The 121896-nt window shown below is 43.1% G+C and overlaps 2 protein-coding genes across 3 annotated transcripts; one reads left to right on the forward strand and one right to left on the reverse strand.

Moving 5' to 3' along the window:
- Positions 1–27533: 27533 nt before the first annotated feature.
- On the reverse strand, positions 27534–49435 carry ZNF365 (zinc finger protein 365). Its single transcript, XM_075109722.1, has 5 exons — positions 49331–49435; positions 48294–49037; positions 37398–37578; positions 35346–35383; positions 27534–30031 (listed from the first exon to the last, which is right to left on the reverse strand). The coding sequence occupies exons 2-5, from the start codon at positions 49022–49024 to the stop codon at positions 29785–29787; spliced, it is 1197 nt and encodes a 398-aa protein (XP_074965823.1). The 5' UTR covers positions 49025–49037; positions 49331–49435; the 3' UTR covers positions 27534–29784.
- Positions 49436–66172: 16737 nt separating this feature from the next.
- Positions 66173–104179, forward strand: RTKN2 (rhotekin 2). Of its 2 annotated transcripts, XM_075109724.1 has the most exons (13): positions 66173–66276; positions 70329–70528; positions 72555–72613; positions 76782–76835; positions 77758–77875; positions 79484–79684; positions 84340–84434; positions 85984–86090; positions 87123–87254; positions 93880–94045; positions 95935–96042; positions 97544–97612; positions 103742–104179. In XM_075109724.1, exons 1-13 carry the CDS (start codon positions 66238–66240, stop codon positions 103810–103812), a joined length of 1419 nt encoding a protein of 472 aa, XP_074965825.1. In that variant the 5' UTR covers positions 66173–66237; the 3' UTR covers positions 103813–104179. The 2 variants fall into 2 exon arrangements, with proteins under 2 accessions (XP_074965825.1, XP_074965824.1); XM_075109723.1 differs by lacking the exon at positions 103742–104179 and having other exon boundaries at positions 97544–99631.
- Positions 104180–121896: the final 17717 nt, after the last annotated feature.

A 121896-nucleotide genomic window follows, 5' to 3' on the forward strand; every position in this document is an offset into this window, starting at 1 on the left:
ATCTTCCTCTTTGATTTACTCATGGTTCAACCAAATCATTGGTAGAATCCAAGCCTCAAAGTTCTCTTCCCGTCTTCACCCCTTTATATCGCAAAAAGGCAGCAGTAATTGGTGAAGAGACTTCAGTTTCCCAACACAAGGAGAAATGGTCTTGGTTAAGACGGTCAGCTGAGACCCAGAAAGACAAATTCCGGCTGTAAATTGAACAGCTTTTCTGTTAACAATTGCAAACGACACATTGGTTGGTTAGCATACAAATTATCCTTCTATAAAGGAAAGCTGTTGGTGAACTACAAACAAATATTTGATCTGAATATCAAGACCATCATTCCTTGAAGAGCTGACCGCTCCGCCCACACCTCATTTAATAATTTTGCTTCAAAATTGCAGTGCCATCAGCTCAGCAGCAGATTAGACAGGGTATAACTAAATGGGGTTGGAGAAGTTAATGTCATAATTAGAAGAATACTAATAAAAAGCCATAACGCATGTAACAAACCACTGATTTTAAATGTCCTGAATCCCCTTGACAAGAACACTGATAATGACATAAAGCTGGTCAAATCTTGAGTGAACTGGGCTTAGTAAGGAATATGTAGGCAAAAGCTCCCTTGAAAGTGTGAACAATCTTTAGTAATTTGGAAAAAAATATAAAAAATATAAGAATTAGTTATTCAGTTTAGTTTCACATGGCTCCTGTGTGCCACAAACCAACCTGGAGTTGAATCTAGATGAACGCTAATTCACCAATATATGATGGTACCTTTAAGCAGATGAGAAACAGGTTTAGCAGCAATCAAAAAATTGGATTAAAAAAATAAAACCAATAGTTCCTGGCTGTCAGGGGCACTTCAGTTGAGGGAATCTCATGGCAATAGATCATAATGACCAGTCTTATTTCTGATGATGTGCTGGTCTCAAAACACTCTGGCCTGCAGCAGAGGCTGTTCAGTTAACTCTGCTCAAAACCTTCCCTGCACGTTTATAGTCAGAAAAACTTCCATGTGATCCAGAGAAGAAAGGCGCTGAGGTCTTGATTCTATGCACACGCATATGTTTACACCCATGAATTAGAGTGGGAACATTCATGTGCAGAAAGCTTAGCATATGTGTTAATCTTTATAGGACTGACATGCCCAGTCCTGATACAGATCCTTGATGGAGCTTGTTTTCCTGCCAAGTGTTTATCCTGAGCTCCAAATGGGCCAGTCCTCCCTCACGGCAGGGTGTGAGCTTCCCCCACAGCAAGATCTGCCTGCAGAGAGATTTCCCGCAGCAGCTCCAAAAATATGTCCTTTGGAGAATACTTTTTCCCACCTTCTGCAAGTCTCAACCCATGTGACATTCAAACTTTTTTCTTATGTTGCATCTCTCCTTTATAGGAGAGAACAACGCTGGCTGCTTTTTCAAGCTTCTCCAGAGACTTTCTCTTTCTATTTCGGTAGCTTTTCAGTGTAGCTGATCTCTGCCTATGGATATAAGGTGCAGTGGAGTTTAGCGTCATCCGTCTGTACTGGCAGACCTTGAATTTTGATTTCAAAGTGGCAAGAGTGGAGAAGGACTTTTATAGAAATAAATAGCACTTATTTAACCAAATATTATTTCAGCTTCTGAACTCCAATAGTTACAAGTGACAAGAACTAGATTATTAGATTTTACCAAATGTAGGCAGTATTTTGTTGTGTGGGTGTCTGTTGAAAAAGAGACCACAATCTTTAGAAGAGCCTATTGTGTGGTATTTCTGAATAGTCCAGATCCACAACATCTTTGAGCTCTGCTCCTGTAGATCACAGCTCTGTCGGTGTCCTCCCTGATGTGTCCCTTCTGTTTGAATTGTTTTGTTGCGAGAAATCCTATCTAGTAACAATATTTTGCTGAGATCTTCAGTAAAGCACTCGTCATCCTCCCTCCTTCTTCCTCCCCCACAGTTTCATTTGCTTTCACACTTGCAAATGTCCCTTCTACAGCTGATAGCTTACCTCCTGTTAAATAAAAAATAATGGAAATCTAGCTGGTAGATTTGCCTGAGAGAGATTGCGGGTGCTTAAACATAACCGTTGCACCCAAAGACCGTACTGAATGACTGATGCCCAACTTCGCCAACTGGTGTTTACAGCTGAAATATTTTTCTGTGTATGTGAACTACAACAAAGTTTCCATTGCCTATGTAAACAAAACCCTGTACAACAGAAACCAGGAACTATCCATATTCATGAACATAATTGAACTTTTTTTCAGTTAGCCATTCAAATGGTACTTAGTATAGAAACTGAGTTGAAATCCAGGCAAAGAAAATTACCACCAGGGTGGTAATAGAGATTCTTCAATGTACTTAAATCTGTGTCATTTGTATTCCTAGAAGTATCACAATTTTGTAAGCTTCCTAGAAGTGTGAAGTGTATCTCTGTTTCCCACATACATTACTCCACAGACATAAGTCATTTGTTAAAATAGGCTCTGTAATAGTCTGAGAAATGCTTCTGTATCTAGCATGTTTGTTTTGGCATTCGTGCTCCAGGCAGATGCATGGGAGAAGGGTCTAAGGCAGGAGAGGGGTGACAGCTGCCCATGGTGCCTGTGACACTTGAGGACAAGTAAGGAAAATCAAGGCATTTGCAAGAAGAAAGTCCGCTCCCCCAATCCTCTCATCTCTTAGACAAGTGGATCAACAAATCTGGGAGACATGAACAGACATATTTGCGTGTGTGTTATGTACATACACAGGACTTCAGCCCCAGGACCTTTGCTTTGGCACATCCACGAGCTTCTCTGGCCTCTTATTAGGCAGCTGAGCAGAATGATTGCTTTCACAGTGACCAGGAGCTGGCCCAGGACACACAAAATTGCAGCCCTGGTCCCTGGGGGCCATTTGTCCAAATCAAAGAAACATCCCAGAGCCGGGATGAGGATGTGCAGAGGCACGTCTCCGAGCACTCTGCTAACAGCTAGAGCCAAAATCCTCCATGGGGTGTGGCAGCAAGGAGGGGATGCCGTGAGTTGCCTGGGGAGCACGCTGCCCAAACCCAGGTGTGTGGCTCCTGCTTAGCCTGGGATCTTTCCCTTGGGGTTGTAGGCAATGGTACAGTTAACAGGTAAATGTCACACAGGGATCAGAGGAGGAATTCTCAGAGTATTGTGTTTTTAATTCAGTCATCCTGTGAGTTTTTCCATCAAGTAAGACAGCATGTGTCAGATATTCAGTCCTTTATTACTTAGAGGAACTTCCTAGCAAAAGATCTGGTCTGACCCCGCATTGGAGCCTGGTACAATTGCAGTGACTGTAGCTGGACTTGGATTTCCAACAAATGGACGAGCTGTGAGCTGGAGTCAGGGAGGCACCAGCTATTGCTGCCAGGAATGACTCACCCTAGCTGTGCCAGAGGGGCGAGTGGCTGGTGCTGTTACCCCCGATACACCCTGCCATGAGTGAAGCAGGCGGTAACCAGCTTGGAGCTTGCTCTGCCCCATCCATTCAGCAAACTTCTAAAAAAATCAGTTCTGGTTTGATTCTCTACCTGCACAGACCTAATGAAGCCATGTATGGAAAGGGCAGTGTTCCTATGTAATTTGGTGAAAAAAAAAAACCCCAGGTTAAATAACAGGATGCAGTCTGCATGTGTGTTTGCAAAAAATCCCATCTCAGCAATGTCAGTATGGACTGTGAAATAAGATAATAGCTGTGTCTTTCTCTTCCCAGATGGCCTTTAGCTGATTGGCACTTGAGTGTGCATGGATGGCAAGGCGCACTCTTTTACCTTTTTCTTTACATTTCATCCAACTGTGCTTTGTAGGAAGATAGTTATCAGCATCAGTAGGAGTTGGGAGCATCAGGGAATGGCATAGTTCAGCGTGCTTCTGCTTCAAGAGTGTGCTGTTGAATTACTGCTTAGCAATCCAGAGGTCCACTGCATCACCAATATTTAACATGTCCAATTACTGCAATCTTTGTATTTTGTTATAGGATATTATTCATCAGAGGGATAACAAAGAAAGAAGTGAAGAGCTCTGTAGCTCTCATTTTTCCTAATGAAAGGGGTTTTCTGTGCATGACAGATTGCACACCTGATAGAAATTGTAACAAACAAAATGCAGGTCTGTTGCTTGCCGTAAATCTTTGTCAATAACACGCATACACCAAGACACAAATCTTCTCCATGAAAAGTCCTTGGCATTAAGAATCTCCTGCAACAATGTTTATTTTTGCCTTGTGATAGTCCCACACACTGACTTATGTAGACATTCCAGACATGAAATTATCTGAAACCGGACAGATGTCTACGCAAAGTAAACATTCGGAATCTACAGAAAGAGAAAAAATTTAGGAAGTATTCTTCAGTCTGCAAGAGTCAGCCCTGAAAATAACATAGCAAGGGTTGGAAAACGTACCTCAAGTTAATAGCTTCTCAGCTGTAGGCTTCCTAGCAGCACAGGCTCCTCTTTTTGAAAGGGCTAAAGAGGAGTCAATTCTCCTTGTGCAACCTCTTATGCAACTTATGCTGTTGCATAAGTGCTGCGACGAGCTGCACTTGTTCAGCTATTTTACAAGTGGCCCGTATTTGCAGAGCACGTTTGTAAGAAGGTGGCAGTGAGACAGAATTTCATTCAGATGTTCCTCCTAACAGCACACCCTGCTTTGCTGTGCCATCCAGCCCTTTATTGGTGAGTGCAGAGTCCAAATTTAATCAGGGAAGTGGGCTGCTTTTTTAATTTCGCGTTCATTTTGTTTGCTTTACTCTTCATTCTTTGTCGGCTGTTTTATTTTTCCTTCTCTCTTTTCTTCCCTCTTGCCCTCCTCATACCTGCAGGTGAAAAAGTGCTGGAGGGAGAGCCCGATGTACCCTGTGCAGGCTGGAGCTGGCCCCGACAGGCAGCAGAGCCTCCCCTGTGGCTGCAGCAGGCACCCTGGCAGTCCTTGCTGTGGCCTTGCATGATGCCTCTTTCCATGCCTCTCCCCATGGGGTGGTGCACACAACATCAGGCACCCATCCTGCTGCTCTGATGCCTACCAGAGCAGGAGCCAGGAGGGTGGGCAATGATATTACAAGTGTGGGTTTGGCTTGCTCCTTTGTCTGCCCCTGTGCCTGGTAGGAGGGTGTGCAAGGAAATAGTGAGTGAGATATTGCAACTCAGAATTGAGCTGGTGAGCCCCACATGCCAGCTGGTGTGCTGGGCTGAGGGATACCTTTGAGGTTGCCGGAATGGGTATCTGAATAATAGGATCCCACTTTTTACCTTTTCTAACTATTCATCTATTTCTTTATTCTTGTGGTTTTAGTTATTAATTATATATGTGAGTATAACACAGTCATGTCAAACGCACATGTGCAATTGAGACAGCCATGGGTCCAGCCTGTGAGAAGGCTCTTGGTGCCACCAAAGCAGACATGCTGGGAGGAAATTGCTGCAATAGTGTCTGTGAGGTACTCAGCTTTCCCCTGTCTATGAGCTGATCCACCGTGTGCAAAAGCAATCTCCAAAGTGCCCACATGTGACAATATAAACTCAGTTTGGCAGCTCTAGGGATTTGAAATTCACTTGGCCAAGTTTATCCAAGTTTCCTGGTGATTCACATGGTGCTAGTAGAGAAACAGCGAAGAGGAGTGGGGCTGCGTCAGCACGAGACCAGTACAAAGCTGGTCTGTTAGCTGACAGGTAGCCTCCACAGTGAGCAGCACGGTGTCGTGAGGCTCGAGGCATCGCTCCTCCAAGCAGACATGGACCTTAGTTTGGTGCTAAATCCTTAGCAACAATTAAGCAAAGAGGTGATGAAATGACTTGCAGAAGGGTTCATGTGAAAAGTTTGACCAGTGTTTTTGAGAAAGGGAATCATGTGAATGGGAAGCATTTGTAAGCCAGTGGAGAACTATTTTACAGTGCTTTGCTTGCGGTCTCAGCATCCTCAGTGCATGTTACTGAGAGTGCTGTGCCACAGTATCATGTGAGCACTGTTAGAGATGCACCATACATCATGTTAAAAATTAACTTCTCATCTTCTACTAGCTTGGCATGAATACACAGACCTGCTAATTTTACTGTAAATACCGAAGTACACCAAAACAACTGACAAAGCCAGCCATGAACCAGTTTAAAGAACTTAGATATGAAATGTTTTATGGCAAAGGCTTCAGATGCTCACACCAAGATGTCCATCAGCCTGGCTAGAGGGTCACTGAGATGTTCCACATGACTATGAGAGTCCCTAATATCATGTCATAAATAAAGGCATTCAAATAATAATACCTGGATGTCCGAGGAGAGAACACCTCTTGGGACCCTTTTTGGTATCCTAACCTGTATCCAGGATCCACAGGGATGTTATATGCTTGCCAAATGTGAGCACAGAAATTCAATATTTTGTGTGCAGCTACAAAGCAGAAGTGCCATCTGGTCAAAAAAGAAATACATGCAATACCTCACAGAGCTGGGAGCCAAGAAGAAATATCCCATCTCACTGTTAACCATGTGAACTGCATTTCAGGCAGGATTTATGCCAAATCATCCAGTGTCAGGAGGGATGAAAGCTGGGCAAATTCAGGCAGGCTCGTTTCAGAGGTAAGCATGGTCTCCAGCATGCCATAGTTTGAGAGGAAGTGTACCATTTTTGCATAAGGCAAGAAAATATTTGAATTTGGGGGTGGCCTTAAGAATTGAGCTGATTTACTGGTGATCTGAGCATCACCAAGTAGCTGCTGTCTGAATGGAGCTGCTGGTCTACAGAGCAGTGGCCTCTCCTGCCACTGGATGGTGGGACACACGTGACATGGCAAAATCGAAGCCACCTTTTAGTCATCTTTCCTTTAGCCTTTTTTCTAAGCATTAGGTGTATTATCAGTGCAGTAATGATGCACACAAGGTTTGTGCTGTGTTGATGGTTTGGAAGTTACCTATGAAGTTATTTCCGCACACACGCTAGGGCACTGGATCAGCCCATTCACAGAAAAATGCTCAAAGATGAACCTAAATATTTGTGAAATTCGTGAGGAAAAAGCGCCTCGCAGCCCTCCCCCTCCCAGCTTCATCTATCACTATTTTTAAACCATATAAATGAGTTGTAATGCCAGTCGTTTCAGCAACACAGATGTTTGCAATAAGCATGCAGTTGGGAAGTGTAAAGTAAAGATGAATGTATCATTATTATGCGTAAGTAAACTTTTGTGGCCCATTTGTCAGATCAAGCTGAATTGCGTCCTGTCTTTCCAGATTACAAATGGCTTGCATTAAAGCAACAGCTTTTTAAGAAGGCTGGGAAAATGTCCTACTCCGATTGCTCATTGTAAATACTTTAGCACAGAAACTTTGCCCAGTCTCTTCTCTCCTAGCTTTGGAAATAAAAGCTTAGGTAAAAGTGCTATTATTTCCAGTCCGAGACTGTGTTCTGAGAGAGGTTGCCAGACCCTTTCCTATCAAGGAGAGGTCCTAACAACTACTATCAACTACTGCATCTATGACAACATGCTCAAGTGATATATAGATGTGTTTCTCCATTTGTTTTTAAGTTGCTCTTAAACACATTTTCTTTGGAGCAATGTTTCAGCCAAACAAGACAAGAAGGTAGATTTTTTTTTTCCCTTTAAACTAGTGAACATTTTTAAAAGTGAGCTATGCTTCAGTGTTTTTTGGCACACAGAATCCATCTTAATGTGGAGTACATGACAAAAAGTGCCGTGCTTTCTATAAAGATCTTAAGGAGAATGACTGAGCCCAAGTACCACACTGTAAATTAACTATTGTCCTTTGTCAGCATCGAGTGTGCCCCGTCATGTCAAATAACCACAGTTGGCATCCTGTCTATGAGCATGGCCCCATTCATTCCATCCACCCAGCAGTGAATAATTCATATAGCAAGTTTTACCCTGGGCAAAATACACTGACATCAAGAGTCACTGAACTATAGTCATTCACAGAACAAAATAGTTATTCATGCTTTCAATGTGAACCATTAAATCTTGCCAGTTAAATTTAAGAATGAATCGAATTAATTCATTTAACATCATCTGAGCTCACAATAACATTGTTGCACACTTGCTGTGCTTTGCTTTACTTTCCCCCTTTTTTTCCAAACTGCTTGTACCTGGGAACTGAAATGCTGTGCCAGGCAGGTTTTGGTAGGCCCTGGAAAGGGAAACCTCAGGAAAGAAGATAGTTCCTAAGTCATGATACGGTGCCCTCAGCTTACAGAGTTTCTTGCATTACACATCATTATTTATTAAATGATAACGTGGTTATTGGTAGCATTTAATGCAACTAAGGCAAGCAGTGATTGCTTCTGAACACCTGGACCTGCCTCCCAGCATGCACCAGAGCAGGGTGCGTTGCCTGCTGAGGCTGAGGGGCTGTACCTTGGTCTCCCCTTGCTCCTGCTCTGCCTTGAGCAGGACCTTGCCTTTCCCCTCTATGGCAGCTGCTGTGCCTCTTGGGGCTGGGAGAAGAGGTGGGCCTGCACTGGAGACAGGAGGGAGTGGGCAGGCCCTCGTGCTTTCCATGAGTCCCTGCCTAGCACATTGCTCCTGGGTAATAAATAGATAACAGTGCTGGTCAGATGACAGAGAAGCACCTGCAAGCGAGGGGGAGCAGATTGAGATAGGAGGAGATTACATGAAGTGTCCTGTTACCATCAACTCAGGCTTCTTATTTTTGTTTCTTTGCAAGAAAGAAAATGGCTCTTTTGTGCTGGTGGTGGCTCTTTGTGGCAGTCACCACATAACCGCAAGTGTTGAGGGGTGGTGTGAGCCCTCACAGATGCCTCCTGTGCTGGCAGGCATTGGAAGTCACAAAGGCCTGGGGAGGGATTTGTGGGTGTTTTCTCAAAAAGCTGTCACTTGCAGGAAAAAAATGTTTCCATTGGAGATTTATCACAAGATGGTAAACAGGGGGAGTGAGTTTTCATCTGCCATGAAAAAAGCTGGTGGTTGGGTGGTGTTGGTATGGTCCTGCTTAGTCATGTGGTGAGGAGATTGCGTTGTTAAACTTCCACATGTGGTGGCTCTGTCCTTTGAAAGCCTGGTAACCAGGAGAGGTGGGATGGGAGTGGCACCTAATTAGGAGGAGTTAATAATTTACTCTTTTGTGAGTGATGGATGTGCTAACAATATTTGCACTGCAGGCTCTCTCCCCTTTCAGTGTAACTACTTTAACCTGTTGTGTGCTGGTCATTTCAGGGGTGCCAGGTGTCCATGGCCTAATAAAAGGAGCATCTTCTGGTTGTGAAGGGTTTGATGTGTGTTCTTTGGCTCTGCAGCTGACAAATTTTTCTCCCCAGCCTGCAGAAGTCTCTATGCCCACGTACATTCCCTGGCTATTTCAGCCAGTCCTTTTTGGAGATGATTGCCTTATGGTTTGGTGCAAAGTAATTAGCTGAAAACTATTTATCGCATCCTCCTGAAAAAATAGATCATATTCCAAAACACCTGCTTCCTTCTTGGAAATCACAGCTTCTGATCTGTGTAACGTAACACCGACAAACCCAGGTCGCTGCTTTTATTGTGATTAGGGTTGTACGTGCTGCGTTGTTTCAGCCTCTGCTCGAGGGCTGCTCCCTGTGTGTGTGCAAGCAGGGCAGGGAGAGTCGGGTCTGGAGCTGGACACCACATGGCAGGGTCATGCAGAGACGGGACACTACTGTCGTAGGTAGCAGTGGCTTCATTGGCTCAGCACAGTATAGCAAAATTGTGCAAAATTAACCTGTATCAGCATTTGATCCCCTGGACAGATTGTCTCGCCTTAGTAGAAGTGTGCTTTCAGCTATATGAGTCCTTGTGCCTTGATGTGAACTACAGCCACATTTACTGTAAGGATTTAATTGTGCAGGTCCAGGTTACTAATGAGCATGACTAATCTGTTGCGGTTTACTTTGGGTGGCAGTTCACCCGGAAAAGCTCCCTTAGGGGTTGGAGGGAGCGAGGGGACATGTGTGCCAGGGTCTGAGCTTCCCTGTGTCCATTCCTGCCTCTCATGCCCCGCTGCCAGTGCCTGTCAGAGGGAGGTGACTGTCCTTCAGCGCCACCTCCCCAACACAATTCAGGCAGAAGAGCTTTCTGGGGGCTTCCCTTGCTCTAGCAGAGGAAGCAGCTTCTCGCTGGGCACTCACTGAATTTTAATATGCACAGCCTGTTGGCTCTCCATAAAACAGAACAGAAGACAATGCCCTTTCCTCCAGCGATCCAGTTGCAAGGGGGCTTATGTACCTGTATGGGAAATCCTGGCGGAAGCACAGTTTTGTGTGGGTTATCTGAGGGCATGGGCTGTGTGTAGTCGTCTTTTCAGGTACTTTTTTTTTTTTTTTAAAGGATGAGGGGTATATGAGGTGTGGATTATTCTTATTAAAAAAAAAAAGGGAAATTTTTACTGGCAGGGCTCATTTGCATGTTAGTAAGTTGGCTTTCTGGCTCTGTTTCCTTGAAACTGCTGTAGTGTCCCTCCAAAAATCGTGCTAGTAGAGCGAAGAGCCCTTGCCCTCTCCTGTAGCAGGCTCTGCTTCAGCCCCTGGGAGGCAGAGGCTGAGGGACTGCTGGTGCTGGCAAAGAAACGGCAGTTGTCTCTACCTAGACAAACCTCTGATTTGCTCTCAATCTGTTTATACCTTAATCCTCTGGCAGTTTCAGGACAAAATAAGTTATTTCTGATACTTGGTGATTTTTTTAACCTGGAAGAAGAAGGCACGAGAAGAGTCAGTAAATAAACATTAAAACTAGACAAATTCAGGCTCAGAAGAAGGTGCACATTTTTCACAGTGCTCATAGTTAACCATCAGAGCAACTTGTGTAGGGATTTGGTGTATTTTCCATCACTTAAAGGCTTTAAATCAAGCCTGCATGTAATATAATACACTTTAAACAGACATTGCAGACTTGATTCAGAGTTGGCTGGGTGAGATTTTTTGGTCTGTTCTGTGCAGCTGGACAGAGCAGATGGTCAGAAAAGCAATGAAAATAACTCCCCCTAAGAGATCTGTGTTTTAATAAGCAAACAAACAAACCCCTTGTAAATGATATCTACACATACAAACGGATGAAAATTACAAGCCCTTAGCAATACTGGAAAAGGAAATGTTTATGTCTGCTGTAACTGACCATCGCTGGTACTCCAGGCACAGGGTAATCTGCAGGAAAGCATGGTAAACTGCTCGTGTTGAGAAGGACAGGGTTAAGCTGTGGCACTTGTCTGGGGATGGCCCACACACCCTGCAGCCCCAAAGTGTTGACAGGAGCAGACCCTGCCTGGTGTATCCCTGCTTCCTGACTTTTGGCATCCCACTCATGCCTCAGTGAGGTGCTTCTGAGCACCCAGCACCTGGAGGGGTGCGGAGCAAGGCTGTCCCAACTAGGCAGCACATGGGGAGGCTGAGCGCCTCTTTAAACCCAGCTGCCCAAGCTGGGTCGGTCTGTACAGCCCTCTGAGTACTTGGATCAGGCCCCTCTCTCCTAACAGTGAACATGAGAAGCCACCAGCCCTCCCAGAGAATGTCAATGAACAGTTGGAGCTCTTCATTAGAGAGAACCTAATTAGACGTTTATTATTTATGTGATTTTGCATTAATGGCCTGGCAACAAGATTTATTTCTCAACTTATTTGTTTCACAATGTGGTTTCTTCAGCAATCAATTGATATTTGGTTAGCTTAATAACTATCTTGTTAAAATTAAATTAAATGCTACTCTGATTTAACTGTATTAAAATAAATGTTGTCATTGTTAATGAAATGCAAATAACTATTTAAGTAGTGGCAGTGCTTCATTGAGTTGCCACCATTGGGTGGAAGGATGTTGAAGAACGCACTGGTGAGGCAGGGGATGGCAGGAGGTGCTGAGTACTGGGACCCCCAGCCAGCACCAGTGGGGTGAACAGGAGCATCCTTCTGTCTCTAGCAGGTCCTGGCCAATAACAGCAACAGCATATGAAAGCTATGTTTCTCTGTTTAAATAGGAAATCTGTTCTTTAACTTTCACTCTCTGATATGCCTGCTACACTAGAAACGAAAACCGAGTCTGGCTACAAGCATCTAAAAGCAGATGGGGGTTCTCTGTGGATGAATAGAGGTTTTACAGACAATGAGTTAAAATGGGGGATCCTCAAGCTTTTCCTGCAGCACGGGACAAAGCCTGACAGAAAGGTGGTCCCTGTGCTTATTTGTTTCCTGGCACCGTGGGGTTCCACGCACAGTGGCCTGAGCCCCCCACCTCGGCAGACATGGATGGAGGCAGGGATAGAGATGACTCCTCTGCAGGTTCCTGCTGTGCCTCTCCCTCCTGCCTCCCCATCCCACCCCATTCCTCTGGGAGGCAGCAAGCACAGACACAGAAAAAGTCTTCAGTGAGTTTGGGCTGGAAATAAGGATTCACAAGCAGACAAGTAAGTCATTTGCCATAAACTTCTGCTGCTCCTTAGGTGAGAGGAGGAATCCCTCGGTGCAGGCGGTGGGTTACCAAACACCAGCAAACTTGGCTTCTTCGGCACATCAGGCAGGGGTAAGGGAAGGCTGTGGATCTCTGCAGATCTTTCCATCTCTGTAGATGGAAAGAGCAATGCCCATACAAAAGTTAAAATGCGTTACCAAAGCTTTCCACTGATATGGATGCCTAATGAAATAGTAGAAACAGCAGCTGGAGCCATCAGGAAAAAAGTCCTGACATGCTGCCACAGCTTTATGCTGAAACTACACAATCTAAAATGCGTGGTGCGTAGGGTTGATCCAGCTTCCTTTGTAGTCAGCACTGATACCCCTTGTGACTGCAGCAGGAGCAGGGGCAGGGCTGCCCTTGTGAGAGAGGGAGAAGGCGGAATCAAAGCTCAACCTCTGTAAGTAGGGTCAGTCATAGGTCCCTGCATTCAGAGGGGTCTGCGCATTTCCCAAAACAACCAAGGAAACGAGGACATGGTGCTGCACAAGCAACTGGTTTTGTCTTTCTTTAATGTGCAGATAAATTGTTCAATTGTGTCCTTAGTGGCCATATTTGTATGCACAAGTCCTTGTAACTGAGTTACAAGTACTGCAAGAACAGTTGCGTGTACAAAGTTGGAGCAATGCCCACAGAGAAATCCTTGAAATAACTGCAAAAAGGATCAGCCACAGGGTGAGTTCCCAGTCCTCCTCTCCAAAAGCACGAGCACATCCAGGCGTTTAATGTTCACACAAACTGTTAACCACCAGTGGTGCAGCCAAGAACAAACTAACAGAAACTGCGCTGCAGTGTGTAACATTTAGATTTTTGCCCACGTGTATTACCAGTTATTGACAAAAGTGCAAGGAATGCACGTGCATGCTATAGGGAGAAGTTATTCAAGATGAAGTACAGTACTAGATCTGCATTCCCTCCACAGTCCAGAAACAGGCATTTTCATCACATACGTGTGGGTGTTTTGTTTTTTGGGTTGTTTTTTTTTCATTTTCAGATATAACAATGCCACAGATCTAAACCAGGGTGATATAATAGACAGGAGGAGGAATAAAAAAAAAAAAGTGAAGTTCAGCTCAGTATGAAATGTCCAAAGATTTAAACTTGGTGTGTTTTTTAATAAAGTTAGATGAACAACATATGACGCTTTGTGCTATATTAATGTTTCAGCATTTGATGCTTCACGTGATTTTCCAGCAGCTTTCATTTATTGAACTTCCTGCTTAGATTTTTAGTGAAAAGCAAGGAAGATTATGAAACATCCCCTTTTTAATTCTAATTTAATTGCATACAATTAGCTAAATACATCATTTGCTACAACTTCAGTTAATACATTGTTAAATATTATTTTTACAATAGTGTGCCAAATGACATATTAATAATATTTGGTGTCATTAGCACTAGATTACAAAAATATTTGCATACTGCTTATTAGGGTGTGATAAGATGTGTTTCCACATTGGTTGACTATGTAGGTGACTAAGGATTATGAAAGAGTTCTCAACCCATATCCTGGATTTTAAAGCTTCCAGATTTGTTTGTTTATTTTAAAAAAGAATTAAAGTCAAGTTCCTGACATGGTTTGTGTGGCATGGTTTTCTAGAATAAGTGCATTCAGCCTTATTCCTGGTCAGACTACACTTCCGTAGTTACACTTAGCCTGCCCCAGTTCCCTGAAGTTTCATTTCTTTATTCTTCTCTATTTCTTAGTCTTCCAAGAATGATGAGGGAAAAATTGATCCTGCCTTGGGGATGAGGGACTGGAGTAAATGGCCTCTGTGGGGCCTTTCCAACTCTACTTTTCTTCAATCCTGCGTAGCCTGGAGCTGTCATGCATCCAGCAGCTTGCAGTGGAGTCGAGGCGAACCAGTGTCTACTCTTGGCTGCAGCTTCTATAGTGAGAACTGTTGTGCTGGTGAGACAGGGAGATGCAGGGCTCCCTCCTGGGTCAGATGTCCTCTTGTTACTGCTGCTGCCCTGAGGGATGTCGAGGTGGGTTAATCCCCCAGCCTCCAAGCTTCTTGTTCAGCCCTGGGACACTGGCTGCCTCCCAGATGGAGCGTGCTACCATGGTGCCTGACTGTGCCAAACACCCTTTGCTGCAGGGCCTGGGACATACGGTAATTGACAGTAATGCACCGTGCTGCAATTGTAGAAAAACTGGAGGTGTTGCCTGACGTTGCACAGCCCAGAAAACCAGCAGCAGCTTGTGCCAAGGTGTGCCAACCAGCAGCGTGCTGGAAACAACAGGATAATGTGAAGAGGACTTGAGGTGCCAGATTTGATCTTTTGTTCAAACTTTGTCGGTCTTAACCCTAGGGACGGCTCACTCAAGGCTTTGGGCTGGCCCAAAAGCTATGACAGGAAGCATTTGCAAACTTGAAATGACATTTGACCTTCCAGGGCCACCCAGTATTTGGGCTTGCCTTTCCAGGGCTACAAGTACTTCCAGGTGTTTGGGGAAGAGCCATATATAAAAACATCCTTTTCAAGAGCAAGAGCGCTCTGCCCCTTGTGCTGTCTGCAGCATGGAAGCAACAGCAACCAGGACACCTTAGGGATGAGGGTCAGACAGAAATAAAGGTTCTAGCAACTAATTGGAAAGATTAATGATTAATTTAGTAAAATAAAAGTGAGGTGTTACTTTAGTTGTCGTGCCAAGTTCTGAGTTGATTGGCCTGGAGGCTGGAGCTCCTAGGTGCCCTGAGCAGATCCTGCAGCTGCAGTGAACCAGCAGCACTCCATATTTATGCAATAATCTAACATTTGTGATTTGCTTTGAAAAGAAATACAGGTAACTGCAACTCAAGAACTGCATGAGCTCTGCCCCAGAACTGCCTTTACTCTCCTCAGGGGTCACCTCCAGCAAGAGGGGAGTTTAATCGAGGTTTTCCTGCAGTCCTTGAGCTTGTATGCCTGTATCTGTATTAGTGGTAACCCCAGGCAAGCAGCAAGGCTGTGAAGGCTGTTTGATGGCTGTGGGGTGTAATGATGAGCTCACAGCTGAAGAACAATTGCTTTGGCTTTTATTGTGTCCTTCTGGATTTTTGTACAAAAATAAAATTCCAGGATGCTGGTGGAGGGTTTCTTTGTTTCTTCTTTTTTTCTTTTAGCATCTTGAGACAAAAGGTTTTAACAACAGACCTTAATAGAGTGGAAAGCAAGCAACAGCAAAGAGTGAGCAGAGAAAGGTGAAGTGAACATGAACTAGTTTCCGCAGCCTTTGACAGCTCATGTGTTGGGAATAATGAGTAATTTATGTAGCATTCCCCACTTCAGATTATCAAGTGGCCAGACTGAAGCTGGGAAACACTCCAGGTCCAAATGAGATGCAACAAAGGGGATATTTGTAGTCCTTTGTGTATCCCTTTATTGTATTCATTTTTATTAATTTCCTGATACTGAAAGTATTTGGGGTGGGGAAGACAAGGTTTCACATCCCACACTCTGCCCTCGTGGTAGTCGCTCAGGGTGCTGTGGTCAGCACATCTGATCTGCAAGGCTGCACTGTCAGCTTCAGGTGAGATCCCCATGCAGGGTACTCTGCCTGGCCCTGCCACATAATCCATCATGTCCTTGAGCCCACTGCTGATCAGTGAGAAGAAACTGAAGAAATAAAGTATTTTCATTTAGTTTACGAGTAGGGATGGGTCACTGCGAAGTACTACCAAATCATTTGCTGGTCTACAAGCAAGTCAGTCTGTCACTTCAGGTCCGACTGACGCTGGTTCTGGTTTGTCCCCAAAACTGGGCTACTAGACGATGGCCACCACCTCAGCAGAAAGCATGGCGAGGCCTAAACTGCAGTCCCTTCCTCTACAGTCTCAGCCCATACAGCAGCTCCTCCCCAGCTGCGTGTCTGGCAAGCAGCCCGAATTTGTGACCTAGCCATCACACATACAGTCCTAGCCTCACTCATACAGTCAGCATCGCTATGGGTGCCTCGTCCTGCCCTAGGGAAGGATGAAGGTCAGAGAAGCGCTTGGGTGGGGACTTGGCTTATCCCAGCTGGCCAGGGCATATTGAAGACAAGTTCTCACTTTGGAGCAGTTCGAGGAAAGGCAATTAAATCTGAGTAAATTCAGAAAGCAGTGTTTTCCTTAAAAAGCCCCAGAAAGATGCTGAGGGAGAGGGTGGTCCAGATGAGAGGAGGTGCTGACCCCATCAGCTCTGAGCTGGTTGTCCCAGCCCCCTCCCTGCTCCTGGCACAGCTCCTCTGTCTAATGGAGACAGTTAACGCGAGGCGAGATGATGCTCTGTGGCCTGAAGCTACCAGGGGAGCTGGGGTGACCTGTTCAGACACCGAAGAGTCCTGCGCCTCCCATGCCCTGCCTGCTCTCGTCACCATCTGGGAGGGTTGATGCGGCTGGGTTTTGGTGGGGAGAAGCTGCAGGATGGTTGGCCTCCTCGTGCCTTCAGCTTCTTCAGGAAGTGTGTGAAAAAGGGCTCTGGTGATGGAGAGAAAACAGGGGCTGAAGGGGACTCTGTGTAGCACTTAGAGCTACTGCGAGCTTTTGGGTTGTTTTTTTGGTAAAATTTGAAATTACTCTACTAATTGTGAATGTCCTTTTGTACATTTGCCTAAAGAGAAATGGTACGCAGTAGACTGGGAAATGTCTCCTGCTCTGTAAAAACAAACAAAAAAGAACCAACAAAATCCAGATAAACCCCTTAGGCCGTTTTCTACTGCAACTATTCCAGTATAAGGGGTTAGGACAGCTTTTGTTTAGAGGGGGGGAAAAAGGGATTTCAGCTTGTGATATATTTTGCCTGTTTTGCTGTAAGGAAATCATGTGCTACCCATAATTCTTAGGGGCATATTACTTTACAGATTGCAAATAACCTTTTTGGGTAATTATTAACCAAATTTAAATGTGTCCTAATTACATTTATTCACAGCAGCTAAGATTATTGGAAGTTACTTTTCCATTGGAAATCTTTATAGCCAATTTAACATTTCCATTAGTTTCTGAACATGTATGTCCTTGAAGAAAATACACCAACAATTCCTCTGAGCCCAATGCTCTCCACTGCAATCCTTTTACACGATTGCATCCGTCTTCTGTAGACAACATTACTCACTCTGGTTTTATACCAGTGCAGCTAGAAATAGAATTAGGTCTTCTACCTCCAGGCAACATTATTCGGCGTTAATCCTCTTTGGCAGAGGCAGCAGCCAGCTCGCTGCCAGCTGTTGGCAGGTCGCTGCGAAGCACTGGAGTTGATGTCAGTTTTAGAAGTTGAAAATGCACACGGTGTTTAACAGAAAAGTATTATGAATTTCTTTAAAATGAGCAACCAGACTTAAAATTTAAGGCAGCTGTTAGGATGGGCCCTCTTGTACTCCCATGAGCATCTGGTAGCTGCTAGGGGAGGAAACTGAAAATGAATCATCTATTTTTACCATTCTCATGCCAATTTACTGTATTAGCATCTCAATATCTCAGTTTGTCTGTAAAATGAACAAATTACTCACCTGGACACTCCACCACAGAGCAGTGAGGCTTATCTAATATCCTGCAATAGTAATGTTGTAATTGTAGCAACCTCCATCAAAAGGACTGAAAGTGTTCAAAGGAGTAATCGTCATTCTAATTTTATAAGTGGGGAAAGTGAAACAGAGAACTGCGGTGACTTGTCAGAGGGGGCAACGGGCAGGAGCCAGGCTTCCCGACACTCCCTGCCTCTCCCTTGGGGCATCAGGTACAAACTCAGGGCAAGCAGTAGGACGCTGCTGTAAGACAGGAGTCTTTGTGTACATCTTGAAATACTATGGGTCTGTACACAGCGTACAGCCTTAGGATATCGGCTTGCCTGTGCACAGGGGTAGCTCTTGCAGAGCCTTCTCAGGGAATAGGGCGGTTGCAGGTGAGATCCGCCGTATTCTCCTTGCAGGATCGGGGCTGGTTCTGTCTGTTGTAAGAAGACAAATAGCCATAGTTCTCCCCTCTAGTATTTGATATTAAGAATTTCATAATGCAGTTGCCTATGTACTCTTCCTTGCCTACTTCACCTTGTATCAATATACATCTACATTTTCTCTCCTTTTAAGCAAAAGACTAGTATTTCTTTCCATCCCACACAAACTAAACCTAGAATACCTGCAGTTAGCTTAAACACCACTAACAAAACCTCTATGTTTTGCAATGAGTTGGAGGCAAGATGATGTAAAGTGACTCATGATTTACATACAAGTACATGAAAGCCAAACTAGCCTTTGGATAGCTATAGATAATTCTTTCTGTCCCATAAAAGACTGGTAGTTCATACTGTTTTTCATATTTTAGTTGCTGAGATTTCATACCGATTATGGTATTTATTTAAAGTAACAAGCTATGTGAGTCTGTCCAATTCCCAAGAACCCCATTGCCACTGTTCATTATGAGCTATGATTAGTGACAGGATTACATTGTTAATGTCTGCAGGTATTCTGAATATTAGACCTGTCTCTTGTGTGTAGTTATCCCTTCTGGTTACCTGGGAGTTGTCTGCTTGTATTCCCTCACCTCAAATCTTTACCAACCAAAAATTATACACTCGTAAAACAGGCATGCTGTTCTGTTACAGTGAATCAACAGCTTTGCTCTCAGTCCTCTTCTTCTCTGTTATTAAAAATAAAAGTTTTTTCTACATACAGCATGAGTGCTGTTGTTGATTAAAAGCTTCCATTAGATTTTGAATTGAATCCTCAACACAAGGGTCAAGATTCAGTTTGCTGACAGCTTGTGACTCCACAGCACGTTTCTTTAAAGCTGGAGGTGAGATAGGTGGGCACAGTGATAGGTATTGGTATCCATCTAGAAAAAGATTGGGTGATGGACTGAAGTTTGGTCTCCATTTGGTCTCCAGAAGACTGAGTTTTATTTGCTAGCGCAAGCTGGTGTTGTGTTAGACCATGTTCAAGTGCTCAGTTAAATTTTTGGCCAACTTGTGATGTAGATCTAGTCTTCCGATTCATCTGTAACATCCCTAGACTATAACTTAATTTTCCCATTAGCCTGTACTTTCATTTTAAAACCTTGTATATTTAAATGGGGGGCTACAGCTAAAACTTATGGCTCCAGTTTCAAATTCTACAAGGAGAAGCCAGAAATGGCCAGGTTTGCTGTGGCTCCTTGAAAAAGTAGGACAGCCCAGACAACCATGCAACAGACACAAAGGCTTGTTAAACAGCAAGGGCTTGTGGCCGCAGAGATTTGGTGGGTTAATTCAGTTCAGAAATGTTTTGGGTTTTTAGCTATAAGACGCATGTATCCTAGCATGGAGTGGTTACCTTCCTCCTTAATGCAGTCTATAGAAATTAATGCACTGTCCCATAGATACCTGCACAGTGCCATGGGTAGAATGGTCTCTTGGTGGAGCCCTGCAATATTGGGTTTGGAGTATGGTAGCAAGGAGAGAGGCACTTGCCAGGTTCATAGTACAGTACTCAAAGGACAGGTTCAAGCTGTGTCTGTCACCAGAATTTACTTCCATGGGAAAGTGAACTGCAGATAAACTAAATAGGACACTTGCAGAAGATTTTAGTCCCTATATCACTGCAAGAAGAAAAAGACAGCCTGAGTTAAAGTGGAAAGAAGCCCTCATGCTAAGCTCTGTATTAACATGTTTTTCATTTCTTTCTTTCCAAGTTGACCAAAGTGAAACCAATCTGCCTCAAATTTCATAGCCGAGATTTTGTGCCAAGATTATATATAAAGTGGGTCAGCTATTCAGAGCTGGTAATTTATGTGTATATGGGATTTGTACTGATTTGTTGTTATCTGAGATGACTAATGTTTCATAAAAACAAATTTCTGCTTGTGGATTGCTCTGAGAGTGGCAAATACTGCATTTGTACCAGCGTGTCACACTCTGGGGCTGCTCATGGGTGACTGGTCACTTCGGCCAGGCAGGCCTGTCGCCCTCCTTGGACACTGGTGGTCAAGGTGCAGAAAGGTGGGGAGGCCCTTGAGCCATTCCCTTGAAATGACTCCCTTGAAAGAGAAGGATTAATTTCTGGAGTGAAGGAGGAGCTATGACAGCAGGAATAAAATATTTTTCGGACAGTCAATGTTGTTTGGAAAAAAAACCCCTAACCTTTTAAGTATTTATTTATTTATTGATTATACAGTATATATTTCTTATAACTTTCTCAGGGCGGGAAACAGCTGTTCGTCAGGCTTGTATGCATGGTGAACTGATCAGTGTAATAATGACGGGTGTAAAGGGTACATTGAATTAATTGTTAATACCTCACCTAGGTGAGAGTCTCCATAGCTTTGGTCATCTTGCACGCCCTCAGCATTGGACTGTGACCTGAGCAGGAGCCCGCCAAGCACAGGACTGCGGGAAATGTCCCCTGTCGTGGTTCCCACCCATGCATGGTTCGTCCCCTCTCTCTCCCCCTTCCTTCTCCCATGCCTTTCTGCCCTGGCAGCAGAACCCTTTGCTCCGGGGCAGGATGAAGGCATCTCCCTGTGGAGGGGACAGGTCCCCTGCAGCCCCTGTTTTAGAGGTGCCCCTACCGGCTGGGGCGGTCTTCAGTAGACTCTGGTACACGGGCTGTGGCAGAGCATCAAGGACCAGATGGGTGCACACTAAAAGCAAAGGGCCATTTGGCATGTAGTCATTAGCCATTGCTGAGTGCATTAGTCCTCTTATGTCTTTCAGAAAGTCATCGTTTTATAACAGAAAATTGCTATTTTGTTCCAAGTAGACTTAATTTCTATAATAAGAATAAAGCACCTTAATTAGGTTTAGGAAGAAGCAGAATATCATGTGCTTAATAGGAAAGGCAGTAGCTGCTAAGCTGACAAAAGGGGATGGGATGGGGAAGGGGCACCAGGGCTGGCTGTGGCATGGTGCAGAATATGGCCTTGCACCAGGGTGGCTGCACGGGCACCCCGCAGCCCAAGGGGTTTGTGGTTGGGCAGTTGCTGCCTGGTGCTGCTAAGATGGCACGGGTGGAGGACAGGCACTCTCAGCCTCTTCTGGCAGCAATGCTTTAATCTTCATATGCTGAAATCCCTGTGCCTTACCAGCCTGCCCTGTGCCTCAGCCTTCGGCTGCTGTTCCAGAAAACTCTGCTTTTTGCCAGTGGACTGTGGTGGATATTGTGCAGATTTGTCTGTGTTAGAAGAAGAAATTTTGATTGTTTATGTTCAGTTTGTGTGATTTTGGGATTGGCTTAGCTACTGATACTCTCTTTATTGCTAGCATCCTGTTGCAAGTGACCACTGGTAACATGTCATTTGTTGGTCTCCATTAATCATTTCTAGTTCATTAAATGACAAGTTCATGTATTTGTTAAAGTCCTCTCATTAATGTAGAACTCCAGCTGAGGTCAGGTGGAGTTGGCTGTCTCTGGTAACAGCATAGCATGTTTAAGTGGAACACACGAAGCCCCCGAGGGGGACGTGAATGGACAGGGGAGTGTGTGAACTGCTCAGGTGTGGTGGGGCAAGGGCTGAAAAAATGCTGCAGCAATTCATTATCAGCCATCACCACCTAGTGGCAAAAAGGCTCCGATTGGATTAATCTGCCAATTTACATGTCTCTTTCAAGTTTTTTTTCCCCTAAAAATCAAATATTCAGACAGGGTTCACTTTTGCAGGGTTAATTCTGGACTTAGGCCAGCTTTTATGACAATGTGAAATTTCCTTCTGTGCAGGGAACCGCTTCTGCTTCATGCAAACTGACATCTGAACTGACTCATATGTGTTGCCTCTAGACACCTCGACTGCATACACGGATAAAATGGAAGTGTGTTAGCTTTTGCGCAGAAAGCAAACGTACATTTTACACCACCCAGACTCACATGTAATGTAAACTAAATCCTGAAATTCAAGATGATGAGGATCTGTGACATAGGTTTTCATCTACTTACAACAAAAGGAATAGAAGCTCCAGTCCATGAAATAAAAAATAATCTGATTCATTTAAGTCCTTTAATGGTGTGCCCTAGAAAACGGGTGGGAGTACTATACAGGATGGAGGTGGGACGAGCACTTCCATTTCCATGTTAACAAACGGTTAACAAGACTAAGAAGTTGCTGAAGCCCACTAAAAAAACTTATGGGAATAGAAACTTTATTGTTGTCCTGGTCCCTTCTTTAGCATGTAACCTGGTGATCTGTTTCGACTGCATCAGTTGCATCTTCCTTTTCATTTTCGCCACCTATGCTTCTGGACCCTTGAACTTCTGCCTGTCCCCCAGCAAATGTTCCTCCTGGTTCACTTGGACCCAGGTTTTTGACTTCTGCCTGTTGCCCTCAGCTGCCCCCTTGGAGGGGAGTCTGCAGGTGAAATCCAGGTAATGTCTGGTAACAACATTTTCTTCAGATAGAGAAAGGCTCTGTAGTAAAATTTGTTCTCAACAGTCCAGTGCGATCACTGTGGCAATTAAATTAACTGACAAAGGAGTTACGGCTCCTTCATTAGAGTTGTGATTATGCTTTTAATACCATGATTTGCTAATGGATAAAATGCTTGATGCCCTTAAGAATACATCGACAGGGTGTTTGCTGGTGAACCGGGCTCCCTTTGCCCTTTCTCTGAACTGGTTGGCTCCCAGTGTGGCAGAAATACCTCCTCTGCATCTGGGGGACTGGAGAAGGGCAGGATGAGCTTGTGTGTGCTCACAAACTGCCCTTTGAGATAGTCCCTCAGTGCCTTTAAACCTTGTTTTCAAAGCTGCAGTGTGCAACAGAGTTTTTCAACATATCCCCACGCTTTCCGTTACCCCAAATATTTTCTAGGGTAGGTGGGGAGCCTAGGCAGGCTCGGGAAGCACAAAGCCATGTTGGCAGCCACAGGCACGCCAAGGAGCCAGAGAGTCATGGCTCTTGGTGCAGAAATGGGTTCAGTTCCTATAAATCTGAATTGTTTCAGCTGCTCTCACCAGGCTTTGGGTGTTGCCTGATCCATCCCTTGGTACCTCAGGCTAATCCTCACAAAGAGCTTCTGCCTGGGGGTGGCCCCAGCGAGACTTGGCACGAACACTACAGCATACCCTTGGCAGCATGCAAAACCGGTGACTTTCACGTGCTCCTCTTAAACAGGTGCTTGCTCAAAGCTTCAGAGGGTGGATAATTAAACCATGTCATTTTTAGGAGGTCACCTCTATGCTCTGGACCTCAGGACAGTTGGTAGGCCAAGCAGTCTGACACAGAAACAATTAAAAGCTCACTGGTGGGCTGGTGTAAGCTTCATGGATTTAGGGTGGTGCTGGTCTGTGATAAAGCATTTCAGGTTTTCTGGCTGTTTTTTCTTCCCTGTAAGAAAAAAATCAAAAAATATATCCTGAGCCTACTATTTTCTGCAAAGGGGAAAAATTTCCGAAAAATTGCTTCAGGAGAATATGTTGTGTGATGTTGAAAGTGATTTTCAGTGTAAGGTGTATATACTATTCACGGGCTAGCACGGTAATTTTCTTTTGAAAAGTTCGGGTTTGGCTTTATATCTAATTGTGATATATAATCTTAATGAAGAGTAAAATCAGAACAAACTCAACCTTCTTTCAGTTATTTTCTTGACCCTCTCCTAGTGCACACACCTGAGTTGAAGTTTGCAGGTATGTGTGTTGTTCAAATGACCAACATCCAGCCTTCCCTCTATTACAAAAAAACCCCAGCAGTGCTGACTGGTGGGAGATCAGGAATCCCTTTGGGAGGGGAGGTCTGTGATACCTGACCAAGCTGTACTTCAGTGAAGGGCAATTACCATATGCATAATATCTTGTGAAAATATAACCAAAGCGTAGGACACTCAGCCAGGGTTACCCTTATTCTCCAGCTGAGGGGTGATGGGCTGCAGATATCTTCTCAGAAAGATACACCTTCGACCTTTCCTTGTTGGTCCACCTGCCGTTTGCAAACAGGCATGAGAAGCATGAATGGCAACAGGCAGGCTTGCCACCCGGGCGGCATGAAGCCAGCAGAACAAGTGGGATGCCGTGCCAGGAGCAAAAGCCTGAGCAGCCGTCTGGTCCAGAGGGGCAGCTGCACTGGAGAACACCAGGGCATCAACTCTGCACACTTGTAAAAGACAGGGCCTTTTTTATCGCAGCACATCCAACCTGCATGCGAGGCTTTGAGTTCAGGTAGTTGAAGCTGATCGTGCTGTGCTGTAAGATCGGGATCTGTTATGCTGCGTACAGCTGTATATTTACACAACGCCTTTTGTCTGTATGGCCCAAATGCGCATTTAGTCTGAACACAAGACTGTTGCCTAGCCCTCTGCTAACCAGACTGGCTTAAAAGTACGTGTGGGGATAGTCATGGCTGGAGTAGATGGGTTGAGCTTTGCCGGGGTGTGGGCAAATGACAATATTGTGCGTGCGGTGTAACATGCAATGCATTGTCTCCTCTGCCCACCTGGTGAGGGGCAGTGAAGCAGCTGTGCTGCGCACAGGTGGATAATCTACTGTCTTACTGCAGCACTTGCCACCTGCCTCCCAAAGAAAGCATTTTGCAAGTATCTCTGATGTGATGCAGTGACGTATTAGCAGGCTGAGGACCGGGAAAGGTGCTTGCTGCATAAGAGAAGCTGTTGAAGTTACTAAGTTGGCAGAAAGGAGAGGGAGGGAGCTTGAGAAGCAGACAGGAAAAGCCGCAAAGTAATGTAAAGAAAGGCATTGCTGTGGGAATCGGCTGACAGTCAGCCTGGGGTAGAGTCCAGGCAGAGCTGCCGACGCCTGGCCAGCCACTGCCTGTCACCGAGCAGAGGCAGGAGAGATCAAGTACTGAAAGCATGCAGAAATCCCCCTGCTGATGATCCCCCCTTAGCACAGTTACACACTGTAAGCCAATGAACTATGGTTTGAACAAATGCTGTGAGTAGAGTTTGGGGAATTTCTTGGAAGCCCTGGTCCTAAAGTCTTTGAAATTAGTAATTAGGCTTCAAAACACGTGTCTAAAGCGGGTTTTAAGGAATGAATGTGTCAGGCCATATATATTCTGATGTGCTGTAGGCCAAAGCCTCTATGAAACAGCAGGCAGTAACACGTCCCTCATCCTTTCATTGCTGCCTTATGTGTAACTCCGGTTTCCCCTCACACCAGCACACAGCGAATTCCTCCGACCCATCACATTTATCTTTGAAAGTGACTTATCAGGGAAGCAGAGGATCTCTCCTCCTTTTTCTCTCTCTCTCAGCTCAGAAGAGCCTCTTCCTCTTTCAAAACATTATCATTGAGCAATCTGTTGTATCTACTTTTTCCACAATTTTATGAAAAGTTCGAACAAACTTTTTCCTGCCTGCAGTGTGTGATGCTAGGACAGAGACAGCGAGGGGGAAAAGGCTTGTCAAGCCAATGACTGCATTTAGCGTACGTTGCTTGTTTCTCCCACTCCTTGGAGAGACATACAAATGAAAATTCAAGAGACCAGAATAAAAAAAGCGTGGCCAGATAGAAGGTGGCATTAGCAACAAAATGGGAAAGGACATTTTGTTCGTGTCACAGCAGGATCTATTTTAAGAGCTTGTTGTATGTTTCATGTCATAAAATCACTTCTGGAATTATTTGTTCTAAAAAAAATAAAAAAATAATGCCCATGCCCATTGCAGAGAGCACTAAAATAGTCCACTCCAACCACTTCAGACAGGATGTATGGAAACAATCAGCATTAGTTTGAGGTAAGAACAAATAGAGGCAACTATCTGGTGACGCAGAATAAAGAGAGAGAAGAGCAGGATTTTGCTCAAGTAGATTGAAAGAGCCGGTGGCATTGGAAGGATTATTAGGGATGATAGAAGTGGTAATTTGTTTGACCTAGTAACTGTTCTAATTGGTGGCCGTCCCTTTGAATACGAATTTCACGTTGAATATTTCCAGCAACTCTCCTGGAAACAAAACAAATGTGCTCAGATCTCCTCTGGGTGGGGGGAGACTGCTTTTACTGCTGAGGCGGGGCGGGGGTCAGATGCCATCAAGTGCTTTAAAAACACTCTCTCTCTTCTACTGGCAGAAGCATCTCAAAATGATTGGGTTTTTTTCCTCTGTAAGGCTCTAATTAAAGGTCTAGGTTTTAATTAGTCTCTTGTTTTCCTGGCCGGTAAAGTTACATGTCAGTCAGAACATTTAGTTTTAAGCAGAAAACTCACCTGTAAGGGCCCAGCCAGTATACATAGTGCTCTGAGGTGTTTTTAGTTATAGATGAGGTGTGATTTTAAAAATGTATATAGGAATGAGGCATCCAGGTGCTACTGAATTTCACTTCGATGTAAGCATAAAACCTACCTAGATGTCTTCAAAGCATCTTGAAGGGCAAAATGTAACTGTGCTTCAAATTCATTTTCAAAGATGAGTGGTCAACTTTGTCAGAACACTTTCAGATTTTAGATTTTAAAATGATTTAAAATTGACATTTTCCGATTCCAGTGTTATCTCCTCCCAAAGTCCTTGCAAGCTAATACCAGTTATGTTCAGACTAGTGCATGTACGCATCCTTCTCAAGCCTTCCACCTCTGTTAATGGGACATGAAGTGTAGATGTGATACACACATCCAGCAGTCAACTTCTGCTGGTGACCAAACATTAACATTAAAAGTGAGCTAGGAAGTTGTGTAAACATGACTGGGAAGGAGCCTTTCTTCCTGATGAACATCATTCAGGCTCTCAGGCGTCAGAGGGACCTCATCTCCTTGTCCAGCCTTCTACAGCACCTTCCTCAGGGGTTATCATCTCGACGGGAACCTGGTTCGCCCCCATAGGAAATCTCCTCCTTCCAAGTACACCAGGCAGATATCTGATTAAATGATGACTCAGCAGCTGGCAATGTGTGAGGCAGACTTTATCACCCACATTCCCCAGGAGCCCCTCTGCCCTTAACTTCCTTCGCCTGACCCTTCCCTCTAGTTGCCCCACCTCCACTTTAGGCAGGTTGCCTGACCACGTGGTTACCGCAGGAATAATTTTCAAGCATCATTACAGCAGAAGAGGGGCAGGTGACATGAAGAGCGTGCTATGTGGGCAAGAAGCTGTTAGCTGTCTTTCAGGTTAATTTGTAATGCTTTGGAAAATGCTTTGCCCAACTTCACTGACGTGGTGTTTTATCTGAGGAATAAACACAAGTCCAAACAGGGCTTGTCGTCTTCTCTGCTGTTGGGTAGGCTTTTGTAGGAAACATTGTATTTGCACAGAATTAAATGACACAGTAACTGAGAAATATATCTTTATTATTAGAATGTTTATATTCTAAAAACTTTTACCTGGGGTTACGGTACAATCCAATTTCTTTCTAATGAACTAACCTGGCATTTGTTCAGCAAGTAACTGTAACCTAGGATTTGAAAAGTTTATGAACATGCAGCTTCTTTTACTCTCTTTTTCTCTTCCTCCCCCAAAAGGACAACTCACAGTCAAGATTTTGGTGCGATAAATAATAAAATAAACCTCTCATTTGTGAACTAGTAGTTGCACTTAACTTTGGTGACTAATAGAGTAGATAGGCATTTAAAAATAAAAATATTCTTTCAGTGTCAAGTGGATAAAGGAAAGGATTAATATATTTTACTTCATTATCTTTCTAAAGTTCACCTTTATTATCTTCAAAAAGGGTCATTTTTTCAGGTTTGTAAAAGGATGTGGGAAGCAATAGAAAAAACTAAAGGATGTTTCTATTTTGTGGCTTGCCTAAGAAAGTTGTTGTAACATACGATCTTACACAAACCCATGCAACACAATTAACAACTCCGATTCACCACACACAGTGCCTAGCGTGAGGCCAAGTGTGGCCTTGTGACGTGGTTAAATAAATACTAAAATGTCATTACAACCTAAATACCTGAATCGGTTTTATACTGTGACTTTCTACTGAAACAGTGTTGAGAAACTTTAAACATACATCTGATTGTTCCATATACACTATTTAAAATAAAAGTGAGGAGTAATACTCTCTTTCTTCACTCTGCTACTTTCTGGGAGCTCTGTACACTGACAGATGTATGACATCTGCAGTTACCTGATCCTAGCTGACTGATCAGTCATCTTCTGCTTTAAAAATATTGCAACTCAGGTGCTTATTGCAGCAGTAATCATAGTGATACACTGTCTGTTAATACTCAGTTCTGCTTACAGTCATAGTTATAAAAAATGAAAAACATTTTTCACAAATCTTTGTACACATACTGTAAAAATCACCTTCCACAAAAACAATTTACATCTGTTATGAGCATTTAAAAAATAAATTACAGACTTGTCTCACCTATCCTTTTTCTTGAGAAAACAAATCTCATCAGTAATATCGACAGGATGTTTATATCTGTAAACATGGCATGAGGATTCATGTTACCAAAAAACTGTACACACAAAAAATCATCTTGATACTCTGATAAATAAGGATCCTTTTAATTGGCACAAACCAATGTAAACACATGCATTCCCATCCTGCAGTCATCTCTAACCTCCTTCCTCTTGGCTTTTTAGCTGAAATTCAGGGATATCTCAGCCCTGTAAAGATTTTTCAGGGATAAAAATGTGAAGGGTTTCAGTTATGATCATAGCCATTTTAGGCTTCTCGCCTAAAACCAAGCACAGGCGTTGAACGTGGTGCCATGCAACGTAACATGTTGCTTTAGTCTTTCAGTTGCTGCGCCACAGCTGCGAGCAGCCTGCTGCTGGCACTTGGTACTGAAATTTCTCCTCTGGCTCCATGCGGGCCATGCTTGTCAGGCCTGCAGTACCAGCATCTAGTCTCCTCACTGGGTGAGACCAGAGGCTGGTACATATGGCAAAGCCATAAAGCTTCTGGATTTTGAAAGCTGTGTTTGAGACACCAGAGTAGCCCAAACTTGTACCAACAGACAACGTGGCTGCTGGCAGGATTGAGCACTTTAATGCATGTAATAAAATGTGGAAATGTGCCCAACTGGGCATATGGCAAAAAATCCAGGGTAGCAATCTACTGCTGTAAACAGCCTTCAAGCAACTCAAGACGACCTTTTGCATCTGAGTGTCTGTGCAGGTAACAGTTAATCACTGATCTTATACCTACCTAAGCTGAAAGATTGAGTATTTAGGTGCCGATTAAATGGATTCTTCTGAACTTCAGCAACAGCACAGATGGAAAATAAATTACCAGGCCACATGCTGCCACTAAAATAATGAAACATACAGCCACAGTACTGCCCAGCAAGATAAATGCAGTCATTTAAAATAAGCTCTAAAAATAAATAAATAAATAGAAAGAACTCCATGTAAACTGAATAAAATGTCACTTCTCTTTAGAGCCCAAATAGGGAATGGCATTACTAAATAATATAAATCTTCCATACTGTATATATTTCTATATATTATATCTGGTATGTTTTGGCATGGCCACATGGATAGGAAAAAGTAGGATGATTAACTTCATTCAGTATTTGTTCTGTCGAAGCCAAGCTCCTGTATTACTATATCTTGCTAACCATTCCTATAGCTGTTTGGCCTTTTTACCCATCTTGGATTTTGCGCTCACTTTCCTGGCAGAGCAGACTGGTTCCCCTTTTTTTTGTGCTCTCCATATTTCTCTTGAGCAATCAATGGGTTCATAGAAGCATTTCACTGGCTGCAAGCTTGTTTTTTCATCCTTTGCTTTTTTCAACAAGATTCTTCCTTTTTGAAAGGAATGAGGCTTTGCTTCAGGGATGTTATAGGAAGCATGTTGACTTCCTCGGCTCCTGAAATTAATAATAGTGATTATTTATAACTATTATTCAACCTTGCAAAGTGAAAGGTCCCCCAAATGTCCCAAACCCACATATTTTTAAAGACAGAAATAGCTTTGTTTTACAGAACCAGGCTGAAAGTTAAAAACAGAGTTGCAAGATTAATTTCTCTATAGTCAAAAGCATCCCTCATTATAAGAACCCCTACAGGTGTTACTGGTGGACTCTTCATGCAAGTTCATCTACATTTTTATTCAGAGAGCATTCTGCTGATTTTGGAGTGCTGAGATCATACTGGAGTCCATGCTCATATCTTGGTAGTCTACAGGGATTGTAAAGATCACAGACTCACAGAATGGCAGGGGTTGGAAGGGACCTCTGGAGATAATCTTGTCCAACCCCCTGTTTGAGCAGGCACACCCAGAGCAGGGGGCACAGGACCGTGTCCAGGTGGGGTTTGAATGTCTCCAGGGAAGGGACTCCACAGCCTCTCTGGGCAGCCTGTGCCCCTGCTCTGGCACCCGCACAGGGAAGGATTTTTTTCTCATATTGAGGTGGAACTTTCTGTGTTCCAGCTTGTGCCCATCACCCCTTGTCCTGTCATTGGGTACTATTGAAAAGAGTCTAGTCCCATCGTCCTGACACCCTCCCTTTAGATATTTATAGGCATTTATGAAATCCTCCCTCAGTCTTCTCTTCTCCAGGCTGAAGAAACCCAGGTGTCTCAGCCTTTGCTCATAAGGGAGATGCTCCAGCCCTCTGATCATCTTGGTAGCTCTCTGCTGGACTTGCTCAAGCAGTTCCACATCCTTCTTAAACCGGGGGGCCCAAAACTGGACACAGTACTCCAAATGTGGTCTCACTAGGGCAGAGCAGAGGGGGAGGATAACCTCTCTTGATCTGCTGGCCACCCTGCTTTTAATGCAGCCCAGGGTATTGTTGGCCTTCTTGGCCACAAGGGCACATTGTTGGCTCATGGTCAGCTGCTTGTCCACCAGCACTCCAGGTCCTTCCTGGCAGAGCCACTTTCCAGTAGTTCAGCTCCCAGCCTGTACCGGTGCGTGGGGTTGTTCCTCCCCAGGGGCAGGACCTTGCACTTGCTCTTGTTGAATTTCATCAGGTTCCCCTCGGCCCAGCTCTCCAGCCTGTCCAGGTCTCGTTGGATGGCAGCACAGCCTTCTGGTGTATCAGCCACCCCTCCCAGCGTGGTATCATCAGCGAACTTGCTGAGGTTACGCTCTGTCCCATCATCCAGGTCACTGATGAATCTGTTGAACAGGACTGGACCCAGCACAGACCCCTGGGGAACACCACTAGTGACAGGCCTCCATCCAGACTCTGCTCCGTTGATCACGACCCTCTGAGTTCTGTTGTTGAGGCAGTTCTCTGTCCACGTCACTGTCCTCTCATCCAACCCACACTTCCTTAGCTTGCCTGTGAGGATGCTATGGGAGACAGGTTCGAATGCTTTACTGAAGTCAAGATAGACAACATCCACTGCTTTCCCTTCATTGACCCAGCCAGTCACGCCATCATAGAAGGCTATCAGGTTGGTCAGGCATGATCTTCCCTTGGTGAATCCATGTTGACTGCTTCTGATAACCTTCTTGTCCTCTACATGCCTGGAGACGACCTCCAGGATGAACTGCTCCATCACCTTTCCGGGGATGGAGGTGAGGCTGACTGGCCTATAGTTCCCCAGGTCCTCCTTCTTACCCTTTTTGAAGATTGGAGTGACATTTGCTGTCCTCCAGTCCTCAGGCACCTCTCCTGTCCTCCATGACCTTTCAAAGATGATGGAGAGTGGCTGAGCAAAGATGCACATGTTCACAGCAACCTTCTGCACAGAATGAACATCCCACGGTCTTTGGAAGACCACACAGCATCAAAAACAGTAGAAAGTGTGTGCAGGAACCTCTTGGTGGGATCTCAGTGCTGTCCTGGACTGCGGCTGCTACTAATGGCCAATAGCTCAGGAAACTCCACGCTCTGCCTTTGTGTTGACAACCCATCTAGGGAAACTTCAGCTTTGCTTTTAGGTTTTGATTTGAAATGGGAGAAGAGGAAAGGGGAATACAGAAACTGGTGGGCAGGAGGGTATGAAAGCTTAAAGGTCAAGGCAAGCTGAATTCTTTGTTCTCTCTGCACTGGTTCAGGCCCAGCAGAATTTGCTGAAATCGGTGAGCTCAGATGGAGTGACAGCATGGTGCCTGGTGCTGCAAAGGCTGAAGCACGCCCTCTGATCTAAAATGTTACGTTAAAACTGCAGTTCCACAGTTTAGCTAAGTAAGATCATTACAGTTCCCTTTAACATAATCTTGAAATGTTTTACAGCAGATACATATAGTGTAATAGCAGCACTGTGAACGTAAAGCACCAGCTCATTTCTGCCCAGCTACTGTGACTGAAGTGAAGAACAGATGTGCCGATGTACAAGTCTATCTCTTAAGGGTTCCCGTAGGGCTCTTTTCCATAGCTCGTTATTTCTGGAAATCATGTGTCTGTAGTATTCCTTCTCCTGGGAGTTAAACAATATTGCACACTTGACAAAGCTACTTTTGGAAAAAGCTGTGGTTGTTCAAGTACGTACAGTGCAAGCCTTCCCCTGCTCTTGAAAAGACCAGAAAGGTGCCACAAAAGCCTCTGTACTTGGTGGTGGGAGGCAGTGAGGGCCAGTTAACAGCACAGGAACCAAGCCTTACCTGCAGAACAGCTTTAACTGGTTGGCAGCTTTGCCAACCAGACTTCACTATGGGAAAGTTTTGGGGGGAAAATGCCATGCAAGTCCAAGCTGGAGCTTGCAGATGCTGTGCCATGCAGGCCTGGTGCAGGCCTGGGCTCTGACCACTTGCTGGGGGGTAGAAACAACTTCTGTAAATGCACAAGTGTTGGCCACTCCAGTTTACAATCACTTCTTGGTCATTGTTGCTACAGCCCATTACTTAGTAGTTATTAAAAGATGTAGTGCTCTCTTTTTCTCAGATGTTGTTATGGTGAAAAAGTTACATCACTTATTCCCAAAGCACATGCAGGCATGATTGCAGGAGATTGCAGATAATATTAGTCATTCCTCTGCTGCACTGAATGATGCCATTAAAACCAGAAGAAGGACAATGTTAATATGATCAGAGGGGATTGCCTAGAAGAGTTAAACTGTATTTAAATTGAATGAGTTTATGGTAGAGAAGATGGATGTCTGTCCCTAATTCGCAGTCAGGGTAAGAAGGTATTGAAGACGGATGAAGATGCAGGTCATTGCACATGAAATGCAATGCTGCCAGCTCCAGATGTGGGAAATGTTTCTTCATGGAAAGCGGCAGCTCCTCGATGCAAGTGACTGAGAGAGTGGGAACTTCTACTCAAACATAGTCTTCATCTGTCACATTACGGAGAAAGACTGAAATGATGTGACTAAATGCACCCCACTGCCACAGGCACTTAAGAACAATCATGTTCTTCCTGCATTTCACAAACATCAGGTATTTTTCAAGACAGGTCTAGTGATTTTGAGAGACCTAATTTTAGCTTCTTCACAATGGGAGCTGGCATTTAAAGTTGATTTAGGCACAGATGTGTCGGCAAGTCTCAGTGCCTTTGAGAAATGGCTAGTGAGCATCAGCAAAGGTCTGCCATGCCGTCAGTGGGGCACTTCTTGAAAACAGCCAGAATAAGCTGGAGAAAAGGAACTGGGAAGCAAGGCAGAGGCCTTGGAGCAAGAGGGATTGCCAGTCCAGCCATCAGCGGCCCAAACCCCCTTGAGATTACACTGGATTTTCTGTATGGGTAGTAACACTTCCCAATTTTTTTAAACTGATACATATCACTAAAACCTTGTTTTATGTACTGAGTTTAGTTACAGCTGTTAACAAAGCTGGTGTGGTGAATGCAAATGCTGGATTAATCCACAGAACAGGCAGAGCAAAATAAAACTTTCCTACCCCTCTGAGCATCCTCTTCTCTATCCTCCCTGCTTCGCAGGACAAGTTGGGATATTTTTAATCTGGTAACTCCAAATAAAGGCTACTACTAAATTCTAGTTTTGACAGTGTCTTTTCAGTAGTTAAACAGAAACCCCTACACAATTTCATATATGCCACTGAACTCCCAGTATTTGTCAGCAATTAATGGGCTTTACCAAACTGTGTTGTATTTAGACCAAAGACTTGTCAGTGGAGGGACTCATCTCAATGAGGCATTGAATTCACTGGTTATATTTTAATTCTATTTTCCTTGATTCCAATCATATTAAGTCATCTAGAAGCCTGAGAAGTCTATATACAGTCAATTCAAAGTCTACTTTGGACAATCAAGTTTTTCCAGAATCTCAAATCAGTAGGAAAAAAAAAAGCTATGAAAATAAAAAGTAGAAAAAACAAAGCTAAAGCCCTGTGCTGTTAATTATTAATGCAAACACTGCCTACCAGCAAAAGGATACTTGCCCAGTTACCTGCTAGAACTAAGACATATGAAAACCAAAAACAACCCAAAGAGCAAAAAGCCCCGACTCATCGAACCCAATAGGCTATACATTGTATTCTTGGTTTATTTTCTAGCCCATCAATCTTTTTATGTCTCTCAGTCTCCCAGTAATTCTTGAACCCATTGGTCAAACACAAACAAAACTGGCAGGGACTCAGAAGTCCCAGACCTGTGGTGATGCAACAGGTTTCATGGCAGTAGGAAAAAGACCCAAACTTGTGTCCCCACTAAGAAAGGGTACCCTGAGGAAGGATGCACTGCCTGATCATCACTTGGCCAAGCAGCATGCGCAATGCTCCGAACCAGCCGCTGGGACTCATGACCAAGTCGCAAAGACGTGGGAAACACGCCGCAATTAGTTCTGCTGCTCCCAGGACAGCTGCTTGAGTAACCTGAGATGTTATTAATGCCTGTGCTTTGTCGGGGCACTTGTTTGCTTACATGTGATTTTCAAGTCGACAGTGTTACTGTCAGTTAGGAAACGACAACTGTCTCTCTCCTACCTACAGAATGTTAAAGATATTTTCAGCTGAAACGTGGCCTGTGGTTGCTGAAAAGACTGAACTACTGTAGCTTTGCAATAGTTTATTACAGTCAGCAGGAAGGAGTCATTCATTTAACAGAAAATTATTCTTTTTTTTTCTTTTCAGAATATCTGATTTTAACTTTGATTTAGCAGAAATCTGTTTTTCCTCTATTACATGATATAAATATAGATCATACTCCAGTATAGAACCTGATCCAAACCCAGCCTGATTCCGGCTTTTGGATAAGGTGAAATGCAAAAGCAGAAATGTAAGCATGTCAAGTAAGTATCTTTAAGAGAAAAATAAAAATATATACATACAGGCATCTGGGTTTCTTATTTAATGAAATGTCTGTAAACTGCAAAGAAAATAGAAACAGGTTATTAATATTACATTACCAAGCAATTAAAGTACAGGGATAAAATATATGCAGTCTTCAAAATCATATTTCCATACTCACCTCTGTTAAAACTGGAAGAATATTCATGAAAGAAATGTTTGAAAAAGGCCTTTTACAGATTATTACTCCTCCAACTTACTACATCTGTTTTTAAAATTCATAACATGAGTTATTAGTGGTTGGATTTTTTTCCCCAGTACTTTTTTCATAACTATAATCAAAATAAATTGCTAAACAAGTGTGGGCTGAACAGAGATCTTTCACATTAGATTAAACAGTATGGACACAATGAGAAGTAATTATCGTGTTCAAGATAATTAATAGGGGACAGTGAATAAGCTGTATTAAATTAACTTCCTCTCAGAGCCTTTAATTTTGCAGTGACATATTTCCTTTACACAAGCAGCTAGGAAACTCCAGCTATGAGCCCTTAGCTCTGCCTACAGCAGCACTGAACAGTGGAGGGCGAGAACACAAGCATTTCTTTCCCTTTCTACCCCAGATCCTGACACCAGCTAGGGACAACACAGCTTTGGTGCCAGCACAACTTTGTACGACTTCATTTTTTACAACAGTTCTGTTCACAGTGTGGAACCGCTTTGTCTAGTTCCTCTTTTAATGGGGGTCAGGAAAGGAGGTGTTTGATGCCAGTTCAGCCTAAATCAGTCTGGGTACTACATCGGTTCTTTCTACTGAGCTCCTATCAGTGCTACTAAACTGAGCCTTTGAATGTAATTTAATGAAGTCACTGAGCCAAGCAAGTCAGATCTGGCATCTGAAAATGATTATGTTCTTGTGAATGTTCCCTCTGTCCCTGGTATTGTCCACACTTTGCAGATGGATTTTTGCCCAGCCTAACTTTTGCTTGTCATCTGTCTTGGATGGAGTCTGGAGCCATCTCATGGTGTGTTTTCCTGTAATTACCTCCTGAAGGTCAGGCTGGTCAGTATTTGGATGGATGACCGTAGAGGAATGCTGAAGTCACTCAGAAAGCAGGGCAGCTGCCTCAAAAATTAGTGCCTTCCCCAAGGGACACTGCTGAGCCAGGCAGCCCGGTAAACACAACAAGAGGAGGGAAGATGATTTAATGTTGAGGCCCCTCTTTACAGTCCCTCTCAGTGTTCTCACGCTGTTTGAGATGTCCTGCACTAGATTTCAGCACATCTACATTTATTCAGGTCTTGCCTAAAGTTCTTTGTCTTCCAAGTGGCTATGGGAGCCTTTGCTTTCCACCACTGTTCAGTGCTGTGCATGACGAAATGCCTTTCTTCTCGCCTCCCAGGATAAGCAGTTACTTGGCATAGGCAGCACAGGGTATTAATTTAAACCAATATGTTCTTTGGAAGTCATATGGATAAAACTTGCCATATTATTGTAATGCATTGTAGGGAAAATACTGTGTTGAAGTATTAAAAATTAGGGTTTTTAAAGAAATAATGTATTTTAAAAAACAATGTTCAGTCAGCTTTGGTTTCTAATCTGTGGGGGACAGGCCTGTGGGAGTCCGTTCACCATTTCTAAGAGGCCTGTGATAGGTAACTACAGAAAGCAAGCCAATTTGCCAGCAGGCTGACATGTCCTCTGTAGGGATCCACATCTTTCCTGAAAATCTTCAGACATCTCCAAAAAAAACCAGCCAGGTCACTAAGTGACATAAAGGAAAGTGTTTGTTGCAAGGTAACAGCAGCAATAGCCAAAAGCTGGAAAAAAATTAATATCTGGCAAATATTTAATTATTCTTTGCTGTCTGTTTGCCACCTTTGGCTATTGCTGCTCTACACTCTCTGCTCCTCACACTCTTATGAAGTGGCAGTTTAAAATATAAATAAAACACGTCTAAAGAAACGTTTTACAAATCCAGATCTGTCTGGAGTAGCAATTAGCCTGACCCACTAAGCCCACCCATATTCAAACTCAAGTATTTTCCCTTTGGTGGTGGGCAACAGTGAAGGAAAGGACTTTGCTGGCTTACCACGTGCTCGCTGATGTCCGTATGGTTGCACACCATCTGCTGATTTTGGTAATATTCTAGCTGCCTTTCTGCCAGATCCACGCGCTGCAACAGGTTCTCAATGAAGTGCTGGAGCCTGGCTTTTCCCCGCACTTCTTTTTCTGCTGCTTCTTCCAGGAAGTGGTTGAAAGTAACAACTTCTCTGCAACACAGAAACATTGCAAAGAGGCCACGTTCAAATAATGGGAAGGGCCTTGATCTCGCTGCTGTCAAAGAATTACTAATGCTTCTCCTGTTTTTCGTGGCAATAGCCTATGGTGGGTAATTACTGTCCTTCACCTTTATTAAGAGATTTCAACTTTTTTGTGGACGCTTAGTGAAGATCTGGAACCCTAAATGCTGAATTTAAGTTTATGGGCAGTGGTTTTGGGGGTTTTTGTCACACTATTAGGTCTCTTGGAAATAGCCTTTAGTGGTCCACAGGGTAGAAATCATAGAATGTCCTGAGTTGGAAGGGACCCACAAGAATCATCAAATCAAATCGAATGTCATTAAGCACCACCTGTCAAGGTATCTGGAGACAGCTACAGCCTCCTTATCTTTTTTTTTTTTTTTACTTACCCTTGTGAATATCAGCCCTGAAACATGAAGACAAGTGGATGAACCCCCAAATTAATCTTCCCAGGTCATCATAATCTTACAGCAGTAGATTAATGTTGCTACTGGGGTGGTTCCTAACTTAAAAGAGCTACTGTGGCCATAAAACTTCGTTTTGGCTGCAATCCTGCAAGTATGTCAAAGTACAGCATTATGATCTGAAGCTAGTGGGAGCATGGAAGATTAACAGATAATCTACAGATTATAGACCAAGGAGTATGTGCGTGGGAAGACCAAGTTTTAGGTCAGGAGTTTAGAAACACTTCTTGTCTGGTAACATGACTGGAAGAAACAGATAGCACTGCTGACTGAGAAGTCCCAGCTCTGTACTGAGATGTAGTCCATTTTAAGTGCTCTGCGTACTATCAGTTTACCATCAGTAATCAGGCCACCACTTGGACCTCTGATATCAGGAGTTTCTGGGTGGGAGAAGTGTGGTTACAGAGTGAAGCACATATTACGAAAAATGGCAAATCTGAACATGTAGGACTTCCCCAGTTAATAAACACCTGGATAAGCAGTTCTTGCTCTGCCAATTAAACCATGTTCATTTTTGCTTTGTACAAAAGTGAAGGAGTAGGGGTTGGGGGAAGCAGTGCTTGCCAGATGAAAAAGGCATGATTGCTTGGTAGAAATGCATCACCTGAGGAAAAAGCGTTTTAAGCAGAAACAGGAAACAGTCTGTAGCAGTAAGAGCCTTTCAAAGCTTAGCTTGTTTATAACAAATCCGAAGTTTCTCAGCATTTCATTGTTTTATCTCAGTATAGCTGTAGCTGATTGGTTTAACTCACTATAGTTGTATTAACAGTGAGTTGTTTTGCAATAAGAAGAGTTAGGCACAAGTGGTCAACTATGGAAATTCACCACCTAGGATTCAGGCTGGGTCTGCCTGCTCTAAACCACAGCAGAGTGCAGCAAGAGGCTTTTTGCAAGGTTGATCTAATGGTAGGAATGAGGCAAAAACAAGCCCATATTGTTTGGGTGTAACACTTCAGTGAATATTAGTTTATATTAACTTACCCACAAAATCTGGTTTAAGGAACAGAGAGGTACCTTGTTTGTTAAGCTCAGCTAATCCAATCCATTTCAAGGCTCTGTACCATTTCTGTGCTTATTAGCTTGCCCAGAGCAGTCTGACAATGAAAAGCCTGAAGAATGCTTACTCATAAGGACAATCTGAGGGCTTTATTCTCACTTCACTTGCAGCATTGTAACTTCTTTGATTTCATGATGCTGCTCTGTATTTGTGTTAGCGTCCGAGCAACCCGAAGCCCTTGGCACTCTGGCGGGTTCCTCTTTTACAGGGGACAGGAAGTTCAAAAGGACAGAAACGCAGCAGGTCAGCTCCAAATCCCTCACCCTTTGGGCAAGGAAGGAGAAGTGCATGTGGCCTGCCAGGCCTGCAGGAAGGTTGGGGCAGAGCGGGGAGCCGCCAGCCTGGGACACCACGAGGATGCACCTTCCAGGGCCGCTGTCGGCTTGTGCATTTTGCTGCAGTGGGAGTCCACAAGCACGAGGACTTGGCATTTGTTTTTAAAAGGGTGATAGTTTCATGAATGCTAGCATTTGTAATTGTGTCAGCAAAGGTAATTCAAAAGCATTCATTAATCACCTGCTCCGTGGCATGAATAAATTACCGACAAATTTTCCTTTCCTATAGTCTCCTTAGTGAGGTGTTTATAGGGGGGGCAGAGGGAAGCAGTGTTTTTTCTGGAAGACTTTGATCACTATCAGGAGAAGAGACACATAGTATCAATTAATTCCGTAGTATTTTCCTTGCTTGCTAGGGTACTCAAGATAACTTGGCATCCTATGTGCCATTATTTGTAGGAACTGTTATTAGCAGCAGTAGTAGCACTTCCATAATTTTTCTCTGTTTAGCTGCCTCTATACAGGCTTTAATAACTTTCTAAAAATTTTTGTTTCAGCTGAAAAGGTACCAGCACTCCGTAAATTTCTTTTATACAAACAGGAGCCAGAATATACCCACCTACTAGGTCTTGATCACACGCCTTGCCATGATAAGCAGCAATTCTGTTAGTTCAGCTACTTTCTTTGTTTCCACTTCAATCTCATCTCTCAGAAGAACTACATCAAGCCCTGAGGAGTGACTTTAAATAAGTGTCTCTACTTGCTGCAACACCGCTTCCTCAGAGAACTCACTCTGTGCTGTGGCTATGCCATGGTTACCTGAAGGGAGTTCCCAGAAGAATTTTTACCTTCCTCCTACCATGAATAACAGGGAAATGGTTCAAAGAACTCACGTAGCTTCCTGCAGCCGCTCTTTATCTGTTTAATTGCCTTTCTTGGCTCTTGTAGTTTGCCCAGACTTTTTCTTAGCCATACTGATAACCCTCTCCCTTAAATTCTATTTCTAGATTGCTTTGACTATTTTTTTGCTTAATGCTCTTTTACTTTCACTTTATTTCTTCAGGCCTTTGTCAATTTTTGGGGTATTATGTGATATGATTTTTATCTTCTACTCTCTGCTCTTATGCTTGTGGAAAGATGGGTGTTCACAGAGGTCAGATGCTGCTCCTCAAGAAGTCTGGGGGAAGCTGAACCCATGAATATTTTGGGGCCCGACTGGTAGAGGCATAAACCAGAGCACAGCAGCACAGGCCTGCTGGGCTCTGTGGCTTGACAGAACAGCCTTGTCAGCAGCGCTCACCTGGAATAGGAATCATTTGTTAAAGCCTGGCTCAGACCTGAAGCATTGTCCTTTCTAATGAGAGGTCTCTGCTACCCTGCACAGACTATTCTACATCTGGAGCACTGCTGCTGTATTAAGAAAAGGTAACGTAGAGTTATTAACTCCTCTTGAACTCCTCTGCTCTGAGCATCATCTCTTTCCCACTCCGCTCTGCTCCTCTATTTGCTGTCAGCCTGCAGACCCTGCCCCTGCTCAGCTGCACCCTGGCACCTGCCATCGCACTGTAAGCTCTAGATGGTGCCACTGAATTTTCTGAGCAGAGTAGATGCAGTGCAGCTTAGAGCTCTGTAAGTTTCTGTAATGGACAGCAGAGTGATCTCATCTGTTTGCTCATAGTTTACTACAGGGATATCAAGGTATGTTAACCAGCAAAATGTTTTGTTAAAGGGCTGTGACTAGGAGCAGGGAGAAAGGAGTGTTCCTTGCTTTGTCTTGGGTGCTCTTGTCAGACAAAACCTTTCAGGAGGAGGGATCATTGCTGCTGCCCAGAGAGCAGAGGACAAACTGCCTGCAGCTTGTGGCAACAGGGTGAAGCATGCGAGAGGGAAAGACAAAGCAGACAAGGGGGATGCAACCCAGGAGGTGTCCAAGAGGAGCAGGAGGTGCCTGTACTGCCAGAGAAGAGCTCTTCCCAGCACCAGAGGAGTCCAGGACAAGTTTATTGCAGTGTAGCATGCAACTTGGAGGTGCTCAGCTGAAAGAACAAGTGCAGAGAGAAGGACTCACTGTAGGAAAGAAACACTTGCTGCCAAAGCTTTTATTTTAATCTGACTCCACCGGGGAAATAACCTGTTATAGTTAACCAGACTTAACTAGTTTGGCAGTTTGCATTGCAACTGCAACCTAGCTGCCCTCACAGAAAAACTGCTGATAGCACATCTTGAAACTTTTCCTGAAACAGCCTTTATGGAGGCTGTTGTCATGAAACAACATAGGCTGTGGTAAACCAAGTATAAATCATAGACTGACTAGGTGACATTTATTCTTCTGCCTTTACCACTAGACTATACAGTGCTCCTTGCAGGACTAGTGAGCTGCAGTTCTTGTTTACCGAAGCAGTTGCTGACAGGTAGACCCTACAGATACCCTTAGTATTTGTATGGCTTTCAGCAGTTAAACATGTGATGCACAGAGTACATGCAGAGGCTGGGACAGTTCCAGCTCCTAACAACTGACAATAAGTTGCAACCAAGCCCTCCTACAGATGCATAATACCGGTCCTGGCACTATTTACAGCAACTTCAACACCTGCAACTACTCTGTAGGTGGAGACAAGCATGAGGGCCTGTGCAGATTCTTCACTCAAGTATCAAGTCCCTTAGAGAATTGCATTTGGAGCAACTCTGCCTAAAATCAATAGAAAACAAAATGCTTATATTATTTTACCTGACGATGGGAAAATTCCTACTGCAGTAAGTAGTAGAGTGATTTATTTGTGGAAAGTTTACAAGCGTTTTTCTTGTGAAAATATTTAAAATATGTACTTTCATTAAGTATTAACACTACTGACTTCATCCATCATCCCATTGGTTTTATTGCCTGAAGGCTGCTCTCTGTTATTCATTAGGTTGTGGTTTCATGTTCCTACACCACTATCAGCACATTCGGTTTAAGAGGTTCACACCTCCTCCCCTCAGAAAGTTATTGTCCTAGGAGTTGCGCCCATTCAGTGGGCCGTGCTCTAGATCTGAGCCCTGAGCTTCCTGGGGTGACACTCTGAAGATTAAAATGCTTTACTTCACAGAGCCATTCTGTGGGATAGTCATGCTACACATGAACTAATGCAGTTGGAGGGGGAGTAATCGCTCATGTGGGAAGATGAAAGGAAATGGGGAAGAGGGAGTGGGACCACCTGAAACCGAGGGTGGAAGAACAATGTGTAGTCGTGGTCATACTCAGCAAAATCAAAACTGTTTTGTTGTACAACTGAAATGCATATTTTAAGGAAAGCTGTTTTAAAGCATAAATTGCAGTAATCTCTAAAAGCCAACTCTTAATCCTATTGTCGAGATGTTACTTGAAGAGATAGTTCCATTAACTGCAAAGTTAAGGCAAAGCCACTGGCAAGAATAACAATTCCCCACAACAGCTATTCTGAAATAACCCTTGCATTCCAGGCTATGCCAGAGCAGAGGCACGACAAGACAGTCTCAAAACAAATGCATTAGACCGGTTAAAGAAGTTACTGTCAAAGATATGACAGCATACTGCATTAATGCTCTTGTCCTATAATTTGGAGACAAAGTGAAATTGTTTAAATCACCATTGAAGGTAGCTTCCATTTGAGGACCGTAACTTCCAGTGCTTACCCTGTTCAGTCTTACTGAAAATCAAACTCTACCAGTTTCATTTTCTTACATAACTTCCAGAAACAAGCCTCTCTGTGTCCTCCAGAAGTTAAGTTCATATCTGGTTTTCCTTTCAGTGGTTTTCTTGATACCTTATTCAACAGTCTTACTCCCTTTGGGCAGGCTTCTGTGTTATCTTTAAGATCACAGTACTCTGAGTTGCATTCTCCTTCATCAACATTGAATAATCCCTTTCAGGGCACATTTTCTAATTAAATCATTCCTTTGCTCAGCAGTTCTGCTGAAAGCTTGACCCTGTAGCCATCATTTGTCAAAACTGTCCAGGGCCCAGCTGAGGTAGGTTGGTGAACTGGGACCTCTATGTAGTAGCTGTGCCTGCTTCTCTAGAGCATCCAGTTTTCTTCCCTCCACACCCCTGTCATCCCACCCCGTAATAAAAAAAAAAGCTTTGGCCTTTTGACTTCCTAAATATGAGAAAAAGTGACACAAGAGTGACTACTCTAAGTATTATTCTAAGCACAGAGAAGTCTACTCCAACTGTGTATTAGTATAGTTAGTGTGGTATCTCCACCTGTCCTACCTCACATAGCGTGTACCTGTGTTCATATTAGCACAGCCATTTTTGTAAGGGAACAGAAATAAAACTTTCCTAAAAAGATATCTTCACTTTATCACTGCCTTTGTTGGACTGCTATAGGCTTTATTTAAAACAAGCAAAAAATAATCAACCAGCAAGTCTAAAGAAATAATCACACTGACCCTACAATCTCTTCAAACGGGCAGCCCTGTGCCTGCTGGTGGCCTAAACCAACACTCCTCCCTCTCATGGTAATGAGGGGTCAGCAGTAAAACCTCATAGTGCTGTCATTTGAAATAGTGCTTTGATTAGCAATAACAATGTAACTCTGAGAAGAATTTACTCCCTATAGAGTTAGGAAGTTTACGGACTTGCTGCTTGCTTTGGAGAACACAGACAAACCAGCTCCTGATAATGTGGCCACTTGGTAGATCACAGTTTTTATGTGTCTACCTCACATGCTTGGTCTAGGCAAAGGCTCAGGACGTACAGGCTTTTACAGGTAGAATAGAGAGGTAGAAATGAAATTCCATCAAGTCAAAGTGACCTCAGGTCTACTGCCTCTGCTGAGGACTGCCAGAGTCACAGCAGTGCAATGTCTGCCTTTGCTAGGCTGGGCACTAAGGAAAGATGCGAGGCCTGAAAAAGCTCCTTCTCCTTACTCAGGAAATCCAGACGTTTAAACAAAGAATTTAGATCTCTCCTCCCTAAGCCTTCCTGGGGCTTCCTAACGCTCATTTTTCCTTTCCCTTAGCTTTCCTGTTTGACTTCACAGTCAGATCCAAAGTCAGAGCCACTACCCAAAGTGCAACTGTACTGTTATTTTCTGTTGTCATCTTGTATACCATTCTAAAAACGAAGTTTCTAAACCCCCAACTTCCTTTTTTCCCCATAGCCAATTTATAGCTGGTTAAATATATAAATATATATTTATAGTGATGGTTAAAACCACAAATACATCCTTTTCTACCTTCCATATCTGGTTAATTCTTCATTCTTACACGTAGAAGCAGGCTAGATAGGTCCCTGGCTTCTCTAGGCACATTTTATAAAGATGAAAATAAACTGGATTGTTAAATTCAGTATTATGGAGTAATTTGATCACTGATAGTGACTGTCCATTCTTGTAGGATACTGACAGAGCAGGTGGACACGGAGGAATACTCAAATATGGGCCCAGTATAAACATCTGTAACTTCTTTATCAGAACGTATTTTTTAAGAGTTACTTGAAGGGATCCCCATAAGTCTTCAGCTTCTTCTCTAGAAGAGCCTCCAAAGAGTTTTTGTGACCTTATCTAAGATTTGGACTGGAATTTCCATCCCCCTCCCCCCTTCTGAATAGTTTATGGGGTTGCTCCCCACCCCAATCTGGAATGGCCATACCTCAGTCTCTTTGAGATCTAGAGGTACATATTGATTATAGATCCTTTCTTGCCTTCACACTCACCATGTTCCATCATCTCTGGTGGTAGGGACAACCATTCAGAGACCAAGGGAAGACTGGTTTCCTTTACTTCCTTAGAAATAAGACAAGGAGCTATTTCAAGGAAGAAGGGTTTTTTTTCCTCCTACAAAGAGGAAAGAGGAAGAAATTTTTAGCTACACTGGCTTAGTATCAATGCTAGTTTTGGGAAAAGTTATCCATATTTACAAGATTGCTTATGGGAAAAAAAAGTCCAAAGAAACTCGTGAAATCATTTATTTCTGACGGTCAGCAAGTATCAAAGCAGTCCCTACGGGCTGCCTTTGGCTTTCCACAATCTGCAGTGAGAACTCCTGCCTCTGCAATATCCATTAAGCAGTTTTGTTTGGCTTCCTAATCATCTGGACTTCTTCCAAAAAAAAAAAAAAAATCTCAAAGCCAGACTGGAGATCCTCCTTTTTTGAAGGAGAAAGTCTTTTCAGCCCACCAAATAAGTAAGTTTATGAACACAAAAGAAATTAATGTGTCTTGGAGTAATTTGGAGTCTCCAAATTTACCAGCAGTCCATAAGAAAACCAGACAAGTGACACTGTTATTACCAGAGTCATGAACATCCTTCCTTCTCCCCTCTACCAGAGCATACCATCCTGTGCCTCCCAGCTCCTCGTTCAAAACTAAATGTCCCAGACATTTTTAGAGGTTCACATCTGAAAAGCTGCCCCTATAAGTACTAGTCCTGCTTTGCAAAGCATTATTTATATCTACCTGCTGTCTCAGTTTGCTAATTATACAGTGACGTTTTAACTGGGAAGTCATACAGTGCATTTTTCTATGGCACTATCCCTTGTTATCCTCCAGATGGAAAATGCAGGAACCAACTAAGTAAGAATAAAAGCCCCATATTTTCAGTTTTTCCTAGGTGAACTCTACCTGTTCTTACACCCTGCCCATGCTCCCAACCTCCTCAAAGTACCTTCATAGTGACTTCTAAGAGGCAAAGCTACGTGCATGAACATACTGCTACTCCCCTCGGTACTCTGGGCTGATATTCTTTCATCGTACCCACTAAAACATTAGGCCCGCTTACCTTTAGAAATTAACACACCACTGTGTAATAACTACTCACTCATTCGTATTAATGCTTTTGCTTCTAAGTTTTTTATCTTCTTTATTTAAAGCTGAAGCAAGCTAGTGGCAATCCTAGAAGAGCAATACCCTGGGTGCTCTTGTGCAACTGCCTCTTTTGGTTAGTGTTTCTTACTAGTCAAATGACCTTCAGTCTCCCTGTAACACCAGCTTAGGAAGTACCTCCTCATCTGCTTATGCATTCACCCTCCTCCTTTAGAGGTGGCTAGAATTCTAACAGCAATCATCTGAGCTCCTGCTCCTTTCCCACGCCTGGCAATGCCCAAGTGTGAAGGACAGTGTTTCCCCACTTCTGTATTTCTGTGTTCAGTCTTTTCTGGGCTCAGAAGCACAGCCTACCACTGCTGCTAGCAAGCAGACTGCCAAGGGGGAAAGTGGCCTCTTCCATGTGCCTTTTCCTAATATAGTTAAAAATCACAACTTTTTTTGCTTTTTTTTGCTGCCTTGTTCTTTTCACAGATCGGTGTCCTTTGCCATCCTCCCCATATAATACCCGTTCTTTCTACCCAGACAACTCTATTCCCCCCTTCTTTTTCTACTAGCTCTTTTCTTCTTCTGCAGCACTGCAGAACTCCGGTTTTGCTCCACTGAATAATTTCTGCTTTCTCCTGACAGTCATGTTTTTCCTGTGGACCTCAACTCTTCAATTTCAAAAATCACATTCTGCATTTAGTTTGGGGTAAGATTCACACCACTTAACTTGAGATATCTCAAGTTCAGCATCTAGCTTAAGACTGCTGCTTACCTGAGGTCTCCCTCTAGTCTGTAGTGGGAGGAAGGACCTCCACAGAGCAATCCCTCCCCCTCTAAGATACTCTTCTAGAACAAGTAGGATGAATCACACTGTGACAGAACCCATAAGGGGAGCTTGGCTGGATGGGAATACCAAAACTGCAAGTTATCTTCCAGCATACTTTCAAACCTGTCTCAGTTCCACTACTATCTTTAGCTTCATCTTGAGTCCTTCATTCTTCTCTTCCATGAGGACCACATGATATTTCAAAAACCAGAGGTTTTGTTGAGTATCCCTTCAAGGAAGACACACACCAGAGGCTCAAATCGCACCGCCTTTGCTGTCCCCTTCTGGGAAATCTCTAGCACTGCCTTGAGATAGGTGATTCCTGCTGATAGATGAGACATCATCGTCTCTGCTTTCTAGTCCTTAGGCTACAGGAAGGAATGATGAAAGCCCCCTCAACTTCCTACACTGAACTCCTACACCACCTTCCTTATTTCTTCTAAGATCAGCGTCATGGCAACTAGCACTTCTCATCCTCCTTTTGTAAGCAGTTGAATTGGTTTAGAGGCATTCCATTACCAAGGCTCTTTATTTGTGTTCCTCTAAAATAAGTTGTGTTGTTTCGAAAAGCCTGAAAGGTTTCCACAAGTGCTGAATAGACTAAGTAGTTCATGTATAAATAAGTTATCAGCTATCACTACATTTTTAATGGATGCACAAACATATTTTTAGATGGCCTAGGTTAGTCAGAACAACTGTGGCGTCTGCTTCCCATTCCCATATAAGCAATTCCAGTTTCACAGCTCTGTGTCTATCTAGAACACCTCCTCAGACGTGGCCTTTTCAGCTTCATCTCCAGTACAGCTTTGCTGCTGCATGGGACACCATCCCACTCCAGAGGCAGCCTGCTGACCACGGCAGGATGTCTTCAGGAAAAAGGTGGTATTCGGTATTCTTACATACTTCCTCCAGCACTTATCTACCCATCTCTTATTAAACAGATAACAGATTAGAGGCGTCAGTGTAAATCAGATTACATGCTGATGATAGCTTCTACTTGTCCCTACGCCCATGAAACCAAGGGCACAACACAGGCATTAGAGTGTAAAAGTTAGTCACTGGGGAGTCAAGCATGAAAGCCACCTGCCCAGGGAGCATCCCCTGCGAGGCAGGGGACATGCTCATATCGGCTACAACTCTAGAAAGAAACGGATCAGAAGCTGGTGAGCACCAGCCCCATTCATAACCAGCAAGCAGCCGAACCACCCCCTCTCTTCTCCCCCCAAGGCTTTCACTCGCACAGGCGCTGGCCAGCCCGCGCAAAGCCATCAGCTCTCGCCTCCCCACTTACTCCTCTTTCCGGTGAAGCTCCTCCTCGGACTCGGTGAGGCGCTGCTTCAAGGCTGCGATCATCTCCACGGCCACGTCCACCTGCCTGCTCAGGGCCCGCTCCCGCCGCTGCACCTCCTGCTTCTTCTGGGACAGCTGCACAAAAGCTGCCCGCACCTCCAGCAGCTCCGCCGTCTTCTGGGCCAGCTCTTTGGTAAGCTTGTCAATTCGCTTCTCAATTGTTTTGTCCACGGCCTCTACCATCCTGTTAAACTTTTCTCTAACGTGCGCCTCGAAGGAGGCTTTGGAGTCAGTGGCCGGGAGGCTGGGTTTGGAAATCTGCTCGCCGGGAGAGTCGGCCGACACATAGTTTGCAACGTAGGAGACGGGCCGCTCGGCTTCCACCTCCAGAGGCTGCCCGCGCTTGGTGCTCTGGCAGGAGGCATCGCAAAAATTCAGGTAGGACCCTTTTTGCTGTATGGGGCCGCTGGGGCTCCCCAGGCTGCCCTGGGTGGCGGACTCCGGCGGGGAGATCAGCTCCGCGTCTTTCAGGGGTGAAAACAGGCTGCCCTTGGTCAGGAGGCTCCTCTCCTCGTAGCTGTGGCTGTACTCCAGGTGCGCCCGCAGGGAGGAGAGGCTCCGGAACCTGCTGTGGTCGCCGCATCGCGGGCAGCGGAAGGGGAGACAGACGCCGACGCTGCCGAGCGGCTCCTGCCAGGGCTGCCTGCCTTCATCCCGGGCCCGCTGTTGCATTCCTCGCCGGGCCCTGGATGGGAGACGAGAGCCCGCGTTCACGCCCACCCGAGGCCGGGGCTGGGGCTAGGGCCGGCCCGCCCGCCCGCCGGCCGGGAAACTTGGGGAAACTTTCCCGGTGATTTTTCAGGGGTATCGCGCCATCTCCGCCCGGCGCCGGGGGAGGCGGCCAGCCGCAGGGCCCCGGCGGCGCGACGCGGCTCCGCCGCCGGCCGGGCGGGCCTTGCCGGGTGGGAGCGGGGCCGGGCCCTGGCGCGGGCCCCAGCCGGCAGCGAGGTCGGCGCCGCCGCCCCCGCACTCACTCACCCGACTTGTTGCTGGTGGCGGTGCCGGTGGCGGCGGCGACGGGGGAGCCGTTTTCAGCAGAGCCGTAAATCAGGCCGCCGCCGCCGCCACACGCTCTCGCCGCCCGGCCGCCGCCGCGGGGCTGGGCGGGGCCGGGAGGGGCGGGGCCCGGCCGGGCTGACAGGGTGTCCCCGGCCCGGGCCGCTGGGGCCGGTGTGGGCGGCAGGAGCCGACCAGGAGGTGCAAGTTCAGGCCCGGGTGAGGCCAAACGGGAGCCGCCCCCCGCCCCCGCTCGCCTCGGGCACCTGGTGGTTGGGGTTTGCGGGGTTCTGCGGGCTCCTCTTAGCGGCGGCGATGAAAAAGCAGCCAGCGTCGGGGGTGTTGGGGAGGTGCTGGAGGATAAGGCAGTTAAGGCTGTTTAACAGCGGAACGACACTGGCCTGTGCAAATGGGCATAACCTGGCCTGGGCTTTCCGGGAATATAATTGTGTGTGGTTTCTTAAAGCCATGCTTAGTAGCCGGAAATATTTTTTTTCCCTAAATATGACTCTAGTTTCACCTCAGGATTTAGGGAGGGGGAGGCAGGTAGTAATGGGATTTCTATTTTGAGTACAAGGAGTGAATGTCACTGGTGTTAGAGCACGCTGCCAGTGGGTCCCCTCAACAGGGGAATATGCTTCTAAGCCTTTTTTTTTTTTTTTAATACCACATAGGTGTATCTATTTTTACAAATCTTTGGAAACATGAGCAAGGCTCACTGTACACTGGCAGCCTTTTCAAGGTAATAGTGAAATATTGCTCTTCTAAAACCTAGTGCTTGGGGCCATAGTGGTAATACGCTGCAGATTTGTTTTTTATTACTGTGGGAGAAAGCACTGCGGTAAAGTTTAATTCTGTGCTAATATATCTGTTCCTTGAGTGCAATATAAAGGCAGAGTCCTAAACACTGAGAAAATTCACACGCATTGATGTGAATAAGATGCTCCCAGTAAACGATTCACCAGATGGCACATCAGGAGGAGTTACTCAAATTGCATTGCAGGGCTTCAGCTAATCTCTAAACGGTGTGGGCTACCATCCAGGCTGCAACATTTTGCATGAGTTAGTTGGTCTGTATTACCTTGTCTAAATGTGGTGATTTTTCTCTTCTTTTGTCATCAAGCAGTACCAAAAACCAGGTGAGAAGTCATGAAGGAGTAGTTGAATAGTTTTGAACCGTGCTTGCCTCCAAATCTGGGGCTCCTGACTCTTTCTTTGAAGGAGGCCAGCGCTGGCAGGACCAGAGGTATAGGCCTGACCCTATTTTGGTCCCCATTTTCTTTGCTGTTGTCCTCTGTTGCCCGCTACCTCTTTCTATTGTGCCCATTCCCTTCCTACCTTCTCTTTCACATCAGGGGAAGGTACTTGGTGCTGATGCTCAAAGATGCAGACAAATGCTACACAAGCGAGGTAGACTTCACCTGGTGGGATGCTACCTGAGGCTCCATTCGCATTTAGAACAGCTGACACCCACGGCCCCCTCCTGCTGACAGTAAAGAGAGCCCTCGTGGTCTTGGGAACAGAAAATGTTGATGGCTTTGAAGGAGCCCATTGATCTGCAGCCTAAGCTGTGTGGTTTTGGTCAGTTAGATCTGAAATCCACCAACCACCTAGCCCCAGCAGTTCTTCCAAGATTTCTCAGGGTTTATTTGCACTCTAAATATTTGTTTTGCTGGATTGGGATCCAACTCCTCATCTCTTCAGTTGTCTACTCCTAATGCTCCCACTCAGATGTGCAGTTCAGTCGTTCTCTCAGCATTCGGAAAGGAACAGTCTCCCTTTGATATATCTGTAAGTGTGCATTTTACAGTGAAGGATGTACATCAACCATTACATGTCTGCGCTTCATCCCCTGTGGTTTAAACCTGGAGTGGGTAGAACCTAACACTATCACTTACACAAAGCCCAGATTTACACAGCCATAATGTATGACTAATCTCTGAGATTTTGCCAAGTGCAGGGGAGGCATTATCCAGTTTATTTGTATGCATCTCTCTCTTTCAAGATCTCTTTAAACACTTTGCAATAAGGTTTCCAGAAGGATAAAAGTTATTTAAATGAAACCAGCATGTACCAACGTGCTTGGTGCTCCAAGGAAGGTAGAATATTCAGCTTTTTTTTCAGGTAGTGATCTGTATCTGCTGTACTGGGTCCCTTAGTTGCTGATTTTGGGTGGACACTGATTATCTGACTTCATCCTAGTTTAAGGGTTCCTACAAGCTTAAAAATCATATTTCAAAAGTGAAGTAAATTTTGCTTGGCTGATAATTCCACTTTACTGAAGGTGACTAGAAAAGGGCATATTATAAAATCAGTTTTCTTTTCAAGAGTTACCCTAGTTGTTTATCTTCTGATTTTTTTTTCCCATCCGATACAAGGAAAATAGGTGAGTCCGTTTTGGTTTTTACCTGCAGCCATTTTCCCCTTCAGGCTCGCAATGCTGACATGTTTGTGGGGGCCTTTTTGATGTGGTGTGGAACTGGATTTACTACGATCACTTTGGCTGCATTCCGCAGCCTCTGATTTCCCTTGTTTGTTTACTGGTTTGCTATGAACAGGGGCGTCAGCAATTTTTGTCTCTCCCCTCTTTGCCGGTGCTCCCCACCCAGGCCTTCGTTGTGTGATCTAGCCAGTTTATAGGAGACGTGAATCTTCACAGAGTTTCTGTTGGGGAAGTTTTACTATCTATATATGGGTATATATAGATAGATGCACACAACTGCACATCCGTTGCCACTGCATACAGATGGGATTGTGAGTTTGGCTCTGGCAAGTAGCACCCCATTCCTCTGTAAAAGCTGTGCCCAAAATAGGTATGCCTATTCAGCTCAGTTAATTTGTATGCTGGGAAGTGCCATGTTTTTCTTGGTGTTTGAGCGTGAACCAGAAATGCACATGGTAATTTGAGCAGCTGAAACCTACCTGCATTTAATATTTACCATGTTCTCTCTCTTTATTGAGAGGAAGTAACAAGTGAGTAGTAAAATCTAAGGAAAGACCTTGGAAACTTGAAAGTATTTTAGGGACTTTTACAGTACTGGTGCCTTAGACTGGGATTCATATTAGCTTTGCATGCAGATATATTCAGGATACATCAAACATACAGAAAAGTTTATTTTACTGCCACAGGCACTCATACCCACCCAGTACGAAACAGACTTTCTGTGGTGCATTTCTAGCATACTGATTGAGTGGGACTCTGCTTGGAAAGAGAGTGAATGCGAAGAAGGAGAACACGAACGTACGTATTGTGTTTGGTGCTGCTTAGTTGTTGCCTTCTCTTTCAGGGGGCTTCAATCTGATCACTGAAAGCCAATTTACCATCTTCTGAAGTAAAAAACCAAAAAACCCAAGTCTGTTTTCAAATGAGTTTTGTTGTCACAGCAACAAGAGAGGCAGCGTGCTGTGAGTGCGCTCTTGGTCCTGCAGCAGCTTATCCCACCCAGTTTGCAATCGGCTTCCAGCCTTTCTGCAGACTCTCCAAACTCATTAGTGTTCCCATAGGTAACCCCTGGCTGGACCTGACTCCAGAAAGTTGTTTAGCTTTACTCTTCTCTACCCACACTGTTGCACGGTCTTCTGGGTAAAAAAAGAGAACAAAGCATTCTCTCCTGGGTTGATTCGACCATTTAGCCCATACCTGGTGAGAGTTGTCAGGTGTGAGAGGGCTGTGGGCATATTTTCCAAAAGTCAGAAGAATAATAAGTTGGGGAGGAGTGTCAGCAGCAGGTCTGGCCTGCACTTCAGCCATCCTGATTTTTCCTCAAAAAAAGTTACTTCAATTGGTTAGGAGGATAAACAAAATATAACTAACATCTTGAGAGAGAGGAAAAGTTGGGTGAACTTGCCTTCCAACTGAGTTGCTCTCTGCTGTGCTTACTTGGAAGGGGAAGAAGAAGAACATACCAAGTTTCCAATGCCTTTTTCCTCAGGGGATCAAAGTCTAAGCACTAAGTTGTAACGTGCACGAGAATGAGCTGGAGCCTTTTAACAAAGCTCTCTCACTCCTGCTCCTCACACTGGCGGCCTTTTTAAATCTTCCACAGGGTAGCAATGCCTTACAGCTCTGGGACCTTGGGGTCTGGTACCTGGGGACAAGTGACAGCAGCTGAACAGGGTCAGGACATCACTGGTAGCAGCGAGGGACAAACCTAGCATGGCTCTGCAACTGGGACAGGATGTTTTATATGGCTGCAACAAACTGGCCTGGCGTAAACAGCCAGCAACTTGTGCTGCTGTACCATGCAGCACGTGAGTTTCTGTTCAGGTATTGATTGTGGGATTAGCTACCACATTTATGCACTAAAAGGAGACAGAACAGAGCAGAGAGGTGTGCAGCAATTGCTGTTCCTGGAGCTCTTCCAAAATGAGACGCAATCTGCAGCAGATAATTTGTTTTTGGAAGAAGCTGCCCCACTTGGAAAAAGAGACTGAAAGACAGCAAAAAAACATGTCAGAATATCTTTAAAGAAAGATTTCTCCCTACAGCAAAGTCTTTTCCTCATTGGGACTTATTAAAATATAGACTTTTTCTCCAAAGGAAAGAAGAGTACAAAGCATGCCATCAAAGCAGAATTTCAAGCTATTTAATTCTGATAGCGTTCTTTCTGCAACGGACACCGGATGGTAAGGAATATTGCTTTTAAAAGTTCATACCATATGCCTGCCACGTTTGAGGAATTACGTGTGAAATAAATCCCACTGATTTCCCAGCTGAAAAAGGTGCCCAAAAAGGCCATAAAAAGACTGTGAATTGCCATCTATAACTAATTAGCTGCTTTGGTACCTAATCCTATGTGCTGGGGTTTTGAAAGTTTTTAATTTACATAAGCAGAGACATAAAAAGAACAGTGATAAGCTGTGGTGGCAAATTCAGTTCTCTGCCATATCCAGGCACATGGGAGAGCAGTCCCAAGCCCTGTGGGAGGCAGCGGGGCTGTGCTTCCCCTTCCCCTGCTCTGCCACATCCCTGACATCTGTGCCGGGGGCAGAGGGGACTCTGCCTTTGCAGCTCTATCTTTTATCAAGGAGGTGAGAGCCAGTTGCCTTTAAAGCAAAGATATTCCCTTCTCCTGGAGTTTGGACTTGGCTTTGAATAGACTTATCAGCGTCATAGGGAATGCACAGCAAGTGGCCATGTTCACAGGTGGATCATTTTTCACCCCTGTTTGAAGATCCCTTGTGCAATGGAAAATGATGTCGGGGTATATTTATCTGCTTGCAAACACCAAGTTGGGAATTCTCCTGTTAGGTGGGAATGTTATGTCTGTCCATCTACGTCAAAGATGTACCCTTGTTATAAGGAACCTGCTGAGGAAAAGAAAATTACATTTCTGCAGAAGGAAGTGTGGCAGAAATGTGTTTCACCTCTTTTATGGACAAAAGATCCACCAAAGTCCGTGTGATAGCAGCTTGCATCAGAGTTGTAAGGAATCTGCCTTTAAAGTATAGCCTAACTCAGCAAAATGTGAAAACAGAGCAGAAAAAGCCGTCAACAAACCGAACCAAGCAGGCAGAGCCTTTGCCCAGTCCTACTAGGACAGACACACTGGGACACACAAGACAGTTCAGACCTGCGTCTTTAATGGCATCTGAAAGTATACTGATTGTCTTGGAAGTTTAGGGACAATTTGCTTCTATTCCTTCATGCTCTCTCCTCTTTCCTCTTTTCTCCTCTTTTCTGATATTCACAACAGCAGTTCATTTTCTAGTTTGTGTTACATGTAAAGGTCTGGGTGATGAGCTATTGCTGCCCCGGGTGAATGACTGGTAGGCTGGAGGTTCCTGCAACTGGGCAGGACACTGAATGGGGGGAATTAATGGGGCTTTCAAAGTAGCTGGAGAGGGGCTCACTTAAACCAACAAGCTTCCTGCATGATGAAGGGGAGGAGGACACTATCTACAATAAAGGGGCAGACTTAGAAGGAAAGTACAGAGCACTTACTAGTCCCTAAGCGCTAGTGAGATGGAAGAGCCTGGTTCTCTGTGGTGTTTTAGCTTTGCTGGCAATGTTCCGTATTCTTGTTGCAGTCAAGCAACAGCTCAAACTGGGCAAGAAAAGCAACATGGCTGCACAGCCGTTCTGAAGTCCTTTGCCTCTTCTGCAACAGGTTGCGTGTGTCAAGGGCAGAAATTTGTTAGGCACAGAGGGTGAAATTCACCACAGCACACGGGGCCAGCATGAAGGCAAGGCACCTTATGTCCCTTGTTGCAGCCCTGCTCTTGTCTAAATGGTACTTACTGTGGGAGTGTTAGGCACTAACTTGCTGCGGAAATGGGCCTTTATTTACATCTGGTATTTTGCGCCAAACGGCCTATGTTAAAAAAATGTCTTGTATAGTGCAAACTGAGGCATGAGTTCATTGTCTTTCAGAGGACAATTTTATTTTTGTTGTTATAATGAATGCTACCCTTTACAATTGCTAAATCTACAGAGCTCAGAGCAAGGTGATGGATCATATTTAATACTTGCTACTTTGAAGGCACTGACTGAGCACGTTCAGCTAATGGTTTTACGCACAATGCAGATTCTTTTCAAAAGAAGGCTCTGAAGACAATGACGTTCTCATTTGCAGGGGCTAAAAAGTGCAGTGAACTAAAGGTATATATATACAGGTAGCAAACAAAAGGACAACAGCATGCTCTAGCTAATTTTAAGAGGTATGTATCCTTGGAAAAATTAATTAAGTAGAAGGCGCCGTCCTTGGGAAATATTGTGCTCCTGCTACTGCCACATCTGCAATGAAAACATAGGAATGGTTATAATTTGAAAGATAAGTAACAGCTGATATGTAAAAAGATTCCCAAAAACAGATGTTTTGGCATACACGTTTGTCTTTCTGGCAGTAGGTCTTGAAGGCTGTGTGACTAGACACTTCTAGCTCCATATGAGGCTGGAAACTGGAAGAACGTGTCTTCACCAAGGGAAAAAAAAGTATTGTGGTGTGGTGCTTTCTATCTTTTCCTAAAATTTCATGCCCCCAGATGGCTGTTAACTTTATATAATTTGCAGCCAAGGATCCTCCCACAGGGAGCAGGAACAGAGCCCAGACTGATCCCATCCAAATGGGGCTTGCTCCCATCTCCAGATTGACTAATTCCTATGTTAATCTCAGGTGAGCCTTCCTGCCGTGTGAAATATCCCCTACAGTCTCTCTCCAAGGCTTACGTGAAAGCTGCAGTGCTACCCAGGATTTGAGTTAGGGCACATTGTCAGCTTCCTATTCTCTGTTGAAACATTTTAGCCTAAACTCAGGTTATTTGGTTAGATCAGTAAATTTAGTTTAGAAATGCCCAGAGGTGAAACCATTGGCAACAAGAGAATGATTCATCCCTTACAAAAATCTGAGCCTTCAGAGACATAGCCTGGAGAAGCCTGTTTGCTCTGGATGGCTTTCTAGCCAACTATTGAGATGGCTGCCAGTAAAATTCAGTTGGTGGCATGGAAACCAATATGGTGCCAATTATGTATGAAAGTTATTACCCCTAAAATGGTCAAAGATGTAGCTGTTCTCCACCAACTTAGCGATGCTACGTAGTAAGATCATTTAGAAGGAATGCCTAAAAATTTGTGCGACTGGGGTGGTGATGAGAAAAACCTGTTCAGATTAGTAATGTGTGTACTGCCTGCACAAAAGCTGCCAGCGAAGATCTGGGTGCTTCAGTGCCTGTTGGTGCCAATCGCCTGTTTAAATCAGTTCAGCAACAGCGTGTACTTGTCTGCGTCACAGGCAGATGTAACAACACACATATGTGTGTGAAAGAACATGCCTCTCACTAAAAGTGTGGAGAGAGATGTGTGCTTGGAGAGGGACTTTGAGTGACACAAAGGGCAGCTGAGGAGTGACAACCCACTCATGCCTTTCAAAGCGCCCTCCTGGGCTGGTGTTTTAAAGATGGAAGTGGATACAGGTCTGGAAGAGACTGTGTGACAGAGTGGGGGTATTTTTAAAAATTAAGACTGTAGTGTCAGTGTCCACACTATGAAATGGTCTTCATGTTAGGTAGCGGCTTGCTTTTGCTTGCATTTTCCCTCACAAAATCTAACGCCTATATATGTAAGTAGGATGACTCAGTGTTGCAGAGGTTGATGATGGAGGGGGTCAGCGAAGACATTCCTGACTCAGGAAAGAATAAGAGAAAGCAGAGATTTTATCTTGTTGGTTAAAACCGCCTATTGCAGGCCTTTGTGCACAAACACTGTTTGCACAAACATATTTGGCAATTATCTTAAAAAGGTGATCCTCTGTGTCCTAGATCAGGTTTGGATAACTTCCCCTCTGGGTCTGTGTTAGCTGCTTAAAGAACCTGTTATGAAAAATTTACTTGCTGTTTGTTGCATTTTCTTTAAACAGCCTGATTACATTTTGATGACACTGTACAAACACATGGTTAGAATCAAGTGCTAGAAATAGCTTCCTAGAACTCAGATTGGTTTTTAAAATAAGCAAGTAAACATGTGCATGTAAGTCATGCATGCATCCAGGCAGAACTAGTTATTTTTATTCTACTAGGTGAAATTGTCTGTAAAAACATGAGGTGCTATTTATTGTTACCACTATTTATAATTTAAAATGCTAACAGTGACATGAAGTGTTGTCTCAGCTCATTTAACAGGCTGTAAAAATGGTTAGGAGGGTGATAGAAATCTCTGACAAACCAACCTCAGGTAAAATGTAGTTACCCATATTTGCTATGCAACCCCTGCTTTTTCATAATGTTGAGTAAAATGGGTTGTCTTATTAGGCAAAAATTACTATCATTAGCAAGAAATGTTTCCACCTCACACTGAGGAGAATATAGATATAGCCCAATATCATTCCCTTCCCATGGTTTGAGTTCAAGGGGAACTGGAGTAACAGGAAAAAATAGCTGGGCTGGCTTCCCGCAGTGAAACCAGGGAGAGCTTGAAGAAGGTACGCTGCCCATCACCTCGGCTGTGGGGCGTTCACAGGGCATAGCGTCCTTTGCAGAAGGTTTCTCTCCTTAGATCTTTCTACCTTAGGAAAAAGATATTTTAGTCCCTCTTACATGTGAATGGGCAATTTTGATTCAACACTGGAGTGATTCAGAAAAAAATCGTCGCCTGTATAAAAGATGTAGTCTCTGACACTGGGCTTATGCCCAGAAACAACCTTACATCCTTAAGCAGGGTCTCAGAATTGGCCGTGCCACGGCAAATGCTTTTTGTTGCATTATGGCTCTTTTGAGGTTTTGTGGAGGCAAGTTATTTCACAGTGCTATTGCACTCTGAGGGGGAGAAGGAGGGGCACCGCCTTGGCTCTTGTCACTGCTGTCAGGAAAAAAACACAGCCAAGTTTGGATTTAGGGGCAAGCTTAATGGAGACACAGGGACTAGGGATGCTTAGAACAGAAAATTAACTGGCAGTTCTGAAAATTTAAATCCTTTTATCCCTATGGATGTATTTCTTTAAGCACTTGAGTGGACGAACTGCTCAACAATTTTTTGGTATCTATTTCTGCAAGAAACAGGACATAATTGCAAGCCAGGTTTTCCTTAAGGACCAAAGGCTTAAAACTACTGATAGAAATTTCCAACCACAAATAGTTATCATGTTGCTTTTAAAAAGTATTTTGATAGTGATGAGATATTATGTGGTTTTTACTGTGTTATTTTCATGAGATAATATTTGCCTTAATCCTTCTTGGTTTGGCTCTCTTTCTTTCTTGGCCTGATCCATATGACAAATGCCCATTTATGCAGCTGGTACCCAGCTCAGGACTTTGAATAATGCTTTGTGACAAGGCAGGAAAGACTACAGGGCGATAGACGGTTATAGCCCTAAGTGTAACTGGGAAAACCCTTGAGACAAACCAATTGCTTACGGATGAGAATAATTCCTTAGGGCACAGTGAGAGTTTGCAGCAAACTGTAGATTCCTACCCGTGCCCCTTTGAATATCCTTCCTGAGACAGGATCAAAACAATCCAAAAAGTGTGTGAAATGCAAAGAAATAGTGTATGATTCACTAGTCCTACCAGACATGGGCTATTGTGCCTCAGTTATCTGGGAAAACAGCTGTCACCTCAAAATGTGCCTTGGTAAGAGACAGTCGCTATTTACTTCCATAGCAATTGTGCAGTGCAGGGGGAGCTTGACCACCTGTGGCTGCCCAGAGGGCAGCTTTTGTTGCTTGCCTCCAGACCACATTGCTGTGCCATTTTTCTCTCCCTAGATGCCTACACTCCGGTACTTGGAAAATATCAGACCAGACTACAAACTCACTTCAGGCAGATGCCATTTCCCAAGTATTGTATTCTGCAGAGATATTCTAAATCGTATGGGGAAAGAAAAAGAGACCATCTGCAAATACTCAGCCTGTATCAAACTTCAGACAAAAGATATGATGCCAATCCCAAGAGCTAATGGGAGAATCTCTCCCTTTTCCTGGGATATTGCTATCAGAAGTGCTTACATCTGCTCTCCCAGCAATAGATGGTAGTCCTCTTGTCACCGAAATCGGGAATAAACCTCGTAACACCAATGTAGTGTTAAAAGGCATGCTTGCTTTATTCATGGCGCCAGTTGCACGGGGGATTGCTCCACCTAACGTGCACACCTTACGCACCTTTCCCATGTGATTTATATAGACCAAAAATGTACATATTCATTTTATCCATACATATTTGATATTATTCTCTTTGGTGATTGGCACAAATTTGCTCGCTTCACATGTAAATTATTGTGCAGACTCAGTTGTCCTTTCCCATTGTTCTCTTTTGAGTAGGTGGTATTACTGGGTAGGTGGTCCATGAGTCGGTGGTTGCGATCTCCCCCTGCCAGAATTACCTTTTGCCTACTTGGCTCTTAATCTTGGCAGTCCTGGCTAGTTTTCTCAGTCCATGAAACCACATTTTGTCATCCTCTTCTGACAGAAACACATTGTCTATTGTTTTGTTCGCATTAATGATTACCTAGAGACTAAAATACAGATCAAAGAATACACTGATTTGTATACTCTATGTCCCCAGACTTAACATCCAGTTGGATAGGGCTGTACAAGGAGTATAGCAACATCCATGGTTGGCTACTTCCATCACCCTGGTTACACTCTGGCTATCAGAAGGAAGGTGATTTTGTCATTATTTTCTCACGTAGGAGTTTATCTTTAGATTTGTGATATTTTCAGCACACTTACTCCCCGTTTCAAATTCAAATGGCAATCCATTTAAATGATCCAGTGACTTTCCACTTGCCTGTGCAAGATCAATTAGGAAAAATCATAACAGACCTGACCCTAAAACCAGAACATGTAGCACCCAGTTAGATTCTCACATGGCACAAAATTCTGACTTTACCCACAGGCTGCCCAGCAAACATTTGGATGCAACTGTCTCAGATATTTTACACACCAAATGCCACCTGCAGTAAATATACAAGAAATCAAAGCAGGACTCTATACCCAACAGAGAAATCCTGGTATAAAGGTATGATATGGGAGTGACAGTGTAGAACTTCTAAGAAATCCTTTTTGTTCTGAACATCCCTTTAATATTAAGCAGCTGAAATGACCTCTCTGGGTCTATGGGACCATAATTTCTGTGTGTGTGTAAATGTCTCCCTATTAGCAATGACTCCAAGTAGCCAATTTCAACCAACTCTGATGTTGAAAGGAATGCAAGATAATTTAATTCCTTCCACTGCTGTGGAGATTGGAAGTTACATAGAAAAGAGAGACCATATAAATTTCTAAACTGAGGGAAAGGATGCAAAACTCATGCTTTGTTAGACACGTTAAGTGCCTTCTGAGCTGCAGGAAGGCTTCTAGTGAAGCTATCAATCACCTGTGAGGATCCTTGTCCTACAGGATACCTCTGTTGGGGTTGATTTTGTACTTATGTGGGGACCACATGTGAATTGGCTTCAAAACCAATGCCCCTGGTCTCCCAAGCAGAAACAAAGGAATACATGTGACTGGTCTACCTCAATTAACCACACTTCATAACTTGTCTTGTGCATGAGTAACTTTAAGACATAGAGGATCATCCCACTGCAGTTTAAAGTCAAGCAGTGTTTAATTTGATTTTTAATGTTTTGGGGTTTGATCTCAGAAATCGTTTTCCAAATCTACACGGTGATGGATTTTTTTTATAACTTACTATTTTTGTTATGAAATGTATTTTGAGTACATTTATCTCATATATGGTGATTTAAAGAGGCTACAGCAATTTTATCTGGAGGCATTTCAAGATGGGATTGACATCAGGAGTACCGGGAGGAACCAGTTTCTGGACTCTTACCTGGAAAAAGGAAAAACAATTCCTTGCGCTTTTTCAGCCTTCTGCAGTTTGTTAGAAATCCTACAGGAATATACAGCGATCAACAAAATAATTCACTGAAGCACCTGGTGTCAATGTTTTGTTGATGGCGTCGCACAGAGACGTGGCCCTCGTGCTATCTGGAGCACTACAGCAGTTGAAGTAGGACTGCAGAATATTAAAAAACCTTGAGCAGAAGATGAGCAAGCTTTCAGGGTAAAATTTATCTGAGAACATCTGAAATAATAAGAGTTTACTCTAAGCTATTCTGGCTCGTGTGTCTCATTACCAGAGAAAGGTAAGGATGATGTGTCCCAGCTAATTTAGGCACGTGCATGTTTTAGGATGACATCTTCAGTGACTGACTCCATGACTACCTTAGAGAAGATGCCTACTTCACACTGCTCGGTTAGGTAAAGAGGAGCCTACAAACTTTTCTCTTGCCATGGCTTTCACCTTGCTAGGGTTAGACGTTAGCTCACTGTTGTCAACCAGATGATTAATTTTCACCTTATCCAATCAAAACTGAAGCAGAAGCGCATAAGAGTGAGGTAGTTACCCATACATAATTTGTTTTGTAGGACTACATGTTGACCTTCTGCCCAGCTAAGTGAATGGAAAGACTTCAACTGACCTCAGCAGGATGAAATGAAGAAATGAGTTACTGAGGCTAATAATTTTGCCTTTTAACTTTGTTCTGGCTTCAGAAAACATTCAGGTAAACACCCTAAATTCCAGTCTCTGCCCTTTTAACCAATCTGTGATGGTCATATGTCATGGTAATCAGTCAGTGGCAATCAATGGCAACAGTTTGCTTTTCAGTTTAAAATTAAATAAGTAGAAGTCAGTTATAAAAAGCCTTGCAAATTCTTTTCCATGCGTCCAGTACAAATCTTCATATATTTCCATTTAGGATAAATCTGAATAGGAATTGAATAGATTTCTACTGGCACACTCTGATGATATTCAAGGAGTAGGTGTAGCAAGCTGTGGGAACTAAGAAATTAAGAAAAATATTGCAGTGCTGTCAAGAGTAGGTGTAGACATTTTGTACCTGCTAAACCAAAATGATGGGCCTAACATTTAAAATAATATGCTGATGTAACACTCAAGCAGAACAGTGATTTAGATAGACAATGATCTTTCCTCTGCTATCCAGTTTCCCTAATACTAGAAGGAAGCCAAACGCTTTGCAATGCAAATGGAGTGGCAAATAAAAGGATAGTGTGAAGGTGTGATTCATCTGAAAAAAATGTTTCACTTAAGAAGCCCAGAAGGCAGGATATAGATCCCCTATTTAATTCACCCTGCCGCCTTCTGGCTTCTCTGCACTAGCGCAGCAGTGACTATGCAGTATTTTCCTTGTTTGGTAGGTCGTGCCTTGGGTTTCTTTGCCCTTCAGTGGAGGCTCGTCTGGAGAGGAAAACATGGTTACAATGCTTCCTTTTTTATTGTTGCTGTCTGATGGGATTACTCTTAAATTTGGGAGCAGAATAGTCACTATCTGAATCCCAAATCTCTGGATAATAGAGATGGCATAAAGCCTTCATTTCAAGTTAGTATGTGTGCTGCAACTGCAGGACAGCATAGCTGGAGTTAGGCTTGGAGCGTGGAGAGAACATCTCGCCTCCTACAACACCTGCAGAAATGCTGTTTAAAGCCTCAGTCTCATGTTTGCTTAAGAGAAAGGACCAGAAGTTCGGTGAAATGTTTAATTTTGTAATTAAGCATCTGACAGATCAACTGAATTATGAAGCTTGATTTTATAAAGAAAATACTGAACGGCTCTAGGAAGTGAACCAAAGCAGAAGCAGGTGCAATAGCATGAAAAGCCAGACTTTGCAGCAACGTGTTTCTAATGTAGTGGAAAACTGGGCATTTGAACCAGCTCAAGAGCAGATACACACGGAGCTTGAGAAGATACTATTCACGTTAATTAGGGCTGAGTCCTACACATTTAACTCCCACTGATTTCTTAAGGGTTCCAATTCAAGTCAATGTCAGTAGGAACGTGTAAGGGCTGCAAGCACAGGCTCTTTACGCTATTAGTAGTCACATTTTGGGACTTATTAAGACTGGGATTTGCTGAACAGACTGTACTGCAAAACCATGCTAATTAGCATCTAAAATTCCTGGAAAGCTGCCACAGATTCCTGGGAGCTGTCTGCACCACCAGCAAAAATGGCTTTAGAGATGCTGATTGCCTGAAATAGGTTGAGGCATAACTTGTCCTTTTGCAGTGGTTTTTATTGCATCTGTGTAGCCACCCTGGCTTTTGACAAAAGCCTTTTGGTGCACACCTGAGACAGCTGTTCTCGGTAGTCTCGCAGGGAGTGTTTCTGGAAAACTTGAACCAGTGGGTTTGTTTTAGAGTCTAACCTGGAGTGCTGAACTGCTTGGGATGATGCTGGGCGGAAAGTGTTTCACTCTGTCTTTTTTACATATTATATTAGTTCTCTGTGCTAGTGCACTATGTTGTGAGTTGGTGAATGAATTTTGGTAAGGCAGAATTACAGTGATTCCTTCCTTATTTGTTTACCTCTAGAGTAAGCCTATAATTTCCAGCTGCTCCCATAGTTTAAATAAAACTCATCAAAGGCTTTCAGCATTGATATTTGTTGAGACTGGAGCTCCTCCTCACTTTCATTGGCCAAGTGTTGATTCAACAACAGTGCAGTTCAGTTAACTTAAGACTTTCACTTCTTTGGTTTCAATTCCAGGAACGGTCTCTTCATGATGTGTTCCTGTTTCTAGTTTTCCTCTGTAGCCCAGAAAATCACTTGGAGATTTTTGAGGCTCAAATCCCATCCCCGACTGATTCAGAAGAGGCCAGACCACACTTTTAAGAGATATGCCTTACCGTGAAGCAAAAGAGCACACTGATTTGGCATCTCGTGTTCTCCCTTCTTTCGATGGGTCTCTCTTGATGTGTCTGAAATCCTCAGCTTTGTAGCAGAGACGACAGTGTGAGGCTCCTGCTGGGATGCATGAAGGACCGGTATTAGGTGGAGACTTCCCTTCTGATCTCCCCAAACCTACCCAATGACGGACTTGGCTGTCCATCGCAGCTTGTAAGGATCATACTTCGATTAAGCAAAAGCCTTTTAGCTCCCTGATGGGATTTCTCCACTGGACATAGTGCAGAAATATGACTTTTGAGAAAGTCGCAGTAGGTAAAGAACAGGGGGAAGTATCTAAAAATGGGAAAAAACTTAGTGTCTATAAATATATAACCTAGGGTAGGGTGTCCCAGTTGTGGCATGTGTCCTGCCAATGGTACGCAGAAGACTTCAGGATGGTACGAAGGTAATTAATGAAAATCTGAATGCCTCCTTACTCTCAGGAACACAGCCCAAGATGGAGACAGGAACTGGTGAACAGCTGCCACCTCTGCCTCAAGGTGAGGCTCGAACACTTTGGCAGGCAGCAGAGCTCCCTGTCCTCTGCCTTCCACGAAGGAATACATACCTTTGGTCCCCAAGTTCATGATTTTCCTTGAAGGCTAGACCCCTGTGTTTGTGTCCTGGTTGTAAATGTCAGGGGACAAACAGAGCCACCAAGCACCTATGTGAAATCCTGATGAAGCAACGAGGCTTTTCAAAATTTCCCTTCTAACTGCATTTTCCTATATTTTAAATAAGCATATGTTAGCCAGGAGACTTCTGTCTTCTCTAGAAAGCTGTTAGCAACACTGTGTATCTCACTCATTCCAGCACGTTTTACTTCTCACAAATGTTGACAACCATGTGTGAAGCAATGAGGATCCGTGCTTGTGACCATCACCCGCCGAGGAGGAATTCAGAGAGGAAAGCCAAGAAATCAGGGATGAGGGATGGATGGGAGACACTATTTTGGCTCATTTGTTGCATCTGCTGAAGACAACCAGAGCTGCAAAACTGGCAGCAGAAGAAAGAGATGGGTCCCATTCCTCTCCGGTCAACCCAATGAATAATTAATACACTTTTAGTATATAACAGTATAATATACTTTTCAGAATACATGCTACTAGCACAGCTATTGATGTGCCATCATATTAAAGATGCATAATTAAATGAACTGCAGAAAACCAAGAGCATGGTTAAAAATTCATGGCTTGCTTTAGAGCGGCGGCTGCGTACGGAGCAGCAGTGAGGGAAGCGGCTGTAACCCCCCCTTCCAGCTCATTTGAAGAATATTAATCAGAAAGAAGCAGCGTCAGCCTATTTCTGAAAAAGTAAATTAACATGGAAAAAAGGAACAGGGAGCCAGGAAAAGCATTGTCTGCAACTTTAGTATTCAACGCTCGCTATTCTAGGCAAATAACACGGAGTTAATAATACGATCCATGATTAATTAATTACGTTAATGACGCGTTGCTGCAAATACAGCTGCAGGGTCGCACGGGACACCTCGGGCCGCGCCCGCGGCCTCGCTGCGCGCCCCAGCGGCGCGAGGAGCAGCGCCGGCTGCCGCCCTGCCCCGCCGCGGGGCCGCGCCGGGCCGCTGCCACGCGCGGGCGGCCCAGGCCCGCCGCCGTCCCCGAGCCGCCGGAGCGGGCGGGCGGTGGGCGGGGCCGAGGCGGCCGTTGCCGGGGGCGGGAGTTTTGAACGGCGGCGCCGCTGAGGAGGAGGATGCGGCGGCGGGAGCCGGGCGCCGGGGGCGAGCAGCCGGTGAGCCGCGGGCGTCCCTCAGCCCCGGGGCGGGCAGGAAGGAGGTGTGGGACGGGACGGGACGGGCGGCGGCGGCGGCGGGTGCCGTCCGTTAGCGCCACGGGCCGGCGCTGCCCGCGCGCTTGCCGGCTCTGCTCCGGCCGCAGGCTGCCCGCGGCGCTGGAGCGCGGCCCCGGCGGCACGGCGGGGCGAGCAGCCTCCGGGCGGGTCTGCGGGCCGGGGGCGGCGGGCGAGCTGCCCGGGCGGAGGGTCTGCTGCTGCGGTGGGCCGAGCTCCCGCCTCACCTCTGCAGGGTCGCGGGTCCTGAGGATGATCCTTTCTAGCTCTTTAATCTCTTAGCCATTGGTTCCCCTGTTAATGAGGGCTTTTTTTTTTTAAAAACCTCAAGTCACTTAAAAACCTGAATTAGTTGAACTCAGCTGTGTCTGTAAAGCTGTTACTGTCAATTGCAACAAACACTCGTTCCTGCGTCTGGCTAGAAGTGGCCCCAAGATAGGATCTTGACTTCAGAGCCTCTGTTTTAGAATGCTCGCTGCCTGACTATTTGCTTATTTTAAATAAGCATAGTAGACCTATGGGCTTTAGACTTAAGCCTCTGTGGTAATAAATCAAAACTGTACCTTGAATAATGTCCTGAAAGCCTGTATTTAAGATATCAATTAAATGAAATAAATTTTCCCTTTGTCCTGCCCTCAGCAGTACCCATATGACTTTTCTTAGCTGCTGTTGTTGGATTTTTCTGTTTGTGTTGTGACCCCATCACCTACGTAAAACCAGAAACCCTTTAAAATGTCTTATATTCTAGGTATACTTAGGTAGGGAATACAAACACTCTTTCTGGAGGAAGTATTGCTTATGCTGTTCCTGAGTACGGGGTTGAAAATCTCAGCAGCTGTTAGTAATCTTGGCTGGGCTTCGCTGCCACTGGTGGGGGAAGGATGGAGACCGCAAGGGAAATGGTGCATTAGTAGACAGCATATGGCAAAACAGTGCTGTGTCATTCCTCCAAGTCCAGATGGTGTGCTCGTATTTTTAGAAGGAACTGAAAAAAAGAAAAAGAGCTGACCAATTTTTTTTGTTAGACTTGAAGAACTTCATACGTTCCAAATCAGGCTGCTAAGTGATTCCTTCAGATGAGATTTATACGGTGCAATTATTTAAGCTATGGCCCAACAACCATTTAATGCTAGTCCAGAACACTTTGTGTGACCTTGGCTGAGGTGTAGCATGGACTAAATCCTGTGTAGTTCTGAAAGTTGCAGTATTGATACGTGCAGGTGCCCCCAGCTAGGAGAGTTTATTTGCTCGCCGCAGTTATGTACCAAGCGATAGACCTGGAGAGGAGCTGCTGCTTGTGCTGCCTCAGTGCAGAGGCCTGTTACCCTGGGAAATGTTGGGGGAAGTAACATTTCACTCTTCTGAGGTGAAATTCAGCTTTGTAACAGCTAATGTATTAGCTTAGGCTCAAAGAATGAATAACTGTTTCTTAGGGGCAGCTGTGGTTCTTGCTTAGCTTTTCATAGCCGTGTAAAATTTGACTCAGAATAAAAGATGGACGACAGCTATTTTCTTCTCCTTTCCTTCTGGAATGAGCACTGAGAAGTGTGGACAGAGAAGCAGGTGCTGGGGATGTGTTGGGGTTGGTGCACTGCTTTATCCTGTGCTGGTTGGGGTTGAAAACTTGGATAGCAAATCCAGGAGGGGGGAAACTGGGGTAGCCTATTGGTGCCATACTGGGTCCCAGGCCTGCCTTTGTGTATTGACTGTAGGGAATACCAGCAGAACTTCTATGGAAAACATCTCTGATGTGAGCTTTGGGAGCTACTCACCACCAAACAACCCACGGGTGTCAGAGGATTGGTGTCATGGTAACCCATGCACATCCCAGACATTTCTCATGGGGTCTGGGATTGAGAGCTCTTAGCTTCTAGAGTCCTCTGTACTTTATTAGTGTCTCCCATCACGGTGCTATCTAGTCATCATCTGTGTTCTCACTGCATGACCTAACTGTCTTAAACACTGACAAATTCAGTAGAGCATGTATTTGTCCTGCTTTGCCTGAGTACACCAGCCTGGGGTCTTTATCATCTTGGGGGAACCCACCTCCTGTATTATCTGGGGAAAATGAGAAACTATGTGTGTATGGGGTTAGCGACTTGCTGGCCCTTGATGTAGGGAAGAAACAGCTTCTGTATGGCTCTAGGTCCCATTTTAACAAGAATGAAGTTGCTGTCTGTAACAGCAGAGGTAGGAAATGGACAGAAAGGCTTATACTGCTGAAGGTATCTGATAGCCTTTTTATAATAGTGCTCTGAGGTGGCTGGTAATCAGCTCCATTTCAGATGCAATGTAGTAGAGTATTACAGCTCTTGAGCATGTTGCCATGCTGGTGCTGAGTGTGGCTTATGGACTTACTTTGCCTTTATGGTAACAAAGCAGGGTGGTTTGGGAGGAGAAACACACTGTGAGCAGATGGAACAGCAGCTGAAACATTGTCTGTCTTTACATTATGGCATCAGGCCTTCAAAAGCAATAAAACCCACTCCGGCAAAGTTGGGAGGGAACGGGTGGTGGCTATGTAGTGAGCTTCCACCTGCCTCTTGTGACTGCTGTAAAGGGTCACTTTCTCCTGTAAAGGCAGCTAATGACAGAGTGAGTCCCAAGTAAAGAAGAAAAGCATCTGCATTATCCCTTTCATGGGTTCTGGATTCCTCGGGTACTTGAGTTGCAGGGAAATTAGCTCCTTATTTCTATCCTCATTAGAGGCTTGAGGGAGAGCACTTGCTGGTACTTTTCTACCAGCTGAAATACTGAACTTGTCAATTCAAATTATTGTACTGTAAGTTTTGGTCAATTTCTAATAGATCCATCCCCAAAGCACTTGTTTTGAGTTCAGATATAGTATAAAACTGAAAACTGACAAGATGCTTTTAATTCCAGAGGGATTTGAGACACACTTGCTCAGTGTTGAAGAACCTTCGCTCATCACTGACTTGCAATGTATTTGCAATGCAACCCTGTAATACAGCGACAACGCTCTGGTTTTTAAGTGTCAGAAATATTTGGTTCGGCCAGGGATGGCCACGTAACAAGGAAATGTGTATCAGAGTCGTCAGTGGCATCTAGCACACCTTTGGGTGTGTGTGGTCCTTCACCTTAATTATCTGCTGGCTTGGTGTGGATTGACCTCTTTGAAGTGGCAAGTGAGGAATGATGCACATCTATAAATATTTTCTCCAAAAGTAGGTTAAAAAAAAGTTGACTTCCCAGAATTTTTTACAATACCTTAAAAAAAACCCCACTCCTTCAAAAAAACCAGTGATGCGGAGTTCTAGTGACTTGTCAGGCATGTCTGTGTTATCTCATACTTTGAATGAAAAGTGTGCATGGCTGTGCCATCAGGCAAGGCGTGGTCCTTGTGTAGTGTGGAAGCTACCACAGCTGGCTGACTTTAAGCTCATGGCCTGGAAGAGTCAAGTATTGGCATATTATCCATTTTTTGCTTCTGGTGTTACCTGAATTTTATATCAACCACAAGTGGAAAAAAAAATTTTTTTAACCCTTTTCAAGATGGCCAAAGAAGTAACGAGATTGAATTTCTGATTTAAAGAATGAGTTCTGATTTAAATTCTGAGTTTAGAGTTTATTTTAGTAGGGATCACTCTAAAAAATGGAATGTTAATTTATAAGCTTTGTTCAGTTAGGCTTCTCAATGACCATATGAGGGGACCATATGTTATTGTCCTATGAATGACATGTTGAGGCACATAAATTTTTAGTATCTTTCAGATGCTACGGTGAGTTCATGTTACTACCTGGTTTGGAATTTGCATGTCTAATAGGTATAGTGAATCTGTTACATCCTGTGTTTTACTCTTTTATTCCTGAAAAGAGAACCATCATTTTACATTTAGTAACCATCATAATGGCTGCATATAATTAAAACCTAGGGTTTTCTATCTCAACTGTGATACGAGGAGAGCTTGTTAAAAGTTCAGGATATTGTTAGTTGGATTTTTGTTTAGTCCTTTGTTTGGTTTTTGCATACCTAGGAATGTGACATCCAAGAGAAGATTAACTTTGAAACCCGCATGCGAGAAGGCATCTGTAAGCTACTTGCAGTGAGCACACAAAAAGACCAACTCTTGCAAGCGGTTAAAAACCTGATGGTTTGCAATGCTCGTATACTTGCATACAGGACAGAGCTACAGAACCAAAAAGAAGAGCCGGTCTTGTGCAGAAGCAAAGAATGGTGAGTAACAGCTCACATTCAAATGCAAGAGCTTTTACTTAGCTGAATTTGTAGCAGCCTGTCTAGGAAAGTGGATTTAAACCCTTCCTTCTGTCTTCCCTCATACAAACGTATATTATTCCTGCCTTAAAACATTACTTTATAAGACCATTACAGTATCTTCTTTTTACTTTAAGAAATGAAATACTAGTCATAATCTTCTGGGTAGATTTTACTCTTGACATTAAACTAGAATTCAGCATCTAAATATCAGGTAACAGAATAGACACATTTTCTTTGTTACCTTTGGCATACGAAAAGGTACCTATCCAAGTCTGAAGGAACAAAACAAAACTATCCAAATCAGGATACTTGGATATTTCTACTTTTTGTTCTTTCTGTTGTTATTAAGGTTCCTTTGATAATGGAATCATCATGGTTAATTGATACCCTCTGCTGGCCACTTCTGTTAACTACAGCAAAGTAATAATACAACAATAATAGTAAGAAAACTCAGTTTAGTTGAAAATATTCTCACATTATAACTCTTGAATGAGCTAAAGTATATGTGGTTTATTTTAATAATGTTACAATTTTTTTTTGCTTAACAGAATATATTTTGGGTGCAATGTTGAGAATTGTGGTGCAGAGATGCTATTGCTCTCAGGTTATTACTTTAATGAAATATTATATTGTCATTTAACATAGGACATGCTTAGCTCCAGTTAATTGTATCTACAGGAACAGTCCTGCTACATTTGGCTTTTAGAAATGTGGTCTAATAGGAGAAACTTACTGAAGAATTGCATTTTCTGACTATATCACCTATTATCAGTGAAAGCTAGCACTTATGACTGTGGTATTCTGTAATTATTGTAGTTGTATTACATTTTCCTAGTGAGGTGAAGATCTTTACAGTGATTCATCTCTTATCTATGTTTTTAACAATTAAATAATATCAAGTTCATATATACGCTGATGTTCTCAACTCCTGGTCTTTGATGTCAGTGACCACAGAATGGTGATGGTACATGTCCGGAACAGGGCAGAGGTGCTTGGAGATATATCTGAACAGCTGTATTAATTTCTTACAGTCATAGTCAGCTGTGTTGTTTAATTGATTTGCGTCTGTCATGCATTGCTTAGAGTTCTGTCTTGGAGGTCATTAGAAGAGATGCGTGCTATAGAGTTACTTCTCTGTCATTTAGATCATATCTTTGATAGTGCATTTGCAGTTCTTTTTTCAGTATTTGCTCAAGACTGGAATTTGGTTAAAGCTTAATCCAGATAAGATTATGATGGTTGAGGAAGAAAATTCTAGGGTTTTAAACTGAATTTTGTCCCTCTTGTAATGTGGGTCTGTAATCTGTGAGTTCTGAAGATACTGTAACTGCCTCTGGAAGTCAGGATATTGGTAGCAACTAGAAATTTTCATTTCACCTTATTTGGTGAGGAGTTAGGAGCAGTGGCAGATGCAAGGAGAACACTCTCTTGTTACTCATTATCTACAGATTGTTTTGTTTCAGTTTAAGGTTGACCTTGAGATCTACACTACGGCTACTTATCAAACTGTCTGCCTGTATGTGAAGTCACAATATTAAGAATGCAACATTTTGTAATTGGCCTCTATTAATAGAGGAGGAGGCAATTCTCTAATGAGCAATAGAACTGATAAATTAAGTTGCTTATTCATTGATGTGTACAGAAGGGGAAAAGTTGATAACGTAAATGTATTTGATTCTGTTGGAGCTAGAAAAGACAAGGAAGATTAATCTACTTGTCTCTTAATACCCAGGTTAAATAAGCTTTGGAATAAAATCTTCCAGGGAATTAAGAAAATTCATGGTGTACCTTCCTTCCAGATTATCCTCAAGAATCTAATGATTCGTATCTTAAACGAGAGATACCAAATTTAACTTTAAAGAAAAGAGTTTGAAATGAGCCATAACATGAAAATCCTGACACTTTTTAATGTTTAAAGGGTTGAGTTTTAGAAGCCTAAATGCACAGATCTCAAAACTCATTTTTCTTTTCTTCTTTTTGGCAGGTCATCAGGAAATGGGACAAAAGACCGGGTGGCATGCAGAGCAAAGGTTGCTATATCAGGTAAGTGGCTGAGGAGTCACTTAATTATAGGAGCTAATTGGCTGGACAGTACCTTATAATACAAATTAAACAAACCAGATGGTATTTTTAAAATGTGTATGTGGTTCAGGGGCATAAATCCTCTTGTACTTGAAGGGGACTTGTGCTTTTAAGTCAGTCACACACGTGCTTTTGAAGAATGTACCTAGTATTTCCATTTTACTTTCAGGGACTTTCACAGCTGGAAGTTCTTTTTTCTGTTTGTCACTAAACACTGAATACATTTCAAAGCTAAATAAGTGTAAGTGTGCTGATAACTTTTCTTCCTTCCCCAAAAAGATAAACTTTGATGTTAGACATACCATGTATGATCACAAATTGAGGGCAGAATTGTAACTAGTATGCAACCATTATTTAGTTCATGCAGGTTATATTCCTACAGCAAAGGTACAATGGTATGGCTTCCATGCAAACTAGTAACAAGACTATTTAACAGTGATATCCTGTAGGGTGGTACACTGTTTCCTAGCCTGTTCTCAGACTTCAACACTATGAATTTATAATTTTGTTTGCCTGTGCCAATAGTGGATCTTACTAAGTTCAGCATTCCTGTGGCTGTTCTGCTAGCATTGCTAACAGATCTGTTTGTGCTCCCTGACCTGCTTCGTTAGAAATAAAATGGTGTAGAAGGGCTCACTACTTAGGCTGTTTAAGTTAATCCTGCATATTTTGACATATCTCTAAGCAAGATAACTTCTAGTAGAAGAAGAGCGATGAGCACATGGTTCAATAGTGTTTTCTGCCAGCACAGCTGTTTGCAGAATGTGTATCTGTCTTTCCTCCTTATGGTAGTTGGATGAAAGCATCTGTTTGCCTGTCTGTGCTGTGGTTGCACCTTTCATAGGATTTGTAGAGTTATCTGCAGTGAAGACTTTAGGATCATATAATACACTTTTATTATCTTTAGAAAATCAGAATTGTGTAAGGACTCAGTTTTTTGTATGAAAAATTTGTTAAGAATATGAAACATTTAGCTACTTTCTTTTGACGGGACAAAAGAAGGGTGAAATATACCACTTCCTATTAAGTGCTATCTGTTCATGATTCTGTCCTGTTAGTAACATAGTGTTCTTAAACTGAAGGGTATGATCCTCAGAAGTATGGCACAGATCGAGGTGAACAGAAAAAGGCATCAACTACCTCATTGTGAACTCAAGTCTGAGAGCTGGGATGCTGCCATGCCTCACCCTTCTTGTCAGAAAGCCTACCCAGGTCCAGTTTACAGCAGGAAAACCTAAATGTTCTTCTTGGCCTCTACTGAGAGATTTATGCTTTCTATAGATCGTCTGTTATTAACTCCTTATTTTCCACTGTGTGTGCCTGAGAAGCGGAGAACTGGGTACATGAGAAGTAATTGTAGGGACAGGCTTGTTTGTGCTTGGCAAGGGCAGGAGCCTCTGGGCAAGATACATGGCTGGGAGATGCTGAGATGGCATTAATATGTGTCTCCTGGGTTCTTCCTTGCGTTGTCTTCTGTCCATTTAGCATGTCAAATCAGGTCCTGTCTGCTTCCACAGCTGCAATGTGTTTGCATCTGTAACGTTTTATTATTGTTCTTTCCCTGTCTTTCCCAATCCTGGTGTAGCACATTGGACATGCTTAATTTCTTCTCTTTTGTATGCTGCCCTTCAGTGGATTTGCAACTGGAGCTGCCCTGCGTATGTGGAAGGCGAGCGTGTGCATGTACCTGCCTTGTGAGAATGCAGTTGTGAATACAAGCAGTGTCAATCGGGAGATGTCGTGACTGAGTTGTCTGGGAGAGGTTGGAAATGAGGTGTGAGTGGTAGTCTTTGTAATAGGACTGGGCATGTAATTTAAGAATTGAAGATACCGAATGGATTTTTTTAGGGGAAAGTAATCCATCCACTTATAAATATATTAGCGTATCATATGGTTAGTACGTACAAGAAGCTTAGACTATTACCAGAAAAATGTGTGATCATGTGGCCAACACCAAAAGTTCAGGAACAGCTATGCAGGAGTACTGAGGAATGTACTCCTACAGAAAGCAACCGTATGTCAGATACTGTGTGGGGAGTGCATCCTTAATCCACATATTTTCACACTTCTATTATTTTTACTTATTTATCCCCCACGTGTGTGAATAAATTATGTAATTTATATTATCGTATCAATCAATTATTTTGTCAGAAGACAATGTATTAAATGTTGATCAAAAAGCATAATCATAATTTAAAGTAATTTTATGAAGGAATCATTGGCTTTAAATCTGATTAAATGTAGTGCTTGAATGTATCCAATTTGAATCTACACGGATTTATAGCTAATGGTGACTGAAATGAAGGTATGTGAAAATTTATCTTTGTTTTTGATAAATGGCAGCTCTTTCAATCCAAGAATGAATTGAAAACTGATTTACAAGTATGTTAAATTTGTTCAAGCAATTGACCAGCTATATCGTGATGATTTTCTGACAAAGGTGTAGATTTCTCAGCTAGCATGATATTGGAAGTGGCATACAGAAGTAATCTTTAATCTAGTACTCTAATTGTTAACAAGACCTATTGACTGCATTAAAATTGTCAGAGTTTGCTGTGATTAAAGATGAAAAAAAGCTTTTATTGTAACTCTTTTCACATATTTATGTAAATTTAAGACCTTTTTTTTAGGAAAGACATTCTGTACTCTGTCAGACACAAAGATAAATATATATGTATTTAAAGTTTGAGAGAGATTTTTGTACCTGTTTTAATGGCACTACTTCTGTTTCCTTATTTTAAAAAACTATTTTTAGAAATGCTTACTATGCAAATGCATCTTTAGAAATGAAAGGCAGTTTCAGAATGTGGTGACATGTTGATTTTTAGGAAGTTGTGGCAGTCTAAAGCTGTATGCTGGCAGTTCACAGTTGAAAATTCATTAGTTTTCACAAACACTTAAACAGATGAATTTGCAAGTTTCAAGACTGAAACAGTATGTATAATATGTCCCATAATATAATCAATCACCTTAAATTTAATTTTTTCATTTAATACAATTTCTGAAACAGAGTGGCTATATGCAGTTTCACTTAAATCAGCGGGAAGTTTTGTGGGTAAAACCCTGTAGGAGTACATGATGATCTGTTGCCAAAATACCATTACTGTTTTGCGTCTTAGCAAACTATATGTGGATTTTTCCATCAGCCTCGTATAAAGATCAACACTGGAGTCAGCAATGCTCCTTTATAACAACATTGAAGATTTTTGTCAAAAGACAATTGAGCTAGTGCTGTTCACTGCTGCCATCATGTGTCACTTAATATATTGCATTAATATACTTTTAAACAACACTGTTGTACTTAAGAAATCGACTTTGGATTTATAAAGCCCCCACTGCATTTGTCTTTTAACAAGGGACTAATAAGAAACGTTATGTCTAAACCTGAGTCCTGGAAACTGGAGGGAAATGTCACTCAGTACTGTGTTGGATTGAGTAGATAAATTGAAAAATTTGTTGAAGAAAATACTCTCCTAATATTAAAATGACAGGCATGACTTAAAATAATGGTTCTCTAATTGCCTCTCTGCTATGGTTCTGAAGTAGAAGGATATTTTTCAGTTTAAAAAAAAAAAGATTTCTAAACTCTTCTTACGCCAACTAAGACAATTCTGGCTGGGAACATGATTACAAGTGATATTTTCTCTGTGGTTAGCAAAACAAGACTTAAGTATTTGCAGTATAAGTATCCCAGCCATTTCCATTAAATTGGTGGAGTTTTTTTCTTGCAGTTGGAAGAGTGGTTTCCAGCACGAGGCAAGCAGAGTTTCAATTTACATCTGTGCGTTAACAATGGGCTCAGAAGCTCTGAGTTCTGAGAATACTTCTCAGAACTATGTTACACAGTCACCCTGAAATGTTATTTCAGGTACTTTCAAATGAGACTTAAAATATTCCTTATCCCAGCATGATTTATAAAAGAAAATGATACTTCAGATTGAACTAATTGATGACTTTTCTTTTGACATTGGTAATAAAATTGAAATAGCTGTGCTGTTCATTGGGCAGAACGTCCTGTTGCCTCCAGAACATCAGGAAAAGAAACAAGAAACTTTTTGTAGCTTGTTTTGATCACAGATCTACTGTATTGGCTATAACTTAATTTCCCTGCTTTTTTTCTTCCCTCTAGATATTCGCATTCCATTAATGTGGAAAGGCTCTGATCACTTCAGCAGTAAAGAAAGTACGTAAGATGTAATGAACTACTGTGATAAGCAATTGCTTATGTCTGTGATTTTAAACTGGTTGGGAAGTCCGTACTCGTTTCAACCCTTTCTTTGACCTTTCAGTAGGTCCATATTTTACTCTGTTGCGTAGTTGCTCTTGACTTGAAGTTGTTGATATAGCAAGTGGAGTTAGTTCAAAGTCCTGTATTTTTAAACCCTAGTGCCTAAGAAGTCCTGAGGAGAAATTCCAGAGGAAGTAGCAGAAAAGTGCTGTTATTAAAGAGATAGCTGAGAACCTTCTGATTAAACTTGTTGTTCTATGTCTTGTCTACACTTGAGAGAGTGTACTGGAGCATGTTTCCAGAGAGAAATTTAAATGAAAGTTGTCTGTTGGTATTGAGTGGATTATTGGATGGTCTTCAAGTACATGCATTTTGCTGTGTCATGGAGATTAACCCTAAATCTGTCCCAGCTGTCACCTGGCATTGATTTCACTTTGATTTTCAATAGGGTCAGAGGGGCTAAGCGTGGCAAAATAGTCTAATCCTATATAGTACATTCATAAAACGAGGCAGGCTTTGGGTCAAATATTTGGTTTGTGCTTTTTTTTCCCTTAAAATCAGTTTTATTAAACCAAATTGCCTTTTCATTAACATTTCTGAAGTTGCTAGCACAAACTACTTTTGATTATCAGGAAAAAAAAAAAAAGTAGTGAGCAGAGAGAGGCATTTTTTCCCTCTGTGAATGTTGTTCTACCTATACAGCAGCTTTGATAGTTCAATTATCATAGAATCCTACGAATAACATTTATGGTGGGAGGAATTTGAGGGCAATTCCTTAGAGGTCTGAATTACTATTTCTTCTACTTTTGTTTACTGGAAGCATTTAGTATTGTGATGTGTAATATGGCTAATAAAATATTTCTTTGGCTCTCTCCAGAATCACAACGCTATGCAGTTTTTTGTTTGTTCAGAATGGGAGCTGAGGTTTTTGATACAGAGGTGGCTATTGTGGATAAAGCAATAACAGATATCTGTTTTGAAAATGTAACCATATTGTGAGTATAACCTATTTCTGTTGAATGAAGTACAAATATTGCTGTTTTCTTTTGAAAGTGGGTATGATTATGAGTAAGATTGGCTGAGATCCACTAAGTTTTTCTGTGGGCAAAGGGATCAGTAGAGGTCCTTTTAATTTAGTGGATGGTGGATCCCCACCTCTGGAAGGTTGATTTTTGTGTACAAAATTATGCTGGTTGTAGATGTGCTACTTGAGCTGTACTTCTTTTCATTTTTGCCGTGAAGCATTTTTCTTCTTATATAAAGAGATAAACAACCTTGTACCTCAAAACCAGAATTAAATTAGTACTAAAACCTGAAAGCGTTATAAAAGTATAGGCATGAATGTTGCACCCAGTGTTAAGTATTATTCTGTACAGCAGGCTATGGTCTCTCTTGATGTTCCCCTAAGTCAGAATTCTCTTAAAACCAGGCCTTCTTTTCCACACCTCATGTTCTGTTACACCTGTATGAGCATGTGCTATAGCCACAGTCCTTTGAGTTGAAGAATACTAGACAGGAAATTATTCACTTATCTTTAAAAGTAACTTTGAAAAGAGTAGAAAGGTGTTCTCATGTACTTTTTTGCTTTGTAATTTTTAAGAGAGTATTGAGAGGCACTTAACTCCTTCCCCCACCCCCCCACCCCGCTTTTTTTTTTATATTAGCAATTCAGATTCAGTCTCCTGAGGAAGACTGACTGGAAAGTTAGAACTACTGAAAACTTTAAATCAAGCTCCTGAAAACTGAGTGTTTGAGAGAGAGTGGATCTTTAAATCAGATTTTAAGCTCTCTTAAACACCTGTTCAAGATAAGAGTGGGGGCAAAGGTTTAAATCAGCTTCTTCAAAGATGTGAGACTTGACCATTATAATTTTCTGTGAAATACTGCAACAAAAGCAGAAGAGGCATTCCAATTTGCTTCGTATTGCCCAAGATAAAGAAAGACTTTTTATAAGAGCCTTTGGGATGGTTTCATTATGGGTATGTGTGTAATGACATGATTGGTACCTGAAAGATGAGGTTAGGCTTCTGGTTTGATGACTAAGCTTGAGACCATGAGAATCAGTAGAACTGAAAACAGAAAGCAAAGGCTGCGGACAGAAGAATGCAGCAGTAGATAGTTAAGTTATGGCAAATTTTGTTGGCTGTGAGAGGATTTTTTTTCAGTAACATGAAGGGGGTGGGGTGCAACTAAGATATCTTTAAAACAGTTCAGTCTGATTTAGGACCATAGCCATGGACAGGTTTTCAATCACATGATTTTTGCATAACAGTAGAGGGCAAATTTAAGTGTGTTTGAATGTCTTGCCTCTGTGTTTCCATAACATGGGGTTTTTTTTAGTTTTTAACCTAAACGTTGAATTTCCTGTTTGTAATTGTTTATGGTTAATTATAACATGCATCCCATGACTTGAACACTAAGTTACTGCTGTGTACTTGAGTCTTTAATTCCGTATGAATGTATGTCTTCGCCTGAATCTGATGGCATTCCTTCCCTTGATTAGAAATATATGGTATTTAATATATATAGTAGCAGCAGCATTCCTTGGCTGCATACTCAGTTTATTAACAAATGCTCTGAAATTTTCTCCTCTTCCCCTTCAGTGATGAAGCAAGACCAGATTTCCAGGTGAAGGTTGAAGTGTATAGTTGCTGTACAGAGGAGTCTTTATATGTAACAAACACTCCTAAGAAACTAGCAAAGAAGTTTAAAACATCCCTCAGCAAAGCTACAGGGAAGAAACTCAAAGCTGTGCTGGAAGAAGACAGAACTGAATCCCTTTTGCCCGATGACCCAGTCATCCAGTAAGCTATATATATAGATAATACAGTTTTACCATTTTAAAAATAGAAATCAGCCAAATATATTGTAAATTTTTGGAAAATTGCCAAGAAAGTGATTATTTCTGTACTTACCCAAGTGAAAAAAAATTTACATTTTAAATAGGAAATGAGAAAGTAGGTGTGAATTCCAACCATGTCACTCAGCCTTGGGGCCTGGTTCTGATCTTGAAACACATGAATATGTTTTATCTTTCTGCTATAGAGCTAGCTGGCAAATCCACTGCTATTTGCAAACTCTGTAACATTTTTAGTTTGATCTCTGGAGAAAATCAAGCTCGTGTGATCAGTCTGTGTGTCTCTTTGTCCATCTACCCTTTCCCACTTATTCCCTCCCCCGTATTTTTGTACCTAGCCAGTTTTGGTCATACTTTACAGGCAGGTAGACATGTCTAAAAGTTATAAGTTGTGTGAAATAAAGAAGTGTGGTATATAGACAGGAGAAACCTCTGTTGTACCCTCTCCCCTAATGAAGCTGACGGAGCTGTTTGTTATGCCTGGGGTGCGTACTGTGCACATGGGGGCCATTCCGCTTGCTGGCTTTTCAGAAAAACTGGACTGTCAAAGGCACTTTACAGTTACAAGCTGTTTAACAGGATTTTTCTTAATTGACTTTAGCACAGAACATTTTAAAATGACTTACTATTTTTCAGTGTTCATAGAGGTAATTGCTGTTCCCAGTAATTTACCCGTTTCCTTTAAAAAACGGTCTGAAGACTTTCATGCATTTTTAAAATGAAATTAACTGCCTAATAATATTTCGCAGCTACTTTAATTTCTTTGGTATTTAAGCAGGCCAAGTACCTAAATTGTAACTACTAGTAATATTGACGGGTTGGTTTGTTTATTTAAGAAAGCCATTTTTTCAAGGAATTACATTTTTTTGGTGGTTGAACAGTAAAGAATCGATGCCTAATTCTTGCCAGGTGTTGAGTGTAGTCTTAGTCTAGCTTCATATATTTATTTGCCTAGATTTTAAAAGGAAACAGAATTACAGAGTAGTAGGGATTGGAAGGGACCTCTGGAGATCATTTCGTCCAAACTGCCTGCTTGAGCATGTTCAAGCATATTCTATCTTTGTCAACTTGATATTACTGTATGCTGGTATTGCTGATTCAATCAAAAATAAACATCCAAGAGATCTTACCCACAGAGCAAAGCAAATTTTATCACTAACTTTCCAGTGTGTTCCACCTAATGACAATGTGTCTTTCAATCTGCATCATCTCTGGTGGGTGTGCTTTCCACAAGCTCCAGCTGGGCAATGACACACTATCATGAGATACAGTTTGCTTCAGATATAACTGCTAGCTTATTTGCTGGCCATACTCGCTTGAATATGGATTGCCTGTCTTTTAAGGAAGAAGCGTTGGTAGACAATCTAAACAGCTACCTCCTCCCTTGGGTTTTGCTTCTGATTTCACAGTTTTACTTGTATTTTGTTTTCCTCCATCTTAGTTTGTTGTTTCTACTGTAAATAATTATTTCATAGTGACTGTTACTTTCAGAGTTAAATGAACAATGACGTGTTTAATGATGGCTTTGTTAGGTGACTAAAGATTCTTGGAAAGAAATGGGTTATTATAGGCAGAAAATAAGTTGTCCTTTTTTTTTTTTTTTTTTATAGGCTCCCCTTAGGATTTATACTTAGTAAGACATTGGTATGTAGCCCTTAGAGAGGGGAAGATTACCAGATTACAAGAGATCTTTCAAGTATTCCTAGAGAATTTTACCAAAATTTTCCAAAAACTCTGTGACCCTCTGTGCTGAACTTCTTGACTTACAAATCTCCCTGGTTAGTGAGGAAACTGTCAGCCTTTTAACTTCTTGCAACAGCTTAGTGACCAAGTGCTTGGAATGGTTCCTTAGGTTGGTTAACTTCAGTTATACTGATATTTTCTTAACTCTTAATTATCTCTCTTTTAATTTCTATACAGTTTTTTGCTGGCTTAGTTTTTCTATCCTAGCGTAACTTTTTTTCTCTTGCTTTGTATGTTTGTCACAGAAGAAAAACGTTTAGTGCAGTTGTACTGTTGAATTCCGGAGTATCTAGGTTGCTCTTTGGGTACATCACTGGAGACGCTCCCTGAAGTGCATGTTTAGTCACTTGCAGAACTGGTCTACACATGCACTTGTTGTTATTGCTTTTTATGTATTGTCCTCCAGTGGGCTGGAGGCACAGCTTCTGTGTCCTATGTTTGAATTGGCAAATTCATAGTGATACTTTGCTAGAAGTACATGTTCTAATCTAACGGCCTTTCTTTTATGGTTTGATTCTTTTTGGTACCTGAAGGTTATATTTGTTTTTACCTACTACTATTTAAGATCTGATTGAAAGGTGAGCATACTAGACTTTTTTTTTTTGACTCACAAATCCTCCATTTTGTGTATCTGGATGAGTGAACTAAGATTGGGATCTCTAACACTGGGATTAATATTCAGGAACAGGTTCTGGAATCTGAGATGTATTTATTAATATGCTTTGATAGAAAGGGCGATATAGTTGCACCTTCCCACGCCAGTGTCTGTGTGGCAACTTTGGTGCCTCTGTCTCTTGATCAGTAAACAGATTTAACAAGCCTTTGCCACAGGCATGTTGCGGAGATGAGCTGATTTTTTTTTTTAATAAAGTTATTACATGGAAAAATACTATAGATATGCAAAGTAGTGAATGAGATGCAGCAGGCAGATTATTCTTTGTTACACAAAGAAACTGCCATTTAAGGCAGTGAGCTAATTCTGTGAAACATAGAGGCAAAACATAGTCAACAATCCTGATTAGCCAGTTAAATTTGAAAAATATTTGCAGATAAAACTTCTCTAAATTATATCGCAGCTGGCTGAAAGGAATGACTGTTATATTTTAGAACGAAAATGTTACTGTGAAGCATATTTTAAAAGTGAAGTAGCTATTTTTTTTGGCAAGGTCGTTGTGGTAATTAGTCATGCTTTAGAAAAAAAAAACATTAAAATCAGCACAGAAGTTTTATCTGTGAGAAGAAACTGAACTTTTTGGTACAGTTTAAAAAGAATCATAATGTATTCCTCAGCTGCATGGCAAAACATAATCAGTGGACAATCTTTTGTTAGGGATCAGTCTAGCAGGGAATATATACAAATGCTGATGAGATTTTGTTCAGACTGCCCTCCTGAAATGTTTCACAGAAGTGGTTCTTCGCCCAGGATGTTATATCGTATTTAATTTTCTCTTTATTCCCTTGGGATAGATATGTAACAGACCTCCCTGCTAACAAACTTGCTACTTTTCTTCCCCCTCTTTCATTAGGGTTAGGGCTAGGTAGTCATCTGCCTTGCTCCTCTGCAGAGCCAACGATTTTAAAACCGTATGTTCCCACTGTGCTATTAGGAAAAATAACATTTGAGAAATATTATGATAGAAAACTATTTTTAGTGATGTTAGTTCAGTAATGCCTTCACTCTTTACACCACTAAGCTATCTTATGCTGTACTGAAGATATTTTAAGGATCTTGCGCTAGATCCTGGTAGGGAGACTAGTTAGTGATTTGAGGGGTTTGTTTTCTTGTGAACTTTGTTTAAACTGCCATTAGCCAGGTGGAATTCTTACTGCATTGCTGGACTGTAAATCTGTTACTCAGTCTGAAGAGTATTTGGGGGAAAAGGTTAAACATGTACCAAATTTGTACTAGTTTATTCCAAGAGTTGCATTCCACATGCACTGTGCTGAATTGTAAACGTGAATTTTCTTGCCCTAGGCAAAATGCAAAACAAAGATGTAACATTCGGAAACCTGTAAGCACAATAAGTGAGAGTGTCCTTTATGCTACAAAACTGACTATAGGATTTCTGCACAAATTTCTGCATACAAAGAATCAAGCTATTAGACCCTATTAAAAAAATACATATATAAACATTTGTTTTGTAAAGTGTAGTCCACACAGGAAAATCAAAAGAGTAGAGCAACATGGAGGAGCAGTATAAAGCCTGTTAATTTTTAACCTGTATTTTCAGATAAAGTTTATGTCATCAGTTGTTCTATTAACTGTAGCAATTTTTGAACCTATTACCAGATCTAGTTGATTTAGGCCGAGGAATAGAAGCTGTAAAACTGTTAAAAGTTACTTGGTGCCTGACTAGAGGAGAGAGATGCTTTTAGCATCCTCAGGGTGCAGAGGGGTTGGAAAGCACATCTTTTATGCCTGGGTTTGGCAGCCGCTGGCTCAGCAGTAAGCTTGAGCCCAGCTTGAAGGCAGTGGCCACACAAGTTGTCTCCTGGCTGGCAAGTCCAAGAGAGGTGGCCATGGAAAAGGCCACCTGATGGGGCTTCGTGGTGTTGGCCTGGAAGCTGTGATGTGGGAGGGAACTGGAGGTACTGCAGTGGGTGTCACAGGGGATGAGGATATAGGAAGCAGACGAAGAGATTGTGGGACTTGTTGGTTTACTAGGAAAACCAGAGATACGGGGGTTCTGTGGGAGTAGGTTGGGGGTGACAATCTGGTCATTGACAGGTGCTGCCTTGCACCTTGGTGTTCCCTCGTACCCAAATGTGTTATCTCAGGCATGTCTAGACTCCCTTTAATTACTGCCTGAGCAACATGAAGCAGAAATATCTTAAACATGCCTTTTATTTCACGTTTAGCGGAGCAAAGTACAGTTTGCTAGCATATACCACTTTGGGGCTGGAAAGTGCTGAGGACAGTTTCAGGACCCACAACCTTACTATTACAGGAAATGGTAAGTACATATGGTACCAATTTAGGGAAATAGAAAACCAGTAACATTTTGCATTTCTCACTCTTGTAAACTAAAGAGCTTAAAGAGATTATTTTTCTTGATACTTAATATAGAACAACTTTAATAAAATATTTAACAACTCTAAAACAGGCATCTGTACACAGCTGAATAAACTAAAGTTGAGCAAAATTTCAAGTCCAGACAAAAATTTAATTCTTTTGGGAGTTTCTTCTGTCATTTGCATCTCAGTCTTATGTGAGTTGTAGCTATATACAAATTATTTCCCCTTCCCCAAAACCAAGGAAGGGTATCAGAATGAAGAACAGCTTTTTCCTCTGTAGTCAGAAGGAAAGTAGAAAACCAGGTTCAGTTCAGCTAGGTTATTTCAGGCCCAGGTCTAACACAGGGCATAAGCATGTGTGTTTGCAAGTTACGTTGGGAGCTGTACTTCAGCACAAGTTGGCAGCAGTCAATCTAGATGCTAACACAGGGACTGTGATTATGCTGCAACTGAAGGTAATGTTTTAAGTAGCAGGAGTACAGTTTTTGATACTTCATCCATTATTTTCTGAAGGGATAACCCCTCCCATAAGCCATCCTCTAACTGTTAACTTAAGACATAGGACTTTCACTGTGTTTCAAAGTAGCTTCTGGGAACTTATCTTTTACCTAGGTAAACTTGACCTCAAAGAGAAAGTTATTCTTTACACTTCATTAATTCTGAATAAGAACAGATTTGAAGATTTATGGAGCATTTATTTCTTGAGGGTTGGATGAATAATTCTGAGTATCTTTGATATTTGTATGCCTTTCTTTATTAGTACTTTATGCTCTTTCTTCTTAAAATTCCTTTTTCTGTCATTAATTTACATAACTTAGTCTGGTAAGAAATGACATACCTGGATATTTTGTTTCATTACAAGCATTTCTAAAACATGACCAAAGAGAAAGCGATGTCAATGGAACATTGCATTACCTGCTTCTGATTACAGAAGAGAGAGCCTATTACATAGCAGCGCTGAGTGAGGAGGGATGTTGCAATTCATTAGAAACTCCTTGGAATCCTAAATGCTTTTCCAGTGCTGAAGACAGAAGTAGACACAAATTCTAAGCCTTAATAAAACGATCTGAAGCAAAGTGCTCATGTGTAAACGTAGCTGTGTGCCACAATGGGATGGGCTCAGGGATCCAACTTACATGAGGTGGCCAGTGTACTTATCTTTCAAAATGTTTCTAGCTGTGAAATGAAATGTAGTGCTATATTTTGTGTAAGAACAACTTGTTCTTGCAGAACAATATCCCAATTTTTACTTGAAATTCTTGTGGATTTTTTTTTGTTAATTAAAAAAAACTTACTGCAGACTAAAAATCAGTTCTAGTCTAATCCTACAGGATGAGATATTTCTTTAAATTTAAAAAAATGCTTCTTTACATTCAGGATCTTAATATAAAAATGGATGTAGAAAGCTAAACTGTATATTTAGGGCAAAAGTTTGGAACTGTTTGTCTTCTGTTTGTGTTTGACTAAGTGCCTGGTCTTTTCCCCCAGAGGAATCCTCTTTTTGGCTCCCCCTGTATGGAAACATGTGTTGCCGTTTAGTTGCTCAGCCTTCCTGCATGGCTAGGGATATGATGGCAGGATTTCTTAATCAGCAGGTAAGAAGACGTTGCTTGTGTTTACATCCTCTTCTGTTAATAGCTGTCACTAAGAGTCAATTGTTAAAACATTTGCTTTTTCCTGAAGTGGTTTTTGAGAACGGTTATTTTTTTACCTCTTCTACCTAGAATTTTCCCCCTTGCTCTGTCTTACAGCTGTGTTTACAAACAGTATCTTCAGTGGCTAAGCGTCAAGAAATAAATGTTTCCTTGGCGTGCTTAACAATAAAGTTATTTAGGCTGTTACATAAAGATCAAGTATAGTTGTTGTTTCTGAATCAGTTTAGACTGGTACTTGATGGCAGCAGTCCTAATAATCCCATGGCTCTCATCCTTGTACGTATGTCTCGTTGTGCTAGCACAGAGTTCATATCAAAGCACGGTGAATCTGACTGGTGAACTGAGCCATATTTGAACTCATCCCTTCAAAAATGGTTCATGCGAACTCAGTTTACTTCTCTATTTTGGTTCACGGCACAACTAGGCAAACAAGGAGAGGTGGCAGCAGAGGGCCAGAGGGCTGGATCATTTGTCAGGATTGCTGAGTTACAGGATTTAAACTGGTTGTGAAACTGTAATGCATTTATGAAAGCTGTTCAGAAAACTCGTTTGAGAAAGTGGAAATTCTAGACAAACGTCTTTGGCATTTGTTGAATGTACTGTGTATTTCCAAAGTGAGATACTCTTTATTTCTGTTATTGTGTAATTGCTGCAGCAATAAAGATGGTTCCTTTCTTACAGTGGACACCAGCTCTAGATTTCATTCTGTCTGTGCGAAGCAGCAGATTCTGTATTGTGAGAGTCACAAGACAATAAATCTGTGAAAACTGTAAAACACCAGAAGACATTTAAAGTGTTGCTAACATTTCAAAAATCAGTGACTCAGAAGTGCTCTGCAACAGAAAGTCTTTGTTTTAGGAAATAATTCAGTGGGGCCAAGTTTTGATCACACAGGGCTTTTCTGTGTAGACCTTGTAATATGCTCTTAATTTGTAGTTTGTTTGGCAATTTCTGACTATTTCTTCCCTTCAGCAACTGATAGGAAGTCTAACTAGCTGGAGGAGGCTGTATTGCGTACTAAGAGGTGGCAAGCTCTTTTGTTATTACTCTCCAGAAGAAATTGAGGCTAAACTGGAGCCAGCATTGACAGTTTCCATCAATAAGGTAAAATTGGTTGTATGGGGATTTTTTTTGTTTGGGTTTTTTGTTTATTCCAGGGGAGGTTGTTTTTGTTTTAAAACATACCTACAGTCATTTGGGCTCTAAGTTGCTGGTATGCAGAACGCTTTATAGGTAGCATGTGGGTGGGATATGCTTCAGTGACATTTGCAATCACCGGATTTTTTAGCAAGACATTACGTTTCTTAGCTGTGGACATAAGTTCCTTCTATTGCATTAGACTGGTTAACACAGAGGTAAAAAGGAGGATGTTTTTCTTTAGGAAAAGTGATAACTTGTTATATGACAGTTCCGTAAGACAGCCCTTGGAAATGCATTGCTTACAGTCCCTTAGCAAAGCTCTGGTAGACTTTTGTCCTCAGCAAGGTGAAACTTTAACAAAAGCTTTTTTTGTTGTTGTGGGTTATTTGGCCACAGTCTTAATTAGAAGGAGACATGGAAAATTGTCCAAAATATTTTAGTGCCTTAAAATAAGCTGCTTTTCTTAATACTGGTTTGGTACAGTGCACAATAACGTGAGAAGTTCTGGTCTCTAGGATGACATTATTGCTGCTTTTCATACTCTGATTGGAAAGGCTGGGTTTAAAACTTAAAACGTTACTTACTAGTTGCCTAAAGAAACATTAAGTATTTAATTTGAAGTAAGTATTTAAGTCTTCAATTTAGGAATGTTACTAAAAGGACCTTCCAGAATAGCGAGCATTAGAGTGAAGAGCTGCTTTCAAAAACTGGTTTTGGTGCAGTCATCGAGTTAATAATGTGTAAGGATGAGCAGAGGAATGTAATGTTATTTGCAACTGACGTAGCTCGATTCATCTTACGTGAGTAAATTAGACACATTTGGAAACTGTTAAGTACAGGTAGATCTGGATTCTGCTGCTGTACTGCTTGTACGCTTGATGCCAACACTAATCCTGAAAGAAGTGTTCCTGCCATCCAGCTGCTTGTTCTGGCTGCTGTGCTGCTTTATGCCAGGGCAGGCATTAGGGCAGCTGACTGATGAATTGGACAAGGGAACTGATGTGGGTTAAAACTAGCTCATTTGGGGGAAGGAGGAGGGTTGGCTTCAACCATGTTTCTCTTTAATAAATTCTCTTACCCAGTTCACTACATGGCTACACAAACACTTGTGTGGCACAAGGAAGGGGCCAGGCTACGACTGGGAATGCACAGGGACATAGGGTAATAAAGAACTGCTTCTTACAACAGCAATATCAGCTTTTGGTGGCTTTAAAGTTTCTGGAAAACTGACTGCATTCTCACCCAGAGTGACACTTAATATAAACCAAACATTTAAACTACGGGTAACAATGTGATCTGTTTGTGTTAGGACTTCTTTTTTTTAATGTGCTACAGCTTTAATTGATTCCTTAATTAAAATTACCTTTCTGCTAGTGCTGTATCATTTAACAAAGCCATTTTTTTCTTCCAATAGTTCAGGCATTTATATTAATTAAATGTTTAGACTGTGATATATATTTGAGCTGGTTTACTTGTTTGTCTTCAGTCACTTTTAATTGCACTAGTCAGACTTTGCCATAATTCTGCTTTCCAGCTGTTCACACAGTATCAGTTAAGAAATGGTAAACCAGTAAATTACAGAATGACTAAATCCATATTCTAAAATGTGACATTAATATTTTTGAAAATTATCTATCAGGCTACGTCAAATCTTTCCTTGGAGGTATCTGTTTGGGTCTGTATCTTAGTTTTGCTTTTCCTTTTAAAATAACCGTACTAATGTATTTTGCTCCTCCAAGTTACCAATACACTTAGAACCTAAAATCCAGCATAATAAGCCTTTGCTGGGAGACTGCCCATACGTTTGCAGAGTATCCTTAAAGCTAACATGTAGAAGGTACATAAATTGTGTATCTTATACCACTTTACAAAAATGTCTGACTTCTGGAGAATATGACTGAATCCCTCTTCAATTTAAATTAAAACCAGAAAAAATGCAATTTAAAACATATTTGGATACTTTACTACTTAAACAGTTTCTCTTGAAAATAACTTAATGCCTGCAGATATTTTTTGATTCCTTTGTTATGAAATTTCTCTTACAGATTAAATGAAATCAAACGGGCTTGTCTGCTACGTGTTGTTATAGAAACAGCAATTTCAAAATGAAAGTTGAGATTGAATATCAACTCTAGACGTTCTAACTAAAATCTCTTCTGGTTGCATATGTGGCATTTTCATTTGTAAGGTGAAGCTGATCCTTTACATGTAATTGAAAGATACTTTCTGAAAAGTAATGAAATCATCTGGATTTATGAGAAACTCTCTGGAAAATATTCACACTGATAGCCTTATTTCCCATTCCCTTTGAATTGAGACTTGAAGAAGCCATTAAGCCTAGCAAAGTCATTACTTCAACTTCAGATGATTTCACTGCTACTGCTGTTGAGCAAGAATGGTTCTGCAGTTCCTATTATGCAAGTGCTACTATTATTGTTCCAGCTAAATGTGATTATAACATATTATATTGCACAACTAAGTAGGAAAAGAGAAATTATATTTTCTGTAGCAAAGAAAATTTGCCTGCATCCAATTTGAACAAGAAATATTCCTCTTGGGCCAGTTTCTGAAAGTTTTTCAAATTTTCTTCAGTTCGAAATGAATAATAAAGGCCTTGCCTACAGCTGATAGCTTAGCAAATTGGTGCATAAGCCAGTGGTTCATGTTAGTTGTTCAATATTTTTAATACATATCCTAATGTGTCCTGGTCATAGACTATAAAACTTCTTTTGTTCTGTGTGTGCCCGAAGCTTGAGGAATTCTGGGACATCGCTTTGAATTAACGTGGGCCTATGATTTCCTTCCTGGCATATTTTGGCAGTGCAATCTTTGATCTGGTGCCATGCAGCAGGACCAGAGCTACCTCCAAACTCATGCTAATTGTTGAGGCGAACAGGATGAGGAACAAGTGTTTGCAGCCGTGGGCTCAGGGTTCATTGGTTGCTAAACAGTGTAGCAGGAGTAAAAGCACAAAACCAAGCTGGCATTTTCAGACTGTTATCTTCAGTGACAGTTCTTGTTGGAACATCTGTTCTGGGCTAGGTCAGGTAGAGAAATTCATTGGAAAATGTAGTGATGGCTGCAGCAGCATAACTTCAAGGAAACCATGCAGTATTTCTAGGGAATCAGGGAGTTTACCCTTGGACTGGAGCGGAAGGATATTGATATGACTTCTTGACAATGTGAACATTTAGGGAGCCAGCAATATGAGCAATATTGTCTGCATTAGGGAACTCCAGCAGTGTTGATAGGAGAGCAGCCCTGAAAATATCTCTTCTCTGTCCCACTGGTTGGCTTAGACAAGCCTTCATACATGTGAAAATATTTTGGAAAAGCACACACTAGTTAAATGCCTCCAGATATCTGGTATCTCACGTTTCTCATATTAGTCCTGCAATTGCTTGAAAGAGACTGTGGATGTGGGCTGGAAAAGCAGATATAATACCCAGATCCTGCATGGTAGACCTTATAACACACATGCTCAAACTGAGCGGTTTGGAAGCTATGCTTTATGGCTCCCTGGTGCTCCACAGAATGCTGGCTGGTCATGAAATGCCATCTCCTTCTTCTGGTTTTTTTTAGCTGCTGCGTTGCACCAAAGATATCTGAAATGGCATAGATATTCTAATATTGTTCTTCCATATTATACTTAACATCCAGTGGCCACATGGGTGTTATGTTAATACGAGTTCACAAAACAATGAAGATGAAAGGAAAAATATTTGTAGCTGATCTGGTGAATTTGGCCTTGTGCATTAATGACTTTGAAAGCCACGATTTTAAATTTCGCTGTGTTTCCCTGCTTGCCTAAAACAAACCCCATGGAAATTGTGAACGTTACAGCGGAACCCTCCACGTGAACAGATTATCTTTTGTTTCCAGTGTTGTGTTGTTGTTCCTTGGTTAATTTTTTGGTACTAAAAACACAAAGGGAAGTTTGTTATATGTGATTTGGTTTGTACAATCTTAAAATAGATACGCAGAACTGGGTTTTAGGCTATTCAATATTTTTTTCAAGAACTGTAATTTGTTTTGATGTCTTAAAATGATCTTTATAACCAGTGCTTCTCAGTGTGTTGGGATTGACTTAGCAGGAAAGTATTGCACCTCAGAATAAAAAAGTTCTCTCTCTTTTTTTTTTCCTTGTTTTTTTCCCTTTCTTTCTTTCTTTCTTTCTTTTTAGCTTAAAATATGAGCTTTCCAGAGAAAGTATTATCAGGCAAAGAGATTTTTTGATTTTGGGGGAAAAGTATAGAGAAATGTTCATATTTACATTAAAAAAAGAAGTCCATCATTTTCCCTTTTAGTCTTTCCCCACCTTCAAAAAAAAAATCCTTTGCATATGGGACATAAGACTGGTTTTAGCTTCTCCAAAAGAGTCGTTTGAGTTCAAGATTCCACTCAGTTTTCCCTGTTCTAATCCACTGATTGTTCTGGTCTTTGCAATAGCTGTAGCAGAGTTGGCTCAGTTGTCTGTAAGACTGCAAAAGGTTGAGCATTATTACAACATGGTACCTTAAGACACTACTTTGTTGTTGTTGTTTTGCGGGGATTTTTGGGTTTTGGTTGAATTTTTATTATTTTATTTTTTCTGTTAAGTGGAACTGGGCATGTAGTATAATTCACCCAAGCTTGGTAAATTCATCAGCCCATTACTGTAATGGCATCTTGTATCACTCCTTAAATCCTCAAGCAACAATCTATGTCTGATGCTTGAATATTTATCCCCTTTGAATAATACCACAGTTGTGGGATAAAACCTGCAGCAAACATCATTAAATAAATTTGTGTGTATGGTATGCTAGAAGTTCTTACCTGTCAAATGTTAATCTGTTTGATTTAATTTTTTTGCTGGTATCTATGGTTACCTGAGTTAATGGGATATAGAGTGCTTATGGATGAATTACTTCATCTCCTATTTTTAGAAAGAAGAATTTAAATGAGCATATCCATCAGATATGCTACAAGCAGCTGTTGGTATTTCAAATAGTTACTTCAGTAATGCATTTAAAATCTGGGGAATGTTCTGTAGGATATTTTTTTGTTTTTCTGATTATCAGAACTAGGCTTATCTCCATGGGATCCCATGTGTAAACCTGATTTTTGTAGGTGTATATTTGACATCTTTATCAGATGTTTGACATTTGGTTGAATTGTGTAAAAAGGAACGTGGTTGATCTCTCCCCACTGTATTTTGAGGAATTCCCTGAGCCTGGCTTTGTGGCCAGATTCAATGTCCATCCGGAGAAGAGAAGCTGAAACGCAACTCTGGCTGCGGTTGTTCAAAACCCAGGGTGTTCCTCAAGCCAGGGAACACCCTTGTGTGGCAGGAGGGTGCTGCATGGTCTTAAATTGCATTAGGCAGTCTTGTGTCCTGCTGGGCTCTGGTGCCAAAACTCATCATCCCATCAGGATTTGGGATTATGCTGCTTTCCTGGATGTGGTAAAAATAGCTTTTGAGGGCAGTGTTGTAATAGGCCATCGCTTATTAAGTTAGGATGCATTGTATACGCAAAGGTATTTCTGGGGTTTCTGCTTTTACTTTCGTAAACAATGTTAATTATTTTAGCTTGCTCATTGTGCTGTGATAAGCAGCAATGGTGACCAGTTGTGTTTTATCAGTCCTTAACTACAATCTTTCAGTATTTCACACGTGGGGAAAAAAAAATTCACTCAGTTAGGGGTAAGTGCTGTTTTTGTTATGTAATACCATAACAAAGAAACTACATCCTATGAAAATACCACTGATAAAAATCAGTTGAACTACATCCCCAAACAGAAGGGGAAACCTTGGGTGTAACAGTGCTGCTGTGTAATCTGAGAGCCTTTCTAACATTAGCTGAAGAAATGTGATAGACTTGTGCTGTATTTCTCATATATGTTTTTATTTGTTTCCATATAACTCTCCTTAATTAAGGCAAAACTAAAATGTCTATTTGGAAATGGCAAATAGGTTTATTTTTACAGTAAAGCAAGTTTTTTCATGCTGCTAGTTTGTTCTGGCAGAACCTTATGAGTAACTGCTACAAGTGCTCCTTTAAATGTGGACTAGAAAAGTTAGTTTTTAAATTTCCTATCACTGTAGTATTATCCCTGAACGTTCTGATTCACTAAGATGAACATAAAATAGATACAAGTCTAGAATATATTGCATAAACAATGGCCCACAAGAAGTACAGTAGGAGACCTAAATAGTAGCTGTAACAATGTGGTGTCCAGCTGAAGATTTCAGAGAAAGGGAGCTGCTTGCTGTAATTTTAGATTACTCATTAACTACTGTGGAGAAGGATGAGCTGGTGGAGGCAGAGGGAGGGGAAACATAGAATGTACATTCTATAATTCGGAACTAAACTGTAGTAATTCTGCTCCATTCCCTTATTTTTCATATTATATGCCATTTTAATAGTTTTATGAGAAAACATTCTTATAAGCAGTTCTTGACACTAGTTCCTTTTTTTTTTCTAATTGGAAATTAATCTGGATTAGATAAAAAAGCCAAATGATACCTCCCTTACACCGACATTGGCCATAAGGTGATGCCAGTGTGGAGCTGAATCAAGAACTCATTACTACAGTCTGTTGTTCCTAGGAAACCAGAATTCGAGCTGTGGATAAGGACTCCAAGAGAAGAACTAATAACTTCTCTGTTATCAACCCTGTGTCTGGAGAGGCTGTGATGCAACTTTTTGCTACTGACAGTAGGGAAGAACTTCATAAGTGGATGGAGGCTTTCTGGCAGCACTTCTTTGATATGAGTAAGTAAGCAGGCAGTGCTGGCAGCGTGCCCTCCAAGTGGGGTGTTATGTAACATCAAGGGATCTTGGGACAATTTGAATTGGAATTGCCTCATAAGCCTTTGTTTGCAACGATGAGAGGAAAAATATTCTTTGGGATAATATTGGGTGTTCAGTCTGGGGTTTTGCAGGAAACCAGAAGCAGAACATGTCCATCAATCTCAAAAGAACTTGGTCTTTTTTAGCAGTGTTTGAGATAATTTTTGTAAGGTAAATTCTCACCATCTCTTCCCCCACTGTAGCAGGAAGAGTCCACCTCTGCCTGGGAATCCTACCAGTAGTTTGTTGGTTTTGTGAAATTCTACAAGTATGAAACCTTTGGGTGTGGAAGCCTTAGTGGGAAGTGTTGAGGATGCTGGATTCATCTGGGGCCGTGGCTAGGATGCAGATTCAGCCAGCTCTTCCAAGTAGGCACATGTATATGGGATTTCCTCGCTCAGCAGTATTATGGATGAATTAAATTGCAATTTGTTGCAGTAGGGATTACTTGATTCTGTTGGTAATTCCAAGGTTTTGGTATCCCTTGTCACAGGGGAATATGCTCACCTAGCCACACTCTGATCGGTCATGCAAATACACACTGCTTACTTGAACCTGGTAAAAGCTGTACCCGAGGCTTTGTAACAGGTGATGTAAATGAGATGATAAATTGGTACCCTGATCCTTTGGCTAACCTCTGGAACACCACTAGTCTTACATGACAGAAGAGACTCATTTATTGATGCATAACAGTGAAATGGTATTGGAGTAGTATACTGTGGTGTGTTTAACACCAAATATTTATTATAAGAACTATATAGATTTGTCTTTTTCCTCTGCTTTAATAGTTTGACTCACAGGTTTATTGAGAGTAGAAAACAACTGTCAGTTATTATGCTGTCATTAACAAGGTATAGTTGGTTCCTGATAGTAATTTTTATCAGGTCAGAAACCAGAACCAGGTCAATTAATGAAATATCAGCCTTTAGTCAGAGGCCACACCAATAAAATCCGTGAATTGAGGTTGTGGAAACTCAGTGTTTTAGCTCATATTTCTAGTCCTTCCTAGCTCTGATTTAAAATGAGAAAAGACTCTATCAATTAAAGAAACACACCAAGCAAAAACTAGGGCATCCTCTTTAAATTAGCCATAGAGTGGGGCAAAAGAACTACTACTTATTCATTATAGATAGAATACCCATGGATTTCTTGAAACATTTTCCTTAGGTTCAGAAAAAATGGGTCACTTGGCATTTAAATGCCTTTTTTCTTCCCTGGTTCTAAAATTCTCTTAAAATTAATGTGCTCAGAAAACTTGGAATGATTGGTATGAACAAAGTAATTTTTACTGTGTCTTGTTTTCCTTAAGGTCAAAATCTATTAATAGAAAGAGAGGTTTCCTTGTCTGCTAAGGGATAAAAGGCAAGTTATCCTCTATTAAAGACAGAATGTTCCTTTACTATAACATCGTAACATAGTTGTATAATATCCAGCTTCAGTATATTGGAGGTTGTCCCCGATAACTTTATGAGGCTTCCCTAACCTTAAATTATTATTTTTTTAAGCATTTTTTCCTGATGAATTTGTACTGTGTTTGGGGATTTGAAGGCATATTATGATATTTAACCTTAATAGTGTAGCAGTACTGCTAGGATGCTTAAAATAAAGGTAGTAGCTTATGACCTTTATGCTAAGAGAACAAGTACAGAGTTGAAAATACAAATGCATCCTGAGCATTCCTGCTAAACAAAAGTAAATGCTTACTGTTTAGCATTGCTTTGGAGATAGTTTCCTAACACAACCTAATAACTTCAATTTTTTTCAAGCTGAAGTGTTTAAGTTCCAGTCATTGTTCTCTTTTTCTCTCTCAGGCCAGTGGAAACATTGTTGTGAAGAACTTATGAAAATTGAGATTATGTCACCACGGAAACCACCTTTGTTCTTGACAAAAGAAGCGACCTCCGTCTACCATGATATGAGTAAGTGGGATTTGTCTTTTCAAGTTGCAGGGTAGCAGAAACAACATTGTCTGTATTCAGATGGCTTCTGGTGTTGATGTTGAAACACTGAGTTTTTCAAGGACAATTCAGACAATGGAAGAGCAACATAATTGCATACCAAGGAGTTTGTATTAAATCTGAATTTGTAATAGCACAAATAATGAATACATTTTTATACCTTCAGCCAAAAAAATCTGCAATCTGAACTGTAACTAGGGAGCCCTGAACACATTCAAAAAAGCTGTCACTAGAAATAAACACTCGAGTAGTATAAAGCTCAGGAAATGTAAAGGAAAAATAGTCCAGTCTGCAAACCAGTAATGTCTTTAACTAGTTGCATGAAATTAATTTGCTGTTCTTAAAGCTATTTAAAGGCTTACCTAATATAACTTACCTAAGTGTTTGGTCTTTGGTAATGATGTTGAAAAATATGCTTGGAAAATCTTGCTAGCATATATCTGAGACTTGTATTTTTAGTGCAAAATGGTATGCAGCAGGATTATTTTAATAGTTTCATTACAGAAATAATATTTACAGACTAGAAAAAGTAGGTCACTTTGTTTTAATGGATCCGATACAGTATTGGCTGAGAAACGCTGTACAACTATAAATGCCTGACTGCTTGCTGCTTGAGATTGGAACTGTGAAGATGCTCAAAATGCCATGTGGGTCATTGGGTTACTGTGCATCAGGGCACTGAACAGTCAAGAGAGTTCCAACTAAACTGTGAATGCAGAGCAGAAAGGCAGTAAATCAACTATATGGAAGTTTTATGAAGGTAACAACAGCATAATTCTACTGATACTCAAGTACATCAGTGAGGAGCAGAACACAAACTCTTAATATACCAGTTTTTTTTCTGCTTATTTATAGTATTTTTAGGTAAAATCCTGTGTTTAAAATGTGTTGAAAATCATTAACGTGAGGCCTGAAATAGGAAAGATATTGCTGCTGTTTGAGGCTAGTATTACTGCAGTATGCATAGAAAACTCAACCTAAGGGATAAGAAATGGGGCAAGACAGTCTTAAAGCACGTAAAGAAAAACTATATATATGAAGATGTCCCATTTTCTGCAGGCTGGAGGCACAAGAATATTTAGCCATAGACTTTTTCATGGGCCTTCTGTGAATTGAAATTTTCAAAGCACTATACAACAAAATATGTTTACTATCTAATACATATAGGTTTCCTAGTTGTACACTATTATTCCTACTTTTACTTGGAAAGAAATATCGATGCCTACCTTGTTGCCTCGACGCCAGCTATCACAAAATCCCAGTTCCCTCCTTTCACCTCAGTTCTCTCTTTGAAAGCATATGAAATCTTTTCCATTTCATCCATTAATACTCTTAGTAGTAGTCCAGACTTCATGAGGCATGGTTAATAGTTTTGTATTCTGAACAGTAATAATGAAATAGGTCGCCGTCAAATAATTGGTAGCATTTTAATCCGAGTTAATTGCTGTCCCTAAAATTACAGGCATTGATTCTCCAGTGAAACATGAGGGCTTAGCTGATATCATACAAAGAAAAATTGAAGAGAGTGATGGTGAGTTCCTGCTTGGCCAGCAAAAAGAGTCTGCATCTTCCCTATGGGCTTCACTCTTTGATGGATCTCATGAGATGGTTGTTCAGAAAAACATGCATCTGGGCCCAAAAAGAGATAATACAAGTCCTAATAATAGCAGAGGAAAGAAGAGAAGAGCTCCGCCTCCACCCTCTGATAAGTCACCATACAGTGCAAAAGCACAGGTGGACACAGAGCAACTGGGCAAGGAAAACTGGGGGACGTCTGACTGCGCATCTGCTAGTAGTTCTGCTTTTGATTCAAAGGTATCTCTGAAAACACAGCAGTTGCAGACACCCGTTGCCGCTCCTCGCAAAATTGGTCCTTACAGAAAAAGCAGTTTAGCTGCCCATGGGAATCCCATTTCACTGATAAACAAGATGGAGTCTGAAACCAAACCAGTACCAAGCCCTAGAAAGAAATGCATCACAGAAATGCTAGACCCTAGATCATGGTTGCAGCCATGAACATCAAAACTAGCTTAGAAGAGTCCCTGGAATTTTAAGTTTCTCAGCCTTCTACTATAACTCTTGAGTAAAAATAGATTTTAGCGTATAGCTTTAACTATTGAGGCTAAAGTTTTGGTTTTAGTTTTTTTTCTTTTAGCCAGGGCATTACTATTAGCTGCAGTCTCAGCTGTACTCATTATCGCTGACATCTAAATAATTGCAGTAGTAACAGGGGGAGTTATCTCTGTCTGAAATAACGGTACTACTTCTGAAAAGAATGGTTCAGTACTTTCCCCTTGAAAAAAACAGCAGTGTTCAGGGTAACTCGGTGTCCCTGCAGCAGGGGTGTTACTGTTGCCTTCTACTAGTCCCTCAGATTAGCCCATCTGCAGCTCCTCAGACTAGTCAAGTGGGAATTTCATATGCATTCCACACAGATCTTGCAAAGCTGATTTTCTTGGGCTCTGTGCTTGGCTTCACCTAAAATATTCTTATCTCTCCCCCACTGCTTATGAGATCATTTACTATGAAAAGTTATTGTGCTCTTTTGAATGGCTCTGTAACTGTAGGAATTTCTGAAGCAGTCCTGTCAATTTGGTGTGGGATCTCCCAAGTCCTTGCTGGTGCATGCACTGTCCGAATAGACCAGGATCAGTCTTGCGCGTTCACAGATAATCCATCACTGCTGCTTATTTCGGACTAACAGGAACATTTAAAAGCAGTACTGTGTAAGAACACCTATTCAGGATTTCATTTCTATGGTTGATTTTTGACAAATGGGGCTCTAGCATAGCTTTGCCTTTGTGGAGCCTCTCAGCTGTTCCTGGTAGGTAGCTAGTTTGGAAACACGGCAGTGTTACTGGTAAACAAATAGGGTTTTTTTCACCACTCATTCTTTCTGAAATAGAGAATAAGTACTTCAGGTGAAAATATTGAACTATGATATTCTTCCATCAGACTGTTCACCATTTTTGTAAGAAGCGTAGGTTATTGGGGCACCTGCAAAACATCTCTTGCTTATGGAAAAAAATCTGTTCTCCTGGATCTACAGCTTAAATATCCAACCCTTTCCTTGGTTGATGCGTTTATCTCAGATGCTGGAACTTATCCAAGAGCAAAGGTCTGCTTGCAGATCTCCCTGTAGAGCCTTGGTGTTCAGACCTGTGTTGAGAGAGCCATATCAGCTGATGTATACGTACAGTTCTTTTTGCCTTTTTTTTTTTTTTTTTTTTCTAAAGTGCAGATGCCTTTGGGAGCTTTACCATTTCTCCAGAAGATGTTGTTTGCATGGTTGGTTGGTTGGTTTTATCTATTTTTTTGTCTTCTGCTAAGCTCTTGGCTGCACAGCTGTAAAGGTATCTGCTGGGTTCCCTCAGTAGCTCATTGGCTATTTGGGATGGGGCTTGAGAGGCAGGTTTCACTTACAAATCCTTTCACAGGATTATAGCCCTTCATTTCTAGAATGTCCTTATTCATTCTTCATTTAATCACATTCCATTTTCCCTCTGAAACAACCATAATCATTCTTACAATAAATCATGCTGTTACTTAAGTGGATGGTTTGTGAATGGTTTATAAATAGGAACAGAAAAACTGAAGAATAACTACATGATTATGTAAATCAGACACGGTCGACTAAGTGGACTGTGCAACTCTGAACAAGAAATAGGGAAAATAAACAGGGGGAAAAAAAGGCATTTTTTCCAAAATGCACCTGCAGTTGATTTAGTTTTAAATCTAGCCTTAAATGTTACTGTGCTCTGGAAAGAAAGAATACCTTTTTCCTGGTAACCCCTTTCCATTTAGTTGTTATATTTCAAAATAAATCTCATAAATATACAAGGCAAGAAGGCACCATAATGAGGATTTATTTTTAAATTCAACAGGCCATTGAATTTCAACAAGCAGTTTCTCTATTAAATTCAGTGGCTTTGTTTTGAACTGAACATACATATTTTAGGAAGGCATTTAATATTAATTTAAAGTCTTCAAGTGATGAGAATTCACTCATACCTCCTGTTGCAATAGTTAATTACCCCAGGTACATTTTTACTTGATTTTCTATTTGCATTTCTAGCTCCACCTTAAGTTATTTTTGGTCTTTTTATGCATTTGATTGCTTATATTGATCTCTGTAGTATCAGCTTTTCTAATTGCTTATGTGTAGTTATAAATCATGATTATGTCCCTTTTAACCTTTTCCCTGATGAGATGTACTGAATTCCTTAACTTTCTTATGGCAATGAATGTTATCCAAGACTAATTAATCCTCATGTTCGTCTCTGTACTTCTCATGTATTGAAATATTTTTAAGTATGACATCTGAATTAGATGCCACATGTCAATAGTGATCCATCAGGACTATATAGAGGCATAACGTGATCCTTTTACCATGATTAATATCACCCTCCCCTTTTTCCTCAAAAATTGTTACATTTTTTTGTGGAAGCATTGCCTTTGATGCTGACTTTTATGGCTCAAGTCCTCTTCAAAGTCTTTTTCAAGAATGCGGTACATCATCCTCTTATTATCCTACCTCATTTTTTTCTTAGAAATATACACTGTATTGTACTAGCATTAAAATAGTGCTCATGAAGTGATCCAGATTGCTCTGTGTAAGTGACCTGTCCTCATTCTTTACTACTCCAGCAGTTTGTGTGTCCTTTGCAAATTTATTGCAAGTGATTTTTACAGTTTCTTCCAGATCATTGATTTTCAAAATTGAATGCAAGGCAAGGTTTGGAGAGAGAGGTGATAAGTTTTTATTATATCAGTGACATGGGTAGGGGGGTGGGGAAAAGCAAACAGACAGGCCATTGACTTCATGTCCCTTTTTTCCCAGAGCCTTTAAAAAATTGAATAAGATGGGCCATGACTATACTTCTGGCTGATTCCCTGTTAACACTGCATTTTGAAATCAGTTTTCTGTCTTCAATATAACCCTCTATATTGATTTGACCTAGTACTGATATCTTAAAGAAAATGACAAGTTCACCTGGTTTTCAGTAGGTGACTTGGGGTTCTTACGGGTAACACCTCAGAACAGGTGCCTCTGCAAGTCAAACTTCGTATATCAAAGAGTAAAGTGCAAGTGGTTGTTCAAGACCTATTCTTTATGAAGCTGTGGTGACTGACACTTTAAATCTATCCTTTAATTAGACTCATATGAGCCAATTCACTATATTGCCCTGATCACCACTAAGCAAACTAGGCCATTAGTTACCCTGATCATCCTGCTTCAGAGCAACAGTGGTGTTCTTATGGTCCTGTGAAACGTTATGGTAGTGTTGAGACTTGTTTAACTAATTGCACATTTAGGCTCCTACAGCTGGAAAGGCTTCTGCTACCGAATGTAGTTTCTGTTATTTTAAAGAACCACTTTCTAATCCCTATTATGAAGCATCAGTTGACTTCAGGTTTTTTACTTGGAATTTATTGTTACTTTTTTTTCCCCACCTTCTGTATTGCCATTTATTATTGCCTTCGCATCTTTTGTTACGCAAAGTTGGTTTAACTGAGGAAAAACTGCAGGCTACCAGCGAATGTTTATCTTAGCTATACAGTAAAGTCAGCTGTAGGAAATACATTTGTACTTGCTTTTGTCTACAGAAGAGAACATAAATATTAATAATAAAAAAAACCACAAATTTAGGAGTATAATTAGAAGTTATATCTGTGAGGAAAACTGATATTTTTTGGCTTTTCCATATAGTGACAAATTATAATACTCTATTAGTGGTACTGGTCCCTTATCATTGCAGAGGCTCGTTCAGAAATTAGAGCTTTTCCTTTTGGTTTTTTTTTCTTCAAGTTTTCCTGACTATAATGAGGATGAATATTCAAAACAGGAATTAAGACCAATAAATTTCTTATACCCAAGCACTCTAATAGGAGCGAGCCAGCTCTGTCGCAGTGTGGTACGGTGGTGCTTTAGACTTTGCACTGAGTCACTTCCCAGGTTCTGGTTTTAAGGAGGTGGCCCAGGGTGGTCGCTGAAGCCCATCTATTGGTAGTGCATGGAGCTGGGGAGCCCTTAGCTTTTGTCCTTCGAGGTGCAGGTGAGGGGGGTCTAGAGGCAGAGAGGTAGAAGGCAGCCTGTTCCTTATGGAAAATGGTGGAAACAGTTTAACTGCTGCTTCTGGGCACTAAAAGAGAATGTACCTGTTAAGCCATCTTATCAGTTGCATTCAATCATGAGGGTGCTGTAATTTCATGACTCAAAATTTCAGTCATCAGAAACCAAAAGTCATTCGATTACCATTTATAAACAATGTCGAAATAGGAAATATTTCACATAGGCACAAGTGACATTAGCCAGCCTCCTGCTGGGAAAGGCTTGGAAGCCAGCAGGCAGCCTGTGGCTTCTCCCAGCCCTTGCGTCCCGTTGCCCCATGTTCACATCTGTGCAGGCAGGTTGGTGTGCCGCTGCCTGGCAGTGCGGTCTGTGGAAAGGCAGTATTTGTTCAGAGACACTGCGCCCACAACAGTTGGCTCAAACTACCCAGTGTGGCATGGTGAAGACATCGGTGGCATCTGCTACTGCTGAACTACACGTGTGATTAGGTACTTTCCTGAGGAATGTCAGGCCTGCTTTGAAAATTGTACCTGCTTGTTCGCTGCTGGAATGAATTAATTGCTGCTTAAAAGCAGAATTAAATAGTAGGATTGCTGTCTTGAAGTTGGGCGGAGACAATAGTCAGCCTGAACTCATCTGGTAGGAAGTACAACTTGAAAGCAATTGCTAGTCCAAACTTGTTCATGTTCTGTGAAATTTGTATCCAACTTTTGAAATATTGACTGAACAAATACTTAATTTAGTAACTTTATGGTGTACCTAATGTCTGCAGCTCTTCACTCGGTCTTGGAACGGTAGATGGTACCTCTTACAATTTTAAAGACATCAGCTTAAAGTGTTTACATTTTAACTAGTATTATGGTGGTTTTTTTTTTCCTATGGTAATTATATTAATAGTTATTTTATGGCAGTTTTTAGATTTTGGAAATACTGTCTTAGTATTCAGATTTGTAATTAATGTAGATTGCCTTAATAGAAAAATGCAGATTTGGACACGAAGGTATTGTGAAATGTTAGAACAGAAATATTTTTTTTTGCTGCTAACCTATTGTATTTCTGTTAAAATATGCAAGTGAAATTAAAAATGTTTCTAGAGTAAAAGGGTTTTGGTGTCATTTTCTTCAGTCTAGAACTACATTAAGCTTTACTCCAGTTTATAAACCATGGGTGACGGCTGCTGTGAAACCGGAGATCTTATGGGTAGCTACTTTTCCACTGGGCCTGCTGAATGTGTCCCTCTAGGCTCGTACTGACAACAGCAAACAGTATTGGCCTCAGCCTTCTGGACTGGAGGAAGGGAGGGAAAACCGCTTGGCAGCTGGCATTGATTGCTCAGCGAGTTGCCCGATGTATCCAACAGATCTCTGTGTGAATATGTAACGTTAGAAATGTTAGCTGAGGTGCACCGTGTTTCCACAAGCGTGCCTGAACGTTGGTTTAGGTGCTGTCTCACTTCTCTCATAGTCTTGCAAGAAAATGTGTCATGAAGCGGATTTACATCATTCCGTCTGCTTTGTAAGGTGACTTCATAAATGCCCGCTGACATGACTAATACCGTCTATTAATTTTATTTTTTTTCTTTCATAGGCAGCCTTGTGCTGGAGGGGAGCTCCTGTTCGCCTCACTGGCTAGAGCTCGGAGTAGCGCTGCTAATCTAAAGCTAACTGTGCCACTCGAGTAAAGTGTTCTTTTGGCCCAATTATCATAAAAGAACTGTAATAAACGTAGAGGGAATTGTTAGACACTTTCATTTTAGAATATTTGACTGATTTAAGAGCCCATGAAAAAAACAAAGTGTGATTGATAATTGCAAGGCAAGCCACATACAGCTGAGTGCTTTAATGAAAGTCATGCTGCAGTTGAAGTTGCCGCAGTTTGCTTTAAGGGATCAGAGTAAAGAAAGATATGATGATCTTTTCATATAACTGTTAGCAAATGGTTATACTATAATCTTTCCATATATGTATTATATATTCACAGAAAAATCTGTTTGTGAGACATCAAAATAAATTGCTTTTCATGGGGAAAAAACAATCTTTCAAGATTTTTATATCAAGATAGCTTTCTGAATGTTCTCTATGTTCCTCCCCAAAGGGAGAAAAGTTATAGTGACTAGTGAAGTGTCTTTCATTCTGTTAAGGCTTTTCTTCACATTTCTATAAACTACTTCCTAAATAGTTACAAAAGAATATAATTTATAACATACATTATCTCACCAGAGGGCTTTTTTTGGCTACTGTCCAGCGTCACCTGTGTGAGAAGGTGATACAGGAATACTTGCCGAAGGAAGTTGCGGAGTTGTGTTGCATACACAGGCAGCTTCGCCCTAGCCCTTAGTAATTACAGGCTTTTTTTATATGCAGACGTGGGAAGCCTTTTGTCCTGTCAAAGTTTCACTGCACATCTGTGTCTGGACATGAATTCATAGTGGCAGTTAAAAGTAAAAAATTGTATTTTTTAAATTACCTAACTTTTGGCATCACTGCTGCCTCATAGACCTTGCAGTTTGATGATATGCCACAAGGGTGTTCTTTCCAAACTTTAAAATTTGGCAAAAGAAAATATGAAAATATACAAGACGGAAAGAGTCAGTAATCCTCCATCACCTTCCTTTTTTTGTTACTGGCTGTAAAGGTGGCACCAAGATGCAGATATCTTTGCTGAAGTTTTTTCATCCCAAAGGCAAACAGCCTTAGTCTTTTCTACCTTTCTTTAGCTTATATTTTCCATTTTCTAATTAGTGTCTATTTCAAAATCCCGCACGTACTTTGATAATATATTTCTTAAGCTGGGTGCCCAGAGCTGAACACGCACTCCTAGCTCGGGGGTGCTCTTGGTTGACACAACATAATATGTGCGTTAGTATTGTCTCTCCATTTAACTGCTCATTCTGCATTAGCAAAAAAACAAACAAAAATGTTTCCATCCCTCCATGGCCAGAATTGCCTGTGTTTAAATAAAGATGCATCTTGGGAAAGAAAAGAAGATGCTAGCGCTGTTATGGTGAGCTTAACATCTGACTGACAAATTTCCCGAAGCAGGAGATGTTATGGATGTGTAGCTGGCACAAGTAAGCTGCTTTGTCCACACAACGTTTGTTTTTCAGATGGCAGCAGCTACTTTACTTCCTTTGGTTTTGAGTGATCATTATTCCTCAGTCCCTCATCTCTGTAGGCAAGGGTCGAGAGATATTTTAAAATAAACTGAGAGCAATTTAACTGACCTTCTCATGATGTGGATGTGTCAGCTGGAGTCACAATCATCGAAGTACTGAGCTGCCAGAGTCTTAGCCTGTGTATCTGGCTTGCAGGAAAATCGAGGGCCTATGGCAACTTTGGTTTTCTTTCTCCTGAACCCTGACTTACTGACTGAATGCAGAGGACAAGGCTGCTCTTCTCCCCAGTGTAACTTTATCTCATGTCGTGGGCAGCGTAGCTCTTCAAACATGGAAGAAACTTTGCTCAAAGTTAGGAGTCTCACGTTTTCTTAAGTAAATGGAAAGCTTTTTTATTAAGGACAAATCCTCATAATGGTATTCTATGCACAGCTCCAGGTCAAACTGGATTTACTATCCCATGCCTTTAATATATCAGGGGTTTTTTTTTAATTTAATAAGAGTTTGTGTGTCTGATAATACATCACATTTTACTCATGACCTCATCAGAAAGTTTCTTAAGTATTTGCTTGATTGTTATCCCTCAGTAAAGAATGGTCTGCTGTCTTGGGACTAACTTGGGTTTAGCCCAGCTCGCACAATAGCCCGTGAAGCCTGCAGACCGACACATGCTTTCCCATTTATCCATTTGAAATAATTGTATAATTCCTTGGCAAGTAAAGTTAGTGATTTCCAAGCATTAATGTGTAACCCGCTGTTTACATTTTTCATAAGGATAAACCAGAACATATCAGTCTTCTGCTACTCTACAGCTTGCTAGAGTGATTAATACAAACTTCGGCAACAATTTGTTTACTTGCCTTTTTCTACACGTTTCCTTCAGCAGGCCAAATCCTCTCAACCCTACCTGCAGAAAAAAAAAGGGAAAGATAGAGCTAATTATTTAGTTTGGCTCCATCTGTCTCTTACTGAAGCATTAAAGAGAGCCAAGGGGTTACTGCAGAAAGAATTACTTGAATCGGGGTACATAGTTACAAGCGTATAAATCCAGTTCGGGCTCTTGCCTATATTAAACAAGAGCCAACGCGAGGGCCATGGCTTCTCAGCTCCTCGCCTATAAACAGGGACAGTAGTGGCCGCAGGTTCCCTCACGCTTTTGGAGTCATCAGTTCTTAGTGGTGCTAGATTTGGCAAAACAGGGCAACGTTTCATGACCGTGACCTAAATGCCGCCATCCCCACAGATTTCTCTGAAAGGGGGGCGTGCAGGAAAGGGAAAAGAATTCCAGTTCTCCCTGTTTCTAGAGAGGTGGTGCTAGCAAAGATATTTTTAACGTAAGAACAGGGCAGTTTTGAAAAGCTGACTCTTAGGAGCTTCATGTGACCCACAGAAGCTCAATTAGGATGTTTTCTGCAAGGCTACCTGACATTATCGCTACCCTCCAGCTTACTGTGCAACTTTTTCAGCTTTTTATAGTGACATAATATTTGGAGATTACATTGTTTAGTCCTTGTACTTCACTTTTGAAACCCCTTACAACAGAGGGTTTTGAACCTTTAAGGTCTCCTTCCCTTTCAGTGTCACTGTAGAAATTAGTCTTATCTGGCAGGAACGTATTTCATCTCAGCTGGTTTGCAAAGCACGGGAGGTACAGCAGCTGAAAGAAGGGAGTGTGGCCTTGTGTTTGGCCAGTGCATTGCGGCTGAGACTTGTCCATGGAGCAGAGCTTGGGCCAGTCTCACGTGAGACACCGTGATCCTCCTCGTGCCGTTGAAGGCGCAGCAGTCACGCCGCTCAATGCCCCACAGACAAAGAAGCTGAAGAAAGATCAGAAGCTCCTTTCCAACTGATGTCTTCAGTACCTGCAGCAAGCTTCAGCAGTGATCCCGCTATTTTCCACAATGCTCTAGTCCCAACGAAGCACCGACATGCACTCGGGATGCAAGCTCTCCTGACACCGCCCTGGGTACGTGGCGGGGAGCGACCGGCGCCGGCACTGCTGCCTTTCCCCAGCGCCCGGCTCCGAGCACCGCTGCGCACTGAGACACTTTTGCCCAGCCAGGGCCGGAGCCAAGACGCTCTGCTTTTTATCCAGCATTTTCGTGCCTTGCTTTGCTTTTTATCCCACTCCAGTGCGATCACAGCAGCTCCCTTCGGGAGAAAGGCTTACAGTGCTTTATAATCATTAAGCCTCACAACACCCCCTGGGTTAATTACTTGTATGGCAGGAGAAGTCAGCCACAGAGATTACATGCATGAAGTAGCCATGTGTCAGCCTTTATGGACCTGCTAGTGCTCAGGTTTGCCCTTTTAGCAGCATCCGATCCTATAATCAAATTACACGTGTAAGTTCTGGTTTTGATAAACTAAAGCTTAGAAGAACAAACACGCAAACGAGCGTTTCCACAGCCTCCAAGGTGCGATCCTCATCGAGTGCTCCCTGGAGCAGGGCTGCAGCTTACCGAGCCGGAGTCCCTCTGGCACTCTCATTCATGCATTCTGTCAAACAACATTTTCTTTGATTTTTATCAAGATCTTCTTGACTGAGATCTTCAAAGCAATTAATTCAGTGCTCTATGATTGCAGCTGCTGAATAATTGTTTGAGTATTTTCTTTCCCAGGGAAGAGATGTAAAATGGTTGCTCCCCTCAATAAACAAGTTGTCAAATGTGATTAGCTAATGGACCTGTAATCATGCGCTAGCATAAAGGTAAGGATTTGGTAAGTGCAATGTGAAAATGTGTATTTAAATTAAAGCTATAGGGGAAGATTTTCCCATAGGAAATCTTGCTATCAATGCTGAAATAGACTATTTACCATTCATAGTGATTAACTGTAGATCATTAATTAAAGAAAACAAGAGATTAGTCGTCAAGCATTTCAAATTAAAGGTGCATTGATTGAGTTACTTAGAGGTCTGGCTGGGAGATCAGGTTTGTGCCTGGCTCCCCATGCCTGAGTCAGCCGCCCCATGTAACCCAATATGCAGAAGTAAAAGCCTGTTAAAATTAAGGTAAAAAATTTACTGGCCACTATTAAGCTCCAAGAGCCTGAAATGTGATCCTGTGTTCCTAGTCACCCGGCCTGTAAGTCTCCGTACTGCTCTTGGTCAGACGCGCGCTAAGAAGCAGAAACAGAGCGTTCGGGCTCGTTGGTTTGTGGGGGAGAGGGACCGTCTCCTTTTTGGCAAGTGAATGCTGAATTCCAAGCTCAATGCAGTTACAGCAAACACATACTAGAGCTCAAAAAGATAATTAGCTTGTTCTCATCTCTAAATAATAGATCTACCTTTCTCCCAGCTCTTTAGAAGAAACCTCAGGCAATCCTGCAGTGGCACCTGCGGGAAGCCGAAGCCCTGCGCAAAGGAATCTTGCAAGGTTGGGGTGTCCCCCCTCCCCTTTTGGAAATGTACATTCGAGGGTATCATTTCCTAAAAGAGTTGTCCTTGACAGAAAAAGAAAATACTTTTGTGTGTGTGTGTGTGTGTGTGTGTGTGTGTGTTAAAATTGTATCTATTATAGAAATGTAATTCTCCATTTGGGAATTACAAGCAGTAATACAATAATAATAGTTGTTGGTTACCACACACTAATTTCAAACTACTCCAGGCAGCTGCCTTCTGCTTTCTGTGCAATCTCTTAGCATTAGGCTCCAATATAAAATGAAATTACTCTGAACTGTCTGTCAAATTTGACTATTCTTTTAAAATCATGTAGCTGTTACTTACATTATGTAATAGCAACTGGGGTAATTTAATTACTAAGTCATGTACGAGAAATAAGACTTCAGCTTGCAGCCTTCAGGTAATTAACCACCTAACTACTATCAAGAAGAAAATAATCAGGGCACATAATGCTGGAGCAGTGGCCATAGCAAAGCACTTCGCTGGTGACGCACTGCGCAGTCAGCGGCTGCAGGGCCGTTGCTGCTTGTAACCCAAAACCTCCCCCTTCTTTTTTTGATTGCTTTTTGGAGAGCTGGGGCAGGCAAAGCTTTCATGAGCTCAGCAGTGACCATCTCCCCCGATGCTGCCAGGACGAGACACCTTCACGCTCCCAGTCCTCACGTCCCTGATGCACACGTGCCCTGAAGGCAGACGTTTAGGAGTGGGCTGACACTCCTGACCCCGGGAGCCGCGGCGGGCAGTGGGTACCAGGGTTGCTGCCCCGGTGGCCGGGAGCCAAGGCTGGCCATGGTCTGTGGGCTCCCTTGCAGCCCTGCTCCCACCCTTGGGGGGTGCCCCTCTGGCACGAGGGACGATGGCACTGGGTTTCTGCAGGACTCAGGTTTGATGCACCTTCCTTGATGTTTTTCAGAAGACAGGTATTTGACTGGGACTACAGGCTACCAGGTATGTGTTAGTAAAGCTGGTTTATAAGTACAGCTCTTTGCCAAGAATATTCCTCTTTGCTAACCCCGGATCCTAACGCTGAGGGCACTGGCTTGACAAAAGTCATGGAATAGTATTTGTATTGACATTTAGGCTCTTCAGTCAGTAGGTCACACTGCAGGGGCTTTTCTTTTCTCCTCCAAGGCTATTTTATAATGAAACCTGAGATTCATGAATATGGTGTTCTTAGACACAACCCCACAAATTACCTGTTTAAAGCAAAAGCCCTGTGCTTTGGTGTTGGCACGCTTACAGCCTTACCCCACAGTTTTGCTCCAGCATCCCTCCAGCCCCATCTCCTCTGTGACTTACTTCAGAGCCCGTCCCAGTCGCCATCTCCCTCCCAGCCCACTCCCAGTGTCCCAATGGGATATTGTGATTCCTCCCACTCCCACCTCTGCATTTCCTGGTGTGGTATTTGAGAACAGTGGTTACCTAAGAGAGTGTTTCAAGGTACTGGACCTTTTAAAAGTGAGCAGGTCAGCCAAAGGGCGGATCATACACACAAAAATATGGTCAGTTGCAGGACTCCAGCAGCCAGAGCATGATGTCGATGGCCAAATGTCAGGATGCTCGCAATGGTATCCCCCAACCCGGTGAGACCAAGGGTAGCACCAGGTGACGCCTTTGCATAGCCGCATTGCTCACAAAGAGCATCCAGGTTTTCCTTGAAGGCTACGTGCTCGAGCGAGTCCTGCATCCCTTCTTCGCTCACACATTGCTTGAGAGCCGTCCTCGTCCTTGTTAGTATGCAGCTGGTGTGGTTCACCGACTCTGCCAAGCAGAGCTTTTTAATTCTCCCTCGCTGGAGAAAGGAAACTTCTGAACAAGAGAATGATTAATGGGCGGGGTGGGGGGGGGGGAAGGGGGGAAGGGGGGAAGCAAACAAAATTAAAAAAAAGAATAATAAAAACCCTTAATGAAAGTGAAATGATCAAGATTTATGAGGATTCTATGAATTCCTCACACTCGTTCAACGCAGGATTGTGTAAGTTGCAGCACACTGCACTTGGCACAGCTATTAATGAGAATAGCCACGTTTATGCTTTCATTTACGCTGCCTCCATGCCCGGAGGCTCCAAGCACGAGGCCTGTTCACACACGTAAGGAAAAAACAGAAAGGCAGGCCTGAGTAACTCAGGACCAGCTGGAAGGTTTTTGGCTGCGAAGGGTGGGTGCTGCCGGCAGCGCAGCTTGGAGGGGCCGTGCAGGGCAGCTCCGGCACGGGGCAGCTGGGGAGGGGGACGCAAATAGCAGGGCACTACAGTGGAAATGGGTTTTTCACAACACCGCAAAGCGTGGTATTTAGATAAACCCAAGTTTCCCTGGGAAGGCTAACCAGCTCCATTCAGCAGCGTTCACCATAGCCTCGGAAAGGTTTGCCAGGCGCTCATTTTCCTTCCATCCCCTTCACAGCTTTGATGGAAGCCAATGAAATGTTGCCGGTCAGGTTTCTCACCGTGGCTGTGGAGACACAGTCTTCCCATGCTGCTGCAGCGGTAAGCACAAGCCAAACTGCATTAAGGGTGCCTCCAAGCTGCTTGAAATTAGAAACCATTGGAGCACATATACTTTAGCAGGTCTTTTTTTTTCTGGTGAGATTCCAGCAGAGGAGAAGTGCCCGGCTCAGCTGTGAGACGTTTGCAATGAATTGTCATCATATGAAATACTGCACTTGAATAATAGCCCTCCACTCCCCATGACAGTAGCAGTAGATGTTTGAGCATTCTTCTTCTAATAGCTTGGCTTTGCTCTGCATCCCTCATGCTTCCCTTCACCACCAAACTCGCTCTGTCACTGAGGGCGGATAGGGGTGTTAATGGGAGGCTAACCAGGACAGTACAAGCCAGCAGCAGTCAGGTCGTTACAAAGCACAACTCTCCCACAATTATCTTTGTAGGCAGCGCGAGCGCACATTTGTTCAGGGTGGGTCACAGAAGTTCTCCCATGTGGCGAGCTGCAGGGCACCTGGTAGAATCGTTGGGTGTAATAGCTAGAGATGGGCCCGTATGCTGCCTGAGCACAGAGATGGCTCAGCCCTTGCAGACAGAGGCCACGCCTGAACTCCTCTGACGAGCTGAGGTTTGCAGCACGGTCACTCCTCAGCACAGGGATCCAAAGCCCAGACTGCAAACCTTTCTGGACAGGTTTGACGGTCAGATCAAAATGTTGCAGATTAGTACAACATACACCAGAGTGTTTAAGAAGTGGCCGCTCCAGTACACAGAATGTAATTCAGGGGCTGTGAAGAGGCGGGATGGAGGAACAGAGACGGCATCCCTATGTATTCCAGGTAAAAAAATCATCCCAGTGACTTGAGGTTGAAATGTTAAAGCCTTTGTGCTATCTAGTGTGTGCACATACATGTGCATGCACACACAGAGACACATCACACACATGTGTACATGTGTAAGTTTTAGCACTGCCAGCAGACTAGTAAGACACGCACTGGGAGCCCAGACACCCGGGGCTCGTGGGGCGCAGGCTGCCCTGCAGCACAGTCCCAGTGCTTGTAAAACGTGACACCCAGCTTGTGCATCTGCCTGTTGTTTCTCAGCTACGTGATCCAAGAAGTGACACGGTAACTCTTTCCCCTCTTCCTGTTTTCTCAGTTGGATAAGGAAAATTAAATAGAGCAAAATAAAATGGCATGAGCAGAATTTTTCCAATTCTTATGACCATCTGTCTAGATTTTACCAATGGCAAGACTCAGGGCCACTCACCTGGTGAAGACAGCCATGCCAATGAAGCAGTCCTCACTTGGCCATGGGCCACTGTTGCTAGTTTGCCGGCTGCATTTTCTGTGCTGGTCGAGGCGCTGTGCTGTGGCAGGGTGCTGTGTGGCAGTGCCTGGTTCAGCTCTGGATGGTCTGGCACGTGGCGATGGGTACGGCCCTGCAGAGCAACCAGCCTGGGCAGGAGACGCAGCATAGCCATCACGGCATTGTGTAGTGCATTGGTCCAGGAGGCCTAATCAGCCAAGCAGGAGCGCCATGCCTTGTTAGCGCCGTTGACTCAGAGTTATGCTGTGCAACTCAGTTACCCAAGGGGCCCTTACAGAGAGGGCTTGGTGCTGGACCGCAGGGCAGGGGCCCGGGTGTGGGTGCACCCCTGCCTGGCAGCGCAAGCGGCACCCAGCCCTTGGCTGTGGCTGCTCCCACCGGGCGAAGCTGCTCCTCCGGGCACTCTCAGAGCAGCAGGTACTGGTCTGCCTGCTCCAGGGAGAGATGTTCGTCCACAAAAACTGACACACCTTCTTTTGATGGGAGTGAAGAAGTGACATTAAAACAAAAAGTGGTGTGGCACACAAGGGAAAAAAAAATAGAGAGACAAAGAAGGCCTCAGAAAGGGGAAGATTGGAGAGTACATACCTTCTGGTGGACAGGAAGGTTAGCCTCCGATACCTCCCGAAAAGACGGGGGAAGAGTGGCCCTGGCTACAAAACCACTAGGCAGTGCCCATTTCTGCTGGGCATTAAACCTGGGAGGAGGGCGCGTGTCTGCCTGGGATACAGGCAGAGGGTACAAGGAAACCATTGCTGACGATGGTGCTGGCCACGGTATTTCCTATTGCTGAAGCATTTCATCACAATTTATTATTCTGACCTTGCTGCCTGTACTCTGGGTTTCTCCCCTCTTTCTCAGGGTCCAGAGGCTACTGGTGGCTGGTTATGCCTGCTTAGGACACGGGTTTCTCTGGGGAAGCTTTTGGTCATCCTGCCTGCCTGTGGAGCTCACGCATGGCCGCAGCACCCTGCCTAACACAGTCACTGTGTAGTGAGACAGCAAAGCAACCACATGTACAGGAGGCAGTGGAATTTATAAAAACGTTGGTTTTGGAAAGAATAATAAGACTGAAAATTAATAGCGTAGCCAAGCCCTGTTTCGCCAGAGGGAGGAGCGGCGTTGAAGAGTGGGGATGGCACCAAGACCAGGGTGGCACCAGGAGCACAGAGGCCCCAGCCAGCCCACTGGAGAGACAGGGGCCACAAGATTTCTAGTCTGAGTAACCTTGTTGCTTTGTTTGGAGTATCCAGCGTGCAGCTCTAAGTCCTTTGTGTCTGATCCATGTGGAGATGTAGCTCAATTCTAGTAGCCTACAACTCTTTGCCCTTTCTGGGATTTTCATTACATAACCCTATAATGGCCCGTCTGAAAAGCTGAAGCCAGACAGAGCTGGGAACCGCAGTTCCTCACCATGCTGATTTCAGTTCCTTGATCCAGTATTTCCTCTGAATGGAGGAGGCCCGATAATCGATAGGTGCTACAGGCAAGCTATTTAGTGGGACTCCCTCTGAACTTGGATAAATCATTTGACCTCCTTCTGCCTCCATCAATCCCATTGCAAAAGTAGCTTACTGCTGGCTCTAAATGAAGAACAGATGTTCTTTCTGAGCAGAGCTAGCACGCACCAGTGGAGAGAGGGGGAGATAAACAAACAAACAAACAAACAAACACACACACACTCCAACTGCAGCCAGTGGAAAAGACAATTGGTGGCTCCACTCTGGGAGTTGTTCCTCTGTCTCCATCAGCACCTGGAAGCAGAAGACACGGGGAAGACCGAGCGAGTGTTGGGGTAATGACTGCTTTCTCAGAGCTCCCCGTGACCCCACAGATCCTGCAGCTCAAGGCACGCCGATGGAGAGTAAGGGGGTTCAGGGCTTGCCTCTGCAAGGGGTGGTGGTACACCGAGGGGTGAAACTTGAAGGCATTTCATGCCACATTTTAAGTTAACAGAAGCAAATCCCCTTTCCATTGACATATGTAATGCCTTAATGAGTTAACACCCCTGCCTTCCCATTCCTGCTTCAGAGGCCAGCCTCTTCACCACAGCAGTTCGGACCCTTCTGTTCCGCCTTTTATAGCTGCTTTGTGCAAGTTTGGGTCACAGTCGCATCAGCAGCAGCCTTATCAGACATCTGGTTCGGGCTGGAGACCTGTCCACACTGAAATGGATTTGGCTGATCTCACTGAGGTAAACTCATAATGCGGTGGGCTGTTGTCAGGCTTTATTTATTTCAAGTTTATTTTATATCAGCCATTGGGTAGTGTTTGGTTGGGCTGCAATATAGCTCCAGGTGGGAAAATGTAATCCACTCTCCTCCATCCCTTGATGGAGTAGTGCCGGCTTCTCACTTTCATATCAGACAAAATTGCAGCTGAATGAATGATATGCTTTGCCTAATTCAAAAGCTACCATAAATGAAAAGAGACCTGCACAGCAGTTTTTACTGTACACTCCCCCCCCGCCCCGCTCTTCAGCAGGGAATAGGATTTTATTGTGCAATTATCACGTCCTAAGACAAGGCGTCCGCGATGACAAAGCGGACGGATGCTCAGCCGCAGCACGCTTCGGCAGCCTTTTCTGGTTTTGCTGATGGGAGACACTTTTAGTAAGTATTAAAAGATGAAGCGTTTGACAAAATGCTTCACAAAGTCTTTCTCCAAAGGGCCTCTCGTGCTTGTGGAAGGCAGGCTGCCGGATGGTCTACAAGGCCACCTGGCTCCCAGGTCACCCGCCAGCCAGTGCGAGCGCAGGAGTGTCCGTGCAGCCTCCCGGGGAACCTGCCTGCTTTGGCAGCCGCCCGGAGGGCACCGCCTGCGCTTCCTCGCCCCTGGGGACCGGCGGCTTTCACCTGCTGCTCTGTGCACAAATGGCCTCAGCCTGCCACTGCTTCAGGCACACGTCGCACCTGAGTGTTATTTGCTCCTTTGCAGGCACCTTAGCTCAAAAGCCCACGTAGGTGGTTTTCTTTGCTCTACTTAAGCTTTGTTCTGAGTATTAGAAGCTGTAAGATAAAAGAGCAATACACAAGCGCCGGAGGTGATCTAAACCAAACCGGGCTTCTAGGAATGGCGATACCCAACATTTAACTTACAAAAATTAACGTCTCCAGCCTAGCTGAGGCAGAAGCTCAGGAACCATCTAGCAAGATTTGGCAAGGTTTGGGGACCTGGTGGAAAGGTTCAGCCAGGACGGGTGCCTGCAGCAGCGCATCTGTCTGCTTCATGCCTTTAGACCAAGGCCTTCACAGACAATGCTAAAACAACTTTTTAGCACAACTGTGGAAAGAGGACCGTACTTTTAATATGAGGCAATTGAGCCCAGCCTTCTAGGAGCCCATCTAGGCATTAGAAGTATTTGGGAGATTCTGATGAAAATCTGGGGATGACGGGATTTAGGAAGGTCTGACGAAAACAAACACTAACGGTACGTGAAATGCTCTGCTCACCAAAAGCAGATACTAATGGTACAGAAACACAGGCTATAGTTGGAAAGCTGGAGTCATTGTACGTTAATAATCTAAAATTAAAGCCCCAATGCTCTCCATTGCACAGAGAAGCTGGTATAAAACCACCTGCCCCTCACACTCCTGCAAGCCCACCTAACCCCAGCTACGGGTGGGTTACATGGGCAGGATCGGTGCTGCCAAAGACCAAGCACCAGAGCACGATACCTGCTCCAGGCACGCCCCTGATGGGACAAAGGTGTTCGGTTTGCAGCGACAGAGCAGGACTGACACCGCTCAGACGGGTGTGTGCCACCGAAGTGTCGGTGTTTGATCCCACAGCCCTGCGAGGGCAGGAGCTGGGCTCCGCCGAGAGCTGCCCCACAGGGAACCCGCCTCTCCCCAGGCCTCCTCCTCACTTGCTTTTTCCCAAGCCTAGCCCCACTAAAATGGTGCTGAGCGATCAGGAAAAAAATAGAGCTAAATTATTCATTTCTGGATAATACCACCACAAGAAAACATCATCACTCATGGGAAGCCAGTCCAGTACAAAACCACCAGTGGGCCTCTTAACCTCATTGCCCTTGTGGTAAATGCTGAGTCCTCGGTGTTTTAGCGGTTACCACACATCCTCTTTTTGGCATTATTTTGTATTGGTCTCACTTCTTTGCTTATGAGACATTTAGAAAATGATTTGTCCCTCACACTCCAGCTGGCACGAGCCAAGGACGAGAGCCCCCCGCCACTCCGGCAGGGACCGGCCTCGGAGACGTGCAGCAGCCGCACTGAGCGCACACGCACACTGTCTCTGTATGTTAGTGTTGCATATACATCAATATTTTCCACTCTTTATTGACTGTTTTCTCCATCAGAAATTCAGATACCGTCTAGCCACAGTTCCTCGTATGTCACGGGTGGCTGGGGGACGGAATCCGGACAGGGCGGTGGCAGCACCCCGACAGCCATGCTCAGCAGCTGTAGGACGAAGTAAACACATCGCAGCGCTTGGGCAGCCGCATTTGGTAAGCTTGATCGCCTTCGGACATGCTGCTTATGCAGTCGTGGTGTGTTTCTTGGCGCCTCTGTATTTCGATTTGTCTGTTGGTTCCTTCCAAATAAATTTTGAAACTAACAGCAGCCAAAGAGCCTGTTGAACAATCGTGACCACCAGGGATGGAGGAGCAGCGGTCTCAGAGGTAATTATATATTGCATTGAATATTTTTATAACGAAAGTATATATGTGTTCATCTATAGAGATATATATTTAATATATTTCATTATATATTTTTATAATTCTATATTTCATAATGCCCACAGGCATTATGAAACGCTGCAGGTGGCTGGTGGGGTGAGACAGCTGGTACTCCCACCCCAGGGAGAGCCGCAGCGCAGCACCAACCCTCACAGGCACTGGGGAACCCCCAGGGGAAGAGCCACTGCAGGGTAAGTGCAGAATAAGCCCTCCATGAGGAGCCACTCAACAGAAGGCAGCCTCCTCACTCCTGCTGCAACCTGCTCTGCCTGTTGCCGCCTTTGCTCGCGTGGTCAAACCTCCAGTGCTCAGTCAAGTGGAGAGAAAAAAGATACCTCTCTGCTAAACATTCACCATCTCACTGTTTCAGGTGAGCACTGAAAAAAACATCCACTTTATGCCCTCCAAGGAAGTCACCCAGCTGAAACAGCGAATGTCAGCCTGGATATTTGCAGTCCCAGCAGAAAGCAGTCCTCTGCTCTCCTTCATTAATTTTTTGGGGGGAGGATGGGGAGGGGAAGCAGACAGGGATGATGACAGTGGGCCTAGGTCGCAGTTGGGCTGCAGCCATTTCGCATTCACTTTCTCCTGCATCACAAGAAATCAGAAGTGGCATAGATTATTTTTGTCCCTTTTTTGTGGGTCACCTTTAATAGAAATGTTAATAATGCTTGCTATCTGTATATCTGAAATCTTACATGGTAGCTCTGTAATTCACTGTCTTTATCAGCATTCTTTAATGTATAATTTAATGCTTGTGTAACTATTTTGTTTGGGTATGACTCTCAGAATTACGACTAAGAAAAATCTGTATGCTAGTTAACTACTTTTTATGGAAAGTATTTCTTTCATGTTATTTTAAAACCATGGAGCCGGGGGAAGTATTTTATGGACCACAGAACCTCGCAGCGTAGTTAATTTCTGTTTGAGCTGGTTTCTCTGCTATTTTAAAGGGTGCCATCAAGATCTTTGCTATTTCTCTTGGTTGGGAGCCAGCTGACTCTTCTGCAGTTGCAACACATCCTTGTGCTGTTATTAAAACTGGGGAAAATAGTAAACATGGGAGCTGGATGCTGCGTCACCCGTGCTGATGGGTAGAAGGAAGGAAGGAGGGTCTGCCTCGCTGTCCCGGGCCCCCCAGGGCACCCCAGGGCGGTCACTGCTTGAAATTAGGCACTGAGGATGCTGCATCCTTCCTCTGATGGGCAGAAACTGTTTCAGCCTGGGCTGAATCAGGCCACCAGGCCCTGTCCCAGCCATCCTGCCAGCCGGGTGCTGGGGCCAGGAGAGCCAGTGCAGTCCCGTGAAAGCTGCTTTCTTCCCACAGGCGGCAAATGGGTCTCTGTCACGTGCGTGCCGTGGGCTCAACAGAGCATGTGGACCTTCGGCGTACGTGTGTTAGCTCAGAGTAAGCACCCTCTGCTTTAAAAGCAGTCATTGGGTGGTTAGCTGGGCCCTAGGCAAGCTCAAATTATGCACTAAATATTCTGCCTTTTGTTTCATAATGGATTATTTTGTGTATCTAAGCAAAGGAGGGGGTTTTGGGGTCTTTTCTCTGCAGTTTGTTCCTAGCCTACTTGTGGGTGTGTGTTGAAATTTTTGCCTTTTGCTTGTGAGGTCAAGTGCTTTAATCGGGAGCAAAAAATTTGCGTGCTTTAGTCCTAAATTCTCTGAGCGGCTGCCAAATGTAATTAGAAACAAATGGCTTTATTCCTCATTTGAGAGCGCCACAGACCTTGGTGAGGCAGCGGGGGGAGAGCTTGCTTTGCCTGGCTGGTTTTTGGGGAAATTGCAAACAAAAACGTGGACAGAAAAACCTGAGCAAGCCCTGCGAGAGGAGGAGAGCGCCTTGTGCTCTGCACAGGACAGAGGGGTTGAGCAGCGGTGCAGGAAGCTGGGCATGGGGGAACAAGGCACCCCCTGTGCGCCTGCTTTGCAAGCGGCTCAATATTTTCTCCCCATTGCTACTGGAGAGCAGAGGGGGCCAGAGCAGGTCATCGGCCAGCAAAGCTGCATGGCCATCACCTGCCCCTGCAACTACAGATGCTGCCTACGCTGAGGTTTGGAGGCACAGTGGGGCTTAGACACTCGTGAGCAGGACAGTTGAGGTGTTTAGCATGCCCTGGGCTCCCCTCTCCAGATGACCAGTAGGTAAACCCCAACTAGATGCATGCATAATGTATAAATTACAAGTGCTGAACTCTGCTCCAAGCAACGCCAGTCAGTACCACTCACTGCAGAAACCCACTTCATCTCTGCTTAAACACATCTGGACTGCCTGTAACTTCAGCTAAATTGTGTTTAGGTGTATCCTCAAACCATCCACAGCCTGAGAGAGAGCTGCAATAGCTTCATCCTCCTGGCATGGTTTCCCACCACGTCCATTACTCATACCTGAGTACTTCTGGGATGTGCTGAGAGCGCAGCAAGGCTGCCCCCTGCGCTCCCCAAGCAAACCGCTCCCCTCCCCATGGTACCTACGTAGCTCACCCCTGCCGTGGTGCCTGGCTCAAGGCTTCCTCACCTGAGGAACAGTGTCTGGCGCTGGGCACATTGCCTGCTGGCACTGCAGCTCCTGAACCCTCATATGGTGGGCCCTAAATAAACAGGGGCCGTTGCTCATCCCTCTGGCGTCTCCCGGCATGAGGGGGCATTTGCTGTGTGCACAAGCACTTGGAGGTCACAAGCCGCCTGTTCCAACAAGCAAACTGTTCTGGTGCCAAAATGGCTCTTACTGGCTCGTATAAGATGTGAAGTTTTGCAGCATTGCATCACAGCCTGGCGTCGCCGCATAGCATGGCATCGCCTCACGCTACTGCATCATGGCATGGCACCATCTCAGGGCATCGCCTCATGGCATGGCATCACGTCATCGCGCAGCGTCACCTCACGGCACGGCGCTGCCTTGTGGCACAGCCCGCAGCAGAGGAGGGGAGATGGGGAGCCCACTACCACCCCCCCGCAGCCGCACATGTGCTCCCGGCGATGGAACTGCCTCAGAAATTGGTGGGGAGATTTTTTCCTTTCCTGAGTAAATTTCAGAGCAAACTGAATAAAATTTGCAAGTTCTGTGTTTTTTGCCTCACTTTCTTCCTTCTTAAAGACGACCCCCATGCACTGGGCCCCCTCAGCCGCCTCCTTTCCCAGGCGAGCAGCCGGTCCCGGGTGGGTCTGGGGGGACCATACAGGACATGGGTGGGTGAGGTTTGCACCCTAGTTGCAGGTCAGTGTGGCCGGGCACCGGTGCCCCCAGCACCCCATGGGACCAGGCTCGAGGCTGGCAGTCACGGTGATTGCTGTGGGATGACTAATTGGCTGATCAGCAATTTGTTAAATGCTGTTATGCCCCTCACCAAAAAAAAAAAGGAAGCAGCTGTCAAGCAGCTCTGCCTCCAAGACCAGTAGGAGTCGGAGGGACCTACCAGGATTTTTGTGCCCCCATGTTATGGTGGGGTAGATGAGGCGCAGGGTGCAGCACCCAAAGACAAGGCACATGTGCTGGCCCCACGGCCACCCCTCCCAGCACCTCCTGCCCACTGGTGAGCACGGGGAGGTCTTCGCAGCTGCCACTGCTCAGGACTTTCAGGTGTCCTGAATGTGGTGGTTTTACCTGAGCCTTTGGTTTTCAGCAGCCGCAAAAGTCTTCAAGACTGTGTCTAATCCAGTTTTGAATACGGTTGTCCCCAACGCCCCAGCCTGCTGGCCCTTGCGGTACCGGTGCTGCAGGAAAGGAGGGCCCAGTCCCCGATGCACCCACTGACTCGAGGATGGGGACATCCTGTCCCAGGCCTCGCCAGTGACACTGGGGGCTCATTCCCCAGGTGAGACACTAGATGGAGCATCTAACATCGCAAATACTTTTTTTTTTTTTAAATCCCATAAAGGATAAATTGAAAAGCTAAATGAAAACACAGATTAAGTTGTATCCAGCAGCCCTCGCATCCCTGCCTGCTCGCTGGACGTGTACTGCTGCAAAAGCAGGTGCCTGTGCGGGGGGGGCAGGAGGGGGCATGGCCTGGGCCCTGGCACGGCCACAGCTTTCTCCTGAAGAAATGCAAACCTCAAGGGGCCATGGGTCCAGGTGCACAAGAGGGAGACAGGGGATGCTTTGGTGGCCATTCCTTATGCTTTCGTCGACGCCATCCAGCCCTCCAAAGTTTCTCTTCAGCTGGGGAGGCAATATGCTCTGATAGCACCTCAGCTGTGAGGCGACCCAAACTGGGGAAGGCAAAGATAGAGACTCCAGTTTTCTTGCTCTGTGAAGAGCCAACGTGTCTGATATTCCTGGAAAGCCTGTGGGCGAGCGCTGCGTTTCCCAGAGCAATTACAGTGCCAGTGAGGATTACCGGTGATGTCTGTGCATGAGCTGCTCCTCCCAGCAGTGGAAACTTTCCTAAAAATATTCCTGAAAACTTCTGCAAGCAGCAGAGACACTGCTGGTGCGGCAGAAGGGGAGAGGAAGGGCCCCGTTCCCAACAGGTTGTTGTGACCATGGGGTTAGGGTCAGCCCTGAGAGGCTGTCGGGAGATGCAGCTGCTGGCAGAGCATCTGCAACCAGCCACACGCCCTGGGATCCATCCAGGGCAGGGGGATCCTGGCCCAGGACCTCTGCCTGCTTCCAGCCTCCCATGCCCTGGCAGCTGGTGAAAGGCTCGCGATGGTCCTGCGAGGTATTCAGGAGTCGTGCGTCTCAGGTGCGTGGGCTGCCACAGCCCAGAAACCAGAGAAAACCAGCACCACTGTCCCGGTCCT

The sequence above is a fragment of the Phalacrocorax aristotelis genome, chromosome 14 (assembly GCF_949628215.1).
Source record: "Phalacrocorax aristotelis chromosome 14, bGulAri2.1, whole genome shotgun sequence".
NCBI lineage: Eukaryota > Metazoa > Chordata > Aves > Suliformes > Phalacrocoracidae > Phalacrocorax > Phalacrocorax aristotelis.

Bases quoted from the DNA above. Each gene is read 5' to 3' on its own strand.
- ZNF365 (XM_075109722.1), bottom strand. From the start codon at position 49,024: ATGCAACAGCGGGCCCGGGATGAAGGCAGGCAGCCCTGGCAGGAGCCG. The intron at 37,579-48,293 runs GTAAGTGGGGAG...TCTGTGTTGCAG, and splicing joins GAGCTTCACCGGAAAGAGGA to AGAAGTTGTTACTTTCAACC. The intron at 35,384-37,397 runs GTAAGCCAGCAA...TTTTCTTTGCAG, and splicing joins CGGACATCAGCGAGCACGTG to TTTACAGACATTTCATTAAA.
- RTKN2 (XM_075109723.1), top strand. From the start codon at position 66,238: ATGCGGCGGCGGGAGCCGGGCGCCGGGGGCGAGCAGCCG. The intron at 76,836-77,757 runs GTACGTAAGATG...GGCTCTCTCCAG, and splicing joins TCACTTCAGCAGTAAAGAAA to AATCACAACGCTATGCAGTT. The intron at 84,435-85,983 runs GTAAGTACATAT...CTTTTCCCCCAG, and splicing joins CCTTACTATTACAGGAAATG to AGGAATCCTCTTTTTGGCTC.